The sequence below is a fragment of the Trematomus bernacchii genome, unplaced genomic scaffold (assembly GCF_902827165.1).
Source record: "Trematomus bernacchii unplaced genomic scaffold, fTreBer1.1, whole genome shotgun sequence".
NCBI lineage: Eukaryota > Metazoa > Chordata > Actinopteri > Perciformes > Nototheniidae > Trematomus > Trematomus bernacchii.
The window spans coordinates 2,526-115,146 of record NW_022988050.1 but is presented as its reverse complement, the minus strand read 5'-3'; the positions used below and the strand labels follow the sequence as shown (position 1 = coordinate 115,146).

General features: G+C 40.3%; 6 protein-coding genes and 1 non-coding gene across 9 annotated transcripts; 4 read left to right on the top strand and 3 right to left on the bottom strand.

The window, feature by feature from the left end:
• The first annotated feature begins 8,761 nt into the window (after positions 1–8,761).
• Positions 8,762–27,768, top strand: cdc42ep1a (CDC42 effector protein (Rho GTPase binding) 1a). The gene is made up of 4 exons (XM_034119481.1): positions 8,762–8,879; positions 15,829–15,918; positions 19,069–20,376; positions 25,492–27,768. Exons 3-4 carry the CDS (start codon positions 19,809–19,811, stop codon positions 26,184–26,186), a joined length of 1,263 nt encoding a protein of 420 aa, XP_033975372.1. The 5' UTR covers positions 8,762–8,879; positions 15,829–15,918; positions 19,069–19,808; the 3' UTR covers positions 26,187–27,768.
• On the bottom strand, positions 27,172–54,912 carry sh3bp1 (SH3-domain binding protein 1). Its single transcript, XM_034119479.1, is given in 20 exon segments — positions 27,172–28,768; positions 32,095–32,281; positions 32,283–32,415; positions 34,630–34,801; positions 35,338–35,435; positions 37,228–37,341; positions 38,707–38,787; positions 38,871–38,952; positions 39,707–39,818; positions 41,378–41,514; positions 41,604–41,694; positions 41,767–41,835; positions 43,225–43,312; positions 43,567–43,643; positions 43,929–44,040; positions 44,981–45,057; positions 45,145–45,249; positions 46,604–46,646; positions 52,282–52,548; positions 54,828–54,912. Coding segments are annotated over 19 exon segments (2,112 nt in total). The 5' UTR covers positions 52,332–52,548; positions 54,828–54,912; the 3' UTR covers positions 27,172–28,484.
• Positions 54,913–55,912: 1,000 nt separating this feature from the next.
• Positions 55,913–61,165, bottom strand: pdap1a (pdgfa associated protein 1a). The gene is made up of 6 exons (XM_034119636.1): positions 60,906–61,165; positions 59,412–59,494; positions 59,258–59,335; positions 58,836–58,960; positions 58,581–58,732; positions 55,913–57,368 (listed from the first exon to the last, which is right to left on the bottom strand). The coding sequence occupies exons 1-6, from the start codon at positions 60,916–60,918 to the stop codon at positions 57,340–57,342; spliced, it is 480 nt and encodes a 159-aa protein (XP_033975527.1). The 5' UTR covers positions 60,919–61,165; the 3' UTR covers positions 55,913–57,339.
• An 813-nt stretch (positions 61,166–61,978) lies between these two features.
• On the bottom strand, positions 61,979–64,021 carry cby1 (chibby homolog 1 (Drosophila)). Of its 3 annotated transcripts, none has more exons than XM_034119638.1 (5): positions 63,947–64,021; positions 63,624–63,722; positions 63,009–63,114; positions 62,447–62,559; positions 61,979–62,276 (listed from the first exon to the last, which is right to left on the bottom strand). In XM_034119638.1, exons 1-5 carry the CDS (start codon positions 63,950–63,952, stop codon positions 62,196–62,198), a joined length of 405 nt encoding a protein of 134 aa, XP_033975529.1. In that variant the 5' UTR covers positions 63,953–64,021; the 3' UTR covers positions 61,979–62,195. The 3 variants fall into 3 exon arrangements, with proteins under 3 accessions (XP_033975529.1, XP_033975531.1, XP_033975530.1); XM_034119640.1 differs by having other exon boundaries at positions 63,857–64,014; XM_034119639.1 differs by having other exon boundaries at positions 63,862–64,013.
• Positions 64,022–64,468: 447 nt separating this feature from the next.
• trnar-ccu lies at positions 64,469–64,541 on the top strand. Its single transcript has one exon. It is a non-coding gene; the product is annotated as a tRNA-Arg (tRNA).
• Positions 64,542–64,548: 7 nt separating this feature from the next.
• Positions 64,549–76,767, top strand: LOC117473951 (phospholipase B-like 1). The gene is given in 13 exon segments (XM_034119918.1): positions 64,549–64,781; positions 65,657–65,882; positions 66,267–66,350; positions 67,316–67,457; positions 68,515–68,661; positions 69,467–69,611; positions 72,385–72,392; positions 72,394–72,432; positions 72,434–72,569; positions 73,503–73,661; positions 73,734–73,919; positions 74,371–74,477; positions 75,881–76,767. Coding segments are annotated over 13 exon segments (1,617 nt in total). The 5' UTR covers positions 64,549–64,720; the 3' UTR covers positions 76,058–76,767.
• Positions 76,768–77,611: 844 nt separating this feature from the next.
• Positions 77,612–109,176, top strand: kctd17 (potassium channel tetramerization domain containing 17). Its single transcript, XM_034118972.1, has 8 exons — positions 77,612–77,879; positions 77,917–78,091; positions 95,979–96,087; positions 98,721–98,812; positions 101,654–101,752; positions 104,323–104,448; positions 106,891–107,045; positions 108,794–109,176. The coding sequence occupies exons 1-7, from the start codon at positions 77,689–77,691 to the stop codon at positions 107,002–107,004; spliced, it is 906 nt and encodes a 301-aa protein (XP_033974863.1). The 5' UTR covers positions 77,612–77,688; the 3' UTR covers positions 107,005–107,045; positions 108,794–109,176.
• The last annotated feature ends 3,445 nt before the right edge of the window (positions 109,177–112,621 follow it).

The window sequence follows — 112,621 nt, the reverse complement described above, 5'->3', positions numbered from 1 at the left end:
CCCATAAAATAAAAAGGAATGTTACTCTTTGACCTTGGAACGAACACATGCTTAGCTTTGTAGTGAAGCTAGTAGGCTAACTAGCTGGACATGCTAACGTTTGCATCTTTTTAAAGAGATAAAAAGACACAAACTTCTACACTGATTCAACATCACAAATGGAAAGCTTTACTCGCCTGCTTTGCCATGTAACTGAGGATAAGCTATGATAAACTAATCATAGGGGAGGTTTCAACAAATGCTTTAATTCCCATCTTTTCTTTTTACATATTTCACAAATTCACAATCGATCTTGCGTTCAACGTTAAAAAGCCAAAAAGCTCTTATCTATAATAAATGCCAGAAGAATGATCATAAAACATTATTTCCTCACTGACAAAGACTTGTTATATCTTCTCTCTTCCAAACATCTCTTGGAACGAAACAAGCCCTGACAAATTGTTTGAGGCCAGAGAGGCAGCTAAGACCCAAAGTAAATCACAGTGAGAGGTTAACAAGCACTTCAGACTCTTGACACTTGTCGTCACACACCTAATTATGAGGAGGAAGCAGGTTAAGGGCTGATTGTTTCAGTTAGACCGAAAAAAAAATGCATTTTTCACGTTCAATTGCTACCACTGGTGGCCAAAAGGGAAAGATCTGACACTACTAAAAACAGCCTGTGGGTCTGGTATAATTACCCCTTCGTCATGCTCAGGAAAGCAAAACAGTGATCTGTATCTCCATATAGTAACGGTGGCCTAGTCAAAACACAGCCGCTGTTTTGCTGTGTATCACCATGTGTTTGCATTGGGATATAAAAAGACGTAGATCTCAGCATGTGTCACCAGCAGGTTTTGTCGGTGCTTTTGTTTTCCCGGAAATGTATCTTAGTTTGTTTGCCTTTATACACATCATCAGCTTTGGGTAACTGTGACACAATTCCTTTTATATGATAAACTTCCCCTACTTGATTTATTACCTCAGCACACATTTTCCTAACAAGTTTATTCTCTCCATAGCTATAACAAGTCTTTCGCAACACATCATGATGTTTATTTTGTAAATGATGCTCCCATTTATAGTCAAATAGACGATATTGAAGGATAGGCTTTAGCGAGGCTACTTTGTGATTTGTCACAACGACAATGTTAAACATTTGGTTGGACTCCAAGTCATTTTAGAGAGTTTGTTGGTAACCGGTAAGTTCATTTTGTTTAAAGGTCCCATGTCACGGCCATTTCTACTGATCATAATTCCATTGTTGAGGTCTACTAGAATAGATTTATATTGTGCAATTTTCCAAACTCACATTGGTTCCTCATACAGCATCTCTGTAAAGTATGTGTATTCACTCTCTGTCCTAAACGGCTTGTTGGAGCTCCTGACCCCCCCCCCCCCCTCCCTGTGAGCCCACTGTGCTCTGATTGGTCAGCTTGCCCACTCTGTTCTGATGAGTCCACCACCGTTACAGCGGAACATCAGTGATTATGTGTTACAATGGCGTTAGCAACCAGAAAATGACACCAGCAAGGACAAACAGATGAGAATGCTGCGTGGGGTCTGGGTGCCGTGTTGGCTGGACGTTGCGCGGCTCGCTGCTGTGAGGAGCGGACAGTGTGAGCTGGGTTCATTTCCTGCTTGCTGCGTGGGGTCTGCGAGACAGCAAGACATCGATTGAATTATGGGTAACCGTTGCTCACCATGCTAGTTAGCTAGCTAGTGCTAAAGTAAGTAGCTAAGTGGACCTCTCCAGCTCCACTATCTGGATCGAATATGGTCACTTCTGGCTCCAAAAAAAAAAAGATGGGGACAGCAAAAATGCCAAACTCGAGGCTTTGAAATGGTAGTCCACAAACCAAAGGGTTACGTCACTGTGACTACATCAACCTCTTTTATATAGTCTATGGTTTTCATCTAATGTGCAAAAGTACAAAAGCGAACTGAGCAAGATGTGGTTCCACCAATTGAAAATGCCAACAAACACATTGTGAAGAAGGGAGACAACTGAGAAAATAAGCTAAACACTGAGATCAAAAGGACAAAGAAAAGATGTAATCTGTGGTGAAAGATATTTAATTTAAGAATAACTTTGATGGCAGACAAATATGCAACACAAAAGTCTGTAGATCATCCAAGGAAAAGCGTGTGAACCAAAAAACAGTGCTTTTGGATGATCTTGGTTTTATCTCACCACAGAACATTCTGGACTCTAGCTACATAAACACACACACACACACACACACCACACACACACACACACACACACACACACACACACACACACACACACACACACACACACACACACACACACACACACACACACACACACACACACTTCTATGTCATCAGACAAAGTTCCACTTCAGGTCATCACACTAAAAAAAGGCTTTTCCAAACAACTCTGCGATAAGCAAAGGCCAAATTGGGATGTTTTGCCAAAGAGTCACTGAAGTGTGTGTTGCATTTGAATCTCAAAGGGACCCGAAACACGCTGCTCAGAGACATGAGAACTGGTGTTTGGTTGTCCCCTTGTGTGTAAATCAGAGAAGAGTGATGAAAGGTTTCAACAACGAGAAGGGAATACTCTGAATGGTCAAACTGGTTGGAACATGAGGTCAAACATGAAGGTGAGAGGGCGTCGAACCTCTCAAATCTGGGTTTCACGAAGTATCAAATGAGAGGTGTACAAGTCGTGAGAGAGTTGGAAGAAAGAGAGGGCAGCGTAAACCTAGAAAAATGAAAAACAGAGGGGGGGATTGTGAAAAAGCACTACATTTGTAATCTTGCCTCCCCTTTGAGACCCGGCTCTGAATGGCATCCAGAAACTTGTGAGCTTTTTTTTAACAAATAGCTGACATGCCTCAGAACAGAGATTGTTTATCTTGGGATGGAGTGAAGGGGAAAAAAGAGAAGAAGGATGCAAAGAAAGCCTGGGAGAGAAAGGAAAGGGGAAAACAGGCACAGAAAGATGGACAGGAGGGTTTGAGATTGTGCAAAAGAAATTTAAAAAAAGGGAGGCAGAAGAGAGATGAGATTCTTGGGAAAGAAAAAACGATTGACAGTTTGGGCAAGTATACAGAAATAATATTTTGCTTCTCACACTCTTGTGTGAAAAAAAGAAGACATGAGCAGCTTACAAATCAAGACAACAGGTCCAAACCAAAGACTGTAAGATGATGTAGCCTCCATGATAGCAACAACATGGTTTATGGACTACAGTTTGGCAGCTTGGTCGTCGCCATCTTGGTTTTTTGGAACCAGAATTGACACTAATTGGAAAAAACGTGGCGCAGGTACTGTATAGGCAAGGTGAGGCAAGTACTGTTAGCATATAACGTCTAATTTAATAATAACTAGTGCTTTCTAGCTAGCTTGGTTAGCAAGATTCATCTGTTATTCACATGAACTGCAATATTAATTGCGATGCTAATTTTGGCTAGCAAAAAATAATAATTGAACAGCCGAATCCTAAGACTTTCCAAAGCTGGACATTTTTAGGCCACCAAAATGTTACAACCAACTTTCATTATCTGAAACCAGTGGTCGCGTTAACCGAATATTTTCCGTTTTTTTTAACAATGCCGGAAAAACCTGAAAGCAGTCAGTCATTTTGACAGATTAGAACAAACTCAGAACAGCGCCAAAGTTTCCCCGCAGCGAGGCTCCGGTGTTATGCCGTGTTATGCATGCCCGCCAAAAAGGAAATTATATCGTTTCCAAACCGTACTTTGCCGTACAAATTAATAAAATGTCTGTGAGTTTTTGCTTTACGCTGTGGCACGCTCCCGCGAGGTGCAGTGGGCATGCATAACACGGCGCTAACAGTTCACGAGCGTGCGCCCCCCCTCCCTCCGTTGACAGTTCACAACCCCCCCGTCAAAGTTGTACAGACCGACGGGTAATAATTGATTTTGACGGAAATGTTACAATCCTGTCTGTCAAAATGACGGGCAGCGAAAAAGTCTAGCACAACTTCTGCCTGAAACACACTGTAAAACGGTTAAACCGCGGAAAACACATAAATTATTTCATACATCAGGCTGTACCAAAGAGGACTTCAAGCTAGCGATTTAGACCATATATGGACAAGGAAAATGTTTACTGGGATAATAAATCAAGCGAGATGTAGGGTAATTTTTTTCATAGACTTCTACAATCTGACTCAGTCTTGTAACCAGTGCTGTCGCCTTTTGCTGGCCATTAGAGAAAAACCCGGTTTAATGCAATGGCTTCACTTTTCAGATCCTTACGTCGCCTCTTTGTCCAAACAAAGATTTACTGTAAGAATAAATCTACTGGAGTGTGAAGTCAAGAAATGTCAAACAGTGCTTCAAACACATGAGCCACAGAGTGGTTTAGAAAGGCAGAAGAGGACTGTACAACACCAAGGAGTCTGCAGGGGAAGTGACAGACATATACAAATCACAATGCTACAGGATCATTCTCTACACACTCTATAAATGTTATTAATACTTGTAATATAGCAACAAGCTGAAGTGCTGAAATAAATGTTGATATCATATCAACTAAGATAACAGCATTCAGAAAGCATGACTAACTAAAGGCATATGGTATTTCATCAAAAGAGTCATGTCGTAATGAAAATATACACCACTGTAAAAACAGGACTGTGCAACGTTTGCTACACGATCACCTAAAAATAGACCTATCACTAAGGCAACCTTAAAAATAAGGAATCAGCCATCCAAACATCTCAGAGTATAAGGATAGATTGACCCCATAATTGAATATAGGCCAAATACACAAGAGAGATTGGCTTTATCTATATGTGCAAAAAGGGACATCAGTTAAAAATGTTGTAATTTAGGATTGTGTAACTTTTGGTCAAGTGGGAACAGCATGACAAGTACAAGCATGTTGATAAAGTTTTAGCGTTTGAAGATGCTAAAGTTAGCTAGTTGGATATCACATCTAGAAGACATGTAGCATATTTAGCATTAGTATTGGAGTTTTGGCCACTTGACAAATTTGAGTCTCATTTTAGGACTTGGTCATCTTTTGGCTTTCCATCAACTCCTGAATTAAATAGCTTATAGTTGCTAGTTGCTAACCTGTGCTGGGCAGTTGGGTTTATTGGAATTTCATTGCTGAAAACAGCAGCATTTATCTTGTAAAAGACACTTATCAGAGCTAGTGTGGGATTGAACCAACTCAGTATAGTTGCACATCCAAAATGTAAACAATTGGCTTAAAAACGCCAATTATATTCTGACAGTTTAATGAAAATAAAGACACACACAATCAGGTGATCATTTTCTGGGGGTTCATAACCACAAGGCATCTTCCACATTACACCTATTAATTGTATCCATCGGTAATATGGATCTTTTCTGTTATCTGTGTTTGTGTTGCACTGTTGGAGAAGCCTGTGACACAAGATTTTCATCGGCATAACTACACTGTAGCTATGTTCGCATGACTAAATAAAGAACCTTGAACCTTGAACCTAATACAAAAATATTGATCAATGTTTGAAAAAGGAACAATAATGGCGGTTGTCCAATTATTATTGTTGAATAAGACATTTCAGGCTTTAGCCACACAAACAATACTTGCGAGAAATGATGTGAACCAGTACAAACATTGGACTTTCTGTAAGAAGAAGGGCTTGATGATTCTGACTGGAAACTCGAAGGCAACTATTTTGTCGTAAGAGTCAAAAAGGCAGCGAACGATGGTCAACAAACATCCAAAGTTGAGGTCCCAAATCCAATCTGCTGAAGTAAAGCCTTTCTCCTGGTGTTAAATGAGGTCTGTTGTTGGGGCTGTAATGCCAGCACTTCATGCCAGAGAAGTGTGGGCATTGGTGGCAGCTGGAGACAAGACAGACCAAAAACAGACATGCTGAATGACACACACACACGGAATGCAAACACACACACACACACACACACACACACACACACACACACACACACACACACACACACACACACACACACACACACACACACACACACACACACACACAACACACACACACACACACACACACACACACACACTAATCCTGAAATACTCTCCTCCTGTACTGTATATACAGATTAGAAGTGTGTATTAAACACTGTCTGTGCTTAAAGGACATTAAGTCCATGTGTCACTACAAGCTATACATCAGCTGGTGCTCCAATGATAAGGTTGATTAAACAATTATATTTGGTATACTTAATTCATTTGAAGGGATAGTTGTAAAACATGGATCCTGATTGGTGTACAAGAAAACCTGTTTATACCCTGGACCAATCAGTAACCACGTCTAATTTAGGTTTTGTCCAATTATAATGATTTTGAAAGGCTTAAAAAGACAAAAAACTTGAATATTCCCCAAAGTGTTATCAAGGTTCAAGCAGTGAGAGATATACTTAAAGTGAAGAAATAACAAGATGGACATTTCCTGGTTCAAATGCAGCAAAATGATTGGATGGCTTTCAGTAATCTATTATGCTTCGATCCAATCAGGAAGAAGTATGCTCAAACTTCCTGTAGAAAAATATTCAATAAAGGCAATCACTACAAATTTAACCAATCAAACAAAGTATTTCTCTAAAAACAACAACAACAAGCAAACGGGCCAACTTAAGTCTTGTAAAAATGAGGAAGGGTGTTTACATGGCGACCTTCCAGATTGCATGTGATTGTGTTTACTTCTGCCTCCCTACGTGTGAGTTTGTAAGTGTGTGTGTGTGAATGTATGTGTGGCATTATAGCACTTAAAGGTGGCATGTGGCTGAGTTTTCAGTCGTGATGACCCTGGCCACCTCTGAGTTTTTAACGACAGACAGGCAGACCTGTTAGAAGTCTTTGAGGACGGTGTGAGGATGCAGCACTTCCTGTTGATAAGGTGCCGCTTCCTGGTCAGCGTGGGACCACTGACATGCACTTTATTTGACTTTATTGGGCTTGTTTCTGTCTAATTGGGCTACTTTTTATTAGGTTTGGCTTGAGAAAATGGCATTGGGCTGGTAGATTACATTTGGGATGCTTTTGTCAACATTTTTGGGGGGTTTTTGAAAACATTATTACCAACATATGGTTGAAAACACTAATAGAATATTCATATTGGTCATTATCTGACGGTGGCACACCACATTTTTTACAGCAAAGTCATGTTAAGATAAGATAAGATAAGATAAGAAGTACTTTATTAATCCCAATTTGGGACATTTTTACGTTGCAGCAGCATAAAAAGACAAGGCATTGTACATTAGAGAAATTAAAAGACTAAAAGTAAACAATCCAAAATGTAAACATCTCAAATATAAATAAGATAGCATTAAAAAAGTAGAAAATATACATGTTGAAATGTCGTGTTTCTTTTTAATTGTATATTATGAGGCAACAACAACAACAACAACAACAACAACAACAACAACAACAACAAGCAAAAGGGTTGCTAACTCCGGCTGTTGAGTCACATAAAAGCCTTCAGGGAGGAATGAATTCCTCACTGTTAGATTAAGGTTTAACTCACATTAACATGTAGTTAGTTATAAGCCAATGACTCATCATGAAACTATTTCAAAATTAACTGTTTCCTCCTATTGAAAAGTCAGCAGACACGCAGCTGAGGAATCTGATGATTAGCATTTGGAAAGAGTATACGGCAAGCTCTCTTTTCTTATGCAAATGGTGAATTTTAGTCAAAATGTGTCTTTCTCAGGGGCCTAAAAGGTTGATATGAGGGCCATGTTACAGCGTCATTTCTCTGTGCGTTTCCTTATTGCTTCCCATTGTGTTGACAAGCCAAATTTGTATGCAGTGAAAGAAAAATGAAGATATTTTGCTATAGTAATATCACATAAAAACAATGTTACTTCAGTCAAATAATGAGATAAAATCAAGAAAAGATACTTAAAATATAACATAAAATGACTCACTATGCAGCTAAAAAGGCTCTTTGAGTATGTAATTACTGTAGGGAGGCGTGTGGCGCAGTGGGTTAGTGCTCTGATCTTCAATCAGAGGGTAGCAAGTTTGAGTCCCACTGCAGTCAGCATGTCGTTGTGTCCCTGGGCAAGACACTTCACCCCAAATTGCTCCTGTGGGGATTGCCCACAGTATTAAGTCGATTTGGATAAAAGCGTCTAACATGTAATGTAATAACTATTTATTATAATATAAGATAACTGATGGAGTAACATGTAAGATGCATTTAGACGTTGTAGCTTGCTGCAGTAGAGGTTAATTTATAATTGTTTATACTGTTGACTGGTTTAATGTACAATAATGCTTTGTGTTTTGTGCACAACATCGTCATCAGAATGTAACTAATCTAAAGTTATCATATTTAGATGTAATGATGTATAAAGTACAATATTTTCCTCTAAAAAAAGTAGTGAAAATAGCATTAAATTAAGATACTCAAGTAAAGTAAAAATGTATCTCAATATTGTACTCAGAGGTGGAAAAGTAGACCTATTACAATACAAATACAAAAAGTAGCAGTACTTAATTTAAAAAATATTCTTTATAAGTAAAAGTCCTGCATTTAAAATATTGGCTCCCACATGTGGAAAAGAATAAAGTAGCATCCAATTAAAAATACTCAAGTTAAGGCAAAATACCTCTATATTGTACTTAGCACTTGAGTAAATGTACTTAGTCACTTTCCACCACTGATGTCATGTTGTGTAGAGAGAGAGACATCAAACTGTTACCCATGAGGTCAGATGAGTTTTAACGGCATCTGATCTAAGCCCCGCCCCTTCACTGCTCCGCGCTGCCTCTCGCAGCAGACCGCGCGCTCCAGCGGACAGTCCGGCTGCACGAGAGCCTTCCTCCGACCTCTACTAACTCAAATACATGTTTTAATGGAAAGATAATTAAACCGGAGTCAAGAAAGTCTCCTGTTCCTCCAGTGGAAGTTTTCTCTGGTGAGTTTTTATCTCAGTTTGACTTTGAACCACTCTGTAGTGTCCTCAGAAACACGCTCTCTGAGACTCAGTGATAAGTTAATGGGCACTTATAATGTCAAGCATATGTTTTATTTATAGACTTACAGTGAATATGTTGTGTCTCTTCTTTGCATGTTGACAGAGGTGGACAGTCACTTAGTACAATTACTCAAATACTGTACTTTGGTACACAGTTTAACAGAGTATATCCATTTTATACTACTTTATACTTCTCTCTACTAGATTTTTGAATGCAGTTTTATTTACTAGTTCCTTTATAAATCCAGATTTTAACACAATATACTCAGGAAAACCCTTTTAAATAAGATTATTTGTTATAGATTTAACCTTCCAACATCATATTTAAGTAACTTAAACCATGAGTGGGTTAACAGAAATGTTATGGGCAGCAATTTTGCTAAAAATAAATCAAATATGTCACAGTTCCAGCTTCTTAAATATGATGATTTTCTGCTTTTGCCTTAAAAAGTTTTAAAGTATTAAAATATGTTTTGAGTACTTTTACTAGGGGAAGTAAGTACATTTTCCTAATCGTACCATCCTTGATGCAGTACTTTTACCTAGAATTAAGTATTTTACAGTGTGGTATAGTACTTTTACTTATTTATACCCTATAGATATCACATAATATTCTTAAAATATGGTATATGATTCCTACAAATGTGTGATATTTCTATAAGATCCCCATTTGTTTGAAGGAATATCCTAATTATGACCTATCAATGTCTTTTTGATGTAATTGATCATGTGATTAATTATTGGCAATGTGTTTTTTCTACTAGAAATATATGAATGAAAGTGTATTTATGGGAGAAAAGCCTATACTGTACCAAAGAAAGAAAGCAAATACAGTAGGTTTAGTTTCAGATAAGGCCATTAAGACTTAGAAATGTTGACAGAAACTAAGCTGCTATCAGATTTTAAAGCTCATACTGTTGGCTTTAGTGTGAGAGTGAAACTCAATCTCCTGTGTAACATGTTTTATGTCCAGCAGCAGCAATATAAACTCTACCACTGCTTTGATTTTTGTATCGCTCTGCCTTGTAATTACACTCGTTACATAACATAAACCTATCAATTTGCATACATGCCACTGAATCGTGTCGCGATGCAGTGGCACATGTCGGGCTGAAGTTGACGTTTTTGGCCTTGAGGTGTTTTAATTATGGAGACAGACGTGTGTGTTGCACTCATTGCACATCGGGGGCAAAGACCTTATGACCCCTAGAACATACCAGCACGCCACAAGGGAAAAACCACACACACACACACACACACACACACACACACACACACACACACACACACACACACACACACACACACACACACACACACACACACACACACACACACACACACACACACACACACACACTGATTGATTGGTGGCCTGCTAAGCTTGCCAATAAACACAAAGGCACATTGGTGATCAATAAAAAGCCAGCCTGCTTCCTAGCTAATAACAAAAACTCGATAAATAACTTGTACACTGACCTCCTCCATGTTGATCTGTCTCTGTAATCTAGTCTCCCCAGAGATGTGTGCAGTTTATCCTCTCTCTAAGTACATGCTTTGATATATATATATATATAAGGAGGCGTGTGGCGCAGTGGGTTGTGTGTAGGTGTTCGGATCAGGGGGTCACAGGTTCAAACCCCACTGCAGTCAGCATGTCGTTGTGAGACACTTCACCCCAAAATGCTCCTGTGGGGATTGTCCACAGTACTGAGTATGTAAGTCGCTTTGGATAAAAGCATCTAATAATTAACATGTGATGTAAAAAATATCCATGATGTAGGCCTCCTGCATGCAGCACATTATTACCACATGCATATGTAGTATGATGTGGCCTGTACATACCCCTTGTAAGGCTATCATGATATTTTTTTAACACTTTTTGTAGAAAGTATTTTTAATTACATTTTTATTGATATCGTTTTTTATACATTTATTTTTTTAATTCTATTTAAAATTGTTATTGTTAATTATTTTAAATGTTAATGTTATTTACTGACATTTATTTAACATTTTTATTTATTTCCATTTGTATTATTATTTATTTATTTATTTATTCTAAGATTGAGCAAATGTCACAAAAACCTATTTTACACTATGGATACAAAAATATTCTCATTGTTATTATGATTTTCGGCAGCATCAATCAAAAAAGTGATATATAGTAGGAAAACTAGCACACTAATAAACATATATGCAATAAAGCACACTTCATAAAAAGTCAAATTGCATAGGGGGTGAGTCACATCAAGCGTTTTTAAAAAACAATATTGATTTTGTTCCACAGTCTTGGTGCCCTAATAGAGAAAGAGCATGGACACGAATGATGCTTTATGGGGTAAGTGAGTGCAGAAGCCCCCCGTGGTTCGTCCCTCTTTGTTGTTTTTCTTTACCTGAGTTCGACATTCCTCTGCAGCCGACCTTTGGTGACCTTTTCGTGTCACTGACGCAGCAGCAGCAGCAGGAAGAGGTTCGCTGCAGAGGTGTGAGGCTTCTGTGTTTGTTTTAACACCGCAGGGTTTCTTTTGCCACACATGATGAAGACGATGATGATGTTGGGAGAACTGCTTCATCATGGTCTGTCGGCACCAAATGGTCAAAAAGCACACGTGTGATTCACCCCCCCCCCCCCCCCCCCCAAGTAAAAGCAATACACCCAAGTTTTAATGTAAGAGACTTACACATCTACAGTCAATTTGGTAAGAACAATTAAGTATAGTTTTCGGTTCATATCTTTAATTCAGCTTTTTTTAGGAAACAGGTTTTTATGGATAGTCTTTGTGATAAAAAGAGGACCTTTCTGATAAAACTACTCTGATGTTTTAGATTGAAAAACAGGGGCTGTATTCTGAAGTTGTGGAAGATCTTCAAAGATGCGATATGTAGAAAATCAAATATTGTGATTTTCTGATCAAATGCTGATATTGTGCGTTTGACTATTTGTGCTTTAAAAAAAACTTCAACACAATGAGATGCTTGTTGATTTTTCTATTTAGCTATAACGACAAAGAACGTAAATGCAAGTAATATTAAGACATCTTACATCTCTTGTAATGCCTTTAAAACCAGAAAAAGACTTTCTCAATATTATGATATCCAAAATACAAGACGATATGTAGTCTCATATCACGATATCGATATCATATTGATAATGAGCATATGTACAGTATAGCATATGCACAGAGCCGGACATTACAAATGAAATGTGTCAGTGCTCTCTGGTGGACACCCTATGTAATGGTGTCTATTCTGTATTGATCTTACAGAAAAATGATCATATACAGATATCAATATACAGTATATGTGAAAAGATAATATTGGCTTGCTCTCATCACTTTACAGGTCATACTACATGTGTTTAAAGACCTCCATATCAAATTCAAATATGGGGAATGTGCGTGTTAGTAGAAGAAAGGGATAAGGAAAGATTAACAGTACGTTTGAGCGCATAATAAGACACACAATCTAAAAAGAAAAGGCAACAAAGGGGGCAAATTGAGACTGCCAGCTCCAGCAGATGCAGGAAGTGGAGAAAATGGATATTTGTTGAAGCATGAAAATGTTTTCTTGGCCGAGGAGGAAGTGTAGCCGTGTTTTGCTTGGATTCAATCTGAGCATGGATGTAATTGAAAAGTCAAAGAGAGAGCAGAAAAAAATGTGGCCTTATCTTGTATGTTTGTTCACCTGGTTAGTGGGGTTAGTGAGTGAAGGACATGAGAAGAGAGGAGAGAGGGAAGCTCGACGCTAGATAGAACAACGCTGATCTCACTCAAGACAAACTACTGTATGGCAGAGGAGGTAGGGCCGTCAAAAGGAGAGGTGTGTGAAGTGTGTGTGTGTGTGTGTGTGTGTGTGTGTGTGTGTGTGTGTGTGTGTGTGTGTGTGTGTGTGTGTGTGTGTGTGTCCTACAGCTGTTTCAGTCAGTCAAGACCCACAAAGAGAAGAAAGGAAAATATAAAATGAAAAAGGTTAAATTGGGCACAGAATACGGAGTAAGGGGGAAGGAGATCAAATCAACTTTTTATATATTAATAAAGTCAGTTTTTCACTCTGGTGTTAGTTTGCAATTACATACATAAGCCCGAAATACACACACATGCACAAACAGGACGTGTGGACATGCACTAATGAAGATTAAAAAGGACTTAAGTACAGTAGTTAGAGAAGGAGGAAAGAGAAGACAAATGAAACAGAAGACATGGAACATAAGAAAGCAAGAATGGGAATAAAGGAGAGGCAAAACTATTGGGAAGTGAGTAGAAAAGACACACTATGAAAACACTCTTCCACACACACCTCAGTGCCGCCCTGACACAACTAATCCAACCCAAAATTGATCACAAATAATAGGTAATAATATTACAAAGAAAAAGCAATACGGAAATATAAACCGTATTAAATGAACAACAGGAATCCCCACTCTCTGACATTCATGGCTCCTACAAGAGGAGAGTCCAAAAGAGGACAATTAACGAAGACGGGGGACATTAGATTAGAACATCAATGAATGGGAAAGAAAAAGTGAGGAAAGGAGAATGAATGAGTAAAAGAAACAAAGAGGAGACATACAAGAGGAAAACTAATGACAAGAAACATTAGATGGGAAAGAAAGTGAAGTAAAAAGAGAAGCAGAAAGAAAAAGTAAGGAAAGAGGAGAAGAGTGAACGATGGTTTCAGAACAAAACGTGGTTTCAATCAGCTCCGAGGTCGAGAAGAAGGATGTTTGATGGTCGTAATCGAGAGAGAGAAACTCCACCGACCGATGTTCTGCTCAGGAATGTGTTCATACGCACGCGCACACGCACGCACACACACACACACACGTACACACACGCACGTACACACGCACACGCACACGTACACACACATACACACACACGTACACACACACACACACACACACGTACACACACACACACACACACACACACACGTACACACACACACGTACACACACACGTACACACACACACACACGCACACACACACGTACACACACACACACACACACACACGTACACACACACACGTACACACACACGTACACACACAAAGCTCCTATTAGACTGTGGTTACTCTGGTTTACATCCAGTAATGCACACATGCACGCACACACACACACACACACACACACACACACACACACACACACGTACACACACACACGTACACACACACGTACACACACACACACACGCACGCACACACACACGTACACACACACACATACACACACAAAGCTCCTATTAGACTGTGGTTACTCTGGTTTACATCCAGTAATGCACGCACACATGCACGCACACACACACACACACACACACACACACACGTACACACACACACGTACACACACAAAGCTCCTATTAGACTGTGGTTACTCTGGTTTACATCCAGTAATGCACACATGCACGCACACACACACACACACACACACACACACACACACACACACGTACACACACACACGTACACACACACGTACACACACACACACGCACGCACACACACACACGTACACACACACACATACACACACAAAGCTCCTATTAGACTGTGGTTACTCTGGTTTACATCCAGTAACACACGCACGCACACACACACACACACACACACGTACACACACACACACACACACACGTACACACACACACATACACACACAAAGCTCCTATTAGACTGTGGTTACTCTGGTTTACATCCAGTAATGCACACATGCACGCACACACACACACACACACACACACACACACACACACACGTACACACACACACGTACACACACACACACACACACGCACACACACACACGTACACACACACACATACACACACAAAGCTCCTATTAGACTGTGGTTACTCTGGTTTACATCCAGTAACACACGCACGCACACACACACGCACACACACACAGACGTACACACACGCACGTACACACACACAGCTCCTATTAGACTGTGGTTACTCTGGTTTACATCCACATCTCAAGCAAATACTGTACATAGTGACAGCCAGCCTGTCTGATGTACAAACGCACCGAAATCCGGGTGAGATGCCCAAAGACAGTAACTCAAATCTGTAGCAGAGAGATCAATTAAACTGTCGTTTTATGCAAGCAATATGCACTTTCATCACAAACTGTAACTGTAACAGGAAATAGTTTCCCATTAACACTGATTGAGTTTTGACTACTAATGTCTGTTAATTAGTCAATAACATTAAAAATAACATGTTATGGAAACTGTGCAGGTTGAAAATGGTGAAGAACCCAATAAGATGTGTTTCGGCTTTACACAACGTTTCGTCTTGAATTGCAAAACAATGACTTCATCATGACTTTGCCATTTACAACTAAATAGACCTTTGTCCATAGAGCTTTGCTGGGATTTGGTCATACACCATAGTACAGGACCTATTAATGGGGCTAGAATTACTACAATTCATCCTGGGTGGGACATTAATGTGTACCGAATTTCATGGTAATAAGGACAAATGACGTCTTCATTGTGGCCTTAGAGAAAAAGTCAAGGAATGGTACAAAACCAGTAAAAGTTATACATTTTAAGAAGATGTCAACGATGCTTATAAGTAACGACGATATCAAAGATGGGTCAATGTGATTATGTGTGTCTTCACTGGGTCTTGAATGTCTTATTCTGATATTTATTCCTCAGCCTGTATCATTTATTTTCTATCATGTACTCCTATCAATCTTACCTTTTCTCTAGGTCTTATTGCTCTAAGCATCCATTCATTTCTTCTCTATTTCTACCCAAATTTGCCATCTTCCTCCTTCATTCCTTTCTGCGAAAATGAAACTTTTTTTGCATCCTTGCATCACTTGTCACCCTGCCTTGAAAACTAATGTTGTATTTTATATCTTCTCTTACAGAAATCAGCGCCAGTGGAGCCGTCCGCCAGGCTTTACCCAAAAGAAGCGCCGTACTAACGGAGGAGTTGAAGGATTAGAGGATAATCCAGGGTAGGTAGAAGTCCCTCCTGTTGAGAGGTGCCCCTATTCTTCTCTGATATCCAAGACGCAGGCTGCTACTGGGATTACTGCGTTAAACTAATTACCTTTAAAGACTCCAAAATTGGCGGATTTAGTCCCTGTTGTGTTTTTAAAAAAAGCCAATATTATCTGAAGCCTGAGGGTGCTGGCTGCTGTATTTGTTTTACTCAGAAAACAGAGGCAGCAAGAGCAACAGGATCACAGAGAGGTCAGCTGGATACAAACATATGTGCAGATAAAATGAGCTTTGCCCGAGGGTCCAGATAAACAAGAAGAGTCGGAGGAGCGACCCCCTCTGTGTTCAAAAGTCTTTAACAGGATTACAGTTAAGGACAAAACACCCAAGCTTTTCCGTAAGCACACAGCCAGAGTAATTAATGGCCCCAAGTGTATTCCGGTAGGTCAGCGTTTTCAACCTTTTTTGAGCCACGGTAAATCTTTTACATTAAACAAACCAACAACCAAAAAAGTGACAAAAGGACACATTGAAGCCTAAAACAGTGTATATATATATAATGACAATTTAATGACAAGTCTCTCAATTTGGCGACAAGTTCAGCTACTAAGAAGCTAGCTTTGAGAGCTCTCTCTGGGTGTTTCTCAATCGCGAGTAAAGCTGCTTCAGAGCCACTATTTCAAGCATACTACGTCATCGAGTGCCGCCGAAGTACTGTTCCAATCTCCAGCATACTTGGAAATCTACCGAGCCCGGCGTACTCCGTTTGGAGAAATATCGAGGCTGCACATGAGTAGACTCCGCGGTCTTAAAATCCCCACAATGCTTTGCGCACGGAACAATTTCCCCAAATATGTGACGGAAAATGTAAGGCGGGGCCTCTCATATGACGCACACCTGCACACTTGCTAGCGTGTTCCTCTCTTTGTTTTCCGAATGTCAGTAAGTATTCTTGACTCGCTTCTGAAGCAAGATGCTCGGCAGACATGTGCTACCAAGCAAGCGTACTCGCGATTGAGAAACACCCTCTCTGTGGTTTTTCTCAAAATAGAGACAGGTGTTTGTTGTGAAATGACGATGAAGCTTGATTGGGACCATGGCACTGTTTGATAGCTTTTCCCAACACTAAGCAAACGAGTCGGACCCCCGGTGAAAGTGAATTACAAACAAAAGATTACTTTCGCTGAACTGCCTCAAGCTCACCGGTTTTCTTTCTTTTGACTCATACTAAGTTTTTCATCTGGGTTAGCATTGTATCTGCGACCCACCTCAAAATCTGCATTTTTCCACAAACTGTCACGCATCACTTTATTCTATTTGCAGCAACTAAATCATTTTTGTTTTGGACTAATGCACACCTGACTATCTCTCAGGGCACACTGGTGTTTCGCTGCACAGTGGTTGAAAATCCCTGCTGTAGGTTATCAATTAGAGGTTTTTAACCTTTCCAGCCAGACAATTGTTTCCCCTTCATTGACTAGAGCCATTATGTCTGTGACCGCTCTCACGGGGGAGTTGTAACCAGAGAGGTGGCCTGTTGCTTCAGTTCATGGGAACATGCACACAATCCCTGCAGGCTCACGGCATCTTATATTGAACATCACACCTCGGTATACTGGTCCCTGGCGTCTCCCTTTGTGAGGCTTGATATGGCTCCGCTCAGCGCTGGTATGTGCTGCGTTTCCTCCCAGATGCCCCTCTTAAAACGCCAGCCGGGGGAAGTGAACCACAGGGCCTGGGACTGCGGTCAGAAGCAAATTAGTAGGGCTGCCTTGGACCTGACGCAATGCTCCGTCCCTTGAACCATAGCAGGTCATTAATGAAGCCAGACGAGGCTGTGCATGCGTGGGAGGCCTGCAGACATGAAGCTGCTGCAATGGAAAGCTTTTAAAGAGAACCAGAGCTCCACGTCGGGGCTGCTTTATGCTATCAAAATATTTTCAAATTGGAGATCCATTACTCTGCTGGCAAAGAACAACACATGAGAAAAAAAGGGCAATTTTTTTGGTCTGCTTTCATTACAGAGTTACGGAGTCATGGAGCTCCAGAACGGATCCGCAGAAAAAGGCTGTCAGTCAATTCAAGAATATAGCTGAATGTGTAATTTCATAATTATATTAAACAACTGTGTAAGCTTAAATAGCTTTAACCTCCAAGTCGTTGGTAAAAAAAAAGGCATTTTGCGATAGAAATATGATTTATTAGAAAGCTACTTGACTGTACGTTAGCTAGCCTGTTTTGTTAGCATTAGCTTTACAGCCAAACTGCTTTAGCTACGTTTACAAGAGTTTATACAGCAACAGAAAATAAGTATACAGCATTAAAGTATGGCCAGGCTGATTATCATTTACTGCACTAAAGTAAGCTTTATTTACCATTTTAACAAGGTAGCTAGCTAAAAGACTGGTGCTAGTTGTGTTTAGCTTTCAGTTAAGCTAGCTAGTTGCATTATTGCTCAACTGATCCTAAACACACAGACAGGGAATACATGTAAAAAGGAAATAGAAAATGAAAGAATAGATGAAACAGAAACCTAAACAGTAGAAACATGAATACAAAAATAATTAAGTTTAATTTATATCATCAACATATTGAAAGTTATGGAAAAAACTAGTTCTCTCTTTTAACCAACTGATTGAAGATTGCATTTTTTAACACAGTAACCTATGATTGGTTATCAATATTTGAGACGTCTGACACTGTTTACTACCGTCTATAGCTAAGCAGCAGCTGTGATTTTCTTATCAGTGGTATCTCGTCCTATCTCCCTGACTTTGCCTGTTTATAAACAAATCTAATCCCGTTGAATGAGGTCTGCTGCTCGGCCTTAAAGTGTGATAAGTCTTTTCAGGGAAATGTCAAATGAACTTTGTGTAACCTTCATGGCAGACAAAGCAGGACAAAATGGAAGCAGGAATTCCCTGAAAAGTCCAACCATTTTATGGACCAGAAGCAGACTTTGGGGTTTGCTGCACAGAGGAGTGACTGTGGTCTAAATTTAGACGGTTCCAGCCCATTGGACTTTAGGAATCCCAAAATCCTGCAGAAAGCCAGATGTAGTCTGAATACAGTATGGAGAATTAGTAACTGAATCTGCACAGAATATAAACTGCAAATGTCATCCCCTCAAAATCAAATACATCCCTGTTGTTTTCTCTCGATAGATGGTCCGTTGGTGCAACCGCAGAACCGTTTGCAGCTGGACACAGAACCTATTTCTGAGCTGATGTCGACAAAGCCAAAGCCCAAAGCAAGCGGGGGAAAATAGGCGATCTGACCACACTCCAACCGGCTGCTTCCAGGAACACAACTGCACAGTGTTTCGCCTCAATTTATGGCCCTTTCATCCTGCCAGCTATGCATCAAAACCAGCTACGAAGAGAGGGACAAAGTTTGGCCTGCGCTTGATAAACTGAGATAATATTCAAGCGCATCTGGCACTGAAGACTTTGGGAGTTCACCTTCTCAGAAAATTACACGGTTTCAAGCTCTTGGAATAACATTTCAGAGCTATTTTTTAAGATTTTGACTTTGGGATAATCTAAGAGGAGAGAGACACAACGTTCAGTTTTGCCATTCAGTAGGAATAAAGGTTGATTTTGAGCAAATATTGTGCCATTCAATTCCAACGTGTTACAAAGAGTGGGACAGAGTTTAGCTTGGGTATGATAAACTGATAAGATATTCAAGAACTATTTGGTGCTGCAAGCCTGGAGTTCAGATTTCATTAAGGTTTCAAGATCTTGGAATAACCCTACTCCATATTTTGTCTACGTTTTAAACTGTCAATGATTTTGGCATAATCTAAGAGGGGAACATTGGACATTCAGCTTTGCCATTCAGTGGGATTTAAAGGCAACTCCAAACAAAGTAGATCTTCTGGAGCCATTCACCTCTCGTGATCATGAATCTTCAGGAGAAGCTGTCCGGCCTCAAAGGTCTGGTCTCACAGTCTCACAGCAAGCGTCGCTATAAAGGCGACCTCACGCTGGAGATGATCAGCCCTCCTTTGGGAGATTTCCGCCACACCATGCATGTTGGCCGAGGAGGCGATGTGTTCGGGGACACTTCCTTCCTCAGCAACCATGGAGGCACTGGGAACAAAGGGAACAACGGGAACAAGGGGAACAACAGCGGGAACAGCGGGAACAACGGCAACAACGGGAACAACGGTGGGAACAACGGTGGGAACAACGGTGGGAACAACGGGGAAACGGATTCTATCTCCAGTCCAGACAACAAGATCGGAGCGTTCTTCTCCAGGACGCTCCGTCAGATCAGGAGGGGTTCTGAAAACAGACCGACTGGAGTATGCAAAGAGCTGTCGCCTCCACCTCCGGTCGTTTCTCCCATCATCAAGAACGCCATCTCCCTCCCCAGCCTGGATGTGGAGATGCCCAATGGGAGTCCCACCACCAAAGTGCTCTTCCCCAGTTCTCATAGCACGCCGGAGGAGAGGAAAAGCTCTTATGGTGAGTATAGAAAAAACATGTTTTAAACAAAGCTGCTTGTATCAAAACTTTGACATCAATCTATGAAACAACTATGAGAAAGTTACCAAACCACAGAAAATTACTACCAAACTGTTTGTCAGTTATTTTAAAAGCTTTTAAGGGTCTTTCAAGCTACCAGTAATGGTTTTGATATTCTAAGGAAAAGCTCTTATGGTGAGTATAATATTAAGCAGTGGCGAACCGTGTCTATCACAACTGGACCTTCTGTAAACACACACACAACCCCCGCCGCGCCCCCGCCTTGGTTGAAGGATATTCTACCCAGAGACCCAGAAAAATATCTGATTGGTTGCATTTCTTTTCTAACACAAAACCACTGAAATGCGTAGTGCATGGACCGAGAAGGACAAACAAATCAACGTAATACTGACTGTAATATTACAGATCAACAACACAGATACGATTCTCATTTATTCATTTTATATACATTTTATTTATATAATTAAATCGATTTTTTTGTTTGTTTTATCTGAGTGTTTCAGGGTATTCTCTGTATACCTTGAAGGCCCTGACGGTTCGCCACTGGTATTAAGTAAAGCTGCTTTTATCAAGATTCTGACACCAATTGATAAAAAAACGATATGTTTGAAAGTGAAAAAGCCACAAACAATTATTACCCAGCTTTTCCTCAGTTCTTAAAAGCATTTTAGGGTCTTTAAGATTCTGGTAACAGTTTTGTTGTGCGCTATCTGCCCATATGAGAATTAGAAACCTGTTATTGTTGTTACAAAAGAGTATGACTTGGTATTGTTTAAAACTTGTCGATACCAGCTCCAATACCACTTCCCTAAATGAATACCAATACTGACAAAATACTTTGGTTAATTCATACCATGCTTACCACACTACAGATTGTATGGGATGTAACTTCTCTGGTAGTGGGTCAATCTCACTTGACAAAAACTTAAACCAAAATACCCCAAAACATTTTTTTTCCTAGATCTGGGTACAAAAGAGATCAAAAGCAACCATCGTTTGGCTTGAGAAGTATCACTACTGCTTGGTTCTGGGTTATTTTGGTCAATACATTTAAGATAAGTACCAATAACCAGTGTGAGAGGTCTATAGAGGCATGTCGAAAATGTGTCTTTTACACTCTATTTTGCCCCCAAAAAAGCTTTTAATCATTCATTCGGATGGGACATAAACCACCAGTGTTTGGATAGCTGAAAAAGTCCAATATGTCTTTACGGGAAATGTCTCAATGATGTCATTGTGTTAGCTTTTGCGCGGTCATGCAAGAATTAGAAAAAGATTCACCACCAAAAACCCCAAATTGGTCTCAAAGATTAAGGGGTTGTGGTTTCTTTTGATTTAAATGGCACGTATACTGAACAAAGTGAAAGGTCAAATGAGTTAACTGGCATTAACTGGAAACTGTAGTAAAGAGTGCAACCATCTGTGGAGCTGCAGTGAAACTCATCCATCAGCTGCTCTCAGTTATCTAGACACATTTACACGAGATGTCCTTATGAATCACCTTGACTCATAATCGGCCCCACTGATAACACACAGAGATCCAGACAGAGCTGTCTGAGGCTCACATTAACAACACCCCCCGTCCGTGTGTGTGTGTGTGTGTGTGTGTGTGTGTGTGTGTGTGTGTGTGTGTGTGTGTGTGTGTGTGTGTGTGTGTGTGTGTGTGTGTGTGTGTGTGTGTGTGTGTGTGTGTGTGTGTGTGTGTGTGTGTGTGTTGTTTTTATGGACTAGTCGCTGGTGTGTGTACATGCTGTGTTTTAACTGGAGTTAATTTACTCTCCAGTGGTGGAAGAAGTACTCAGATCCTTTACTTAATTAAAAGTAGAAATACCATGGTTTTTAAATACTCATTACAAGAAAAAGTCCAGATTTGGAAATGGTACTTAAGTACAACTGAGAAGTATTATCTGCTAAATGTACTGCAAGAATCAAAAGGATAAGTACTCAGTATGCCAAATGAATCTTTTCACAGTATTCTTTTTTTATCACCCATAAACACATGGCATATCATTTTTAGTTTGTTTACTTTTAGCCAAATTATTAACTATTTTTAAGGGTAAGGGTTTTTAATATACTGGGTAGATAGATAGTACAGTACTGCATCATATCATAAAAGCATACTGTGTGTTTTTATACGTAGAAAGTAGCTATAAAGTATGAGTTTTAAACAGATGTATTGGAGTAAAAAGTACAATAGTTGCCTCCTAAGTAGAGCAGAAGTATATGAAACATAAAAAGGAAATACTCAAATAAATTACAAGAATATCAAAGATTAAAAGGATGATAATGATGGATGCTGACACCTTAAATGGGAGAGTCAGCAGGTTTTGATGCAATCAAATCCTCCGAAATCTGTTTCCACTGATTACGTCTTTCTTCCTCTCCTAAAAAAAGTATTAATTTGTGAAACAAGACACTGTTTTCTTATGTTGGTGTGAAAAACCTCCAGACACTCCCTGACCCTTTACGAATGGCATTGAGGGTGCTGTGGTAATTTTAGATGTTCCCTCATGAAGGCGGTGAGTGTGTGACTTGTTAAGTGATCTGGCAGATGATTCACTGTTAACACGGAGAGCGACTCAGCACTTTGCAGCCTGGGGTTTTCTCACTTTTCATCATCAGACACAGATGTCCTCTGGGTTAACATCACCCCCTGGTGGAATTACATGATACACCTTGTGACTCCATAAGAATCTGAGTTCGATTTCAGTGTTTTAGATAAGACATAAGTACAGAAGCCTTAAGATGCAAGTGAGAAAGATCTGGTTTCTAAGTCTGATTTAAGGTTTTTTATTTTACCCTGAGGTTTATATTCCTTCTACCAACACAGGTTACAAAACAATAGATAAACACAATTAAACAAAACACATTTCCATCTACCCAGCTAGTGTGTCGTTTTTTCTTTAAATAGTGCGTTGTGTAGCTTATCTGTTTTGACGTGATGGATGAATGGAATCATAAGAAGTGATAAGTCTGTTGATCGAGGATTTCAAGGAAACAACTTAAAACATAAAAATACTGCAGCACAGCTCCATCTCCACTAGTTCTGTAGGAAAACTGGTGAAAGCCTAAAACAATGCAACACATAAAACTGGCATCTGAAACAACTTTAGGTTCATTATGTTATTGACATCCTGACAATCCCTCTGTTGTGCCATCACTGCCCTATGCTGGAATATGCCAGCTACTGCAGGGTGAAAAACACTGACATTAACCTCACTCCTGTGCACGAATGAGCCCTAAAGCCTGGCAATGAGTTAGCATTTTACCACTTCTGGTGCCCTTATATAGAAGCCAGACTTTTTGCTATCGTGTTTGTGGGTAAGGATGCTAAAGATTTTCACATCTGTTCAGGTTCATATCAGTATGTAGTGTCTCTACTTTAAAGAGTCCTCTCCTGCTGATGTTCAGGTGTATATCAGTATGTAGTGTCTCTACTTTAAAGAGTCCTCTCCTGCTGATGTTCAGGTGTATATCAGTATGTAGTGTCTCTACTTTAAAGAGTGCTCTCCTGCTGATGTTCAGGTGTATATTAGTATGTAGTGTCTCTACTTTAAAGAGTCCTCTGCTGCTGATGTTCAGGTGTATATCAGTATGTAGTGTCTCTACTTTAAAGAGTCCTCTCCTGCTGATGTTCAGGTGTATATCAGTATGTAGTGTCTCTACTTTAAAGAGTGCTCTCCTGCTGATGTTCAGGTGTATATCAGTATGTAGTGTCTCTACTTTAAAGAGTCCTCTCCTGCTGATGTTCAGGTGTATATCAGTATGTAGTGTCTCTACTTTAAAGAGTGCTCTCCTGCTGATGTTCAGGTGTATATTAGTATGTAGTGTCTCTACTTTAAAGAGTCCTCTGCTGCTGATGTTCAGGTGTATATCAGTATGTAGTGTCTCTACTTTAAAGAGTGCTCTCCTGCTGATGTTCAGGTGTATATTAGTATGTAGTGTCTCTACTTTAAAGAGTCCTCTCCTGCTGATGTTCAGGTGTATATCAGTATGTAGTGTCTCTACTTTAAAGAGTCCTCTCCTGCTGATGTTCAGGTGTATATCAGTATGTAGTGTCTCTACTTTAAAGAGTGCTCTCCTGCTGATGTTCAGGTGTATATTAGTATGTAGTGTCTCTACTTTAAAGAGTCCTCTGCTGCTGATGTTCAGGTGTATATCAGTATGTAGTGTCTCTACTTTAAAGAGTCCTCTCCTGCTGATGTTCAGGTGTATATCAGTATGTAGTGTCTCTACTTTAAAGAGTCCTCTCTTGCTGATGTTCAGGTGTATATCAGTATGTAGTGTCTCTACTTTAAAGAGTCCTCTCCTGCTGATGTTCAGGTGTATATCAGTATGTAGTGTCTCTACTTTAAAGAGTCCTCTCCTGATGATGTTCAGGTGTATATCAGTATGTAGTGTCTCTACTTTAAAGAGTCCTCTCCTGCTGATGTTCAGGTGTATATCAGTATGTAGTGTCTCTACTTTAAAGAGTCCTCTCCTGATGATGTTCAGGTGTATATCAGTATGTAGTGTCTCTACTTTAAAGAGTCCTCTCCTGCTGATGTTCAGGTGTATATCAGTATGTAGTGTCTCTACTTTAAAGAGTCCTCTCCTGCTGATGTTCAGGTGTATATCAGTATGTAGTGTCTCTACTTTGACATGTCTCCATGCTTTAATGTTCACAAAGCTCTTTATTTTTCTCATTCTGTCTGTGCTGCAGCACCTCTTTTCACCCTCTGTCTGAAACCAGAGCCCAGTCTGCTCTGATTGGGTAGCTGGCCGGCTCTGTTGTGATTGATTTGATTTGATTTATTTTGAATGTGTAAAACAATAATACAAAAAAATAATAATAATAATGAAATGAAACATGAGAATTATTATACTAAACAAACTTAAGCAGTGTCAAATTGGTAAACCAAAAATATTACTGATTTATAAATTATATATAAACAAATGATCTACTTAATTACACATCCGAAAAGGGGTGGGAAGAAGTTTACACTTATTTAATCCCACCCCTTCTCCCAAAAACTAAATTATTAACATGTATATATATGTTCTTATGTTATAAGATGAGTTTCATGTGGTGATATTTATTTATCGTCTCCACAGGTCTGGAGTCTGGTTTCGTCACGCTGCCTCGTCTCTCTCGCTCTGAGCGCCAGCAGCCGTCCATCTCCCTCCCCACTTCCTGCCCTCCTAACATCCACCGCGGCTCTCTAACCGACGAAACCGACGCCATCTTGTGCTCCGCCTCCATCTTGACCTCTGACCCCAAACCCTCCTTCTCCGCCTACTCTGACTCCCTGTCCTCCCTCACCTCTCTGGACACCTTCACCTTCGACCTGGGCCCTTCCTTAATGAGCGAGGTGTTCGGGGTGATCGACGGCTGCCAATCAGACGATCACACTCACGTCTGGGAGGGCGAGGAGGCGGGATCAGCGTGCGGGATGACCAATGACGGCTCAGAGATGGATTCGGCCACTATTTCCTATGTGGATTCGCTGCTTAGGGAGGATTTTGGCGGCAGGAAGAGCCCGCATGGTGGCGAGTGGGAGGAGGAGGAAGTGATGGAGGTGAATGGAGTAAAAGATGTGGTGATGGGGTCTCCTGAAAGACCCAAATTGGGTGTTGGGATGGAGATGGAGCGCTTCCAGAGTGCTACAGATGTGCTCGCTCGCCACTATGGAGTCAGCTTAAAGGGACAGAGCCGAGTGGAGGTCGCAGATGCACAGATAATCGTCAGCCGCCCGAAGAACAAAACTCCCTACAACTACTTGGACGATGAGGATGAAATCAAAGTGTAGTCAGAGATATTTTGACTCAAATAGATCAAGGAGAGATTGTGGTTGACGAGGCAGGATGACCATGAAATCCTTAATATTGGATGCTTTAAGGATGTCCAGTGTTGATGTTGCTGAATGTATCTTAAACCCGAGGGGTGAATGCTTGTTTCAAAAAGACTTTATAAGTAAAATGAAGCGTGGAAAAACAAGGACACAGAATGTAGTTTAGATCTTCTTAAAGGACACGCAACATTTCCCTACAACTACATGGACGATGAGGATGGAATCAGTGTAATCAGAGATATTTCGACTCTTAAAAACATGTTAAATGTATGATTTTTTTCTGTAATCAAATCGATCCATCAATGTGGTTGACGAGGCATGAAAACCACAATCCTTAATATTGGATGCTTTACCTTAAAACAGTCATGCTTCAAGGAGTGTTGGTGTTGCTGAATGGATCTTAAAGGAGTGTAAGATGTTTCCAAGCCCGAGGGATGAATGCTTGTTTCAAAAAGACTTAGTAAAAGGAGGCGTGGCGTCTCAATGGAAACTTAGCCTGTCACTTTATATGTTTCACACTTCCTCCCATATTGCTGCAGATAGCTGTAACAATCTTTTAAAAGTGGATGCAAGCACCAAAATGTCCAAATTCATCTTTCCCAAATGTCATATTATTTAAAAAAAAGACAATAAACCACTTGAATTAAAAAAAAATTGCAACTATTTTCCAAGATGGCTGCCATTTCCAGCCGATAAAAACTATATTTTACCAAATCATTTTAACCAGTGGATCACTTTTGGTGATTTTAAGATTGAATATCACTATTTGATAAGTCAAATCTTCTAAGATTTTGTGTGATTTTAATCACAACACGTTTACATTTGGGGTTGTTTGTTAGAAAGCGTCTGAATTTGGTTTCTACGTGTTCAGAAATGTATGATTTGACAATCGAGATCATTCATCCAGGGCAAGTTAACGTGATTTTATGGCAAAAAAAAATGCATTATCAAGCCAATATTGGTGGCCATCTTGAAAATTGACGATATCTTACGTGCCAATTGTAGTACTTGTATCCACTTTTGAAATATTTCCCTGGTTTATTTGATTCTCTGCATCACTACAAGGTGGAAAGCCTCTCCATGGTCACTAATGAGAGAGGAAGTGAGGATTAAACAAATGGATTTAATCTTTTTACAACCTTAGGGCCTCATTTCAATCTCCTGTCGACTCCTTTCACTCAGGAAAACACTACCAGGACACACAAAGGGAAAGGAAATGTGGATTCTCAGGCCTCAGCAGATTAGAAATCGACATGGACTGAGGGAATATGTAAAGTATTTCTTGTACTAGATGCAACTGAAGCTTATGACCAATTACATGCTCATATAGAGACCCCATGCACCTGTAATGATCATGAAGTCTGACTCCTGTATTGTCATTTAAATGTCCTTTTATACAACTGTACATAAAGATATTACCTACCTTACCTACAGTAAGAGCACCTGCAGCAGTACCTAGTGCAATTCACATCCATATGCTGCAGACAATACCAATGATATATTATGATGATATTAATGACAATAAAGATGTTTTTAATTAGGTTGGATATGCATTTATTTACAGTGTTTAATGACGGCTGGAAAGGTGGTTGTAAAAACATTGTTATTTACATTAAACCTCAATCCATCAAGGTTCATACATGTTTTTACCATACTTAAACTCATATGATACTTTTATTTTGTAAATGTATAGAAAAATACTCCCTAAAAACACAACAAACAGCAACCGAACATTGGTTTTGGACGGCTGGATGTCATATTAACAACATAGCTATTACTTTAAGCTTGAACTTCTGTGCATTCTGGGAAAGATAGGACACCTGTAGCTTAAGAATAAATAAATAAAGCTGGTTCCAGAGAGGTTTACAGGCCAGAAAAAGGGATTTAAGCTGCAAAACTTGAATATATTGAACGGCAAAGATTGAAAATATTGAAAATATTTAGTAACTAAGAGATTTTCAGATCCTTTTTAAAAAACTACAACAAGAAAATCAATCTGAATAAGGAAAAAAACGAAAAACATTGACTTTAATTAAATGTATTATGTCAACAAATGTCACATATCTGTATTAGATTAGTAGAAAGCAATGCTATCAAGTTTAAATAGAAAATGCAACTTAATAGTATTGCCTTCAACTAACCTCATTATGTGAAAGTTGTTGACATAATACATTTAATTCAAGTCAACGTTTCAGTTTTTCCCAGTGCATATGGGAACATGTTCTTACTGCATATGTGAACATGTTCTCACTGAACTCAAGAAGGAACCTCTTTGGCCTGTGAAGGTGGAGGAAGTGGAGGAGGGCACTTTGGAGCTTTGAGTCCAGGCTTTTTGGGGGGGGCAGGCTTTCTGAGGTTGCCCTCCACACCTCGGGGTGCCGGTGAGGGCGGGGCCGTGGGTGGGGTCTTTGTGTCCGGGGGAGAGGTGCGGAGGGGGGGGGGCTGGAGCTTCGGGGGGGCCGGGGGTTTGGGTTTAGAGAACTGGGCTGAACACGGCTCGTTCCCCACGTTAGCTTTGACCACGTTGAAAGATCTCTTTGCTGTAAAAGAAAGGAGTCAAAGTCAACTTTATTGTCAATCTTTCAGTTTGTGTGTACAGACAGAGAGATCGAAATACCGCTTCCCACAATCCAGAATACAAATATATATACAAATATGTATACACACAATCAACAGACACATATACGTAGGGATTATAAAGACACCTTCTGCGAGACGACAGATTAAAGGGGCCGTATTATGCTCTTTTTCAGGTTCATATCAGTATGTAGTGTCTCTACTTTAAAGAGTCCTCTCCTGCTGATGTTCAGGTGTATATCAGTATGTAGTGTCTCTACTTTAAAGAGTCCTCTCCTGCTGATGTTCAGGTGTATATCAGTATGTAGTGTCTCTACTTTAAAGAGTCCTCTCCTGCTGATGTTCAGGTGTATATCAGTATGTAGTGTCTCTACTTCAAAGAGTCCTCTCCTGCTGATGTTCAGGTGTATATCAGTATGTAGTGTCTCTACTTTAAAGAGTCCTCTCATGCTGATGTTCAGGTGTATATCAGTATGTAGTGTCTCTACTTTAAAGAGTCCTCTCCTGCTGATGTTCAAGTGTATATCAGTATGTAGTGTCTCTACTTTAAAGAGTCCTCTCCTGCTGATGTTCAGGTGTATATCAGTATGTAGTGTCTCTACTTTAAAGAGTCCTCTCCTGCTGATGTTCAGGTGTATATCAGTATGTAGTGTCTCTACTTTAAAGAGTCCTCTCCTGCTGATGTTCAGGTGTATATCAGTATGTAGTGTCTCTACTTTAAAGAGCCCTCTCCTGCTGATGTTCAGGTGTATATCAGTATGTAGTGTCTCTACTTTAAAGAGTCCTCTCCTGCTGATGTTCAGGTGTATATCAGTATGTAGTATCTCTACTTTAAAGAGTCCTCTCCTGCTGATGTTCAGGTGTATATCAGTATGTAGTGTCTCTACTTTAAAGAGTCCTCTCCTGCTGATGTTCAGGTGTATATCAGTATGTAGTGTCTCTACTTTAAAGAGTCCTCTCCTGCTGATGTTCAGGTGTATATCAGTATGTAGTGTCTCTACTTTAAAGAGTCCTCTCCTGCTGATGTTCAGGTGTATATCAGTATGTAGTGTATCTACTTTAAAGAGTCCTCTCCTGCTGATGTTCAGGTGTATATCAGTATGTAGTGTCTCTACTTTAAAGAGTCCTCTCCTGCTGATGTTCAGGTGTATATCAGTATGTAGTGTCTCCACTGGGACATGTCTCCATGCTTTAATGTTCTTTATTTTTCTCATACTGCCTGTGCTGCAGCACCTCTTTTCACCCTCTGTCTGAAACCAGAGCCCAGTCTGCTCTGATTGGTTAGCTGGCCGGCTCTGTTGTGATTGGTCAACCGCTTTGAGATGTCCCGACCCTTAACCACGTACAATGTGTTGGAGCGCCAGCCAATAGAAGCACGAGTGTTACAAAGTGGTGTCTCTACTTTGGGATTTTAGCCTCTACAGGCCATTTACATGCACACACATTTATATAACACACTACAGGGAAGGGAACACCCCAAAAAGCATAATAGGGCCTCTTTAATGCAAAACAATATTATTAAATATGTATTCTTGTGAGTCTGGATCTTGGATTTCCAGTTTTGGATGTTTATCAGTTCTTAGACAACCTACAGCTGCTTTTTAAGTTCAAGGAATGAAGTCAAACATGTATCTACTGCTAACGATTGAGATATAAACATTTTTTTTTACAAAAACAATCCTGGAAGACAAGCTAAACTTACATTCCAAGAATGGGAAATCAGTGTTGTAGTCAGACAAACATATCGTTTATCAGGATAAGAGGACTTATAATTGAAAGTACTTCCTCCTCTACCAGTGACTAAGGCGGTTAAAACAATGCCAGTGATGAGGCATGACCCTAGAGATTTATATTTTGGTCAGTGGTGTGACATTTCCTGTTTCCTGTTTACTTCCTAGTTGTTACAACAAGAGCAGAAGATTTATTGTATCTCTGTCAGTTTAACCCGACAAGCCACAAGTGGGAAGAAGTTAATTATCTGAACATTACACTATAAAAAGAGACATATAATGAGACGTGCTAAGGGCAGACAAACAACATAGAAAAGAAGTGGCTGCAGCGTCTGGAAGAAAATATGTTAAGCCACTTACAGCAACACAATAACGCTTTACTTTCCTTCCTTATGTGTGAAAAAGTTGGAAAAGTCTTGAAAAAATAACCATATACTCATTGGGTTAAAAGCTTGGTTTCAAGAATTCAAACTCAACAGAAAGCCTTTAGGTAAGTTAAGGTGTTTAGTTTGAATTACTTTATTTAGTTGCCATACAACTCAAGTTATTGTTCAATTACATTTTGAGAAAAATGTATTGAATCAGTGGTTGTACATTTAAACAAAACAAAAACATTTAACAAAACTACTGGGTCAGTGGCAAGCCATCAGGGCCCTCTAGGCCCTCTCTGTATTATATATTTTTAGTTATATTTTTCATTAGTTTTACCAAAATAACTTGATTTAATTGTATTTAAAATAACATTTCCAAAGGAATAAATCCTTCGAATCTGCCTATTCAGTTTCTGTTTGAATGTGAAGGGTTAAATGAAAGAAGCTCGTCTCTGCGAGTTACTGTGAAGACAGGAGCTGATTGGTGGTCCTGCTGTAAATTCACAGAGGGCCCGCTATAGTAACTGAACGAGAGAGTAATGTCAAATGACAGTACAATTGACCAATCATATCTTCCCTCTAAATGGGTGGGTTTTATTATCGCGGACTTTATGACAAGTTCCGCCCGCTGTGAAGCTTTTCTTATTTCCATAGCAACAACAACTTCCTGTCAACAGCGTAAACTCGCTTTCAAAATAAAAGCATGCCAAATTACACTTAAGACGTACAACTGCAACGAAAGTAACAAACACAATGCAATATCCTTTTCAATGTCAAAGAACACAAATTGGGTTCACAGGTGTTGTTTTGTATGGTAGAGGGTCGCTGTCATTGATGCGTTTTGCACCCCGGGCCGTTGTTTTGATATTCCGCTGAGGTATACGCTGTGACGTAATAACAATTTTTTAAGGTTTTTTTTCAAGAGAAGGGGTGGGGGTCAGAGGGCCTAGGTATAAAATTCACGGCTCGCCACTGGTGAGTTTAAAAAAATAAAAAAAGGTTGAAAGTCCAGGGTTTTATTTACCAAATCACCACCTACCTGTGTATACACATTGGACTCACGTGTATACGCATTGGACTCACGTTTATACGCATTGGACTCACGTGTATACACATTGGACTCAGGTTTATATGCTTTGTACCTACATTTATACACATTGGACTCAGGTTTATACGCATTGGACTCACGTTTGTATGGCAAGGTGATCTTGACCAGAGCTCTTGGAGAGTTTGGAGGAGCCTCCAGAATCGGCTCCAGCTGGTTCTGATCGGCGCTCTGCTTCTGGGAGAGACTGCGGCTCTGACCCGGGTTTGGAGCTGATCCCGTTGCTTTAGGAGGAGCCGTGGAGCTGCAAGAGGGACTGGGATCGAGGGGGGGAAGAGCTGCTGGATGATGTGTTTTGATGGTTCGGTGTTTCGTTGACAGGGCTCGCCCACGTGGAGGTGCCGCTGCGACTTACAGAGCCAGACTTCACCAGGCAGAAGCCTCCACTGTCCTGAGAGGCTGTGCTGAAGGGGAGAAAAAGTTGAAATGGTCACTTACCGCTTGCTAGTTGTAGTCATTAGTGTGCAATCCATACACTTTATATAAGAAGTGGACGTAACCATTGGTTTGTGGGTTTTGAAACTTTGCGTTTGGCCGTCACCATCTCGGTTTTTACCATAAGTGACGCAAGAGCATTGAGCAAAGAAGCAAGATATTGTATGGTTCTTTAAAGGTCCCCTATTATACTGTTTTTCATCAATATATTATAGCTTTCATATATATATACAAACATGTCTCTGAAGTGTTGGCTCCAAACACCAAACAGATCATTGCAGCATCCCATAATCCCCTCTGTTTCAGCCCTGTTTCCAAAGTGCTGATTCTCTGTCTGTTACTTTAGATGAAAATAAGGAGCCCCTCCCCACGCCCCTCTGAGAGAGATTTGGTTAAAAAGAACACAATGGTGCTCTAGGAGGAGATTCAGGTGATAAGGTGGGGGGGGGGTTACCTTGGTTGCTGATTGGCTAATGGTTACACAAGACAAAAAATCGTTATGACATCATAAAGTGGCCAAAATCTGATCAGCTCATTTTCAGACAGGTTTTTATATAAATGGATCAGGACAAAAAGAGAGAGAATCTTTGTTCCTGAAACTTTCAGAGTCTCTTTTCACAGAGGGGACACATGTTGATGAAGAAGAGACATGAAGAAGAGGGGACACATGTTGATGAAGAAGAGACATGAAGAAGAGGGGACACATGTTGATGTAGAAGAGACATGGAGAAGAGGGGACACATGTTGATGTAGAAGAGACATGAAGAAGAGGGGACACATGTTGATGTAGAAGAGACATGAAGAAGAGGGGACACATGTTGATGTAGAAGAGACATGAAGAAGAGGGGACACATGTTGATGTAGAAGAGACATGAAGAAGAGGGGACACATGTTGATGTAGAAGAGACATGAAGAAGAGGGGACACATGTTGATGTAGAAGAGACATGGAGAAGAGGGGACACATGTTGATGTAGAAGAGACATGAAGAAGAGGGGACACATGTTGATGTAGAAGAGACATGAAGAAGAGGGGACACATGTTGATGAAGAAGAGACATGAAGACGAGGGGACACATGTTGATGTAGAAGAGACATGAAGAAGAGGGGACACATGTTGATGTAGAAGAGACATGAAGAAGAGGGGACACATGTTGATGTAGAAGAGACATGAAGAAGAGGGGACACATGTTGATGTAGAAGAGACATGAAGAAGAGGGGACACATGTTGATGTAGAAGAGACATGAAGAAGTCAACAACAAAAAAAACACAACCCTCTAATCAGAAAACATTGTGGAGCGACATGTCAAAACCACATAGGTCAAAACCCTAAAGCACACGCCGCTTTATCGTCTTTTTTACTCTAAATGGGAATATAATTTACAATATTAACATCATGCAGTGTTGAGGAAGACTTGAAACTACAGATTGAGTTCATTAATTCTACAGGGAAAAGTTTACTGAGTTAATAAACTAAGAGAGAAGTGGGATCATTTTCTCATAGACTTCTATACAATCTGACTTCTTTTTGCAACCAGTGGTATCGCCCCCTGCTTGACATACAAAATAATGCAAGTTGCAGGCGCTTCAGCATTTGCTTCACTTTGAGAACCCAAGATTTTGGGTGTTTCTCAATGTCGAGGACGCTTCCTTGGTAGGGCATGTCTTCCGAGTCACTTCCTTCAGAAGCTAGGCAAGAATCCTTCCTGGCATTCGTAAAACGACGAGTGGAACAGGCGAGCAAGTGTGCAGGTGTGCGTCATATGAGAGGCCCCGCCTCACATTTTCCGCCACAGATTTTGGGGCTCGGTAGAATTCCAAGCATCCTGGACATTGGCGGGACTCGATGACGTAGCATCCTTGAAATAGTGGCTCTGGAGCATCCTTCCTTGACATTGAGAAACACCCTTTGTCATAATGTAACCAGATCATCTTGTTATGATTGTTCCATTGTCCCACGTTTTTTTTGACAAGCATGCTTAGGCAGAAAACGCCAACGTTATGCAGCAAAAACGAACATCCTATTCTGTGGGCAAATGTTCAACGTTTAGCGATATGAACACAAATCTCATATCACATTATGGCATTTGATACAAACCTAGAGCACACTTGTCATAATGTCATACTCTAAGCCAGAAGGTGTAATGATTGAGCAATTTGTGAACTCTTTATCATAGAGCGGTACCTGTTTGACTTTGAGAGAGCCGTGTGATAGGAGGAGCAGGAGGAGGCTGTGGATGAGGAGGAGGAGACGGTTCTGCTCAGTTTCTCCTTTTCTGGGATCGGAGACTGGGAATCTGGAACTTCCTGGGACACATCCGGCACCTCGGGAAGGACGGGGATCTCAAAAGATAGAGCTGACCAAAAACAAAACGTTTATGAGTGCTTCATCAGAATACAGCATGTCATTTAGAGAATAATTAAAGGTTTCTTGTTGAGTTGTAGTTCAGTGTAGACACCTACATTATTATCTTAAATTAACCTCGGTTTAAACAACTTACCAAAAACAATATATAAAGTACTGAATATTACATATAAAAGAGAAAATAGGACTACTTTTTTTTATAGTTACTGATGTTTTATTGGGTTGCTAGTTTGGGCAAGAGACTTTAAAGTTAACAGTATTAGGCGGTAGGAATTTCAACACTGTCTTCGTATTGTATTGTGTGTTTTAATGGAAGTGTGTTTTCTCCCCGATCACATTTGCACTTGGTCAGGGTTGGAAAATATCATGATTTGGCTAAATATATGTATTTTTGTAACATCATTTAAGTTACAAACTTGATTTAAAATAAGTCAAATTAAAGGCTTAATTGTCACCAGGCTACTCCAACAATGCAACAAACTACAAACCCGAGATACCTGATAAAATAGTGCCTCAGTGTGTGCTTACCTTCGGGGAAGAGGCTGGAGCTGTACTGGATGAGAGGCTCGATGACCGTCACCACTTGGACCGAAGAAGCTGAGGCCATGTCAAACAGAGCCGCTTCCCTACAGAGGCAGAGAGAAAACACACATTAATACCACCATAAAGTTATTTCTTTAAAAGACAAACTCATGATCCACACTCCAGTCCAGAAGGTGGCGATAATTGCACCTAAAAGCTGTTTGTCAACTGCCATTAAAACAACAGAAGAAGAACAAGAACAAGAACAAGGAGAAACACAATACACTATTCATTATTTTTAACTTAGTTTCTTATTATTATTATTATTATGACTTAGTATCTTATTTCCTATTTACATATACATCTGACAACACTGCGGTTGATTTTTTATTATGTATAAAACTTGATTTTGCATTACAGGTTTCAAGTTTCAAGTTTCATGGCTTTATTGTCATTAGCACATTAGCTACAGTGTCGATATGGCAATGAAAAACTTAGGTCACAGGCTCCTCCAACAGTGCAACATATATATAGGAGATAGAAGAAATAAAACAGATAAAATAGTGCGAGAGAATGTTTGGAGATGTGCAAGTAAATACAAATAAAATTGAAATAGTGCAAGAAGATTTGGTCTGAGGTTATAGAGGCATCATTGCACGAAGAGACCAAATACATGACTTAAAATGCAAGGGTTTTGAACAGGATGCTGTGGTGTGGGTGATGAAATATGTAACAAATGCCTTGATATTAGGACACCAATATAATGCAAGAGGAAGAGGTGACGTATGGTAGAAAGTAGAGGCAAGATTAAAGGTCCCCTATTATACTGTTTTTCATCAATATATTATAGGTCTCAGATATATACAGAGCCTGTCTCTGATTGGCTGAAACACCAAACAGATCATTGCAGCATCCCATAATCCCCTCTGTTTCAGCCCTGTTTCAAAAGTGCTGATTCTCTGTTTGTTACTTTAGATGAAAATAAGGAGCCCCTCCCCACGCCCCTCTGAGAGAGATTTGTTGATTGATTGTTTGATTTGAAAGAACACAATGGTGCTCTAGGAGGAGATTCAGGTGATAAGGGGGGGGGGGTTACCTTGGTTGCTGATTGGCTAATGGTTACACGAGCCAAAACATTGTTATGACATCATAAAGTGGCCAAAATCTGATCAGCTCATTTTCAGACAGGTTTTTATATAAATGGATCAGGACAAAAAGAGAGAGAATCTTTGTTCCTGAAACTTTCAGAGTCTCTTTCCACAGAGGGGACACATGTTGATGTAGAAGAAACATGAAGAAGAGGGGACACATGTTGATGTAGAAGAGACATGAAGAAGAGGGGAAACATGTTGATGTAGAAGAGACATGAAGAAGAGGGGACACATGTTGATGAAGAAGAGACATGAAGAAGAGGGGACACATGTTGATGTAGAAGAGACATGAAGAAGAGGGGACACATGTTGATGTAGAAGAGACATGAAGAAGAGGGGACACATGTTGATGTCGAAGAGACATGAAGAAGAGGGGACACATGGTGATGTAGAAGAGACATGAAGAAGAGGGGACACATGTTGATGTAGAAGAGACATGAAGAAGAGGGGACACATGTTGATGTAGAAGAGACATGAAGAAGAGGGGGACACATGTTGATGTAGAAGAGACATGAAGAAGAGGGGACACATGTTGATGTAGAAGAGACATGAAGAAGAGGGGACACATGTTGATGTAGAAGAGACATGAAGAAGAGGGGACACATGTTGATGTAGAAGAGACATGAAGAAGAAGGGACACATGTTGATGTAGAAGAGACATGAAGAAGAGGGGACACATGTTGATGTAGAAGAGACGTGAAGAAGTGGATCTTGCATAATAGGTGACCTTTAAGTCAGTACGCACCCTTCAGATCTGGGCCACAGCAGGTTGGGCCCCAGGACGATGGCGATGTTACTCGGAGACATTTTGTTTACGGCCTGCTGCTCGGACAACAGAGACAAGAACTGGACCAGGTACCTGACGGAGAGGAAGAGGAACACAACCAGATAAAGAGAGGAAGAGGAGTATAAAGCTGGTTAATACATATTTGAAAAGGTTGTAGACGTGTGGGTTGGACAGTGTTACAGAAAACTGATCAAACTTTGATGATTAAAATGTGCTGAGGTATTAAAATGTGATGCATTTCAGGCTTTTTAAACCCTTTTAAAACCCTTTTAAAATCCTTTTCAGAAAGGCCTTTTACCTTTTATTTCGTGCACATAAATATATGTTCTTTATAGTTTCTTGCACACAAAACAGGCACAAAATGTACGTAACACCATGTTAAGGTCGGGCGATATGGAGAAAAGTAAAATATCAATACATTTTCGACCAAATACCTCAATATTGATGTTGCGACTACGTTGTATGAAGACTATTGGGGCATTCACAAACTATTTACACAATGAGATTTTGAGCTAATCTAATAATCAAATACTGGAGGAAGTCTGTGTCACTTTTTACCCGGGCACAGCACATTCAATAAAACAGTGTTGCATGCAAAAACAACAAAACAAAACTCTATTCAAAACTTTTCTTGGAGAAGTGGTGCAACTTCTGTATTATTGTGTTGTTTATTCTTCATGTGCCTGGTCTTCAAATGGTGTATAACGGAGAGTGTATGGATATAATCTTGCGCTTTGTACGGCTGCTTTCAACAATAGATTAGCTTTTGAGCTAAATGCTAACGTCAGCATGCTAAGAATGACAATGCTAGCATCACTATTGATAAAGCTAAATCGCTGGTGCGGCTAAAAACACATTATGATCCAGTTAAAGGTCCCATGTCATGGCCATTTCTACTGATCATAATTCCATTGTTGAGGTCTACTAAAATAAATTTATATTGTGCAATTTTCCAAACTCACATTGGTTTCTCATACAGCATCTCTGTATAGTATGTGTATTCACTCTCTGTCCTAAACGGCTTGTTGGAGCTCCTGCCCCCCCCTCCCTGTGAGCCCAGTGGCCGTCTGCGAGACAGCGTTACGTCACTATACCCGAAATACGTCACTATACCCAAAAAGTAAACAATGGAAAAAGAGAAATCCCCAACGAGGAGTTCTGGGGCAGCATAGACAGGTATTTTCTGTGTTAGAGTTTTACTCGCTACAGGGTGTACTTTGAGGGTTTGTGACCCTGCAGACCGTTTACATGCAGAACAACCTACATAACACACAAGGGGACGGGTAATAACCAGAAAAGCATGACATGGGACCTTTAAATAAAAGAATATCGCTCTTGTTTCTTGAAATGCTGAACATTGTCTGACATGTGTGCCTAGCAGTAGTTGCGTTTAAATGTGTGAATGCCAGAAGATTGAAGTACACAGCAAGTACACACCTGAGGTTGTTGTAGTTTTCAGGAGGCAGTTGTTTAAGTAGTACTCTGAACTGCTCCAGTTTCTCTGGCAGGTCTTTTTCCCTGTGAAGAAAAACATAAATCTCAAGAAACTGACTTTAAACCACAGCTGAAATATATTTATGAAGCGTAGATAATATACACACCCTGCCGCTTTAAACCAGTCGTTGTAGAGTTCAGAGGTCATTAGAGGCTCGGGAAGTTCTCGCAGGTAACCCTTCAGAGCTCCTGTCACAGTAACAGATAAATAATGCATTTAAACAAGAGCTACGTTGCGATAAATACTGTCCATTTGTGTAAATAATTAATAACCAATGATACATATAGGTCTATTGTGAACCCGGAAATGTTGAGTAACCAAAAGTTTTAATATAGAAATGTAAAGTACGGGTCCACAGCACATGGAAACTCCCGGATGCTAACTTGCATATGTTGGGCAATTTGCACATTTAGCACAAGTTGCATTAATTAGCATTATAGCTTGTGTAGACAATAGTTAAAAATGGCTTGGTCGATTACGACAATTTTGAGTGGTTCTGGGGGTTATTGGGGATGCTCAATTCTGAAATGTTTAGGATCAAAATTGTCAGTTTTTATGCTAATTGTGCAAATTGCCCAACATATGTGAGTTAGCATCTGGCAGTTTGTAATTACTGGGTTCCCTGCTATACATTTCTATAATAAAACGTTTGGGTACTCCGGGTTCACAGTGCTTGCAGGTAGACTATATTGTCATTAGGTTGCCTGTTTTCTTTAACTATTTGGTAAAAGTGGATTCACACACATGAAATCTGATCTAAAAGTATCCAGCACACAGGAAATATTCATGTTACATTACTGGAAGCTGCAACAGCGTCAGTATTTGGAGTAAACAGAAGAGGAACTGTGCAGAAAGCATGAGCAGCAAAAGTCATGTTGACTGAACAAACGAGGAAGAGTGAAATCTGAGGGAACAGAGGGGGGGGGGGGGGGTAAACCCTACCGGCCACAGCGTGAGGGTCCATGCTGAACTCGCTGTGGTCGACCGCTTCCTGGTCCAAACACATCTTCAGCCTCTTCACCACCGAGGCAGCCGCCGCCAGACGAAACAGACCCTGAGGGACGAGAGAAAGACAGAGAGGAAGAGAGATTAAATGTTAGAGCTGGAGCAGAGCAAAAACACTTAAAGAGGCCCTATTGTGGTTTTTGGGGTTTCCCTCTCCTGTAGTGTGTTCTATGGTGTGCATGTAAATGGTCTGCAAAGGCTAAAATCCCTGTGTTACCTCCAGAGGGAGTTTCTCTCTCCCCCCCCCCCCCCCCCGAAACGCCTCCATTTGAATCCTTTTTTTACTTCGGGACATCACTATAATAATAATAATAATAATAATAATTCATTACATTTATTAGAGCGCTTTTCCGAATGCTCAAAGCGCTTTACATTACATATTACACATATCAGACATGTAACAGTGAATACTATGCAACACTTGTGCTTCTATTGGCTAGCGCTCCAACACATTGTACGTGATAGGCTAAGGGGCGGGTCATCTCTAAGCGGTTGACCAATCACAACAGAGCCGGCCAGCTAACCAATCAGAGCAGACTGGGCTCTGGTTTCAGACAGAGGGTGAAAAGAGAGGCCTCGCTGCACATTATCCCGCTTATTACATGGCCACATTCTGAACAAAATAACGACATGACTCCCAATATGAATTGAAATGCTTTTATAGATTTAAAAATTATTTTTATTGATTTAAAAAATATTTGTATTGATTTAAAAAATAGTTGTATTGATTTAAAATGACATGCAACCGCTAAGAAAAATAGTCCGTTGTTACCGTTTGAACTACGTAGCAACGGCAGGAACTGCTTCGATAGCGTTTTTGAGGAGCTTTTTGATTACAGATTTGAAAACATCGTTGCTTGCTTTAAAAGTATCACAATTCATGATGTCAAACCTTGGAAAGTATCTAGATATCCCTGCCCTAATGCCAAAGGAACTGCACACTGAATATGTTTTGCCGTTTGATGTCTATGTCTGGACCGTTGCGTAAAAAGGAGGGTTTCTGCCCCGTTACTTCTCCGCTGTTTTCTTATCCCTCTTGTCTTTTCTTTTCTTCGCTGGGGACTCATCAGCCACTAACCATTCATCCAAATTACCGTGCTCTCCAAATATATTAAAATGAATATTAAAATGTTGCTCTCAGACGGTAGACAACGGAAAACTAAAGACAAGCAAACAGTTTGAAAAGCCATTTGATAAATCAACCAGACTTCTTTCTGCAGATGTGAGCGTCCTTAACAACGGTCAATAAATCCTTGACAGCGGTCTGTACTACTGGATTAACAAGGTGTCACGTGTTCTGAATTGACCAATCAGCATCGAGTATTCAACTAAGCCATGTAATAAATACTGATATGACCCTCCAAATGAGTATTATAGGACCCTTTACCGGACACCCCCCTTCCCCCCCACTCCCATTGCTCCCCGGGCGCTGTACAATAGCTGCCCACTGCTCCTAGTACTAGACTCCTTGTACTAGGATGGGTTAAAAGCAGAGGCCAAATTTCACTGTGTGTGCTGTGTGCTCTGCATGTGTGACCATTAAAGAGGGTTTCATCCCTCCCTATTCTTATTCTCTAAACTAAAGTCCCGTGCTATCAGAAGTCCTACCTCCTCAGTCATGCCTGTTCTCAGCAACATGTGGATACACTCCTCGATGGGAACAGCGATTTCTCTGTTGCTCTCAGACAGATGAGAGAGAAGAGGCTCGCCGTACACCTTCTGATTGGAGAGGCTCAGCTGTGACCCTGAACAATGAGATGAACACACAGAGGAAATAAGAGCACACGTAGAAATACTGCAGTGACAGCGCAGAAAATAAAGTGATGCAATCTACCTTTTTGACTGTGGTTCTCTTTGAGCTCGCTGATGTTTTTGTCCAGGAACTCGTGGGAGTGTTTGTGATACTCGGCCTGCAGCTCCAGAAGCTAAAACCAGAGAAGTTGTATTTAGTTTGATCACTTAAAGAAAAAAAATAATAAGTTAAATCTGCAACTCACGCGGATGAAGTAGTTAGCGTAGTCGTCTTCTTTGGTTGCAAAGTGATACAGATCTGCAGAGTACTGATCCTGCAGAGACAGAGAGTGAAAAGGGTAAAGATATGTCACGGTGAAACCTTAAATGTTTATTACTTACATTTATTTTTGTGTTACATGTGAGGGAAATCCGTTTTATTTAGCTGACAAAGTAAAAACAAAGGTTGTTTGCAGAAAGAATTATGGGTATGAGTGTGAGAAAAAATTGTTTTGTGAAAACAGTCTTTAAAGATACGTATTGTAAAATTCATACATTTAAAAAGACACTACAGTCTACAGGTGAATAGGATAACAAAAATAACTAATATATATCATCATGAAACTTCCTCAGTTGATCACTGTCAATAAGACAATCATTTTTTGTATTACAAGTTTTCTTAGATGTTATGTTTATTCAAATTAGGAATTATCTAATGCTACTTTCTGGTGAATTTAGGAAAAACTTACAGATGAAAATGGATAAAATGGTTATAATAATCACCTGATTCTGTCATTTGGATCTTTTCTTGCCACATATTTGAAAGAAAACTCCCAAAATGTGACAAGTGCATGACGAAAACATAGTTGTTCTCGTAGTGTTTCTTTAAAGGTCCCATGTCATGCTTTTCTGGTTATTACCCGTCCCCTTGTGTGTTATGTAGCTTTTTCTGCATGTAAACGGTCTGCAGAGTCACAAACCCTCAAAGTACACCCTGTAGCGAGTAAAACTCTAACACAGAAAATACCTGTCTATGCTGCCCCAGAACGCCTCGGTGGAGATTTCTCTTTTTCCATTGTTTACTTCTTGGGTATAGTAACGTAACGTAACGGCTCCACGGACGTAACGTAACGGCTCCGCAGATTGGTCCAAATTGACCAATCCGCGCAGCCGCTACGTTACGTCCGTGGAGCCGTTACGTCCGTGGAGCCGTTACGTCCGTGGAGCCGTTACGTCCGTGGAGCCGTTACGTTTGGACCAATCCGCGGACTTCCTCACACACACAAACTCGGCGGGACATTGCGAGGCTTGCTGCTGCGAGGAGCGGGACACTGTGAGCTGGCTCACTGGTGTGGGGTCGGCGAGACAGCGAGACACCGCGGAACTCAGCCTGGGCACACACACAAATTCCCAGCCAGGCTGCGGGTGTGTGTGTGTTTCAGGCTGGGTTTCGCTGTGTCTCGCTGTCTCGCAGACGGCCACTGGGCTCACAGGGATGGGGGGGGGGGGCAGGAGCTCCAACAAGCCGTTTAGGACAGAGAGTGAATACACATACTATACAGAGATGCTGTATGAGAAACCAATGTGAGTTTGGAAAATTGCACAATGTACATTTATTTTAGTAGACCTCAACAATGGAATTATGATCAGTAGAAATGGCCATGACATGGGACCTTTAATAATAGACATTTTCCCAGGTATGTGTGTAAAATAAATGCAGATACCTTGATGCTCTCTAACCTCCTCCAGGCTTCTTCCACTTCCTCCCTCAGCCCGTCCTGCTTTGCCTGAGGACCCGTGCTGGCCTGGCTCCTGACCACACACGCACACGCACACGCACGCACACACACACACACACACACACACACACACACACACACACACACACACACACACACACACACACACACACACACACACCACACACACACACACACACACACACACACACACACACACACACACACACACACACACACACACACACACACACACACACACACATTTGTTAAAATGTGTGTTCGATGTTGGATTCATTGTAACAGGTATCAGTGAATGAGGCTCACTTGGTTCTGGCGCAGTTCCAGTCTGTAGTGAGCTTTGCAAACTGCTTCTTGTTCTTGAGAATCTCTGGTAAATCATCCTGGAAGGAAACAAAATACATTCAGTTAAAGGAATGGTACAAAAACATTATATCCATTCTATGTTTTTCTATTTAATTTCCAGTCAGCTACAGAAAAGTTGTCCATAAATGTATTCAGACAATATAGTGGGACAGAAATGAACAACAAGCCGTGACTCTGGTGATAGACATACTGAACAAAAACACAGACTATACAATGCCAGAGCAGTGCAATAAATAACACTTTTGTTAGTGTTGAACTGTTGACACTTAATTAATTAAATATCAATATGTTCAGTCTCTCACCTCGCTGAGCTTGTTCAGCGGCTCCAGAACATCTTTCTCCACCTTCATCTCAAAGTCTGCGAGCATGCTGGCCAGCATCTTCTCCATGAAGCAGCACATCTCCAGCACCTTCCTGACACACACACACACACACACACACACACACACACACACACACACACACACACACACACACACACACACACACACACACACACACACACACACACACACACACACACACACACACACACACACATATTTTATTGTATATTATTAAAGGGGACCTATCATGCAAAATGCACTTGTCTTTTATACATAAATATGTGTCCGGGGAACTCACGCAGCGTCAGAAAATAAAACCCTCTCTCTTTTCCTCCGTACCCAAATCTCTAAAAACGGGGGAACAACGGAGCTGATCCAGATTTGCGTCCGATATACGATACACGTAATATCTGAAATGTGGACCCACGGCCCTATCAGAAACGTTGCTATCAGAAACAATGCCCGACTGTTTTGGACGTAATATGGTCGGTGTTTACATTAGCATCGCTAACACTCAGAGCTAACCTGTACTGGAGAGCATGTGTGTGAAGAAGCAGGAAATAAAAAGGAACTCACCTTGTGGTATAACCGGCAAGAGAGAAAGCCTTTGAGCTCCATACTGTTTCAGAAATAATCCTTGATAATCCATGATATGGCGTTTCATCACGGCAGCATTTAGTTTAGACAGTAGCTGCCGGGTCCCGCATGAGCTCAGCCCCCTCCTTTTTTATTTTATATCAATCTTTTATTTTTTAAAGCTTTATACACCAAATCAGCACTTTTGAAACAGGAAGTGAAATAGAGGGATATGAGGCATGGCTAGAATGGGTAATCTGTTTGGTATTTTGAGCAAAACTCTTCATAGACATGTTTTTTATATATTTTTATATATCTGAGACCTATGCTATTGCCTAAAAATAGCATGATAGGTGACCTTTTTATGTAATTATTTTCCTGGTCCATGCTATGGCTTGTAATGTCTATGCCATTACACGTCTGATAATAAATGTGATTCTGCGTATATTCACCTGATGGAGGACTCTGCATCAAAGTCCTTGAGGCTCTCCGCCATGCTGATAGAGAGCATCATCAGAGGAAGCTTCTTCTGCAGAACCAGGAGCAGAAATCTTTCAGTAACAAATCAAATATATAGTTTCTGCCCTTTCCCTCATGGGTGAGTCAGTTTCAGTACCATCCGTTTCTCAGCGTCCAGCCCAGTGTGGCTGTGCATGCAGCCCTGCAGCTTCTTGTGCAGAACCTGAGCCGCCTTCTTAGCCGGCTCCACACGCTGCTCCACCTGCACACACATACACACATATTTAACACACATATAAACATATATAGAGCAGTAATTAAAGGTTAAACAACGTTATATATTCCTTTTGATTGTAGTTAACTGTGTGGCACACTTTAAACATATACAAATATACATACAGAGCAAGAAGAGGCAGAAAACCCACTGTAATTATTTGAAGCCTCCACTTATATCAAGTTAAAATTCATAATTGTATAGATGTATTATAAGAAACACAAGATTAGTAGTAAAATAAATGATATGAATTAAATAGTAATGGGAAAGTAATAGAATATATAATAATAATAATAATAATTAATAATTAAAAAAATAATAAAACAAATGTGATTGTTAGCTTAAAGGGGACCTATCATGCAAAATGCACTTATTGATGTCTTTTATACATAAATGTGTCCCCGGTGTGTCGGGGAACTCACGCAGCGTCAGAAAATAAAACCCTCTCTCTTTTCCTCCGTACCCAAATCTCTAAAAACGGGGCTACAAAGGAGCTGATCCAGATTTGCGTTCGATATACGATACACGTAATATCGGAATTGTGGACCCACGGCCCAATCAGAAAGTTGCTATCAGAAACAATGCCTGAATGTTTTGGACGTAATATGGTCGGTGTTTACATTAGCATCGCTAACACTCAGAGCTAACCTGTACTGGAGAGCATGTGTGTGAAGAAGCAGGAAATAAAAAGGAACTCACCTTGTGGTATAACCGGCAAGAGAGAAAGCCTTTGAGCCCCATACTGTTTCAGAAATAATCCTTGATAATCCATGATATGGCGTTTCATCACGGCAGCATTTAGTTTAGACAGTAGCTGCCGGGTCCCGCATGAGCTCAGCCCCCTCCTTTTTTATTTTTTATCAATTTAAATTTTTTGTAAAGCTTTATACCCCAAATCAGCACTTTTGAAACAGGAAGTGAAACAGAGGGATATGAGGCATGGCTAGAATGGGTGATCTGTTTGGTATTTTGAGCAAAACACTTCATAGACATGTTTTTTATATATTTTTATATATCTGAGACCTATGCTATTGCCTAAAAATAGCATGATAGGTGACCTTTAATTATTATTATTTATTTAAAATATTTTTTTCAAATTATGTTTGTTAACATATTCTTTGAATGGTGGTGAACAGAAGCACTGGTTATCAGAACTTAACAGTAAACAAGTCAGTAATATAAATATATAAACAAACAGTGTATGATCTAGATTTCATAAACTAATGATAGTTTTTTTCTGAAGCTAAAATACCAATACAGTTGAATTAAATAAAGATGAAATCATAAATCAATCAGTTGGTGATGAACAGACATTCTTGAAGGAGAAGCTGAATCTTCTCACCATAACCAGGTCCTCGTGCAGGAGTTCAGTGGCATCATGTGACCTGCAGGAAGGTATGGTGTGTTTATTAATACATATATATTGAGGGAAATAACCTTGATGTCCATAACAGTGAGAAAAATAACACACAACTTTGATATATATTGAATATTTTTATCCTGAGCATATCTCCCACGAATGTCCCACTTTCTGTTTAATCATCAATAAAAAAGGTTTGCTTCTTCACACACGTGAGTATTTGTTGTACTCTTTTACTTAAAGGTAGGGTAGGTAAGAATGGAGAAACCAGCTCGAGTGCGCTAGAATTTGAAAGTACGCAGCCGAAAAAAATCTGCCCCTTCCTTCAGACTTCCTTACAGAGCCCCTCCTCCAACACACACGAACGCGCACATGACCAATGAGGGCACGAGATAAGTTTGTGCACAGATGGAAGGCTGACAGGCAGGTAGGCCATCCAGTTATTTTAGCCGGGCCGGCTCAAATGATTGGTCGTGCTTTTTACAGTACCACGGCTTCCACAGATGACTTTTTTGTAATGTATTTATTGTCAAAGCATTTAATATATTCATTGCTATCGGGATGTTAAGAGCATTCCATGGAATATAACAAAAAGTGTTTCTGAAGTGAATTACCTACCCCACCTTTAAATATCTTATTTGTTAAACATTGCATGTGTAACCCCCAGTTACTAAGACACTGAGAAATAACACTGACTAAAATGTCAACTTTATTTTAAGGCTTAGCACTACATACACAAACAATATAAATTATTTGAAACTAAAATAGAAACAATATAGATACACAATATGCAATTTAGGACAACATGATTTAGACAATTCTTCATGAAAACATTTAAATGAGTGTGATTAGATAAATCCCCTGTCCATCTAAAGTGGTTAAAGCAAGGCAAAGCCAATCAAAGTTTAGACCCGCCCCGTGTCTGCTGTCTAACAGGAAGTGAGATGCGCTGTTTATTATCCTTTTGGGACGATGACTCAGTAGCATTAGCACTGTAGATTTTGATTGTAGTTATTTGGACAACTTTTCACGTAGATTGACCGACTTTGCTACTTTCCCCCAAGAGCATTACCTCTTATATGATACCCTTGGTGAGTTGCATGAGAAAATACGGATGTTAAATATGTATTTTAATTAAATTATCGATGCTAAATTAGCCGCGGCTAACCGTTGCTAACGCGTTAGCCTAGGGTGTATCCGTGTTGCTTTAATGTGTGCGGAGTGGAGGGACGTGAAGTCACTGCACCACTCTATTGTCTGTGGTTTTGGCGGTGGTCTTCACGTTGCTTTGCCGCCTGTTGTGGCACATTGAAGGGGCAAAGTGGAGCTAACTGTGGCTGGTTATAGGTTGGCCGAAAATGAGTTTAGTACACTTTGTTAAAATAATAACATGTGTGACAGATGTGTTAAGTTCACATCATCTGCTCTGACCCTTAAAGGAGAGGTGTCATGCTTTTCCGGTTATTACCCGTCGCCTTGTGTGTTATGAAGGTTTTTATGCATGTAAACGGTGTGCAGAGTCAAAACCCTCAAAGTACACCCTATAGCGAGTAAAACTCTAACACAGAAAATACCTCCCCAAAAGCCTCGTTGGAGATAAGTCATTGTCCATTTGATTCTTCCGGGTACGGCATGATGTCAACCCGTACCTGGAACGAAATGGACCAATCCGTGGAGCCGTTACGTTACGTCCGCGGAGCCGGTACGTTAAGCCCCCGCTGATTGGTCCAATTTGACTAATCCACGGACTTCCTCACACACACATCTGTGTGCAGGGAGCAGGCAGCTCTGCTGATTTCTCCTCCCTGGCTGCAGGCTGATAACAGACAGTTGGGATCGCGGAAAAATTCTCTCTGCAGACCCATTCTCACAGCGTTTATCAACCTTTTTCTTACTCAATATCAAGCCACACTTATTGTTTTTACTTCGGCTGTGAGTTTGTGTGTGCTCAGGATGAGTTTGGCTGTGTTTCGCTGTGTATCCTAAAGAAGGAAACAACACCTCCACGGAGCTCAGTGCGATTCACAACGTCCCGACCAATCAGAGCACACTGTGCTCACAGGGAGGGTGGGGGCTGGAGCTATTGGAGCTACAACGAGCCGTTAAAGGCAGAGAGTGAAATTCAGTGAATACAAGTAGTTTACAGAGATGCTGTATGAGAAACCAATGTGAGTTTGGAAAAATGCACAGTATAAATCTATTTTAGTATACCTCAACAATGGAATTATGATCAGTGGAAATGGCCATGACACCTCTCCTTTAACATATACGACAAGTACAAACATTTTTACGCCAACAACCTAAACCTGGAGTGTGTGGTTGCTGTGGTTCACACACACACACACACACACACACACACACACACACACACACACACACACACACACACACACACACACACACACACACACACACACACACACACACACACACACACACACACACACACACACACACACACACACACACACACACACACACACACACACACATCACATCACTTCAGGGGACATTACATTGACTTACATGCATTTCCTGGAGACTTAACCTAACCTTAACCATAACCAACACATGCCTAACCCTTACCCTTACATTAATGATTCCCCTCATGGGGACCTCCCTTATGTCCCCATAAGGGAGGCGAGTCCCCACATGTGACTGTGTAAACAGATGTAGGTCCCCACAAGGATAGTAATGCTAGGTCACACACACACAAACACACACACACACACCACACACACACACACCATCTAGTATCTGCTGCAAGCAAGAGCGGAGGAGATGAAGAAGTTGATTTGAAACAAACTGTTCTGCAGCTTTACACAGACAGGAAACCAAACCCAGTTCGTTCAGAGGTCAGATGATCTTCTAAAAGCACCTTTTATCCCCTCCAGTAAACATCTGGCGTTTAAAAACGAAAGAAGAGAAATACCCTACGTGTTTTAACCAACCACCAGTTCCCTTTATATCTGACTTTCATCGGAGCAGAGAAAACGAATTACTAATGAATGTAATATTCCTGAGTAAAGTGATGAAGCTGACAAATCTTACCATGAAGCATCCAAAAAATTAAAATGTATGATTTTCTATTTATGGAGATTATTTATCATTATTTAGATTTTTATAAGCCTTACTATCCTTTGTATCTATATTTTTTGTTAATTAAATCCATTATTAAAAGTACATATCTGAATTATTTTGGGTTTTAATTCATAATTTAAAGAGAAAAGAAAATTCTAAATAAAATACAAATAAAATAAAATGTAGTTAAATTGAATGAAAATGGACAAATATGAAAGAAATGTGTATACTAAAAATAAAAGAGAAATAATAAATGGGTTCTTATATTTTGCTAAACCATGACATAAAGAATGAAACATAATGAAAGCTGCTCTGTGTTGTTACTGTAAAGTAGTTGTAAATATCTGAGTGCGTGCGTTTTATTTTTGTATGTGTTTCTCTGCACAAAGGTGTTCCAGTACAAAGTGAGAAAACCCACAATGCACTGCTGCAGAGGCACGCTGTGTTTTTTATTACATGTCAGAGATGCCACACACACACACACACACACACACACACACACACACCACACACACACACACACACACACACACACACACACACACACACACACACACACACACACACACACACACACACACACACACACACACACACCATGTATACATCACTTCAGGGGACATTACATTGACTTACATGTATTTCCTGGAGACTTATCCTAACCATAACCATAACCAACACATGCCTAACCCTAACCCTAACCCTAACCCAAACCTAACCCTAAACCTAACCAAGCCTTCACCCTAAAATTAACGATTCCCCTCATGGGGACCTCCATTTTGTCCCCATAAGGGAGGCGAGTCCCCACACGTGACTGTGTATACAGATTTAGGTCCCCACAAGTATAGTAATGCTAGGCCACACACACACACACACACACACACACACACACACACACACACACACACACACACACACACACACACACACACACACACACACACACACACACACACACACACACACACACACACACACACACACACACACACACACAGTCCTGAAAATATGTGGGATGGTCACACTCATTTCATAACGTCAGTCACATACAGGCAGACACTTTTCACACGTAAGGTATTTAAGGTATGCAAGTGAGAAAAAAAAGGTGATTTTGACGCGAACCGTCACCCAGATTGGACTTCAGTGTTTCCCTCAAAACCCCAAACAGCGTGCTGAGACTTTCGAGAGGAAGCAGCCACTGAGGCCTTCCAGCTTTACAACACTGCGTTTGCAACAAAACGAGAACATGGAAACCAAAAAGAAAAAAACGAATTTCCTCAAAGCGAGAAACTCAAACCCTCTCCTGTGTCAGCAGGTGAAGATGCTCAGGATTAAAATGGGTTTAAGTTGCTCTATGTTGAGATGCTTTTGAGTTTTTATGAAGCACTTTGAATTGCGTTGTTGTGGAAACGTTCTATATGAATAAACGTGCCTTTCCTCTCTGGATTTGAGGAAGATAGAAATGAGCCGTGACATTTAAACCAGAAATGATCCATCCTAAGATAAACTGTCCTTTAGAGTTTTTAAAAAGTAATGAAAAGACATGTTTTTAACTTGGCTTTAAAACGTGGGCGTACTCAACTGGCATCATGTTTTATTGTATTGTGATCAATCTGTTTTATTTGGTGCTATACAAGTAAAGTTATTATTATTATTATAGCACTCCTGTGGAGATAAAGTGAAACTGAGCCACCGCAGCGAGGAAGTGATATTTTAAGGAAGAGACTGACTAATAAAATAAAAAAGTGTAACGGTTGCACAAGCAGAGGAGAGTCGTACTAACAGCTAATATGTATTTAATGTTTGCCAACACAGCTACAGGTAACACCAGAATAAGTACCATTACAAATATTCTGGTTTAAACAAAGCTCCATTCTTGTACATTTGACTTTGTTATACATAAGAGGACCATTGTGTTGTATCTTCTTTGAAAGGTCACACAGACACGCTTTAAAACACAAAGAAATGGATACAAATATGAAAGTGTTGGCATCCAAAAATGCTAAAAAAAGGGATAGAAGTCTTTATGCTAAACGGCCGGTTTCAGAGGAGTTTATATACAACATCTGGATAATACATTTTGATGCAATAATGTTCATCAGTGTTGGTAAAAGTGGAGCTAATTGTAATTACATGTATGTGTAACTATAGCTGTCAGATATATATAGTGGAGTAAAAGTATAGAGGTGGTGCTAACGTGACTTTTTATACTTCCAGGTATCTTAATAATACAATATAATAATGAATAGTGTATAAGTGGATTAAGGTTATGTATGAAAAATATGAACTTGCAAAGTAACTAGTAACTAAAACTATGACATAAATGTAGTAGAAGTATAAAGTAGAATAAAATGGAAAAGTACCTAGAAGTCTTCCTTAAATACAATACTTGAGTAAATATACTTTCCACTACTATCACAGCAGCTACATTTACACAACACAATAAGGACAAATAAGACACTAAAACAACATTAAAATGATAGAAAACAATACGTCCAAGACCCTTTAAGGTACGTTTGCTCTATTAGTATTTAGCTTCAGGGTGCTTCAGTCTACTCTAAGTGAACGTAGAGACTTACTTTGCAGCCGAGCCAAACTGCATCAGGATGTTCAGAGACTGCCGCAGCATGTTTGCAGTTTTTCTCCCCGACCTTCAGTCCTGATGCTCCAGATATCTCACTCCAAACTCCCACAGCTCGGTCACTTCATCGGGGAGAGAAGCTGAACACCGGACTGTCTTTATCTGTGTGTGTGTGTGTCGTGTTTCAGCCGTCAGTTTTCGTTCTTGTTTCAGGAGTGTGTGCCTCAGTCTCATCGAACACAAGGCGCTGAATGAGGAAGTTGCACTGTGAGGGGGAAGAGAGATTCGACTGTCACACTATGATTTAAAAAGCAAGCCTTATAGAAACTGCACTCATAGTTTGCACAGCAGGAGGGCTGAGATGCTTTCAGAATCAGAATCAGAATCAGAAACAGGGTTATTGACAAGTAGGTACGAGGACTTTGCTTTGGTGTATATGTTGCATACGTAAACACACATTTAAAGAAGGTACATTGTAAGAAAAGGGCCATAAATAAAACTATAATAACTGTTGGAGAAAATACAAGGTGTCTTCTTTATTATGGGTTTTCTGATGGGCATGATACTGTGTGTGACTTTGCAGCTGCCTCTTTGTAGATAGGAGAAGGCAGGGCATAATTCATGGTGTTGATACCAACACCTTTGAGGGGCAAAGGGCAACACTGCCTTTCCAGAGATGTCCCGACGCCTTCCCAACACCCGATGACGCCAAACCGATTTACGACACTGTTTGGTACCTCCTGACTTTAGACTATATAAGCTTGATGTTACTTCCTGGTCCTTTGAGCAGCATACCTCGTGTGTGAGTTGAACCATATCCTTTGTATGTGACTTAACTCTGCTCCTTCTTGCAAGAATAAATTAGTACCTGACTGTTGATTCTCATCTCGGTGTCGAGGGATATTTTCCTAACAATAAAATTCAAATATAGAGCAATATTTACATTTACAAATATAGATATATCAAAACACTACGTACGCATTTTTTCAAATAAGATATGTGCAGTATTGATACGGAAAGTAGAAAGCTTTGCATATATTAGAAAGGTAGCTTTGTATACAAATGTGTAGGACTGACTGTAGGTAAATGAAATAAGATATTCTTTTGTGCATTCATGTAAAGAATAGCGTCTTTTACATTAATGTAATTTAAAGAGGTTTACAAAGGTGTACAAGGTTTGTTTTTATTCAGCTTTCCAGACCAAAAAAAAGCACCATTTCCTGAAATAAATAGCAGTAGTACTGTCAAACATATTTTACTGTCAGACAAAGATTGTAGATTTTAGAGCACAGACCATCCTGTCTTTGCTTTTTATAAATCCCCTTCAGGTCAGATTAAATTAGATTGGATGACATGTTATTGTCATTGCACAGAGTACTGAGAAAACCAAATGCATCTAACCAGAAGTGCAAAAGAAGCGGTGCAGTGCAGTGGTATTTATAGTACAAGTACATACGAGTAAACACAGTATGACAGTAGCGTGACATATTACGATAACTGAATATAATAACACTATATGAGCACTAATATATAATTGAATAAACTTTAGAGCAGTATAATATAAACACTATACATATACTACAGGCTGTTATTGACACTTATTTCTCCCCCTCTGATTTGTTATGTCATGTGTTATAGTTTAATATAACAATGTAACAATATGGATGCCCCCAAAAAGAATGACATTGTATTGTGTGTGTGTGTGTGTGTGTGATTTTGTTTCTGATGCAATAGACATGCTTAAATGCCCGAAAGGTCAATGTTACAGTGAGAAAAACACTTCCTGCTTACACTTATGACAGAAGCACTTCATATTATCAAACTCTAAATGAAAAACATCTAATAAAAGGTTGTTGTTTCTGTAAAGTGTTTTCTGTTGTTTCTTTTTGCCCTGCTGTTATTCACGTTTCCCCTAGTGGAAGAATTCCAAGAATGAAGATATAAGAGGATATATTTTCATCTCATTAAAAGTGATGCTTATGCTTCTAAAAAAGAAACCTCGTGCCCTCTGTGGTTACTGCGTACTTCTGTAAACGCTAGCCGTGTGTGCTTAAGATTTAAAAGGATGTGAAAAAGCAGAAAGAGGAAACTAGCTTTTTTTCAATCAGTTTTAAAATGATTTTAATTTATAGCTGTCTCTTCTGAAGCCTGCTTGTTAAAGTTAAGGGTTTGTTTTGCCACAGTTTGTCCAATTCTCATCACAAAATCGTTGTTTCTTTGCCATTAAATTGAAGAAACAACCACAAGAAAGGCAGTGAGTGTTTCTCAGGGCACTGAAAGCTGTAAACACAACCACCACATTCAAGCTTAGCAGATGCTAGTTTACACATTACAGTAGTCTGAGCTGTTTTCCATGATGCACTACAATTAGTGTTTTACAACCATACACTGTGTTGTTTGTTATTCACTCATAATATATTATTATGTATGTTTAATTGCTTGATTCCTTTATAAGCAAGTAGCTGCATTTTTGCCAAAGACTTTCTCATGTTTCTGTGTGTAATGAGCACCTAGGATGTAATAAGGATGAGTCACATGACGTACCTGTAAATCCTGAAACACTCACAGTCCGAGTTATAACGTCTCTGCAGATACACGAGGTAAATCCACACGAGGGTCTCTGTTTTTTTATCTGGGTTGTGGTGAAACAGCCTTTTCTGATGCTTTCAGTGCCTGAAGCGCTGCAGCACACATGGTGGAGGTCAGGTGCTGCAGTCTAGTGGTGGAAACTGCAAAATGCACAGCACTAACAAGGGTGGCAAGTCGTTTTGGATAACATTTGGATAAATCTGTTCTTACAGCAGCAAAAAAATTGCTTCACGAACAATATATTGTTCCGAATAACAATCAAATTAAAGATTGAACACAATAGAACCCTTAATCACGACATAATATACATTTTTCTTGCAGATACACAAAATGATGCTCAACTTCTCAGCCATGACAAAATATATTAAATGTTTTCTGTCCTTTATGAAGGAAATCAAATAGTATTAAATGCTATTAACACAGATTATTTTTCAGCTGATTAAATGCCACTCTGAGAGGCAATTGTTACAAGAAGTGTGTATGTTACAAATGTACTAATAAACACACAGGAAATGGTGTTTTATAGCAAAAGGTAAATTACTCTATAGAGGAAATTTGTGAAGCTCCTATTATTTTGTATTCGTTAGGAAATATATTGATGTTATCGTATTTGAGCTGGTCCTGCTGTGTTGAATATATCATGCTACTGCTGCATTGCTTTAGGACTAAATGTTTTCCAACACAATTAAAGATGTTTGGAGTTTTATTTTAGTTATTAATTTTAATGTTTTGTCAAAGAGATGCTGATTTGAAACCGTTGTTACATAAAGTTACGGCATTTCCTGTTTCTGCCAGAGAGAGGGGAGTTTGTCCCAAAGCTTGCCGCTGTATTTACTCCCTCCATCTGACAGGAGGGAGCCTCGTTGAGCTGCGAGCGTCTCTCCGTCACGGAGGGGGAGTGTGTAGGGCGTGGTTTGGGATTGGGCCAGTGTTGGTTTTGACAAATAATCGGTTTTGGATCAGCAACGGCATTCAGTGTTTCGTTCCCTTTAAATCGGCTGCCTTCATGTTGAGAAAATAAATAAAAAAACACAACAAAGTAGTTTATCTATTAATGAATTTATTTTTTAAAAATGACTTCGGATACATGGAGAACTCGAGGAATCCAATTTAGACGATGTGGCTTCTTCTCTCACACTGTGGTTTCTACAGGTGTGTTATATGTCCAGGTTATAGGGAGGTTTTCCTGATCAAGGCATTTCCAAATCCCCCCCCCCACTGAGTCACCGGTCTATCACGTGCACTAAAGGATAAAAAGACCCTGCAGTAAGTCGTCTTTGGGAAGTGTGTACTGTTTAAATTGAGCTGTCTATGTGATAGAGACTGTTTGGAGTAGAGAGTGATGTACCTGAGAAACTCAGTGTGGGTTCTTTGTAGGACTAACTTCAGGAGACAGACAGTGAACTGGTGTTGTGTAAACTTTGTTTAAAAAAAGGCAACAAAAGACACAATCCCTCCTATAGAACCACAGAGGACCCTTCAGAAACAGGGCAAGGCCACAGTAACTGAGGCAGAGTGAGAACATGCTCTCCAGACGTGATGTTTGACAACTTAAAAATGCTTATTATAGGCAATTCAAGTAATATTCCAGGTGCTTTGAGCAAAAAGGATTACAGAAAACATTCTGAAACACTTCTGAACTGACAGAAATAAGATGAATCGAGTGAGCAAAGTGTACAAATTGGGGAAAATAACACGTAAAATAAGTTCTACTTTCTAGACCTGCTGTGATAGGACGACAGCGAACTATTCCGTTTTTGAAGGATCAAACAGCGGGACAGAATTGAAAATCAGAATATTTATGTTTGGATGGTAGGGGGGGGGGGGGGGGGGGGGGGGGGGGGGGGGAACATAACTCTTTAGAAAATTATACCAATGTCTTGCGCAATATATCCACAAACACTAACCTACATTGTATAATTCCTATATATCAGTTTATCCTGTGAATAGTGTTCTTTCTCTCCATCTGCCGACTCACAAAAACAGACGAGATGGAAGGAAAGGCAAAGCACCAAGAAGTGATCCCCATGCACGCTCACTGGAATACCTGTTCAGTCATCGAGTAAACTTGTATTAGGTAACCATGTAGAAAAAAAATAAACAAGTGTATGAATCGAAAAAGAAAATAACTTCAGCAGCTTCAGAATTAAAACCCTGAAAGAGTAAAGAGGCGGTGAAGCACTTGGAAAACCTGCGAGTGTCCCCTGGAGGCGTCCCAAATGTTGCATTTCCTCTCCATCTCGTTTTAATGCACCCGTTCTGACCTCGCTGTTATGGAAGACCCTCGCCCCTCGGATTTGAAATGAGGGACAGGAGTTCAAGGAGCTGCCCCTGATCCGATGCCTCTCGTTCTGGTTTCCACCCCCCCCCCCCCCCCCCCCCCCCGCTCTCCTCCTCCAGATCTCCTCCTCCTCTCTCCTCCGACCCTCTGAGACTGAAGTGCGTGTTGAAGCTTTCAGGTGGACGACTAGCGCTTGGTTTTGGAGTCTTCACTCTCTGATAGTGATTGGAAAAAGAGAAGAGAAAAAAGAAGCAACAGGTTGAAAAATGTCCAGTGTTATCAATGGTGTTAATGTCACTAATACAGATGTGCGTTTACAGCTACTACTTTTAAAACTGAACCAAAAAAGGATTCATTACAGAACAGCTCAGTGTGTCTATATAGTGATGACGCATTTTTGTAGGCCTAATTGGAAGTTAGCATTGCGAGAGTTCCCTTTTCAGAATATTACAGATAAATAAGATCTGTCACGCTTTGTTCAGCAGGATAATCATCTCATATTAGGAACTACTTTTAGAGTTTTGAAGCATAAATGCAGTCGCCAGAAGCAATAAGTTAAGATAAGACAATAATAATAAGTTACTACATCTTGGTCACCTGACTTCACGTCAGTGTTTCCGCCAGACCAGGGCTGAGAGGGCGTCCACCCCGAGAGCGGGAGGTGTGACGTCACGTCGTGTCACGTGACTTGAATTTTGAATTGAGCCGTCCCTTAAGTTATAGATACTATCTCTTTACGTATTAGTGATGGGAATTGCGGCTCTTTTTAGTGAGCCGGATCATTTGGCTCGGCTCACTAAGAAGAGCCGGCTCTTTCGGCTCCCAAACGGCTCTTCATGTTACCACAGTTTACCACGGAGCCTCAGTCAGTTTCGCCGCTGTGAGGCTCCGGTGCTCGCAGTTCACGCGCGTGCTCCACTAGCACCCCCCGCCAAGGCTCGCCGGCAGTACACTTTCCGTCACAGGAACACGCTTTGCTGACGGCGAAAAGAATCCCACCAGACTCCTTTGCCCCTCCAACATTTCAAGCGACAAAAACTCTCGCCCTCGGCTCGAGTTCAGGGCGTTCCGAGCTGAATAAGAGCGTCAAATGACGGCAAGACGCCCCCCTGGCGGAAACGCTGCTTCACGTCACCACCACGAAGCTAAAGGCGGCTAATTTTCAGTGTGATGACATTTTTCTTATGACAGTTGTTGGCAACATTGGACATTTAGGAGTTTGCTGAAATGTACTTATATTTTATGTCGAAGAGCAAAACATTCATCTCTAGAGCTTCTATTAACTTTAGGTATTATTTAAGTCCTCTAACCAAAAACATGTTAAGAACAACATTTGACTTTCGAGATGAGCGACCCGGAAGTAGTAAAATGCTGACTCATGTCCAGGTTTTAGGACTCATTCCCGCAGCACTCTGGTGTCCTCTCACCTTTCTTCTGGTCGTCTCTCTTCTTGGCTGCGTCCTCCCTCTGTTTCTTGATGATGGCCAGTCTGGCGAGGTCGGCCCGGGCCTGATCCGTCTTCCCCTCCAGATGGAGCTTCATGTAGCGCTCCTTTGACTTCTGCTTCTCGATCTCCTCTCTGAAAGGAGAGAGTAGGACGAAATATGTGTATTAATCGAAACATCAGAACCCCAATAAAATACAACAGCACAAAACCAATCATTTTCCAGAGTGACGCTTACCTCTCCCTGCGAGACAGCTCTCTGGGAGCGTTGACGTCTAACTCCGCCACCTTCTTGCTCTTCTGAGACACACGGTTTGGGTTCTCAATCTCTATGAGCCCCTCCACCCCACTCCTTTTTCTGGACTGTGTGGAGAAAATAAATACTTCTTTAAAATCAGGGAAAAAGTTATCCACCAGGACAGTTATGGTTGGTAAAGACAGAGAAATATGCATTGTTTGAATGTGGTTTTGTGATTTTAAAAACATTGCTCATTGAGTATTTTCCATCTCTTCTGATTCAAAAGGTGGTAGTATTTGATCATGATATGGACAGCAGTTACACATTTCAACATTAGGTGTGGTGTCAGTCGTTGGATTCCAATATCTAAAACAAGTATTTGCACTTTTAGAAATCAACATTATGGCCCTGCCTTTACTCACGTCATTTTCTTCATCACTGCTGCTCTCTTCATCCGAGTCTGCGTCGCTTCCCTTCTCTGCTGCGCCTGGGTTTTCTTCCTGTAAACAAAAACATTCAAATCACACCGGACACAGTTTGACTGCAACTCCAAATCTGCCACAAAGATTCACTCACCAACTCTTTCTGCGCTTTCATCTGTCGGTCGATCTCCTCTGGGTTACTGAACTGCTTCCCTCTGCCCTTGTGGCTTCTTTTGCCTTCAAAGCAGAAGAAATAAGTTGTTACTGGTGAATGTATCCAACCGTTTGTTCACGTTAGTCAATCTAACAGCAAAGTTAAGTGATTTATTTTCAGAACAGGGTAACATGCGACATCCACAAATGTGAAAAAAAACACTGGAAGCTTTTTGTTAAAAGGAGAGAGAGGTCTAATGCCTGGACTATATTGTGATGTTATGAGATCTTTGTAAGTCAGAGTTTATGCTGATGTGATATGTGGTTGTCATTATGTACACTCCCTGTAAGTAAACACACCTGAACACGTCTGGTTCATAATATCCTAAAACAGATGAGACATGTTTTCTACATTTAAATTATCATACTAATGCAAAGTGGGACGTACTAAGTTTCGTTCAGAGCTACGCACTACTGGAAAAGTGTTCCTATTAAATGAGGATAGAGCTGCAATTAGTTCTTTAAACATTAACTTAAGAGATGGTTAAATGCAAGTAATTTGCTTTGGTGTTGGTGCATACACACAGATAAATAATAAAGTTGTAAAACAAGAGCAACTATAAAACTATGAAAAGTATTGACAAATCAAAAATAGTTAGCTTATGTCCTAAAAAGGAAATATCAGAAGAATAAGGCACCATTTACTACCTCATATCCAGCACTGTCTGATATGTATATGCTAATTTGTGTATGTTTTGCATTATATTGTACTGAAATGCCTGCTAAAAAACCTGTATTGATAATATTGGATCAAACAACCTGCCCCAGGAACTACTAGTTAAATATTAGTTAGCTAACTATCTATTGCAGATTTACATTGAGGTGGAAACTGAAGAGTTAATTATCGTGCAATGTCTGTAGTAAATAAATAAAATACATATTAAAAAGCTGCAGAGTGTGTGGTTGGAGATGAGTCACAAATGACGTTCACTGAGGGCCAGCGTAGTTTAACGTCAACGCGACTACATGTCATTGTTAGTGAGGGCTAGATGATGACATCAGGGTAAAACAGCTCCATATAAAGATAGTGTGCACTTGAATAACACACATGGGAACGTATCTGGTGGTAGAAACAAAAGCTATGAACCAGGAATTTAAATAAATACTAGTAAATGTGTCGTTGTCATGTGCACATGGTAACAGTTAGTTACCGTTACCGGCATTTAAAAAACAAATGCCCATGTATCGAAACATTTGAACTGTTTAACTACTAAAATAACCAACAACTGTTTTACAAAGACATTAATAATAACTATTGGTACATGATGTCTTTCCTGGATAGCTTACAGCCGCAAAAAAACACCATGCTAACCGGTTAGCAAGCTAAAGGCTAAGCATGTGTGAGTTCGCAATACTTTAGCTAACAATTCGCTAGCTAGAGTTAGCTTGCTACAAATTAGCATGCTACGTTTACTTGAATAATAACAATACTTACCGCCCCGAGGCATTGTTAAAAGTAGTAGGTATACGAATAAAGTCCACAACTATGTCGCTGAATAGTCTGACAGTGGAACAAGCAAAGTCTGTGGGTTTAAAGTGCTGAAAGAAAAAGGCTAGAAAGTACTTCGTCTATCCCGCTGTCGGAAGCAACAACGTCGGTGGAAACGCTGCATTAACTGACAAAGAGTGCGCCTGCGCAGTTAAGACTGTTCAACCAATCACTGCAATGTATATTTGATTGACATGTCCCTCCACCAATTATCTAAAGGGAGCAAAAGTGATTTGTAGAAGGCCGTACCTTTAATTAGCAGTTACTCAATATTGATTTTAATACAGGATATAATCAATATGTATTTCTACTTCGGACAATCTAATTAATTCGAAATAAATTATTACACAAACATTGATAGTCGAAACTACGTTTGAAAAGAGTATATAAATATGATGACACAATACAGACTGTTGCAAGATGTTGCAATCGTGTACAATAAACCTGCAATGTGCAATATAAATACTTTTTTGCAATTGTACTGGGCAATCATCGGTTTTATGTAAAAACAAACATGTTTTCAAATGTACCAACACTTTTATAATGTGTCAAGAACACCCTAATATGTTACTTATGTCACTTCTCGTTTTTAGCCATGGTTGTGTACTTATTTGTCTCCGTTTTGTTTCTATTGCTGTGTGCTGGTTGGTATGAAAGCATTTTGTTGAACAACCCTGTGTTGCATAATGACAATAATTGATCCTTGAATCCTTGATCACGCTGTTGTGATGATGATCAACAACAAAACATTGCTCAAGGTTCACTGATTTGCAAAAAGCCAGTTAGTGAACCCTGACAAAAACTTCTTTCCTGGAAACATTACTGCTCAAAAATGTTGTGGATTTTTCCTTATCTTTTTGTAAACGTGTCACTTGTTATCAATGAGTGATTAGGGTCATTTTCTAAAAGAGGCCATCAAAACAAATTGCGAACACACTGTGATGAATTTTAGAAAATACAGTATATACAAAACAAATCTTAAAAAGAAAATGTCGGCAAAAACTTGCCACACACATGTCAAAGATGTAGAAAATATGTTGTGTATTGAACAATTATGTTGATTCACATTTAAAGAAACAAGACAGAACAGATAGAGTCCTCATTAGGCAAAACATATGTTTGCACTTATGAGCAAATAAAAAACAAACAAATTAAGACTTTTTTTGTTTACATCGACAAACTGTAAACTCTGTGAATGAGGAACATTTCTATGATGGAGGCATCCGATCAGATTTGTCATTTCTTCCTTCGATGTTGAGTCTTTATATCTTCCACTTCTTTCTCAATCAGGTGGTACTCTACGGTAGTCTCTGTCAACTAGAGTGGAAAGATTACAAATCAGTTCATTTACGTATTACATTTTAACACATGTGAGCAGGCAGCATTATTACTGGGATTCACCTTTAATATGTTGCAAGAATGGTTCCTTCTTATACATATGGCTTCTTTAATGTTATAGTTATTTAAGGTCAAAGGTCAGTTCTTACCATGTCCAAGAGAATTTCAATCTTAAGTTTCAGGAGGTTGTTCTCTTCCTCGAGCTGTACGTTTTTTTTCTTAAGCCGCTGCACTTCCCTACCAGATGCATTCCCACCAGATTCTGGATCAACAAAAACAGAAAGAAAACAATTATTTTTGTGTACTTTTCAAAAAAACTTCAACCCCAAATTATCACTGGTATATGTTACCTCCCCCTGGGTTCCCTTGACTTTGTGAAAACACTTTGAATGACGAATCCAAAGAAAACGCTTGTACTGTATTCCCCTCTATTGGCATGCAAGAACAAAACCAGTTTCCTTCACAAATTGTGGTAAAAATGTGTATAACATTTGTCGTGTTGGGGGTGAGGTATACAGGTTCAAACCGCACTGCAGTCAGCATGTCGTTGTGTCCCTGGGCAAGACACTTCACCCCAAATTGCTCCTGTGGGGATTGCCCACAGTATTGAGTATGTAAGTCGCTTTGGATAAAGCGTCTAACAAGTGACATGTAATGTAATGGAAGCAGCCATTGTTATGGTCTGTATTTAGCAATGTCCAAACTCATTACCTGAGATCCACTGTCCATCTTCAAATTTCCAACTCTGACCTCCGAGGTTCATCACAGGAGGTCCGTACTCAAGGCCCAGCTCCACCTCTCTCGTCGAGCGATCCAACTTAAAGGGATGAAGGGTAGAAAACATAGTCAGTATGAGGAGGATAAAATAATGGTAAACAATAGATCAGTCTGAATGAACACCCAATGAAAAATAATTTAGAGCTGTAGCTCATTTAGCACAATCCACTCATTTGCTGTATCAAAACACGTTCATTATTTATCAGAAATCAGAATCAGAAAATTGCAAGTATGTTTACACATACGATGAATTTTCCTTGACGTATATGGTACATACAAACACACAGTTAAAGAAGATAAATATTAAGAAAAGCAACCAAAAAATAAAACAATTATAAAAACAATTAAAAAGATAGAGAAATATTTACATGAAATATAGATAAACCAAGCATTTTGTTTATCCCCTAGGGATCATAGTATTGTAAATAAGGGATCAAAACAAAATATAGGTATTGGTTCATTGTAATGCATCCATTCGTGCACATTATGAAAACTAGTGTCTTTAGCACAATGCTGCTGCAATAAAAACAGTATTTCCTCTTTACTCACCGTGTGAAGGCTGGACAGAGAAGCAGATTTGCGAGGTGGAATCTTCTTCGGACTGAACGTGCTCCCAAAGAGCGGCATCTTTAGGGATTTCTTAAGGTCCTGTATAAAACATCACACACCAATTGCAGTGTTAGTATTTATCCACAGTGCTGTAAATGTGTTTATCGTTGCCAAAGCTACACTATAGAGCTAATGCTAGTAGGCTAACACTCGCTAGCTACTCATAACATTACCTTACATGCAATTGAAAATGTCGACTGCTTCACAGCAGGTTGGTTAGTAGTTGTTTTGTCACTTAGAATATTTATATCTCATATATTTACCTCCATTAAGACTAGTTATTTAATTTGTCGACTCTCGTCTGCTGCAAACAAACCATACTTGCTACTGCGCACGCGTGGAACGTTCCATTTTGCATTAGGATAACACTCTGAAATACTGTACGGGTTTCATACAAAGCTTTTGGACTAAGCTTGCCAATACCAGCTTGATAACGATATTAAGAACATATTTCAGCGCTTGTGTTGGTTATCTATGACATTTTTGGGATATTCTAATAACCAAAGTCTTTAAACATCAAAATAAATACCCATATTTAGGTGAGATAATGGGACCATCCATGGAACGTAACTGCATCACCATGGAGATCGCGACGCTTGGACTTTCCACAAGCGTTTATATACCTTTTTCCTATACATATTAGTATTTTAGACAATTACAAATCTTATGTCAGAAACAGTACGAGTAAAAACATAGATTTATGCTTTCCATACAAAACATTTCCTTTGAATATCAATAATCTGTATAGTAATATAAAGAACTTAGGCCACGCCCATGAGTATGCCGCCCCAGTGGCCTAATGGATAAGGCACTGGCCTCCTAAGCCAGGGATTGTGGGTTCGAGTCCCATCTGGGGTGATCTGTTTTTCTTTTTTTCTGGGAAAAAGGAAACTGCCGAGAAGATGCGCGCTGTGTCAGAAAATGTGTGCAATTGAAAGGATCAGCCACCAGAAAATAAGCACCCCGTCGGTTCTTGAGAAATCGCGTTTCTGTGCTGAAATAAGAACATTTATTACCTAAATAACAGGCCAGCTAACATGGAGACCATTGAACTGTGCATGCTGCTGAGCACTTTGGCTGCATCGGTGCAAACTTACCGTGAGTAGCAGGTCCATGGCTGGTATGGAAATTGCAAAAACGATGTTTTTAATCAAATACAGTTTCACCTATGTTTACAAAATGCATTTTTTAAGTGTGTTCTCTTCTGCTGTATTTCGTTCTATTTGATTAGCGTTTAAAAGTGACTCAAATGTAATGACACATAATGCCCTTAAAGTACCACATTAATGGGCTATAATAGTCAAGCAATTAAATACTTTTTTATTTTAAAGACTTATTTTGTCAAGAACTCCTTTTATGTTGTATTGGTTTTGTCAATTAATCAATCTAATTATTATTAATAATTATATTTATTTTAAAATGGTAAATATATTTGACTTGAATCAGCATGAGGTTTATTTTAGAGTGGGTTTTTACATAAATGGTTTTGCTTTGGTGTATAATGGTGCATACATATACGTAATAAGGTAAATGAATATGGAAAAATAAGAGCAATTATTTACTAGAATTGTGAATAAATGAAATATTCTAATATTATTAAAAAAAATATGGAACAAATAAACAAGACGAAATGTAATTAAAATATGACAAATAACTGTGAAAAATATTTGTACAAAGAAATTCAATTCAAGTTTGACAAATTCAATTAAATATGACAAATAACAAAAAAAAAGGTATGGACAGGAAACATACATTTACAAAAAAGGAAATCCAATAAATGTATGACTGTGAATATCACAAAATATTACAATACTAAATATCTGAAATCAAGCAACACAAAATGTCTATATATTTGTATTACCAAGTTCTGTTTCTACCTATAGTTTATTCTAATGGTGTCATGACATTATCTTACATAATGAATGTTATCCAACTTCAACCCTGTGACCCTGCCCATCCTCCTCCGATGGTAGAGCTCCGAGAGGCCACCGTGTATTGGGACGCTGCCCAGAAAAGGGTACTCCTCAAGGAGGGGGTGATGGAGAGCGAGGGGGGGGCCTACGGGTTCTTCAATGACACCCTGCTGCTCTCGGGATGGGGCGTCCTGGAGATCTCTGCAGGTCATGGAGCAGGAAGTACGCAGGGAGACGAGACCACCTTCTTCCTGGCGGGGTACCTGGAGGGTTATCTCACTGCTGGGTGAGGGTCCCGGCTAATGAAATACCTCACACACAAACATGATTTCAAAATACAGGTACAATCATAAAACATGATGGATATATGTGCAATGGGAGACCCAGATAAACTATCCAAAGCCTTTGAATTTAGGGGGCCCAGACACTAATCAGAAAATATTTACAATATGTAGAATTGAAGAGAATTACTCCAAAAAGACGACCGTTTTACCTCGCAGGCGCTTGAAAACAAAAAATACATATGAAAGATGAGTTATGAGACTTTTAATGTATTTTGTTTGTTGTTTTATCCAATAAACATTACATGAGTATGCCTGGTTTACCTAATAACTACTTATGGTTTTACTTTAATGGTTTGATTCCAGCTTTTCTTCTTCTTTCTCTGCAGACAGATGTTCAGTCATTACTCCAACATGTACCCTCAGTTCCTGAAGGATGAGAAGGTTCTGAATCCTCTGAAAAGGTTTTTAAGGTACTGTTCACATGCATGGCTCATGATTAAACCTGTTGGTAGAGATGTGTCTGTCAGTGGCTTCATCTTCAGTTACAGTCGGTTTGGATCAGGGGCGTCAAACTCAAATACACAGTGGGCCAAAATAAAAAAATGGGTACTAGTCGAGGGCCGGACTGGTTCAATGTTTATTGCAAAACTTATTGAAATGAACTTATTGCACATATTAAACCTGGAACTAACAAAGCTTAAATTATTGCCTATAAAAACAACATTAAACATTAAATAATCAGTTGCATTCATTTCTTATGGCTCTATCTGCAGCTGAGTCATTTCTTATGATTACATTTTCAAAAAAACTATTTCCCTCAAAGAAAAAACCAAACATGCCCTGTTGTCGCAAGAAAGAAAGTGCAAAAAGAAACATCCATTGAACTCAGTGTGCTGCTCTGTGATGCTAGTTCAGATACTTGGCATCTCATCTTGGGTGCAAGTTCATCAATGTTTGGGGTCAGGCTCTGAGATGAGGAAGGTGTGCATGCAATATACCGGCGGGCCAGATCTAATAGTAATTAGAAATTATCCTGCGGGCCGAAATTAAATCCACCACAGGCCGGATTTGGCCCCCGGGCCTTGAGTTTGACATGTGTGGTTTAGATCAATTGATCAGAAAATAATTTGTGATAAATGTGTACAACTTAAATGAAAATGTATTATTATGAGTTTCCATGGAGGGTTAATGCTTTTTCAGTTTAGTTTTACATCTCAATAAATAGGTTTCCTTGTTGAAATACTCAATATCTGCAAGTTATCATATATTATTATAAATACTGAAGTAAATGACCCTGCTATATGGACAGTTCAAGACCACTGCTTCCATATAGGATGGGTTATGCAGAGTAACTTTCACAGTTGTGCCGTGCTGCGAACATGTGTGACAATTAAACATTTATTTGAAATGAATTCTCCATTTCCACTTCCCACAGCAAGCAGGACCAGTGGTCCAGAGAGCAGGTGAGGCTGAGGAGGCACAGCGACCCCCTCTGGAAACACCTGGGACTGATCCTGGCTCAGCTGGATGGTCTCCAGGCCGGAGCGGCACGCTGGGCCAAGAGCAAACACAGAGAGGTGTGTGTGGGAAGGGTAGATTAGATTCAACCCTCATTGTCATTGCAAGGACAGCGAAATGCACTTAGAATCTGAACAGCATTGCAATCATCATCATCATCATCATCATCATCATCATCATCATCATCATCATCATCATCATCATCATCATCATCATCATCATCATCATCATCATCATCATCATCATCATCATCATCATCATCATCATCATCAGCTTTATTGAAGAGACTCAAGGTCCATTTTTAAAAGACATACAACACTACCGATGTTTCCACAGAGGTGACTGGTATCGTACAGAACTGAGACAAGGATTTGACAGCAGCATAATGACACAATTAAGAGAAACATTCAATCGACAGATACATTTCATATTGATCAATCCAGTTTCATTTATTTGGCACAATATCACACGTTACACATATGTCTAATGGGCGAACTGCTGTCTTTAGACCCTAACCCTAACCTTAACCCAGCGCACAAAATACAAATCCCAAATAAACCCTTAAATTAACCGGGAAAAGATAATATCAATCTTGTATCTTGTGACGTTTCAACTTTTAACTTTCCTAACACACTTAGCGTACACCGTCTGGTCAGCTAGGATAGGGCTATAAACACATAGGCATTAGGCTCTTTCATAACAAAGTGTAAAGGTTTTCCCCCGGCTGGACAAAATGCATTATTAAGTAATAATATAAAAAGCAAAGAAACCACAATAAACCTCAGGGAGGGGAGACTAAAGAGGGGTCACTCTCCCAAATGTGTGTGTATACATAAGAAAAAGATAATACAATTACAATTACAGGTGAATTTACACAAATTATGTATCACTTAGACTCTTATGGCACTACTTCTATTCTAGTTTATTGTATTTACTTGCACTATTTTATCTGTTGTATTGTGTTGCTCTGTTGTAGGAGCCTGTGACCTAAGATTTTCATTGACATAACTACACTGTAGCTATGTACACATGACAATAAAAGCCTTGAATCTTGAATCTCAGAGTTGTCACAGTGTCATTTCATTAATCTCTGCCCCCCCCCCCCTTCCCTCTCAGCCTCTCTCAGCGTTCGCCCTGCAGTTTCTGAATGGCGTTGGCGACCTCCTGGATCTGGTCCCGGCTCTGACGCCTCGCTCCAACTCCTCCTCAGCGGCCGGCGCTCTCAGGACGCCGGGCATGGGCCACTGCACAGCTCTCATCAAGGTCAGGAGGAGCTCATTTGGCTGCAGCTGAGAGGAGGGCGCACTTGAGAAGACTAATTAGTTTTATTGTGGTTGATTTGCTTGTTTTTCTCGTGTGAAGTGTGAGTGAAAGGCCAATGGGAGGAGGATATTTCCAACCCTCTGAATTTAATGTGTTTAAAGGGGCCCTATGATGCTCATTTGAATTACTAACAAAAAATTGCTAAACAAAGCACTTATATACTAACAAAGCACTTATATACTAACAAAGGACTGGCTTATCTAAAGCCAGTTGAGTAGCACTTGAAATGTTTCGGCTCTATGAAACCTGATGTACTTATATGATTCTGTTTTCTTCAAGTTTGTATCTTCTTGGTCGAATGCACTTATTGTAAGTCGCTTTGGATAAAAGCGTCAGCTAAATGCAATGTAATGTTCATCTTTGTATTTAGTGTCTCTACTGGGACATGTCTCCATGCTTTAATGTTCAAAAAGCTCTTTATTTTTCTCATACTGCCTGTGCTGCAGCACCTCTTTTCACCCTCTGTCTGAAACCAGAGCCCAGTCTGCTCTGATTGGTTAGCTGGCCGGCTCTGTTGTGATTGGTCCACCGCTTAGAGATGTCCCGCCCCTTAGCCTATCACGTACAATGTGTTGGAGCGCTAGCCAATAGAAGCGTGAGTGTTATATAGTGATCAACTATGTTCAGGAAGTAAACAAAGGAGTCCAATTGGAAAAAAACAAAGCTTTTACATTAACAGTAAAGTACAATCATTACATTACTTAAGAGCAGTGAAATAGTATTATTATCATTCTCCGTGTCTAAGGTTCTTCCGGGCTTTGAGAACCTGCTGTTCGGACACTCCAGCTGGTATACGTACGCAGCCACCATGCGCATCTACAAACACTGGGACTTCAGGGTGTCCGACACACACACCGCCACTGGGAAGATGTCCTTTAGCAGCTACCCTGGTACGTACATGCACGCACGCACGCACGCACGCACGCGCACACACACGGAAGATGTCCTTCAGCAGCTACCCTGGTACACACACACACACGCACGCACGCACGCACGCACGCACGCACGCACGCACGCACGCACGCACGCACGCACGCACGCACGCACACACACACACACACACACACACACACTACAGTCTCACTTTCTCCTAGTTAATTGAATTTTCTGATTAAGGGTTAACTATGTCATTGCAATTAAGGCATTGTCATTGTCTAACATTGGTGCCTTGAAGTATTTATTGATTGTTGCATTTGCATGTATCCTTTTCTAAAGAGCACCTCACTATCTTGTTTCAAGTACAGGAAGAGCTTAGTGAAGATAGCAAAGTAAATTATAATAAATACAGAAAATGTAAAAATTCTGAATTTAGATAAATGTATTTCATGCAACCACTGACTGAGTTCAAAATAGCATTTTTTATATATTTTGAAGTCCCTGGCTTGCACGTATAAAGAATCATAAAATATTGAGAGTGGTATCATGGTGCAAGTTAAATGCAAAGGAATGAAGCTTTCTTATAAAAGCCCTGAGCTGAGGTGAACTGCTGTCCTTAATCCGCAGTTTTATTTTCATCTTGGGAAAAAATCAAATGCATAGAGGATTTAACCTTAATCCTCATTGTGCATTCTCTACTGAACGTCATTCTTCTGCTAAGCACACAGCTTAGTAAGTCAAGGACGGGGAAACGTGTGTACAAAACCCAGTTATGATGAAATGCAGTAATTTTGAGAGTCATTTTGCAAAGTTTTCCCGAGTGATGCAGCCCATAAAATCCTCTTGCAGTCTTCATTGCTATCAGAAGAAAGGTGATTGAATGCACTATTTTTAGAGGCTTACAGGCCAAAGAATGTCACATCACTGTATTAAAACAGAGAGATGAAATGCAACGCAAACACTGGAGTAGTGTGTGACCGTCTGCTGCCTTCTTAAGCTGCTTTCTGTCTGACAATGTGAAATATTTAACACACACAGCAGGTCAGAGCCAGCAGAACAAGAAAATATGCAATACTTTAGGTGGAAATATTCCTATGACTAGAATTTACATTATTAATAGCTGCAGCAGTATTGTAGATTCATTATTAATAGTAGGCACAGCTGAAAAAGAAGAAAATAGTTATGGTAGTTCAAAGATTTTTGAATTGTTGTTATGCTGTCCAGGACATTTCCTTTCCTGCGAAGAGACGCCGTACAGAGAGTCCATTTTATATATCTCTATAATGAGGTGTCAGGACCTCGACACAAACTGATGAACCCAAATGCACGACCCAGAGACAAAGTCTTGAATGTAACAACATATATTTTAATTCCAATGATCAGGAAACCCCTCTTAACAGAGTCGGTGCTGGAATAAACAAAAAGCACTCACAAGGAAGAAAAAACTAAGCATAACAAAAGGAGAACTTGAGAAAAAACGTAAGCCTACAAAAATCAAAATAACAAAACCTGACATGAGAGAACGCAATCCTTTCTGAGCTGAGGCTTGGCACGACCATTCGGGGAAACAAACAAGACTAACTGACACAGGACAGGGGAGAGACAGGACTATTTAAACATGAGGTGAGTGGGAAACAATCAGAGGCGGGGCAGACACTGATCATGGCGGGAAAAACACACAAGGGGAGGAAGACACAGGGCCTGAAATGAAAGACAAGAGGTAAGTACAAAATAAAACAGGAAATGACAGTCAAAATACATAAACATAACGAGATACCAGTGGCGAACCGTGTCTATCACAACTGGACACACACACTAAAAAAATTACATCGATTTTTTGTTTGTTTTATCTGAGTGTTCCAGGGTATTCTCTGAATACCTTGAAGGCCCTGACGGTTCGCCACTGCGAGATACAACATGAGGGGTGCTGCTGCATTTTTTTAAGAGACTAGCGGCAGGACTCCAATTGGAGAAGTGAACATGAACACTGATTATGAATGATTCCTTCAACCCTTAATCAGGAAAAGTAATTATTGGACCCATTTCTCACAAGCAACCAATCTTTGGCAAACGCTGACACTAAAATGACATTTTTCAGACGGACAAATTAACTTGGTTTGAGACCAATTTGTTTGGCAAATCTGGAAACAAGGTGCTAAAAGTTAGGTTAAGTGGGTCAAACATAAGCTAACGTCAACTCACGTTCGCAAACACTTCAGCTAGGTCATTTTTTTCAATGCTCAAGATGTAAATATCTATTGCTAGCAAAATAAGATATTAATAAATTAGACCAAGCCCGCAAGGAAGACAGGAAGTGTGTTGGGGAAATATTTTCCTAGGCCCATAACTTTGACCCAGTGTATCAGTTTGTACTGCCCTCACTGAGCACAGGCCTGCAACCTTGGGTGCTGTGTTCTCAGTGTTTTGTCTCCCTATTCCTGCCTGTTGGCGTCAGCTCATAGAGGTGTTATGGATTTATCTTGTTATGCACAATGTTGATTATTCTCTCAGAACCAGCTAAATACATGGGTCTGGGGTATAGAGATCTTCAGAATTGGTTTGGTAACCGCTGTGTCACCTCGTGGCACACGATATGTCTTGTGAATTCTCCCGCCGAAGCTCCAAATAAACCATCAGAGTTTGCCATCAAAGTTCCTGCTCTCCTCGTGTCTCTCTGAGTCCTGTCTCCATTGCTTCAGAAGTTTCCATCACAATGTGGATTCCATTTTGTAACCATTGGCAACCAATTCTAAGGTGATAGCCTCTGAACCTACTCCTCTCCTGCAGGCTTCCTGAATGTCTCTGGATGATTTCTACCTGCTGGGCAGTGGCCTTCCTGATGACCCAGACCTCCATCGGGCTCTTTAACTCCTCCCTCTTCTCCCTGATTGGTCCTCACAGCCTGCTGACCTGGCAGAGGGTCCGCCTCGCCAACATCCTGGCTCTCAGCGGAGAGGAGTGGGCGCACATCTGTCTTCCAAATACAGACTCGGGGTGAAAGGATGTCGAAGGAAGGGAATGGGAATGGATGGATAAGATATATAGATATATAAGATAGATAGATAGTAGATATATAGACTAGGCACTAGATAGATAGCTAGTAGATGATCTGATTAGACTAGCTCGATAGCTAGATAGATAGATAGTAGAGGGATAGATACGATAGATCGCTAGATAGCTCGCTCGCTCGCGAGCTCGCTCGCTCTATCGCGGCTCGCTCGCTCGCTCGCTCGCTAGCTCGTGGTCGCTGGCTCCTCGCTCTCGCTCGCTCGCTCGCTCGCTCGCTCGCTCTCGCTCGCGGGCTCGCTCGCTCGCTCGCTCGCTCACTCGCTCGCTCGCCCGCCCGCCCGCCCGCTCGCTCGCTCGCTCGCTCGCTCGTCCGGCCGCTCGCTCGCTCGCTCACTCGCTCGCTCGCTCTCTCGCTCTCTCGCTCGCGGGCTCGCTCGCTCGCTCGCTCGCTCGCTCGCTCGCTGGCTCGCTGCTGCCTCGCTCGCTCGCTCGCTCGCTCGCTCGCTCGCTGGCTCGCTCGCTCGCTCGCTCTCTAGCTCGCTCGCTCGCTCGCTCGCTCGTCTCTCGCTGGCTCGCGGCTCGCTCGCTCGCTCGCTCGCTCGCTCGCTCGCTCGCTCGCTCGCTCGCTCGCTCTCTCGCTCGCTCGCGGGCTCGCTCGCTCGCTGCTGCTCGCTCGCTCTCGCTCGCTCGCTCGCTCGCTCCTCGCTCGCTCGCGGGCTCGCTCTCTCGTCGCTCGCTCGCTCGCTCGCTCGCTCGCTCGCTGGCTGGCTCGCTCGCTCGCTCGCTCGCTCGCTCGCTCGCTCGCTGGGCTAGATAGATAATAGATAGATAGCTCGATCGCTCGCTAGATTCTTTTAGTAGTAACTGTTCCATGTGTCTTGATCCAGGAAACAGAGTTCTCTTCTGTGTTTTAGGTACCTACAACAGTCAGTACATGGTGGTGGACCTGAACCGTGTTTCTCTGGGTCGCAGGATAAGAGACGGAGCGCTCACTGTGGTGGAGCAGATTCCTGGGAAGGTGATGCACTCGGATCAGACTCAAGCTTTACGCAGAGGTAAGGAACTAAACGTTCATAAATCCAGAGGTTTTCAGGTGGTCATTTGTCTGTTTCCTCAACGTTTTGCAGGTTATTGGCCGTCCTACAACATACCATTCCACGAGGAAATCTACAACCTGAGTGGGTACAGTGCAATGTGGAAGAGATACGGAGAGGACTTCTCTTACGACCTCTGCCCTCGAGCTAAAATCCTCCGCAGGGACCAGGCCAAGGTGTTCGACCTCAGCTCCCTCAAACACATCATGAGATACAACAGTAGGTGTTACAAAAACTCTTGCATTCTTCAAATCGTACATAATATCTTGAATTTAGAGGGAAAGAAGCACAGAGAGAAAAGTGAGAAAATAAAAATCTCATTTAAAAGTCTAGATTAAATAATATCTTTCCAATTTTTTACGATTTATAGTATTTATAAGAAAAGGTTTTGGCAGGTTTTCATTTTGTAGTACTTGTGTGTTTTACTTATAATTTAATATGAAACATTATCCTGGTAAAAACCTTTTTACCCACCTGTTTTTAATTCATCAACCCATCAAAACCAAACTATTTCAATCATATTTAGATCTAAAATGGATGATCACACTTTTATTTTCACACGTCTTCTGTACAAAAGGCTTCAGTGATGTGGTAGAAAGCACACACACAAAAATCAGGACATTAAAAGACTTTCAGGTGCATAATAAATGTCAGACACACTCTGTTTCAGACTACAAGAGGGACCCCTACTCTAAAGGCCATCCGTGTAAAACCATCTGCTGCCGAAATGACCTGAGACCACGGAGACCGCGTCCTGGAGGATGCTACGACACAAAGGTCAGAGGTCATCAGCACAGAATCAGGTTTCTGATATATACTGTAAAACTGATTATGCTGACATGTTTACAGGTACATTCAGGTAGGAATATAGCTTTGGCTATAGACATGAGTTTTATTTAATATTATAAAGTCATAGTTAAAAAGGGACCATACTAAAACTATTCAAAAGATGATTAATGCCAGATTTAACTACAAGTCAACTTCCATTCTCTTTCCTGGAGCCGGGTAAACACAAAGACAATGCTAATAGTCTGTCCACAGAAATAAAAACAACTGTCACAATACAACCAACGCTAGCACACGATCACAGCTACAATAGGTGTCTACCAGGGACCTCACACACATCACAACACACACACACACACACACACACACACACACACACACACCACACACACACACACACACACACACACACACACACACACACACACACTCACACACACACACACACACACACACACACACACACACACACACACACACACAGTAATCAAAGAGGTCTGAGTTTTGCATATCGTATGATCACTGGGCTACCCTGACTGAAAGCTAATATGGAAATTAGTTTGTTTCTTTTAAGCTTTGTTCAGTGGCTTTTCCACTTTAAAGGGAAACACTGAATCCTTTCATTTCTGGTTTTAAAAAGGTCAAACTGTATTTGATGAGCAGTTTTAAAATGTCATGGAACAAACATTGGTTGTAACCAAACGTTATATAAAGTATTCAAGGTCATGTGAACTAGGTTTGGTGACGAATACCTAGAGTCTCAATCTCCTCTAACTATACAGCAGGCGATATACTTAAAAGTAAAAGTAAAATAATGCAATAGACAAAATAATTAAATGATGTTAAAGGAGTAAGAACAGTAGAATAAGATAAAACACAATGTAAAAACTTTTAAATAAAAAATACTGTTTACTGTAATCAAATGTAAATATTTGGATATAAGGACGATAAACAGATGTGCTAATCAAAGTCAAGTCAAAGTCAACTTTATTGTCAATCCTTCAGTTTGTGTGTACAGACAGAGACATCGAAATACCGTATACAAAAACAAATATATATAAAAATATGTATGCAAATATGTATATAGCTATATATACACAATCAAAGACACATTTAGACATATGCACACATTAAGACCTAAATAAAACACAACAATCAATATATACAAAATAACAGTCACTTCAATATCTTTGAGAATGTACATTAGTGCAAGACTGTCCATAGCAGCGTAAAATGTGAATTATTGACATAACATATGTGAGTTGAAGGGTTTTCGATGACTTATTGGCAACATAAATGTCTTAACGGATGTCTATTTAATATTAAAACCATATGAAATGAGCCAACTTTCCTGCTATAACTCCCTCCTCCTCCTCTCCTCTCTCATGGTGCAGGTGACAGATTACCAGATGGCGGTCCAGCTGGCGGCGGAGGCAGTAAACGGCCCCACGACGCAGGGGGGTCTGCGCCCGTTCTCATGGCAATCATTCAACCTCACCTCCCATCATGGCCTCCCACACACCTACGACTTCCCCTTCGTCACTATGAGACCAACACTGCATCATCCCTGAGAGCACAGAGACAGAACATATAGAAGCAAATCCAAGAATATGTCGTGCTTTCCTGGTCAAATCAGGAATAACTGTTTGTGGCAACACTGAACAAATCAGATCGGTTTATTACCAAGTAGATTTACACATACGAGGAATATACAATGCTTTGGTTTAAATGGTGCGTACAAAGACACCGAAATTATAAAAGATATTTTAAAAATATGTGAGCAACTGAGTACAGTCAAAATAAAATAGAATATCACAAATACTATATTCAAAGTGGAACGATGAGAAGGTTTAAAAGGTTGTAGTGTGGAGCAGAAATCTGCAACATGTGCAAAGGGTTGTGCAGGATTTGCAATATTACAAAGTTTGGTTCGCATGATGTGCATTCATGTAATGTTTTTATGGGTTGGATAATAGTCACAAAATTGGAAAACTGTCCCTGTGAGAGAGAGAGCTGCAGAAATGAGTCCTAAAACTGGGAAGTTAGTTAGCATTTTAGCACTTTTGGTTGATATTCTTTTATGTATTTTTGGTTAAAAGCCTGAGATAAGGTCTCTGTTAACACATGCTAGCTTCTGGGATTGGACTACAAACAATATGTAATCTCTGCAGAAGTCCAAGTATAAATACAACTAAAAACAATGGGAATTGAATGGTTAAGATTATGGCCATCAGAATGTATTTGTTTGTTGTTTTAAACTCTATGCAATGTTTCCTCAGGTTTAAACAGTGTGTAACAAAATGATCTAATACAAATAAAATCTTTATATATTTCAGTAAAGTGTGTTGCATTTTCTTATTTATTTAGTATGCAGAATAGTTATACAATAGACGACAATACACATTATTGTCTTGGTCAAGCTAGTCAAAGAGCACTTTAGCAAAACCTAAAAATTATACAAATTTCAAAATAAAACGTTTGAAATATTATTTAATAACAAAACAAATGCTAAAATTAAACAGTATTTCTTGAATATGTTTGATACAAAATATCCCATCAGGTTGGTATTGGTCGGTTCAGTTGTGTTCCGGTCTGTTGGTTGATCTATCTTCATGAGAAATAAAGAAAATAAATTAAATTCAACCAGTCAAACCGTATACAGTCATGATCACTAGAATGGGTTTTACTTTCCACTGTCATACACTCTTATGTTATCTAAATACAGGTTAGATTGCCGCCCAAACTGCTTAAAGGTCCCCTATTATACTGTCTTTCATCAATATATTATAGGTCTCAGATATATCCAGAACATGTCTCTGTTTGGCTCCAAACACCAAACAGATTATTGCAGCATCCCATAATCCCTCTGTTTCAGCCTGTTTATTTTTCCTGAAACGTTCAGAGTGTCTTTACACAGAGGGGACACATGTGATGTATAAAAGACATGAAAAAGTGGATTTTGCATAATATGTTGACCTTTAAAATGCAATATTGTTTTTATATGTTAGGAGTACAACCGTTTAGAGCTTTTATTTTTGATAAGTATTTCCCGGATGTGCTGTATCTCACTCCCTCTCTAACTTCACATTGTGGGCGGAGCTTATCCACTCTCCTCCTAACGGACAGAAGTCTCGGAGCAGCAGCGGGCTCTCACCGTCCTCCTCTCCCAGGCTTCCTCGCTCCTTCTGCGGCTCTTTTCCTGATGGCAACGCCGGCGGACGACCCGCGGGAAACGGAGGACGTCGTCGTAGCGCTGTCGACGCACCAACACCACCACTTACAGAACAGCAACAGCAACAACAATAACAATAATAACAACAACAAAGACAGTGAAGCAGGGGACAGCACGACGACGTCCAGCACCGGGAGCACGGAGCCCAGAGGCGGGAGCACGGAGCTCGGAGGCGGGGAGCACGGAGCCTGGATGCGGGGTTCAGAGCCTCGGTAACGGGTCCGTGCTCAGCCCCAGCGGGGGAAATAACGGGAAATGGGTCCGGTTGAACGTGGGCGGCACCGTGTTCCTCACGACCAGGCAGACCCTCCTCAAGGAGCAAACCTCGTTCCTGTACCGGCTGTGTCAGCAGCAGGACCTGCACTCAGACACCGTGAGTTACACAAGAAATTAAACTAACCTGGAGTTTTATTTATCAACTTGAGACGATGGGCTTTTGTGCACAGAAGAAGTCTTTTTTGGTTGTGTTAACAAGTCAGACTATTAGTTATGTGTTATTATAATTAGTTAGTGAAACCCATCCCTGTTAAACAATCAGACTATTATTTGTTTCATGTAACAGTGTGTGGTATTAAGTGATTAGCTAGCATTGACATTTTCTTAATTTCTTCAGAGGTGAAGGTAGTATTCAGATGCTTTACTTGACTACAAGTAACAATACATTATTGTCAAAATACTTAATTACAATTATAATGTACAAGTAAAAAGCCCTGATTCAAATCTGATTTTGTTTTAAAGTTATCATTGTAACACCCCTCCATGTTAACCAATTTTACAATTATTGATTTGTATAACAGTGTGTGGCATTTAGTGGTTAGCTACAGGGTTCTTACGGTCATTGAAAACCTGGAAAAAGTCAAAATGCTAATTCCAAGCCCTGGAAAAAATTATGGAAAAACAATATTTTTCCCTAAGTTTTTGGAAAAGTCATGGAAATGTAACTAAAGTTGCATCAAATATAATTTATATTTGATCTAATCGCCGAATAGTAATACTATAATGATAATAAATACTGTATCGTATAGTAATGAAACGTAAAATGGCATTTAACTGACGAGGTATTTTGCTGGTGAGAAATGTTAGTTGCTTTTAGTCGTGTAGAAGCTAGTAAGCCTACTATTTGATTTGTTTTAGATAGGCACAACCTGTTTCATATGCAGACCCTTATTTTCCTGTTCCATGTTAAAATAAAACAATTTCCAGTGGTACCTGCTGAGAAAGAGTAATGTTTTTGGTCATCGGAAAATTAGGTAAAGGTCATGGAGAAGTCCATTGAAAATCATTGGTGAAAAAGTGTATGAGGTGTAAAGTAACTAAGTTACATCACTCAAGTATGGACTAAGTGGTGGGAGGAAGATGTTTTACTTTAGTAGAAGTACCAAAACATTATTAACCTCTCTAATAATTATGTGTTATAACTGTGTGTGGCATTTAGTGGTTAAGCTAACAGCAGTGGTGTAAAGTAACTAAGTACATATACTCAAGTACTGAAACAAGTATTTAGGTGCTTACTTGAGAAAAAAGTACCAGTACATTATTGTAGTATAGTATAGACATACTTTATACAATGGACACGTGTGCTAAATTTAAAAGATGTTAGGGACAGAATTCCCTAAATAATTAAGACTAAAGCAGTAAGTAGTACCAATACAATATTAAACGTAATAAAGCAATCTAAACGTAATACAAATAAAATATAAACCTACCAAACAGAGACTGTACGGCAGGGCTATTCAATTGGCGCCCGCGGGCCAAATCCGGCCCCGGGGTGATATTTACTGGCCCTTTGAGTATAATGTTAAAAAGTAATCTACTTTTTTAAAAGTTTTTTTTTGGGCCAGAGTGCCTTTATTCCAGAGAGGGTGTTACGTTGAGAAATAGAAGGGGAAGACATTGCCTGAAAACTTCTGCGGGCTTGGGTTTCGAACCACCTACTAGCTACTGTAGTGACAACCCACCTAGCTAGCTACTGTAGTGACAACCCACCTACTAGCCTACTGTAGTGACAACCCACCTACTAGCTACTGTAGTGACAACCCACCTACTAGCTACTGTAGTGACAACCCACCTACTAGCTACTGTAGTGACAACCCACCTGCTAGCTACTGTAGTGACAAACCCACCTACTAGCTACTGTAGGTGACAACCCACCTACGATCTACTGTAGTGACAACCCACCTACTAGCTACTGTAGTGACAACCCACCTACTAGCTACTGTAGTGACAACCCACCTACTGGCTACTGTAGTGATAAACTGTCATTTATTGCATCTCTGCATGAATGATTAGATAATTTCACCTAAATTAAATCAAATTAAATGATGTTGATGTTAAATTAAACACAATATATGCACTCCACTATGCTGTTGTAGTATTTACTGTATCTGAAGCTCTCATATGATTGCTCATATTTCAAGCCATCTTTTTCCCGGCCCCTTGCTTTGGATCATTTTCATCAACCGGGCCCCCATTCCAAACTAAATTGAATAGCCCTGCTGTACGGTATAATAATGTTAGATAACTGTGGCACTAGGATGTGGTTATCCCTTAATAAGGTGTTGCAGTAGTCTTAAAGGACCTTAACTGCAGTATCTGTGTTCCTTTCTCAAAACCTATTACTACAACTCTGTTATGCCCCGGAAATGCATCCCTGCAGCACTAATGACCAGCTCATATACTGTGGCCTGTGTGTGTGTGTGTGTGTGTGTGTGTGTGTGTGTGTGTGTGGTGTGTGTGTGTGTGTGTGTGTGTGTGTGGTGTGTGTGTGTGTGTGTGTGTGTGTGTGTGGGGTGTGTTGTGTGTGTGTGTGTTGTGTGTGTGTGTGGTGTGTGTGTGTGTTGTGTGTGTGTGTGTTTGTGGTGTGTGTGTGGTGTTGTGTTGTGTGTGGTGTGTGTGTGTATGTATGCATCATTCTGTGGTGTGAAATGCCTGGGTCAGATGGATGAACACGTGCCTCTTCTTCTGCAGGGAGCTTCTCAGTCAGTAAGCTGTACAGCTGGCATCCTATGTAGAGAGAGAGAGAGAGGGATGTATTATGTGTTTCCCAGTCACATGTACGCTGAACACACTCATGAATGATGCAGATTTCTATATGCTGCAGCTGGTGACACACGTGTGTGTGTATGTGTGACAGTAAGAGAGAAGAGGGTATGAACTTCCCTTCAGTCTGGAGTCTCTAACTGTAGGCTGACATTTATGTGCTCTTATCTTTCAAATGTCAAGTGTAAAAACATTGGGAATAGGCGGAGGAGGATATGGATAAAATGTCCAGTCATGGTATATGGGCACGGTACCAATACATGTGGATTATTACCTTTTACTTCATCGGTCTTTAAAAGAAGGATCTGACTAATTATTGTTTAATAATCTATGTTTTTTTTTTTCGGATTTAGTCGGAAAATACAGATTACAACAGCATGAATCCAAACATATTTTTAGCAACAATATAAGAAAAAACCTGTAAGCAGTTTAATAAAACACATCATTGATTATTCTAACTGTTGCTCATGAATCCACATGCTATCACAAACATGGGCTAAATTACATGATAGCGGGCCAACTAGTTAGCTCTGCGTTATTATTTTACTAATTAAGTAATACCTTGTCAACACCAATTCAAAAAATTTTATTTGCAGATTACTCCACTAACAAATATTGGGTATTCCCAGAATCAATTAATTTTTTAGAAATACTAACTTCTCAGTTTGTTTATTTATTTAATATTGTTTACATTACTTTTTTATTTATTTTTTCTTCTTATTTCTTTCATCGTATGGGCGGATGAATTATTATTTTCAGCCCTGGAAATTGCCTTTGTAATATTTGTATTGGTGTATATTAGGGATGGGAATTTTGAAAGCAAAACCGATTAAAAAAAAATGTGGGAAAGATCTTTACAAAAAAAATAAAATACATGTTCAAATAAGTATAGAAACCAAGTCGAATTTGTCAAATGTATTGAACTGGTGATCACAGTTTGAAACAGTTGACAGCTATAGGCCTACAGCTTCATGCTTAAAACATAACTTGGTTTTAAATGAAAGATGGGATCATACACGAACAACATAACGGGTTAGGGTAACGTAACCCTATTACAACAGAGATCAACACCTAGTAACAGGGCCTATGCACAGAATGCAGCTATCAATACTCATTCTTGTTTAAGAATATGAGCATGTCTACTCAGGGGAGAGGCGGGTGCGGAGACGATTCACAATCAGGCCAGCTGTAGAGAAGACCCTCTCAGCTGGGAATTTTGGGCATAAGATGAGGTTTGAGTCTGCGTGATCTGCGTGTAGGGAGGGGCATCAGCCATATCATTAGCTAGAACTAGCTAGATCTGATGGATTTGGACATAAACGCGAGTGAAGTAACCGGACGCGAGAGAGAGAGAGATCAGCACCTGCAGCTCTGCCCGCTGTGAGGGACCGGTGAGCAAGCAAAACACACATTTAGACCTAACACACTTAGCTATGGCACTGTCGTATACATTGAATTATTCCATTTGATCATATGTAAATGAACTTAGGCAACCCCTCCCATAAGCTATGCTTCAGCCCTCCCGCTTCTACTAATTTTGTTTATCTTTGTGTGTATGAATTATACTTTTTTCTTTTTGTGGATGAATTAGTAGAATAAATAAAAAAATAAAAATTGTATGCACAATTTAAAAAAGGTATGTTTAAACATATATATGCTTTTTAGGGCCCATTTTAATACTCAATTTTTAACCAAAGGGGTCCCTGCACCATCTCTCTTTTAGCTTAGGGCACATGTGTGAAACTCAAGGCCCGGGGGATAATTTCTAATTACTGTTAGATCTGGCCCGTCGGTATATTGCACGCACACCTTCACTCAATCCTGAGGGTCTCCTCAGCTCAGAGCCTGACCCCAAACATTGATGAACTTGCACCCAAGATGAGATGCCAAGTATCTGGCTTGAACTAGCGTCACAGAGCAGCAACACTGAGTTCAATGGATGTTTCCTCTGCACTTTTTCTCTCATGACAACAGGGCATGTTTGGTTTCATCTTTGAGGGAAATAGTTTTTTTTGAAGCTGTTGTTGGCCTGTGGAGAAATGTAATCATAAGAAATGACTCTGGAAAATCTGCAGAGAGAGCCATAAGAAATGAATGCAACTGATTATTTAATGTTTAATGTTGTTTTTATAGGCAATAATTTAAGCTTTGTTAGTTCCAGGTTTAATATGTGCAATAAGTTCATTTCAAGTAAGTTTTGCAATAAACATTGAACCAGTCCGGCCCTCGACTAGTACCCATTTTTTTAATTTTGGCCCGCTGTGTATTTGAGTTTGACACCCCTGGCTTAGGGCCTGAAAAACAATGAAGACACCTGGTTTAGTCTATAAACAGTACAAAAAAAACAGAGGCTTCTTCAAGTGTCTGGTGTCTGTTATAACAAAGTCAAAATACCAAAAGTATTACTCCAAATGATTTATGTCACAGAAAAGCAGGGAAATCCAATCATTAAAACGGTTAAAATCAGAGAATATTATTATTGTTTGGCTATTTCTGCTTTAAAAATAACTGTCATGGTTATAAAACAGCCAATTATAATAATATATGGACTATATTCTAATAGGTACAGCTATATTAAGATGATTTCTAGTGTCTATACTTTGTAGACCTCAGCTGAAGAGCACACATCCCTTCAGCTAAAGTGACTAAACCAAAACACACAGCCACCAAAATTGGAGTTATGAGATTTTCAGCCGACAGCAGCGATGACTGCTCCCTTGCTGAAGCTCTCCAGTCTGTGGAAAGATTATTCCCGTGTGACCTTCAGGAGTTCCCTCTGCACTGCCTGAAGACACAACTCTCTCTCACACACACACACACACACACACACACACCTGAATCTCTCCATGTTTCCTTCACTCCTGTCCTTATCCTCGCTCTCAGCAGCTGACTCATTGTGGACGCTTATCGCACATTTATCCTCCATATTCACCTTTTATTATCTCGATCTCTATCACACACACTCTTGATTCTTGAGATACACAAGGGGAGGCTTCATTTTTTATTTTATCTTGCTGTCATACTGATTTTATCTTGCTGTCATACTGATTTTATCTTGCTGTCATACTGAAAACCGTTGCTGAGCCGTAGCTGAGGCTCTGAATCCTCTGTGAGTTGTGACTACGGATGTAACGATGTCAGGAGTTTTGATATCAATACCGGTGAGATGTCATGCTATCCAGTTGGATACCATGGTAAAAACAAAACAATAAACCCCATGCACATCAACATAGACTGATCTGTTACCTGTGGCGCAGTGGGCTAGTGCGTTGATGTTCGGATCAGGGGAGCACAGGTTCAAACCCCACTGCAGTCAGCATGTCGTTGTGTCCCTGGGCAAGACACTTCTCCCCAAATTGCTCCTGTGGGGATTGTCCACAGTATTGAGTATGTAAGGTCGCTTTGGATAAAAGCGTCTAACATGTAACATGTAATGTACTGTAATGTTACCGTTAGCATTCTGTTTTTGTCAAAACAGTGATTCCTCTATTGCTGCGAAAACATCTCCTTCAAACACCTTTATTGATTCCAATTGTACAAGAATACCTTGAACACATCATGATAACATTATAATTCCCCTTGGCCCACTATTGATACTAAATAGAGCTTGAACGCGCCATAGTGTATCTCTATGGACCCTCTGTTCACCAGTTGCTAACGTGAGCTAGCATGTCAGATGGTACACAGACAGAATTGCTGCAATCATCTTCATGCCAGAGAGAAAGACATGTTTCTGGGTTATTATAAAGGCTTTGACAATCAATCTGTTTTCTTTTTTAAGTGCTTTTGTCCTGATGTGTGCCCGTGTGTACTAAAAAACCAAACATGCTGGAGCAAAAATAGAAAATAAATGAGTTCATTTTCATGCAAAAAGCAGAAATCTGTCTTGGATTTGCATGTGCAAAATATGCTACCAAGAAACATTGAAGGTCCCATGTCATGGCCATTTCTACTGATCATAATTCCATTGTTGAGGTCTACTAGAATGGATTTACATTGTTCATTGTTCCAAACTCACATTGGTTTCTCATTCAGCATCTCTGTATAGTCTGTGTATTCACTCTCTGTCCTAAACGGCTTGCTCCCTATGAGCCCACTGTGCTCTGATTGGTCAGCTCGCCCACTCTGTTCTGATGAGTCCACCACCGTTACAGCAGAAATCAGTGTTTATGTGTTACAATGGCGTTTGCATCCAGAAAATGACACCAGTAATGACAAACAGATGAGAATGCTGCGTGGGGTCTGGGTGCCGTGTTGGCGGGACGTTGCGGGGCTCGCTGCTCCGCCCTTTGAGACTCGAGGAGCGGACAGGTGTGAGCTGGATTACTGGTGTCGACACTGGCGAAACTCAGCATGAACTCAGCCTGAGCACACACACGTGAGGGGCAGCACAGACAGGTCTTTCTGTGTAGAGTTCTACTCGCTACAGGGTGTACTTTAAGGGTTTGTGACTCTGCAGACCGTTACATGCAGAAAAACCTTCATAACACAAGGGGACGGGTAATAACCAGAAAAGCATGACATGGGACCTTTAAATCAACAACAAAAAGAAGCGGATAAGGTCGTCAGACATATATTGACATTCAAGCCTTTAGACAAATGAAACCAATGGTTTTATGACTTTGCTAGTTGACAACTGAGAGGAATAAACCGCACATATTTCCGAGTAAATACTAGATTCTTCCTCGAAGAACACAGATAAAGTTGCCGGGCTACATCCCTAATAAGCCAGATTTCTGTCCATTAACTAACCATGTGCACCCAATCTGTTGTATCGTTCATGCTTGTGTGCATCCACAGCTGTCAGGGTCAGTGTGTGTTCAGAGAACTCTCATCATGAGACTTCTGAGGATAAAACCGGCTGAATAAAATCTATTTACAAAAACGTTTTCGTCCCATTTCTACTGAATTGACTCTTGTGTCTTATATATGTAATTATCAGCATGGTGGTAACCATACATTTCATTTTATAGACAAGCTGATAAAAGCTACACTGTTAAATCTGAGCTATATCACGATAAACACCAGATCATATTGCACATGTTCTCCATCCACCTTCACTATATCTAGTCAAATAATACGAGTAAAACATTAGATATTTCCTCTAAATTGCTGTCACCTCGTCCTGGGTTTCTTACCCCTTCATGCCTTTTTGCAATGTTCCTTCTTGTTCTACAATAAATTGAATCACTCTGCGAAAGCCTGTTTCCATAATGAGGTCTGGAAAAGTATGAAGTGCATATTGAAGTGTGTGTGGAAGGAGCAGTTCAGACGGTGTGTTTCCTTGTCTTCTCTCAGGAGGGAGGCTGATTTATTTGCTCTAATCCGCTGGCGTTGGCGTGTTTCTGGATGTTTTTAAACACACACACACACACACACACACACACACACACCACACAGACTGTCTGACTCTGTGTGTTTTTAATGAGATTAGCAGCACCTCAGCTAACCTTCCTGCCGTTATAGCGTCCCAATCTGCCCTCATGTCGTCCCACGCCAATAACATTATACTTTGATGCCAGATTATGTCAGCTGACCATGTGTAACTAGGCAGACTATAATCTTATTAGCTCAGATTTATGATAATCAATGGCTCAATCCACATGAAATACCAAGAGGATTACTAAATTAGATTTGATTGCCTAATGCTGATGTAACGTGTAGGCTTTCAAAAATAATTCCCTACTGACTTATCATAAGATATATGTAAATCACCCTAATCATAAAGTAAGTTATATGGACATCACTTTGGCGTTATGTATTGTTATTGGCCCCATACATTTTATGAACTTGCATTCAATATTTTCTACGTTGTCTCTGCCGTCTGGCGCTCTATTTGACGTCATTTTCATATTTTTGGAGTAATTATACAATTTTTGATGAACAGCAATATGTTTTCCTGGCATCACTTTAACATTTTAAGGAGAAAATCAGTATTTAGACAAAACCCTGTCCCCCATCGGCTTATGGGGGAAAAGGATTTAAAGTGTACTCATTCCAATTACAGGGCCTCGAAAGAGTCCTGTATTGTTATTTTTCGTCACATATAAAATATATGATAGTATCTATACCTACCTACCTACCTACTTACTTACTTACCTACCTACTCACCTACTTACATACCTACTTACTTACTTACCTACTTACTTACCTACCTACCTACTTACTTACTTACATACCTACTTACTTACTTACCTACTTACTTACTTACCTACCTACCTACCTACTTACATACCTACCTACTTACTTACTTACTTACTTACCTATACCTACTTACTTACTTACCTATCTACTTACTTACTTACCTACTTACATACCTACCTACTTACTTACTTACTTACCTACTTACCTACTTACTTACCTATCTACTTACCTACTTACTTACTTACCTACCTACCTACTTACATACCTACTTACTTACTTACTTACTTACTTACCTATACCTACTTACTTACTTACCTATACCTACCTACTTACTTACCTACCTACCTACTTACTTACTTACCTATACCTACTTACTTACTTACCTACCTACCTACCTACTTACTTACTTACCTATACCTACTTACTTACTTACCTATACCTACTTACTTACTTACCTACCTACCTACCTACCTACCTACTTACTTACTTACTTACCTACCTACTTACTTACTTACCTATACCTACTTACTTACTTACCTATACCTACCTACTTACTTACCTACCTACCTACCTACCTACCTACCTACTTACATACCTACCTCTACTACCTACCTACCTACCTACCTACCTACCTACCTCCATTACTTTTTTAAAGAGTGGTATCTTCCTTATTTTGCCATAGCTATTTTTATTTCATAAAATGGTCTAAAATGACAATAATATTGTATATTGAAATTCCTTCTGTGACTATTTATTTTCCAACCAAAATGAGTTATGGTTACAGGTTTAGTGACGTGGGTTATCTCCTAAAATATTTAGATTTCTTTCTTGTTTTCTAACATTAAATCTATGACTCAACTTGCAGCATCAGCATGGACTCTTTTACATGCGTCGACTCGCTCTATCATCTTATCCGTGCTTTGAGATGAGGCGTTGGCAAGGAACTGTAAACATGAGGCCAGAGCCAAGGTCTTAATTAGAATAAAAGTTGTGTGAACTTGTCCTCTTTCAACCATCAGGAAACAGAAATTAGACGTGGTATTTATTTAGACTACCTACCTAATAATGGGGCTCATTCACTGGCGCTTCCACAAACATAATTATTACATTCAAATGAAGTACATTATTCAAGTTTACATTAACTTTGGATAATAACACGGGAGAAATGAGCGGAAGCGCTCTCTTTTCCTCTCTCCTCTCCCTCTCTCTCCTCTCTCTCTCTCTCTCTCTCTCTCTCATCCTCTGTCTCATCTCTCTCTCTGATCTCTCTCTCTCTCTTCTCTCTGTCTCTCGCTCTCACTCTCTCTCTCTCTGTCTCTCTCTCTGTCTCTCTCTCTCTCTGTCTCTCTCTCTCTCTCTCTCTCTGTCTCTCTCTCTCTCTCTCTCTCTCCCTCTCTCCCTCCCTCCCTTCCTCTCTCTCTCCCCCCCTCTCCCCTGACAGCCCGTCAGTAATCGTCTCATGCAGCTCACTGATCCAGTAATGAGTGACCCAAAGTGAAGAATAAATATATGTCTAACTAGTTTAGCTTGTTCCAGAGGTAGATAAAGAGCTAAGTGTGTTAGGTCTAAAACTCTTAGTGTGTGTGTTGCTCCGCTCACCGGTCCCGTCACACAGCGGGTGGAGCTGCTTCTGCTTCACACACACGTTGCAATACCGCTATTTTACTGTCGTTTTCGGACAAACCTTAAAATACTGCCAGACTTGTGAAAGCCATTTTGGCGCGCTTGTTTGCCGCGCACAGAGAAAAGTTGTCATGTATTTGACGTCATGTGATCGGCTCTCCTGAACGGCCTTTATAGAGAGCAACCGATCGATCGGCAGAGAGGAATATCGGCCGATCGATCGGAGCATCCCTAGTTCCTACCTACCTAAAATGCCACTTATCAGCTGATTTTTTACATTAACTTTCCTAAATAAATCATACAGATGAAAGAGATGGATACACTTTTGGGGGATTACAGTCACAAGCCTTTTTAAGAATGTCCTAAACTTCTTTTAAATCTGTTCTCATTAACCCAGGAGAAGCGGAAGCACATTAAATAAAATGTGTGTTTCCTCCTACATGAAAAAACGTCAGCAACACTGAGAAGGCGTCGGTTCAGTCAGACCATCTGTGGCGCCGAGAGATGGTAATTAGGCTCTTCTCTAATTAGAAAAAAATCACACACGCATCCAAGTTTCCAGATCAGAATCACACAGCAGGCAGAACAAATACGTGTGTGTGTGTTTTCACATTTTGTATTGAGGCTAAGCAGTATTTTATTCAAAGCATTTAAATCACAATGTATACATTGAAAAGAGGCAAGGGATGCGAGTGTCCCACAAAAAATCCCATAAATAAACAATGGACTTTAACTTACCACTCCTTTAAAAACACTTTAGGCTTTTAAATATTAAACTAAATCCTTTATTTTGTATCAGATTGGTTTTCATGCCAGAGATTTACAGTAAGTGTAAAACAAGGGTTTGACAATGAGTATTGAATAAATTAGATGGATGGGTTGGTGCCATTTTTAAATCGAGCTGAAAATGGGAAAGACTGCCATACCTTTTTGTATTTACTGATCTGCCAATTCAGTGATAAATTATACATCCGAAATGGCAACAGCAGAGGTTGTAAATGCAATATTTCAGGGTCTTGAATTTCTTCATAATTAGCACAAATGTTTAACATAAATTAGATTTTGGTTATCAAAGGTCGCTGTGACCTCATACAAATATTTTGTTTAGAGCATGACTCAAGACTTTTTTGACCGACATGGCTGCACCTTCACTGGTTGAGGCGCTCAACCCTGAAGCAATGATATTTTATTAGGTTTAATTCAGTTTGCACATGCTCAAACAAGCAGCAGAATGTGTGTGTGTGTGTGTGGTGTGTGTGTGTGTGTGTGTGTGTGTGTGTGTGTGTGTGGTGTGTGTGGTGTGTTTGTTTGTGGTGTGTGTGTGTGTGTGTGTGTGTGTGTGTGTGTGTGTGTGTGTTGTGTGTGGTGTGTGTGTGTGTGTGGTGTGTGTGGTGTGTGTGTGTGTGTGTGTGTGTGTGTGTGTGTGGGTGGTGTGTGTGTGGTGTGTGTGTGTGTGTGTGTGGTGTGTGTGTGTGTGTGTGTGTGTGTGTGTGGTGTTTGTGTTTGTGTGTGTGTGTGTGTGAGAAATGCAGAGGGCTTTTGTTTTCGTCTTTTGGTGATAGATAACCCGTGGGATGTTCTCACCTCTGCAGGGAAATGTTGTGGTGTCACATCTTATTTCCCTGAACAAATGCTCCGTAAATCATTAACTAGTGTCCTCACAACAACCCAAAATATCACCCTGAGAGGGAGGAAGTGAGTGTTTTGTCGTCATGAATAATAATACTGATTCTGTGTGTGTGTGAGAGACGGAGAAACTGCAGCGATGACACTCCGGGCAGATTTTCCTCATCGTTGTCATGCTCTCGTCTGTCAAGTCACGTTAGGGACTTCTGATGGGACGTGTAATGGAAATTATGATATATAAGAGAGCAGAAGAATGCTATAAGAAGCCTGTATATAAATAATGTCAAGATTTTGAAGGCTTATGTTAAATGTAGAATAGCTTACAGTGTAAGTTTTTGGCATTGAAATATGAGCTCCTCCTACAGTGCAACACACAATACACTTAATAGTGCAAGAACAATATAAACTAATTAGGGCTGTGCGATTATGGCAAAAATCATAATCACGATTATTTGGGTCAATAATTGATATCACGATTATTAAATACGATTATTCATTGACTTTGAAAAAATCCATTTATTGAACTTTAAAAACAAATACAAATAATAATTATGAACAGTATCTTTTTAACTGTTGATTACCCTGAACGTATAATTCAACTGAAAAACCAATACAAAAAATAATAATGATACATTTAAATAAATAATATCAAAATAATAAATACCAATAAACAAGATCAACAAATATTTTGGAGCGCACTTCCACAAAGCTACTAAACATATATAAAATATGATAAATACAAATAATGAGACCAAAATTAATTAGATCAAATATGTCACAACCTAGCAAAGCAAAATAATTGTTTTATTCGATTATGTTGTTTTCGTAATTGTGGCAGGCCAAAATCGTAATTGCGATTAAAATACGATTAATTGCACAGCCCTATAACTAATATCGTTTATTGCAGATTTTCCACCACAGATCTTTGTGTCATTCTTTTACTTTTATCATATTTGTCTTCCTGTTGTTCATTCCCTCTTCCTGTCTTTTCCATCTCTTAATCCATCCCTGATTTAGCTCCATAACACATGCTCCATCCTGCTGTACAGGCAGGATCCGGCCCTTTCTGTACGTCAGTGTCTTGGTTCATTGCATTAGTTTCTCGCATTTGGGAACGTCACATCAGAAGCCGCCGTCACGCTACGTCAGCAAAGACGACGTGGAGAGATGATGTCGGGGATACAATTGGGTTGACAGCGCACCATCTATCATTCAGAAATGGATTTCTTCAGGCTGCTAGCAGAGTCTCCTCTCCTGATTCTGTCTGACTGACTTACTGTGGGTTTATTTGGGGTTTCTTACTCTCTGTCTCACTGTAGAGACGATGGGTTCAAGCTATATTAATAGATGAAGGGGTATGTGGCGGCTCAATCCCCAGTTGCGTTTGAGTCGCCGAGAGGCTAAACTTGGCTATAAACTGTGACGCGTTTTCGAAGAGAAAGTCCATAGTGAAGCAAGATAGTTTTTGGGATATTTAATAAACAAAATCATAACATGGACAAAACGATCAACAGAAAAAATGACAGCACAAGCTCACCCTCTGTCATCCGCACTCGACATGAAACAGGTGACTTAAATACACAAACCACACCCATGTGACAATTACCGGAAGTGCTCAACAAACAAATAAAAGTGACGTAAACAAATAATAATACAAATAATGAACTTGGGCTAAGTAGCTAGATAATGATAATTCGTGAGAGTCAACTACGCTATAATTACAGTACATGTAGCAACTCGTAAAGCATGAGAAGTAAGTAAGCAAGATGCACGTTTTTTTATTCATGGATGATTAAATCCAAGAAGCCACAAAGCCGCCTCCAGCTTGACAATATGTTTGAGTAGGTAGAGCAAATGCAGGAGTGTGTAAAAAGAGAAATTCTTCTATACAGCCGCAAAAATGAGGAGGAAACAGTGCATCCAAATCAAACCCGCAGCCTCTTATAAACTAGTATTCAACTCCTCATGGCAAAAACATGAATTTACCTATACCCTTATAACTAAACTGTACACTCCTTTGTTTACATCCAACTTTGTGTTAACCTGGAACCGATGTCAGCAGCTGATACCTTTCCAAATAAGCAAACTAAGATTTGAATAAACAAACATTTAACACAGCACTCGGTCTTCCTGCTGTTTCATAACGAACCACCAAAGCTGGAGCAGGAACACATTTGCAGCATGTTGGTATTTAAATGTTGCCTTTTGGGGTTATAATCAAAGGTCATCACAGTTACAGCGAGGCTGAGTGGTGCTGTGAGTAAAGAGCCGCTAATAACATGCGTCTGTGCAGGATGCTGCTGCTGCGGGCTAAGGTTGTTCGTTGCCACTTCAGCAATAGGGCTGCTCAATTAATCGTATTTTAATCGCAATTACGATTATGGCTTGCAACGATTACGAAAACAACGTAATCGAAATAAAACGATTATTATTATTATTATTATTACTTTTTTTTTTTTTGGGTTTTCAGTTGAATTATACTTAAAGTGGACCTATCATGCTATATTTGAATAATATAGTGTAGGGCCATACCTATATAAGGCATATTTATACTTTTTTTTCTTCAAAATACCAAACAGATCATGCATTTTAGCCATGCCTCATTTTGCTCAATTTGAAAAATGTTTGCTCTGTTTTTGCAAGGGTTGATTCTGTGAGAACAGCACCATCTAGAGGCCTGGCATATATACATAGCCGTCTCCATATGGGCTCAGAACAGTCTCATAATACACACATGCACACAGAAGGATTCACACTTGTATTTCCGGATCCACACTTGTGTTTTTCAATGCACACACAAATGTGTTCCGTTTCATATACATGTAAATAAAATCCAAATACAGAAAAAAGTTTTACATATGTATTTTTGATCCTCACATATTTGTTTTCCGTTTAAATCCTCTGAACCGGCAAACACAACCCGCTTTTGTGCATGGATCGCTGTGCATTCGTGTGTGGGTTTTTGAGACTCCCCTGACGTTCACCCGATTCGTACTTGTAATTTTCCTATCTATAGCCAATCAGATGTCTCCTTCATTCTAAGCCAATCACATGAGCGCGTCCCCACGAGGGTATGATTTCTTGCGTTCATGTCACTTCATATACGCATTTTGCGCTGTCCGGAGCAGGGTTTCCGCAGACAGAATTTAATTTACCGGACAAATTTGAAAACTTACCGGTCATGTTTCAATAATAATAAGAATAAGAAGAAGAATTGTGTAGCAGAGTTTCCGTTAGCAGGTAATTACCGGACTATGACCGGATAATAACACGGGAGTAAGGATCTCTCTTTTCCTCTCTCCCTCCCTCTCTCCTGACAGCCCGTCAGTTTCTCATGCAGCTCGCTAAAACTTCACTCGACTTCACTGCGTTATGTCCATATCGATCAGATCCAGCTCTCCTGATCGGCCTTTATAGAGAGCACCGATCAAACTATTAAGAGTGAATATCGGCCGATAATGACCGGCGGGGCTCCCCCCGTTGACAGTTCACTGTCTAGCACTGGCTTCGTAGTGCACTGATCGATTAGGCTAAGCTAACCTGTAGCTGCTCCCTCCACACTCACAACAACTTCAGACATAAATAAAGCAGCTGTATTCGACATACAGGAAACACACATTTAAAACAGTTTTGCCTGCCGTTCTTGTGTACACAAGCATTCATTAATGGTTCGGAAAGTGGCACTGTACCTTAATAATATAAAGGCTTGTATTTGCGTGCATTTCCTGCTCGGAAAGTGGCAATGTACTGAGAGCGGAGGTGTCCTGAGATTAGCGCCTGCAGACAGGCTCCATGGACCTGTCAGCTCCGGACAGCGCAAAATGCGCACATGAAGCGCTACGTCATGAACGCAAGAAATCTACCCTCGTGGGGACGCACTCATGTGATTGGCTTAGAATTGAGGAGACATCTGATTGGCTATAGATAGAAAAATTACAAGTACGAATCGGGTGACCGTCAGGGGAGTCTCAAAAACCCACACACGAATGCACAGCGATCCAGAAAGCGGTTTGGTTTGCCGGTTCAGAGGATTTAAACGGAAAACAAATATGTGAGGATCAAAAATACATATGTAAAACTTTTTTCTGTATTTGGATTTTATTTACATGTATATGAAACGGAACACATTGGTGTGCATTGACAAACACAAGTGTGGATCCGGAAATACAAGTGTGAATCCTTCTGTGTGCATGTGTGTATTATGAGACTGTTCTGAGCCCATATCTCCAGCGCTTTCGAACGGCAATGGCCGTGGCTGTCTCCTCCTGATTGGTGGAGTTGGCCCAATAGCCGTAGCGCCACCGTCCTAACGTCAGGACAGTGTTCAAATCTGGATCAGTTTTGATCAGATCCGTTGCAGCCCCTTTTTTAGAGATTTGGGTATGGAGGAAAATAGAGAGGGTTGTGTTTTCTGACACTTGGTGAGTTCCCTGGAACACCGGGGACACATATTCATGTATAAAAGACGTACAAAAGTGCATTTTGCATGATAGGTCCCCTTTAAAGTTCAGGGTAATCAACTGTTAAAAAAATACTGTTCACATTTTTTTTCTCCAATAAATTCACGTTTTCAAAGTAAATAATAATAATCGTTTTTAATAATCGTGATATCAATTATTGACCCAAATAATCGAGATTATGATTTTTGCCATAATCGAGCAGCCCTACTTCAGCAAACCATCAACAGAATCAGTCATGTGAATAAAGCAGGTTTACTTCATCACGCTGAAGTTTAAGGGCTTTGTGGATTCTCAGACTTATCTGTCTAGAATTATACTCAACATAAGAACCAAATACACTGTGTTCCTGTCCTTTTTGCTTCTCTCGGCCAATGCTCTCTAGACTGTTGAACCTAATGTTAGTGACACATGATTCCTCTTCAATACATTCCCTCCTCTATATCCTTCTACTTCAATCTCCTAAAGGCCTGCATGTTGGTGTATGGATATTTCAGCAGTGGCTCTTTTGTGAATTTGACTCTTTAACAAGAGGGCAGTGCTTCAAGCGATCATCACGAGGGAGAGCAGTGTGTTTGTTTGTTTGTGTGTGGGTCTAAGTGTGTGTGTCTAAGTGTGTGTGTGTGTGTGTGGTGCGTGTGTGTGTCTAAGTGTGTCTAAGTGTGTCTTTAAAGGGCAGTGCTCATGACATAAGCCAACTACTCTGGAGAGCCAGGAAGCAGTGGAATCTGTGTCCTGCTGCTGTGGTATGAGGGTCAAATAGCAATGTTTTATTAGCTTGTTGTTACGTTATATTAAATAAAAAAGACAACCAGGATGTTATTCCCCAGACAGGGAGCTTTGGGGCCAAATATACTACAAAAATATTGCACAAGAGGCCCCTTAATGGTCTCAAAATAGTAGTAGCAACATCCTATGTTTACAGATAACATATTATGAACACAAAAAAAGTTTTCTGAGCAATGTAGAAAGTGCAACAGACAACGTTGCACACCACCCGAGTTAAGGTCGAAACACAGTAAAACACAAGGAAAAGGCTTTCTGCAGGAACGTATGAAAATGAACAGTTAAAAAAACACATTATAATGTGTTTTTTTAACTGTTAATTTTCATTTTTACAAATCAAGACATATCCGGACATAGGACTCTTTCATTCAAATGACACAAGTTAAAATAAGGAAATAAATAAGATAATTATAAAAAATATATTAATAATAGTAAAGTAAATACCAATAGATAAATGCATTTTACACAAGGAGTGACATCTTCAGCAGAGCAGGATCGGTTACACGGGGACACGGTTACACGGGGACATTTTCCATAATGTTGAGTTATAATGGATTAATGGAAGTTTTTTTTTATCTGTTTCAGGACGATTCGGGAGCCTATGTGATCGACAGAGATCCGACCTACTTCGGTCCAATCCTGAACTACCTGCGGCACGGAAAACTGGTCTACAACAAGGAGCTCGCTGAAGAAGGTCCGACGTGTTTTGAGTTTATTTTATTTGTTGGGCTGGTGGAAATAATGAAATGGCTTAAAAAAGACTGTGTACCTCCATACTGCCTTCATGTGATGTCATTTCCCCTTAGTTTCTAGTTTCATAAATGTGAAAATATACCATAGATACAGATAACTAAATATCGTATCTTGTAATTGTTGCCTGCTAGAAAATAACAGAAAAACTGTCAAATGTTTTGCTTAAACAAGGCTATAAAATAATGGATACATGTTTGTAATAGTAGCTTAAGGTAGTGGCGATGAGGTCTTAAAATGTATGGAAAGGGTCTTAAAAAAGCTCTTAAAAGGGATTACATTTGACTTCAGGATTCCTGCATATACCCTGAATAAAGACAGATAGCAAAAAGTGGAGCAGATAAAAAGTGAAAATACTATATACACCCTCTTGTGTATAATTAATAATTCATTAATATGTAGTTGAACATCTGCTCAAATGAACATGATTGGTGCTGTTTGTAAATAAACTGGATTTTATATATTTAACACAGTATTTAGAGCCTCTTGTCCTCAGTATTTAGAGCCTCTTGTCCTCAGTATTTAGAGCCTCTTGTCCTCAGTATTTAGAGCCTCTTGTCCTCAGTATTTAGAGCCTCTTGTCCTCAGTATTTAGAGCCTCTTGTCCTCAGTATTTAGAGCCTCTTGTCCTCAGTATTTAGAGCCTCTTGTCCTCAGTATTTAGAGCCTCTTGTCCTCAGTATTTAGAGCCTCTTGTCCTCAGTATTTAGAGCCACTTGTCCTCAGTATTTAGAGCCTCTTGTCCTCAGTATTTAGAGCCTCTTGTCCTCAGTATTTAGAGCCACTTGTCCTCAGTATTTAGAGCCTCTTGTCCTCAGTATTTAGAGCCTCTTGTCCTCAGTATTTAGAGCCTCTTGTCCTCAGTATTTAGAGCCTCTTGTCCTCAGTATTTAGAGCCTCTTGTCCTCAGTATTTAGAGCCTCTTGTCCTCAGTATTTAGAGCCACTTGTCCTCAGTATTTAGAGCCTCTTGTCCTCAGTATTTAGAGCCTCTTGTCCTCAGTATTTAGAGCTTCTTGTCCTCAGTATTTAGAGCCTCTTGTCCTCAGTATTTAGAGCCACTTGTCCTCAGTATTTAGAGCCTCTTGTCCTCATATTTAGAGCCACTTGTCCTCAGTATTTAGAGCCACTTGTCCTCAGTATTTAGAGCTACTTGTCCTCAGTATTTAGAGCCTCTGTCCTCAGTATTTAGAGCCACTTGTCCTCAGTATTTAGAGCCACTTGTCCTCAGTATTTAGAGCCTCTTGTCCTCAGTATTTAGAGCCTCTTGTCCTCAGTATTTAGAGCCTCTTGTCCTCAGTATTTAGAGCTACTTGTCCTCAGTATTTAGAGCCTCTTGTCCTCAGTATTTAGAGCCACTTGTCCTCAGTATTTAGAGCCTCTTGTCCTCAGTATTTAGAGCCTCTTGTCCTCAGTATTTAGAGCCTCTTGTCCTCAGTATTTAGAGCCTCTTGTCCTCAGTATTTAGAGCCTCTTGTCCTCAGTATTTAGAGCCTCTTGTCCTCAGTATTTAGAGCCTCTTGTCCTCAGTTTTAGAGCCTCTTGTCCTCAGTATTTAGAGCCTCTTGTCCTCAGTATTTAGAGCCTCTTGTCCTCAGTATTTAGAGCCTCTTGTCCTCAGTATTTAGAGCTACTTGTCCTCAGTATTTAGAGCCACTTGTCCTCAGTATTTAGAGCCTCTTGTCCTCAGTATTTAGAGCCTCTTGTCCTCAGTATTTAGAGCTTCTTGTTCTCAGTATTTAGAGCCACTTGTCCTCAGTATTTAGAGCCATTTGTCCTCAGTATTTAGAGCTTCTTGTCCTCAGTATTTAGAGCCACTTGTCCTCAGTATTTAGAGCCTCTTGTCCTCAGTATTTAGAGCCTCTTGTCCTCAGTATTTAGAGCCTCTTGTCCTCAGTATTTAGAGCTACTTGTCCTCAGTATTTAGAGCCTCTTGTCCTCAGTATTTAGAGCCACTTGTCCTCAGTATTTAGAGCTACTTGTCCTCAGTATTTAGAGCCTCTTGTCCTCAGTATTTAGAGCTACTTGTCCTCAGTATTTAGAGCTACTTGTTCTCAGTATTTAGAGCCTCTTGTCCTCAGTATTTAGAGCCACTTGTCCTCAGTATTTAGAGCTACTTGTCCTCAGTATTTAGAGCCTCTTGTCCTCAGTATTTAGAGCCTCTTGTCCTCAGTATTTAGAGCCACTTGTCCTCAGTATTTAGAGCCTCTTGTCCTCAGTATTTAGAGCCACTTGTCCTCAGTATTTAGAGCCACTTGTCCTCAGTATTTAGAGCCACTTGTCCTCAGTATTTAGAGCCTCTTGTCCTCAGTATTTAGAGCTTCTTGTCCTCAGTATTTAGAGCTTCTTGTCCTCAGTATTTAGAGCCACTTGTCCTCAGTATTTAGAGCTACTTGTCCTCAGTATTTAGAGCCTCTTGTCCTCAGTATTTAGAGCCTCTTGTCCTCAGTATTTAGAGCCTCTTGTCCTCAGTATTTAGAGCCACTTGTCCTCAGTATTTAGAGCCACTTGTCCTCAGTATTTAGAGCCACTTGTCCTCAGTATTTGGAGCTTATCCTTGTTGTGTTTTTGTTTGAAGGCGTCCTGGAGGAGGCTGAGTTTTACAACATCACGCCGCTCATCAAACTGATCAAGGAGAGGATCCTGGAGAGAGACTCCAAGGCCACGCAGGTAAACACCACCTGTCAATGTGTCAATTTAGCGAAAATGAAGGCTATTAAAAAGTATTAAACGGCATTTTCCAAGGTATTACATTTTGTAGCTTGTTTTCAATAAGTATATAAATTGTCCAAAGCGGTTGTATTCTACAGTCTGCCTGAATGTAATCATTGCGTAGGTGTGTAGTGTGATTCTGTGTAGTTTATTTATGGCATCCCGTTGGGTTTGACGTCATCTGAACAGGACATAGCACGCTCACTGCTTGATAGCGCGCGAAGCTCCGTTTACGCCGGTTGTTAAACAACATCGTTATGGGGAAATGCAAGTCTGCGTCCAAATGGTTGGAAGATAAGGAGGAAGGACAATCATACTGTATATAGTCAATGTGAGGTAAAGTGTGTCGCCAATGTAACCGGTTAGAACTCGAAGTGGCGATGAGGTCTTAAAATGTATGGAAAGGGTCTTAAAAAAGGTCTTAAAAGGTCTTACATTTGACTTCAGGATGCCTGCATATACCCTGGCACACACACACACACACACTCATCATTATGGTGGTCTGAGTGCAGGGCCTTCCAGTAGTTTTCTCTTGTTGTGACCCCCCCCCCGGCCCCCCTGCTGAGCTGTTTCAGAAGCCCTGCTGTACATCAGGCTCTTTTCTCTTCTCAGGATGATTTCTCTCACTCTTATATAATCCCTTCGCCTCTCAAACTCTCCCACCATCATTCATGCAATCAGCTCCAATGGACTCTCTGCTGCTGGTCGCCCCGGGTTGAATATGCTGCAGGAATATGGAAGAAAGAGCTGGTTGTGTAGCTAGCTTTGTCATAATGCAAAGGTTTTATCAAGGCATATACAAGCATTGGATTAGGATGAGAATATTGAATTTATTCGGGAGTTAACGCGTTTTTGTGACAGTTGTTTAATTTTTATATTAATTAAAATTTACATTTACTATAAAAATTATTAAAAGTTAATCAAAATATGCAATAAAATTATATATATTTATATTAACCTAAAATGTGCAATAAAATATTAAAATGTAATAAAATAATATAGAATACATATATTGATATGAACTCAAAAAGTTAAAGTTAAAATGTGCAATAAAACTATAAAATAAAAAAATAATAAGAATATTTATATATTTAAAATATTTATATAAAACAAGAATTCAAGTAAAAATATGCAAAAAAATGATAAAAATAAATAAAAATATTTATACAAACATATTACGTTTAAGTAGAAAAAGGTACTTCTCAGTGTCGATGCACTTTAAATAGCAAGAGTAAGTACATCATTACACTAGTTGGAGTCCCAAATAGCATAATTATGATTAGCCCCTGCCTTATTTAACTCCCCCTCTTCTCTCTCTCCGCAGCAGGGGCCCCCCAAGCACGTGTAATTATATATTTAAAATCTCTATATCAAACAAGAATTAAAGCAAAAATGTGCAATAAAACAAACGTATTAAGTTAAAAAAAAATGTGAACTTAGCATTTTTCAATACTTCTCAGTGTCAATGCACTTTAAAGGTCACCTATTATGCAAAATCCACTTGTTCATGTCTTTTCTACATAAACATGTGTCCCCTCTTCTTCATGTCTCTTCTACATCAACATGTGTCCCCTCTTCTTCATGTCTCTTCTACATCAACATGTGTCCCCTCTTCTTCATGTCTCTTCTACATCAACATGTGTCCCCTCTTCTTCATGTCTCTTTTTCATCAACATGTGTCCCCTCTTCTTCATGTCTCTTCTACATCAACATGTGTCCCCTCTTCTTCATGTCTCTTCTACATCAACATGTGTCCCCTCTTCTTCATGTCTCTTCTACATCAACATGTGTCCCCTCTTCTTCATGTCTCTTCTACATCACCATGTGTCCCCTCTTCTCCATGTCTCTTCTACATCAACAGTGTCCCCTCTTCTTCATGTCTCTTCTACATCAACATGTGTCCCCTCTTCTTCATGTCTCTTCTACATCAACATGTGTCCCCTCTTCTTCATGTCTCTTCTACATCAACATGTGTCCCCTCTTCTTCATGTCTCTTTTTCATCAACATGTGTCCCCTCTTCTTCATGTCTCTTCTACATCAACATGTGTCCCCTCTTCTTCATGTCTCTTCTACATCAACATGTGTCCCCTCTTCTTCATGTCTCTTCTACATCAACATGTGTCCCCTCTTCTTCATGTCTCTTCTACATCACCATGTGTCCCCTCTTCTCCATGTCTCTTCTACATCAACATGTGTCCCCTCTTCTTCATGTCTCTTCTACATCAACATGTGTCCCCTCTTCCTCATGTCTCTTCTTCATCAACATGTGTCCCCTCTGTTAAAAGAGACTCTGAAAGTTTCAGGAACAAAGATTCTCTCTCTTTTTGTCCTGATCCATTTATATAAAAACCTGTCTGAAAATAAGCTGATCAGATTTTGGCCACTTTGTGATGTCATAACGATGTTTTGTCTTGTGTAACCATTAGCCAATCACCAACCAAGGTAACCCCCCCCCCCTCCACCTTATCACCTGAATCTCCTCCTAGAGCACCATTGTGTTCTTTTTAACCAAATATCTATCAGAGGGGCGTGGGGAGGGGCTCCTTATTTTCATCTAAAGTAACAGACAGAGAATCAGCACTTTGGAAACAGGGCTGAAACAGAGGGGATTATGGGATGCTGCAATGATCTGTTTCAGCCAATCAGAGACAGGCTCTGTATATATCTGAGAACTATAATATATTGATGAAAAACAGTATAATAGGGGACCTTTAAATAGAAAGAGTAAGTACATAATTAGACTAATTGAGACCCTGCTCCTGCCTTATTTAACCCCCCCCTCCTCTCTCTCTCTGCAGCAGGTGCCCCCCAAGCATGTGTACCGCGTGTTGCAGTGCCAGGAGGAGGAGCTCACGCAGATGGTCTCCACCATGTCGGACGGCTGGAAGTTTGAGCAGGTCAGCGTGCGCGCCTGCAGAAAGCCCCGCACCGGACTGCTCTGGACTGTGGGTTGGACTCACGCTGCTGCTGACCTTCAAACTTGACCCTTTGGCCTGACCCTGACCTGCGCCCCCCTTTTTTTGCCCCCTTCCACTCTACCAAAGACCCCCAGATTGCACCAATTTGCACAGTGTAGATTAATGAATTGACTTTAGCCTGGACTTAGGTTGGAGTCCATGTTTGCTGAAGTCTTTCCCACCGATAGTCCCGACAAACTTAAAGAGCCTCCTCTAGGAGTCGATAGATAGATTTATTACATGGCTTAGTTGAATACTCGATTCTGATTGGTCAATTCAGAACATGTGACACGTTGTTAATCCAGTACAGACAGACCGCTGTCAAGGACTTATTGACCGTTGTTAAGGACGCTCACATCTGCAGAAAGAAGTCCGGTCGATTGAACTGTATACAGTTTGGCCGAACTGGGACAAGAAAACAGCGGAGAAGTAACGGGGCAGAAACCCTCCTTTTTACACAGCGGTCCAGACATAGACATCAAACGGCAAAACATATTCAGTGTGCAGTTACTTTGGCATTAGGGCAGGGATTTCTAGATACTTTCCAAGCTTTGACATAATGAATTGTGCTACTTTTAAAACAAGCAACGATGTTTTCAAATCTATAATCAAAAAGGTCCTCAAAAACGCTATCGAAGCAGCTCCTGCCGTTGCTACGTAGTTCAAACGGTAACAACGGACTATTTTTCTTAGCGGATGCATGTAATTTTAAATAAATAATAGCCTACTATTTTAAACCACAGACTAATCAGTCAGTATTATACTTCTCTTGTAGACGCATTTAAACGTTTTTCTAAAGTGCTTGAACTGGTTTGACCACCAGAAATTGAGAAATGTAACTGTTTGCTTGATAATCCTTTCCTCTATACTATGACTTTGTTAGGCTTTCATTGATAGAATATTATGATAAAGAACTTTTTTTTTAAATGCCAAAGAGAAAACACAAAAGGCACCGAAAAATAAATAATGATAGTTACATGTTAAAGAGCAGTTTTCTACAGATACCTTCTTTTAAGTAACTAAAAAAGACCTGTAGTGTAATATCGCAATGTATTTAAATTGACATTGCGATGACTATTAAAAAACAATATAGTAAGCAGCCCTGAAAACAAGTAATTCCAATATGTCGACATCTGCTCTGGGGAATTGATTCAGGGTTTTTCGACTGTGAATAATCGAAAAGTTGAGAAAAATAAATGTGAGCTTACTCTTTAGTTAACATTTTGAAGTGCTTCACTCTAAAATCGTTTAAGCTGCAGAACAGCATTTACTCTCCCTATCGACAGTCTGTTTGAAGTGAGCAACTCGCTGCTCACAGTGTGAACACGCAGTGAAAAATAGCCACAGTAATATTGATTTCTTGAGTCTCTGTAATAGGGAGGAGTCTGGCAGTGGTAACATCTATTTGAAGGTGAAGGCCTCTCCAATTATAGCTTTTTTTTTTACCCTTAAAACTTCCACGTAGACCCTCTTTTCCCACTGCTTTGCCCCACTGCATGCTGCACCGCGTATTTTGCCCACGATTCCCTGCAGAAGCCGACCCACAGTGTTTGTGCTGTTTCCCCCACAAGTAAAATATGCTTCTTGTCGAGTCCAAGGTCGAGTGTCTAACAGCAGTCTTAAGCCCCGCCCCCTCCACCTCCACCTCCATCATGCATGAGCACCAGAAGTCTCTCCTGGCTTTAGTCTAGATCAGGGGGGTCCAAACTTTTTTCACAGAGGGCCACATATAGAAAACTATACGAATGGCTGGGCCGCTCACTAGAGGTATATCGCCTGATAAGTTCAGTATTCGGAGACGTGTGGCACAGTGAAGTAGTGCGTTGGTGTTCGGATCAGGGGGTCAAACCCCACTGTAGTCAGCATGTCGTTGTGTCCCTAGGCAAGACACTTCACCCCAAATTGCTCCTGTGGGGATTGTCCACAGTATTGAGTATGTAAGTCGCTTTGGATAAAAGCGTCTAACATGTAACATATTAAGTTAGCATAATCAATGAAATGTAGGTACATGATGCTTGTGAGTGTTGGCAGCTCATCCCTTGAAACAGAAGCCTCAGATTGATTATAATAAGGAGAAATAGGAAGGGTTTATTTCAAGCTTGTTATGGAAATAAGTCATTTGGCTTTTTTCTAATCAACTAAGATATGTTAGAAAATGTTTCCAACTTTAATTGACTGAATTTATTTTAAAAGTGGTCTCATTAACACATGAATACTACTGTGCGATATATGTTTACATTCATATTGAAGAAATACAATATAAGACAAGCACAAGTTTCATTTGTGGGCCGTTTCCATTATACTTTCTGAATTTGATGAGGGCCGATTCAAAATGGGCCACGGGCTGCATTTGGTCGTAGTTTGGACACCCCTGGTCTCAGATCTCTCTGTTCCTTCCTCTTGCTTTGAGTTTTCTCTGCCGTTGCTTCTGATGCTTCCTGTCACTCACTCTGCCTCTCTGTCTGTCCCTCTCTCTCCTCTGCATCTCTTCCTCTCCCTCTTCTTCACAGATGGTGAACATCGGCTCGTCGTACAGCTACGGGACGGAGGACCAGGCTGAGTTCCTGTGTGTCGTCTCCAAAGAGCTTCACACTCCCGGGTCAGGACTCGCTACGGAGCAGAGCCACAAAACAAAGGTGAGGCTCTGTCCTTATCTTTCAGGAACACACACACACACGTATGTTTGAAGGAATACTTAACCTACAAAATGACATTTGCGTAACAATAACTCACCCCGTGTTGTCTTGAATTCTTATAGAAAATGCTGTTTTTCTATGAGGCCTGCATGTCGAGCAAAGATTTAAAAAATACTGAGAAAAGTCTTGATGATATAAGACTTAAACTAAGGCAATACTTTATCAAAACATCCATTTACAAACCCTCACACAACTTAGCCTAATTTTCAAATGTTAGCAATGACCACCGTAGTGCTTTCTGACACCCTCCCTTAATTCCTCAACATAGTGGAAGAGTTATTTTAAAGGGGACCTATCATGCAAAATGCACTTTTTGATGTCTTTTATGCATAAACATGTGTCCCTGGTGTGTCGGGGAACTCAAGCAGCGTCAGAAAATAAAACCCTCTCTCTTTTCCTCCGTACCCAAATCTCTAAAAACGGGGCTACAACGGAGCTGATCCAGATTTGCGTCCGATATGACGTAATATCTGAAATGTGGACCCACGGCCCAATCAGAAACGTTGCTATCAGAAACAATGCCCGACTGTTTTGGACGTAATATGGTCTGTGTTTACATTAGCATCGCTAACACTCAGAGCTAAGCTGTACTGGAGAGCATGTGTGTGAAGAAGCAGGAAATAAAAAGGAACTCACCTTGTGGTATAACCGGCAAGAGAGAAAGCCTTTGAGCTCCATACTGTTTCAGAAATAATCCTTGATAATCCATGATATGGCGTTTCATCACGGCAGTATTTAGTTTAGACAGTAGCTGCCGGGTCCCGCATGAGCTCAGACCCCTCCTTTTTAATTTTTTAAAGCTTTATACCCCAAATCATCACTTTTGAAACAGGAAGTGAAACAGAGGGATATGAGGCATGGCTAGAATGGGTGATCTGTTTGGTATTTTGCGCAAAACACTTCATAGACATGTTTTTTATATATTTGTATATATCTGAGACCTATGCTATTGCCTAAAAATAGCATGATAGGTGACCTTTAAGATGTAACGTGTGAAAAATGTATTTTAGCTAGCTTAGTAACAGACATGTCGCCTAATTAGTGACGCCTCATAAAGGACCTAACGGTACACACTCTGACATTAGTAGACGGCAACTCTGAGTTTCTGAATAACTTCACCCTTGAGCATAATGTTTTACTTTCAGTGACCTTACACGGCATTTCGGGATGGACGAAATCCCGTAACGCAAAGAATCTATACAAAAATCTTCTCATTTCTGTACGCATGGCTTGCAGGGTTCTTGCTGCTCTGAGTTTGTATCCTCATGGTTGATTGCACTTATTGTAAGTCGCTTTGGATAAAAGCTTTAGCTAAATAAAATGTAATGTTATGCATAGAAAAAGCAGCGTTTACAAAGAGAAAAGGGTACGCGAGGACAAGGCACAAGTCTCATTTAATCAGTTGCATGTATTTTCACTATTCTTACTATTTAAAACCCTCCTGCATTAACAGAGTCACACTTATGCAAGTTACAAGTGTTTAAAGCTGGCTACACACCAACCCGATTTTGGGAGTCAGAGGCCGTCAGAGGCAGTCGGGCATTCGCGGCGCCCTACTCAGGTTGGTGTGTCCCGCACCGTCGTCTCTTTACGGCACCTTTTCACACCTCCCGCGGCCAGAGAAAGTCGGCCCAAGCAATCACTCTGATTGGCTGTTCACACTACCGCTGCCTGCTGGCAAGGACAGTTATTGCCACTCTTCGACTGAAGTATTTGCGGTGTGTTCGCAGGCGACGTAGCTGACGTAAAAGTCGGGATGCCTTCGGTACGCGTTCTTTGGTCTCAGGTGGGTGTGTACAGCGGCCTTTAAATAGTCAACTTTGAGCTAAACGCATGAGTTCTGGGAGAGATGAGAGTAGCTGTTGTTAAAAGTGACACCTTTTTACCTCAAATGATCAAGAATTTCTTCAATATTTTGGTTTTTCGTTCACTGTTCACACACATGAGAGAAAATCAATGCTTTCAAGAATTCAAGGTAACACAGGGTGAATAATTGATATAGAAAAGATCATTTCATGTGGGTAGTGTTCCTCTAAATAGGATCCAGCTACAAGGCTGTGTCCCTTATAGAGAGTGTGTGTGTGTCTTTGGTGTGTGTGAGTGTATGTCCTCTCATTGAAGTGTGTGTGCTTTGATCCTCCACTCGACGCTCCAAATGTCACCCGCTTCAAAATGTCATTCACAAACACGTTCACTGCCATCTTTCACACTGCTCGTTCCTGCTATTATCAACCTTCATCCTCTCTCTCCTGTGGATCTATAGAAATATATCGACCTCTCAGCTTCTCACTGTCCGCTCACTGACACTCATCAGCGTGTCGTCTTGTTTTTTGTTTGTTTTGTGTTTTGTGTTTTCCCCTCCGTCCATCGTGCTGAATGAAGCCGGCAGAGATGCAGGAGGAGGAAGAGGAGGAGGAGGTGGAGGTGGAGGAAGAGGCTGCGAAGGAGGCGGAGGGAGGGAGAGAAACAACACCGAATGAGTGGATTAGAGAATGAGGGAGTCATGTTGCTTTTGTTCCAAAGAGAGGCGGGAATGGGTGAGGAACTGTGCGGTAGATGTGCTTAGTGGGTAGATATGGTAGATTCGTGTGTGTGTGTGTGTTGTGTGTGGTGTGTTGTGTGTGTGTGTGTGTGTGTGTGTTTAGGTGTGTGTGTGTGTGTGTGTGTTTAGGTGTGTGTGTGTGTGTTTAGGTGTGTGTGTGTGTGTGTGTGTTCAGGTGTGTGTGTGATGTCTGCAGAGATCTGGGATGTTTCGTGGCGCTGCATTGAGAAGGAACGATAGGCCCAGTAAACACAGTGCCTACTGCACCTTAAAGGAGGCTTTAACATTGCTTGTACATGAGAACATGTATTTGTGTGCAAACTAAATAATTATTAGTACAGGGTTCTTACGGTCATTAAAAACCTGGAAAAGTCATGGAAATTCAAAAAGCAAATTCCAGGCCCTGGAAAAGTTATGGAAAACTATATTTTTCCCAAAGTTTTGGAAAAGTCATGGAAATGTAACTAAAGTTGCATCAAATATAATTTATATTTGATCTAATCGCTGAAATAGTAATACTATAACGATAATACATACTGTATCGTATAGTAATGAAACGTAAAATGGCATTTAACTCACGAGGTATTTTGCTGGTGAGAGATTTTAGTTGCTTTAGCCTGTAGAAGCTAGTAAGCCAACTATTTGATTTGTTTTAGATAGGCACAACCTGTTTCATATGCAGACCTTATTTTCCTGTTCCATGTTAAAATAAACCATTTTCAGTGGTACCGCTGAGAAAGAGTAATGTTTTTGGTCATGGAAAATTAGGTAAAGGTCCTGGAGAAGTCATTGAAAATCATTGGTGAAAAAGTGTATGAACCCTGTTAGTAGCAAATACACAGCGAAACAAGCCAAGTGCATAGTTATAAGCTTTAGAAGGGGGCATAAATAAATCTCTTTAAAATGATATTTAAAATTGAAATATATACATATCAACAGCAGAAATATGTATATCTATAGAATAAACAATATACATTATCATGTAAAATACACTATGATGAGGCCCACCTACTACAACATACAATAAAATACTATATACATTATTAAAGGTGTAGATAGTTAATCTATAACGTTTTGGTGTGAGTTATTGAGTGTAGGATAAATCAGCAGTAGATGTATCCCAGGAATAGGAAACATATATTTCAGAAAATGGGGTGAATTGTCCCTTTAAGCACTTTAAATGTCATTTTGAGAGATGATTTTGTATTCAATTAATCCTAATGGCTAAATAAGAAAGGAAAAGCAGCATTATTATTCAAGTCCGTGTGTGTGTGTGTGTGTGTGTGTGTGGTGTGTGTGGTTTGTGTGTGTGTGTTGTGTGTGTGTGTGTGTGTGTGTGGGTTGTGGTGTGTGTGTGTTGTGTGTGTGTGTGTGTGTGTGTGTGTGTGTGTGTGTGAACAGTGTCCCCACGCAATCTCAGATATCGATCAACGCTGTGTTTCTATTGGCTCTCATTACCGATGCCGTGACATGAAATATCCCTGACCTTCAGAGCAGCAGTCAGACGTCCCTCTGTGTGTTCAGACAGGACTGTGTGTGTGTGTGTGTGTGTGTGTGTGTGTGTGTGTGTTTGTTGATCCATTATGCATGTCAGTGAAGTCATTTGCTCTCATTCTGTCTCCATTGTCACCATCAGCATCATCACAGCATCACCACATCATTGCATAGCTAATGTAGTAACATGTGTATATATAAGATATTAAAAAACAATTCCTAATGTCTGTTTTTCTTTATATTTCACAGCTCTTCCAGCTCCATGGGTCCCGGATGTAGAAATGTACAAGATATTTAAGTTATTCTTTTCTATTCCTATTGCGCGTCATCAACACAAAAAAAAAGTGTGTAGCATTGATATCAGTTTATTCGACAAAATGCCAGGTAGACTAAAAACACAAATGCTCACCGTGAAGCACAGCAATACCTTCAAAACTCATTTAAGTAGTAGAAATAATCATGTGTTTGCGTACGTTATCTCGCCAAGGGCAGTGGTGTAGTGGAGCTTAGTAAAATTAACCAAAGATCAGGCGGGAATGGGTGAGAAACTGTGGTAGATATGGTATATTCTTGTGTGTGTGTGTGTGTGTGTGTGTGTGTGTGTGTGTGTGTGTGTGTGTGTGTGTGTTTGTGTGTGTGTGTGTGTGTGTGTTTGTGTGTGTGTGTGTGTGTGTGTGTGGTGTGTGTGTGTGTGTGTGTGTGTGTGTGTGTGTGTGGTGTGTGTGTGTGTGTGTGTGTGGTGTGTGTGTGTAAAGTTCAGATTTAACCTGGATGAATTAAAGATCTGAGGAAAAGCAAATGGTGTGAAGGAATCAGATTATTAAAGCATTTCCTAAGGACGTTATTCCCGAAGTCAATTCCAACCAGGACCAACGTTATATGTCGTTAAGACCGGAGAGTGCCATTTATTTAAATGCTGTCAGTGTGGAGATGAGTTAACCCCCACATTTAGGGATTCATTTAGCTTCTTAAAACATACACCCGTTGAAAATGCTGATGAATTATCAAGGAAGAACGTTTTGTCTTTGACTCAAAGAGCTTTGAGCGCTAAATCCATTTAGATAGAAGGTGTTGTGTTGTAAATATTTTTATTTCATTTTCTGTTGATTTTGCTGAGGTTTATTCACGGAAATTGAATCAGACCAAGTGCTCCGATCGTTATCACCTATCATTCGTTCTTAATTCGTAAATTCTTTAGTTCTCTATTTAAAGGTCACCTATTATGCAAACTCCAAAAAAGACCCCCTCTCTTTTTGTCCTGATCCATTTTTATAAAAACCTGTCTGAAAATGAGCTGATCAGATTTTGGCCACTTTGTGATGTCATAACGATGTTTTGTCTTGTGTAACCATTAGCCAATCACCAACCAAGGTAACCCCCCCCCCACCTTATCACCTGAATCTCCTCCTAGAGCACCATTGTGTTCTTTCTAACCAAATCTCTCTCAGAGGGGCGTGGGGAGGGGCTCCTTATTTTCATCTAAAGTAACAGACAGAGAATCAGCACTTTTGAAACAGGGCTGAAACAGAGGGGATTATGGGTAATGCTGCAATGATCTGTTTGGTGTTTCAGCCAATCAGAGACAGGCTCTGTATATATCTGAGACCTATAACATATTGATGAAAAACAGTATAATAGGGGACCTTTAAAGATCAATGCACATTTCTCCTGAATCAAAACGTTCTTAATACTTAATTGTCTGATTTATATCCTCCACTTTAATCCTCTCTGAACACATTAACCTATAAACTGACATGGATAAACATGCACAAATATTCTGGTATGGTATAAAAGCATAACATATTAACCTAAAACCCATTGACATTGTACACTGACAAAAGCACACACATCCGCACAATAAATACAAAGTGCTGAACATAAAAACATGGAAGAAATGGAGTGCGCACACTCGATAATGCTCCCATGAACATTTAATGAATTGCCATGAGTCTACAGGCTCTGGTGTTGATTAAGTTAATGTTCATGGGAGCATAATTTAACTGTGGACACTGACTCTATAACCCTTAAGTGAAAGCTGGAGCAGATCTTATTCAGCACATTTAAACACACACAGCTTTTTTAACACTGATTTTATATCTGAGCTTTCTTGGTTTTGTTAGTTTTTGGAAACTGTGCAGCTGAACACAGACTACACAGCATTTATTAGAGTGGGATATGTTTAATCCCTCAGCATGTATTCACTGATACTCACCTTACTGAGTGTCAGTGTGCAACACAGCTCAAAATAAGCAGACAAAACCACACACTCTCCACCAACACACCGTCAGAAGAAAGGCTGTAACTGAGAAGCAAATACATCAAAATGGAGAGAGGGAGCTGTATCTCTGTTTTGTAAAAGATGATAGTCACACTAATATAAAATAAGGATGCTGTGCCGCAGTGCAGGTGAATGATTGTCACATATGACATTTTACAACCTCTATTGGCAACAAGTAGGAACTGCACCACAGATCAAATGTGTAAACTCTGCACAAGTCCGTTTTTATAATGTTGTGTGAAGAAATTCATTAATATCATGCTGTCATTCAGCAAATAGCAGTGTTTTTGCAGCGCGTTTACTGATAAGGTTTAGTTGTTAAATGCTTGAAAACCACCTAAAAACAACAGGGTAATCAGTTTATATCAGCACGTAATACAATGTGTAAATAACCTAGACATCATATACAATAGTCATGTTTAAAAAAACTAATATTTACCCGGAAACACATCCATTGTTGAACAGATGCTAATGTTGGGGTAGGACTTAGGGTCTCCTGTAAAGCATTTATTAGAGGCATAAATAAGATTAAACATTGAGGTCATCTGCAGCGGTAGGAGCCAAACAACCATAGCAGTTTAATTAGTACAACAATAAAGAAAATAAAAAAGTAATTAAACCAAATAGATGTCCCTAAAGGACACACCAAGCCGACTTTGGCCGTCGATGGGCGTCGACACGCCCTACTCAGATTGGTGTGTCCCGCACCGTTGTGTCTTTTCAGCCGTGCCGACACCTTTTCGGCCGAAAACCCACTGATTCAACATGTCGAATCGGTGAGCAGTCGGCCAAAGGCTGTTGGCAAAAGAAATCACTCTGATTGGCTGTTCAGCTTAGCGAATCAGTGCATGAGAAGCGAAACGGAAGTGAGGGACCCAAACAAACGATTAAGAAGGCAAATCTGAGATTTCATTTAACTCCAGCTCTCGACACAGGTTGGGGAAAGCCCCATGAGCTTCTCGCTGTAGAGTGAAAATGGAACGCACACGCTATTTGTTGTTTGTTTATATCACGCAGTCTGTTCTTCTTCTCTCTTGGTTATCACGCAGTCTGTTCTTCTTCTCTCGGTTATCACGCAGTCTGTCTTCCGGTTGTTGCCTCTTTTGAATGACGAATACACACTACCGCCGCCTGCTGGTAAGGAGAGTTATTGCCACTCACGCATGCTCAGTTCGTACGTGCTACTTGGCCGTCGGCTGAAGTCTTTGCGGTGTGTTCCAGTATGAAACAGCCATTAGTCAAGGTTTATTTTCAGCTGCAAACTGTATTTACACAATACACTGTAAAAAGAAGTGGGCGTAGTCACTGTGCTTTGACTCATTGGTTGTTTGACTGTCACCATCATGTTTTTTTGGATATATTTGGACTATAGGGTGGAGTTGGGACCAAGCCCCCAGGAAGTGCGCCGGACTCTGTGCCCAACATTCGTTGTGTCCAAACGGCGGTACTGCAACTTCCGTATCAGTCCGTGACGTCACTGGGCCCAAAACAACGTTTTCCCATTGACTAACATGGGGAAAGAGACGTCTGTAAATCAGCGGATACTTTTTTTTAAACTAAATAAACTACCCAGTATGAACTATTTCATAGCCCTTATTAGAATCATTAAGTCCTTAAAGTTTTAAAATGCACTAAAAGCCGAATCTAGATTTATTTTCTCTCTCCATTCATTCTACTGAGCCGAGAGTGGGAGCTCGGGGGGCGGGGCTTAAGGGGCGACTCAACTGCGCATGCTCTAACCAGGCATGACGGGTAATCTGTGACGTTTCTCAAAAGTCTCTCAAAAGTTGGGCCATTTT

Coding starts and splice junctions, on each gene's coding strand:
- cdc42ep1a (XM_034119481.1), top strand. CDS start 19,809: ATGAATCTTCAGGAGAAGCTGTCCGGCCTCAAAGGTCTGGTCTCACAG. Junction 20,377..25,491: donor GGAGAGGAAAAGCTCTTATG/GTGAGTATAGAA, acceptor TCGTCTCCACAG/GTCTGGAGTCTGGTTTCGTC.
- pdap1a (XM_034119636.1), bottom strand. Junction 59,336..59,411: donor TGAAAGCGCAGAAAGAGTTG/GTGAGTGAATCT, acceptor TTTTGTTTACAG/GAAGAAAACCCAGGCGCAGC. Junction 58,961..59,257: donor GCAGTGATGAAGAAAATGAC/GTGAGTAAAGGC, acceptor TTCTCCACACAG/TCCAGAAAAAGGAGTGGGGT.
- cby1 (XM_034119638.1), bottom strand. Junction 63,115..63,623: donor CTCTGTCCAGCCTTCACACG/GTGAGTAAAGAG, acceptor CATCCCTTTAAG/TTGGATCGCTCGACGAGAGA. Junction 62,560..63,008: donor AGATGGACAGTGGATCTCAG/GTAATGAGTTTG, acceptor TTGTTGATCCAG/AATCTGGTGGGAATGCATCT.
- kctd17 (XM_034118972.1), top strand. CDS start 77,689: ATGGCAACGCCGGCGGACGACCCGCGGGAAACGGAGGACGTCGTCGTA. Junction 96,088..98,720: donor CAAGGAGCTCGCTGAAGAAG/GTCCGACGTGTT, acceptor TTTTGTTTGAAG/GCGTCCTGGAGGAGGCTGAG. Junction 98,813..101,653: donor GAGACTCCAAGGCCACGCAG/GTAAACACCACC, acceptor CTCTCTCTGCAG/CAGGTGCCCCCCAAGCATGT.